The following is a 113,833-nucleotide window of genomic DNA, read 5'->3' as shown; positions in this document are numbered from 1 at the left end:
AAAAATTATGGTTTCGGAATTATGCCGTTTGGACAGTATGATCGATTTTCACCAAACCCCCACCAAACCGAATTTCTGGCTACGCCGCTGACTTCAAGTAAGTAGAAACAAAGTTGTTCTACACTCGTTCACAAGAAACTTCTTCGAATGCTGAATATCTATTATAATACATTGACACCCCAATTGTATCAGCCAAATATGAATTGCCAAATATGATTTTTTTATTGCATCGAACTACAACAATTTTTAGGTAGCTTTCAAGAGGTTATTTTATAGACTTCTTCCAAAATTTGGCGAACCTATTCCAATTCGTATACCAATTAATTGGTATACTTAAGGGTTTATGTGTTGCAGATAGAGAAAATTCTGAAATTTTCAGCTTTTTTCCTACACAATATTACGAAAGCTTATTAAACAATTTTGCCTAATAAGTTTGTGAAAATTATAAACTATTTGAAATTTTTTAATAGTTTAATTTTTTATTTAACCGCGATTTTTTAATAAATAGTGACCATCGCTTCACAACGTAGTCTATTTTTCATGGCTTGCGGTGAGTACGATCTCTCGAATTGCTGAACTGAAAATTATGGAATAGAAAATAATTTTTAGTGTTTAACTCGCCGCGCAGATAGCTCTGAATTAGACCCGCTGGTGCCCTAAGACGATTTCGCTAGATTTTCGGAGCACTGTGCACCCAGTGCATTAACGCAAGTGACGGAAGGCTATCGAAAAGTTTCGTGAAAATGAAAATTCCAGTAATGATGATGATTTCCCCAAACGGTTCGTTTTCGAAAGGTTTTTATTTGTTCTTTGGCATTAGGATTAGCGGTAATAATTTAAATCAAGGATACTACTGGGAAGTCACCTTTAGAAAAAGTCGATATCGAAGTAAAATTTGAAACTATGCACGCATGCACTTCAGAGTTAATGTGATATCAGGAGCTGCGATTTCATTTCAACGCTTTTTTGTGAAAAGGGCGATACTCACAAATGTAAACATAAGGCTTTTTTCATACATGCGAATGATAAATAAATAACCCCTTTAGGAAAATTCAGTTTTCCCACCACAATTTAGATATTTTATTAACAGAGTATTAACAATAATTCGTTGGAATGTCTATTTTATGGGCCATTTTTTCGCTTTCCCATTGATTTGGTTTGAGATTTCTAGCACTGATGTTGTCCTATGCTGATTTGAGCGATTCTCTGAGTCCTGCCACTATCCCATGTAGTATGTGTTATCAAAAACATCGCGAAACATCAAGTTCTAAATGTTCTCAAACGATATAATATCCGAAGAGAGTGATAAGAGTTATAAGAAATGTCTCATCACACTGTTAGGTGGATTAAAAGCGTTTTTTCTCTAAATTTTGATGCAGGGTTCTAGAGAAAAACTTCTTAAATGTCTAGTGGAATCTTTCTCAAGATAGAATTCCGCTGAAGATTATGCTTTATTCCAGATACTGACAGAATCATGGTCCTATTATCATTGGAATCCGGTGTAATGTCCTGATGAATATCCTGCTTTGAGTTCCAGTCGACTTTGACACAAACAATATTGCTCTTCTCCCATTATCCCCTTCAATAAGTGATTTCTGCTCAGAATTCCAATAGAATCTTTAACCCGTTCCACAGTGATTCCTCTTCATACAAAAGTCGGAAAAAATTAAAAAAGTGTATTAAATATTTTCAAACAATGGTTTCTTGGGTAATTTTGGGTCGCTGATTATGAATATGATGTCTAAATAGCCCTAATACCTGAAGATATCATGATAGGGAGGTAAATGGGGGGTGGCTGTATGGCGTCAAGATGGCGGTTCATGTGCTGAAGAGCGGAACGCGAAACGTTAAAAACAATTTCAAATAATTTAAAGAAAATTTCACGTGGTTACTTGGGTCCAGAAAGGATTGTACAAAATCTCTAAACAATTGGTCCAGTACATTTTGAGTTATGATGGATACTGCATTTTTTCAAAGTGCCTCTGGAGATTCACTATCACTCGCTCAATTTCTAGCACTTTGCTATGCAAACTAAAGAAATTATTCTTCAAATGTTGCCATATACAGTGGAAATTGGTTGACTATTACCACTCTCTGTATCGCAAAGAAATCTAAAAATTATTCCTTTTTTAACCAATTTACTTGAAAACTTAAAATTGTGAAATTTGCTTGAAATAAGGTGTTTGGATAAATCAATGTATTGACTATAGTAGTTTTGAATCGAAAGGGCACTAAACCGTCAATAAAATGCACAGAACTTTTTTTTATAATTTTAAATTTATGTTCATGCACATATTTGGAGCATGAATATTTATGTAAAATTAAGTCCCACCACACACACACACCACTTGTCGTGCTTTCTTCAACGATTTTTTTTTATAAATTTACACGTTGATTGAAAATTACATTAATGTATTTTTAAACCAATATTGCTGTAAACTAAATGACATGTAATATCACACGAACGAAACTGTTAAATCGTATGCTTTTTGATGCTCCCATTGAGTACATCGCATTCAACTTAATTTTCAATCAAATTTTTGATTCAAGCTGTGTATGTTTACATTCGTATTGATTTACATGTCGTTTGAATTTCATTATTTTCTGGTGTGTAGTGAAACACATAACTTTATTTAAATAAAATAGACTCGCATGAATATTCATTTTCTCTTTCGGTAGTACTCCCATTTCAATATGTTTGATTCATTAACCTTTTACGGTTCTAAAATGAAAAAAATTCTTCTGGTTTTTGAAATGGGAAAATGTACTTTTGCATATAAAATATTTAAAATAATCCATAAAGAATTGTAAAACGATCCATAAAAAAGTTGTCCATGTTCCATAAAACAAAACTGAAAATCCATAAAACAGTGTGAATGATCCATGAAAAAGGGTGATTTGATCCATAGATTATGTAAAATTGAACCATAAAATGGTCGCAAAAGAGCACTAAAATAGTAATAAAAGAGCAACTAAAATCAACCAATGCCCCATAAAAATATTGGAAATGTTCCATAAAATGATACATTTTGCGCCATAAATTAACTGACATTGATTCATAGAATATTAACAATGTACATTAAAACACGTCGATATGTTCCATAACATCGACAAAAATGTTCCACGGTATTTCAAAATGGAGCAATAAAATGGCAGAAAAAGTTCCATAAATTTGATGAAAATGTTTGCTAAATAATTTTTCTTGGTCCATAGAAGATGCAAAAATGAACATTAGAAATGATTCATATATCGAACGTTAAATTATGGTTCATGGATATGTACAACAAGATCCATAAGAAAAGAAAATGTAAAACGATCCATTAATATGTGCTTATGCACTAGAAAAATTAAATTTAATGAATTCATGCGAAATTTTATGGTAAACTGAAAAAATAAGTTGTGCTTAATAATACTCATAACAGTCACAGTGTTTTAACAAGTGAGCTTATTCTGGGAGCTAGTGTGATGCGGCTTGGCCGCATTTCCGAGGCCAAGGATCCGAAGCGGCGCAAAGCCGCTGAGGATCCGTTGGACGAGGCATTGATTAACCCGTAGCTGGAATTGCAAGCAAACCTGTGGTCCTCTCGTTTGCCCGGTTTACTTAAACATAGGTGCTATAGCTAGTTAAAAGCCGACTGAGCGGCAGCGAAGTCGGACAGTGCACTAGAAAGCGATGTGGCGTAGCCACATTAGTCAGTGTTCGTGTATAAAGTGTCCGTTTTCGCTTCAGACAGTTATTCAGATAGCATTTGCGACTCATGCCAGCCTGTATCAGTGGTCTAATAACTCTCAGCGCTCTAATATCATAAATACACTGACGTTTAAAGAGTTGCCATAATGATTTCAGGTTAGCTAAGGTCAGTTACCTGACTAGTGGGATACGGAAGCTTAAGTTTAACTATAATGTATGCATTGTTTGTTGTAGTTATATGCAGTGCATGTATGCATGGTTTGTTGTAGTTTGACATTACAACCAAATGTAATAAACTTTATTATTAGTTCGAATAGCAAAAATTTCGCATGAATTCATTAAATTTAATTTTTCTGGTGCATTAGCGCACATTAATGGAACGTTTTACATTTTCTTTTCTTATGGATCGTTTTGTAAATATCCATGAACCATAATTTAACGTTCGATATATGAATCATTTCTAATGTTCATTTTTACATCTTCTATGGACCAAGAAAAATTATTTAGCAAACATTTTCATCAAATTTATGGAACTTTTTTGCCATTTTATTGCTCCATTTTTTTAAACCGTGGAACATATTTGTGGATATTATGGAACATATCGACGTGTTTTATTGTACATTGTTAATATTCTATGGATCAATGTCAGTAAATTTATGGCGCAAAATGTATCATTTTATGGAACATTTCCAATATTTTTATGGGGCATTGGTTGATATTAATTGCTCTTTTATTACTATTTTAGTGCTCTTTTGCGACCATTTTATGGTTCAATTTTACATAATCTATGGATCAAATCACCCTTTTTTATGGATCATTCACACTGTTTTATGGATTTTCAGTTTTGTTTTATGGAACATGGACAACTTTTTTATGGATCGTTTCACAATTCTTTATGGATCATTTTTGTTGTTTTAGCGGCGCAAACTTAGGGCTGCCTTTTGAAATTATCCAAATTAGATTTGGAATGATGCCAAATTGTAGATCGATTTATTTTATTCGATTTTACAATAAAAAAGTTGAGAGAAAAAAACAATTTTGAACTAAAGTCACACAGATAAAAAAATGCTTTTAATCCACCTAACAGTGTGATGAGACATTTCTTACAACTCTTAGCACTCTCTTCGAATATTATTTCGATTGAGAACATTTAGAACTTGATGTTTCGCGATGATTTTGATTACACATACTCAGAGAAACGCTCAAATCAGCATAGGACAACATCAGTGCTAGAAATCTCAAAGGCTGAACCAAATCATTGGAAAAGCGGAAAAATGGCTCATAAAATAGACGGACAAACGAATTATTACTAATGCTCTGTTAATAACATATCTAAATTCTTCAATCAATGCATTGTGTAGGAAAAACTGAATTTTCCTAAAGTGCTGGGCCAAAAAAATCGAATTTTTTTTTAATCTATTTGAATTTCATACTCTCAATTGCGCTTACTCAAGTTTCCAACACGACTGTGAACTAAGAACTGAAATTGCAGCTCTTGATATCAGGCTACCTCTGAAGTGCATGCGTGAATAGTTCAAACTTTACTTCGATGTCGACTTTTTTTAAAAGTGACTTCCCAGTGATATCTTTGATTTGAATTAATGTTACTAATCCTAATGCCAAAGAACATATTATAAAAAAACTCTCATATCTCGTCACGGAAAATCATTATCATTACTAGAACATTTTTTCGCGAAATTCTTCGACAAACTTTTGTCAACCGCGCTAATGCACTGTTCACGCTGCTCTGAAAATCTAGTGAAATCGTCTTAGGGGTCTGATTCAGAGCCATTTGCGCGATTTAAATCTGGGTGAGTAAAATCTGTAAAGAATATTAAAAACTAACGCCTATTCTATAATATTCAGTTCAGCAATTGGAGAGATCGTGCTCACCGCAAGCCATGAAAAATAAACTGCGTTGTGGAGCGACGGTCATTACTCAGTTTATTAAAAAATAATACTCAATTCGCAACATATAAGCCCTTAAGCATACCAAATAATTTAGGATATCCTTTTAACATAAACTATCGCACGAATGAGAGTAATCGTCGACAGGTTTTTAGTGATGATCTTACTTGACTTCTCTTTTATCGGTTTTCACTTTAAAGAGGGACTAGTCTGTTTTTGCCGTTGAGACATGTTGGTAGACTTGAGCGATTCGTAGTAATTCTGCCTAAGCTCAACTGCTAGCAGCAGAAGACAAAAGATTAGACCGTAAGATTTGAAGCCTGTTTCTAATGACCTTGCCACTTCTAGTTTTCCGATCTGTATATTTCACATCCTTGCTCTCACTTGAGTACAATGGCTCTAAATTTTCATAACTTTCCCTACTCAGTAATCTCTAGCTAACTGAATATCGTTAAAAAGTAAAAAAGAAAATTTGACTACATAATAGTCGAAATAAAGAAGGGAAAAAGAATGGGAGTAGATTCGCCAAATTTTGGAAGAAGTCGATAAAATAACTCCTTGAAAACTACTAAAATATTAGTGTAGTTCGTTGCAATTGAAAAAATTATCCTCAAAAAAAATGTACCAATTAATGTGGGACACAGTGAATAATAAATACAGTAAAGACCCGTTTTTATCAGCCCCATGGTGTATTTTAGGCTGACGAAACGGGGACTAAATCGGGACATATTTCTTTCTCTCTTTAGAATAAACCGAAGCTGTTAGAATATTCTTCTTTAGTTCCTGAAGCCTCATAACTATTTCTGATTATTTAATATAAATTTCGCTTAGAGGGAAAATTTAAAGTAGATTGATCTTTTTATTTTTGCATCTTTGCATCTTTAAGATAAGAAAAATATGCTCAAGAAAGGATTTACTCGGATTCAGCCTTGTTTGTCTGCTAGAGCCCATAGAACATAGTTTGATATGAAGCTGACAAAATCGGATCAAAAAGCTGACAAAATCGGGGCTGATCGAATCGGGGGCTGACAAAATCGGGGGCAGACTGAATCGGGGGCTGATCAAATCGGGGGCTGATTAAATCGGGTCTTCACCGAATTATAATAGATAAGCAGTATTCGAAGAAGTTTCTTATGGACGAGTGTAGAACGACTTTGTTTCTACTTACTTGGAGTCAGCGGCCAGAAATTCGGTTTGGTGAAAACTTACTGTCAAAATGGCATTCCGAAACCGTCATCTTTGAAGTTTTAAAAATGTGCAGAATAAATTTATCAAAAACAATAGTAGCAGACTTCGTGTCTTTAGCGAATTTGTTGAGGCTGTCATTTGAAACAACCTTGTTGAAGGCATGAATACTTCGTGTGGGGAGTATATCGAGCTATAAAATGATATCTTTAAAAAATAACTTATTATTGTGAGCTTCACAAACTCAAGCTTTGGATAAAATTTAAATTTTATTGTTTATAAAAAGTAGAAGAGATTTATCATAAACAGTAAAATCATAATAGTTCATTTTAAGGGTAGATTCAAATAGCCTAAATATTTTGATACCCTGAACACATAGAGCCTTCATGTCTTCAACAAAGTGGTTTATAATAGCACTCTCGAAAACTTTGCTGAAGACATTAACTCTCGAACTAAGTTAGTTGGAACAGTGAATTCTCCATAACTACTTCTAGGAGAATTGACCGCCAAAATTATTTTATCAGATGATGTGCTGTACTATACCTCCGAAATTATCGGTTTCGAAATAATGTCCTCTTGACCTTAAATTATTGTTTTCGAACATATATTTTACCTAATCATATAATACATACAATACAAAAAATCAGATGCTCATAAAAATCGATCAGTACCCGTTAGAGCCAAATGGAAAACGCAATTTTTCAAAAATTTCCTTCTAATTTCGGAAAGTGATATTCTTGATTTTAATCATACTACGATTTCGTCTCAACTCTATGCATTCCCAAAATAAAAACATGATCAGTAAATGTTGAAAGTTATTTTTTTTCAGTGTATTTTTAAACCAATGAAAGTCATAATCATCTCAGAATCCAATTTCCCAACTGCCTATTGGCCGGATACATGCAAAAAGTATCAGTAACGAATTTGGTATATATTCATAACAAACTTGAATGTAAACTTTCAAATGAGCGAGTGGTCGTTACTGGTGGATAATATAAGCTAAAGTGGGTAAGACAAAGCGAGGTACTCACGCTCACATAGCAACACTCAGGAAATACGCCTTAATATACAACATTAGGTCAAGATCATTCCACCCGTGCTGCATTCAAGTTTGTTATGAATATATACCGTTACTGGTAGTTTTTGCATGAATCCGGCCAATAGGCAGTTGGGAAGTTGGATTCTGAGATGATTATGACTTTCATTGGTTTAGTTTTCGATAAAAATACACTGAAAAAAAATTCAGTTTGGACAAGAAAAAGTTTTTTTCAAATAACTTTTTTTCCTTGAAAGTGCCCAACTTGAAATTTTGACGGTAGGTAGGGAACTTAATTACCTATCTTGAAAAAAAAAAAAATTCATTCAATTCAAAAATGGGTTTTTTTTTGCAAATCGATTTTAAATTTTTAAAATCGATTTTTTTTAGTGTAGGAGTTAATGGAGAATTTTTTCAATATTTTTATTCAAAAATTTGACTAATTTTGGGAAAATCACTCATACAACATTTTTTTGTAGGATTTGTCATTTTTAGACTATAGCCATTTGAAAAAAATTGGTAAATAAAGTTTGACCCTTTTCAAAAGACAGTCTAGATCATTTTTGGAAAAACAAAGTATGCAAAGTGGCTTTTTGTGACAAAATCTACATGTACAGAAAGTTTCATTAAAATCTGAGAGGGTGCTGCCAACTCTGAATACGATTTGGCGCGAAATTCGTCATCGCACTACTAGGTGAATTCAATCGATTTCGCCTCTCATACATGTATCTAGATATTTTATGAAAACATTTTTCTTTGAGTTTCGGTTAAATTTTGGAGTTTACAAACTCTTATTTAATTTAGTTTAAACTGTTCTTGATCGAAAAGAAAAAAGAAAGTTTTCTTAACAACTTTTAGCATATTATTAAAATTCATACTCCTTTCAATAAAGAATACTATTTTATTATTGAATATAATTCCAAATACTATTTCAAATCAAAATGCTCATAACAAATAATTGCGAAAATGCATTAGTTTTCGATATATTTTAAATTTTGTTTAAACCAAAACTATTATTTTGTTTGATTACGACCTTTTCATAAGATGTGCGCGTTTCTCTTTCAAAAATAGTAGGTTTATGAAAATGCTCATTGAATTTCCTGTGGCTTTTCTTTTGACATCAAGGTGTTATTGTAAACCTTTTGAAAGATATCAGAAAACAACAAAAATATGATTCAACTATATAGTTTGATCATCTGATCCTATAGCTGAATCATATATTCATTGTTTTCTTGTAGCTTTCAACTTGTTCCCAATATCGCCTTGATGTCAACGGGAAAGTTGCAGGATATTTTATGAGCATTTTGCAAAACCTTCTGTTCTTGATGGAGAAATACAAATAACTTATGAAAAGGTCGTAAACAAATGGAATAATTGTTATTGCATTTATTGGAACAAAATTTAAAAAATTTCGAAAACTACAATATTTAAAAAAATCAGTGTATATTTTTTCGTGTAGAAGTTTCCATTCCCTGCAACTATTTCTCAGATAGTTTTGCTGTATAAAATACGGTAACCGAGAAATTTTTATTTTCATGCTGCATGCAAAAAAATTTTCGCCCTTTTAAAAAATGCTCTTGTATCAAAATTGACAGAAAATCATGGAGCTTCATGATCCGAACACAACTGCAAAGTTTTGTTCGATTCGGAGATGGTCATATTTTATGGTCAGCAACTTTCCCATGGAATCCCTCAAGTACGTTAAATCGATGTATACCTGTACACTGTTAATACCAAAAAGATGTGGTTTGCGCAAAATTGCGCAAGATGTCATAGAGATTTTCGAAAAGCTGATAAAAAAATATTCAAAATGGGCCTAGTGTGACATGCGAGAAAGTGTGTGCTCCTATTTGAAAATCGAGATAAAGTTTGTTTCAGTTTCTCCATATATTTTACAAGGGAAGAAAAAATCGAACAATGAGCGCACTGAACTTTGAAATACTGTAGCGGGCCAACCACTCATCCAAACGTCCTGAAATTTTGGCAAATCATTTCTCATATACTGTACAATAATACAAAAATAACCTTGGATCAAAATTAAAAGGTGCATTTTTTGACTTTTTTCCGCCTCGGCATCACTGTGCGTTCGTGCCCTTCTGGTTGATGAACAACCATGTTTCTATATGACTATAACTTTTGGTTTACACAACGTCAAGTAAGGCTAATAACTGCGACTAAGATCTTTCATTTGAGCACTAAAAGTTATAAATATTAGCATTAGAACAGAAGTTATTACAATTAATCTGATTGGGTTCCGCTGAAGCAGTGCTGCCAGGGATAGTTTCTGTTAATGGCGAAATGAAATTTTGGAATATTTTCTTAGCCTGGGAATATTATTGAAAACTGCAGAAACTTTCTAATTTAGATTGCCCTCAATTACCTTTTTTATGCAATTGCACTAGATCGAAAGGTAAATATTGAGCAGCTGCAAAAGAAGCACCTATCTTTCTTAAACCAGGTTTTTCGTGTTTCTTGACGCCAACAGTTTTAATGAAAAATAGTTTTGGGACCCTATTGGCGGTAGAAAAAAGTTGGTCAAGAAACGGTTAACGAGATTCTGAAAAGAGACCCGGCCGTCACTGGAGGTGACGAAAGCTTGAGGGTAGCTCAAGCAAAGATGGATGATAGGCTATGTAAAGAGGGCGCAGGAGCACTTCTCGCTGAGGCGCCCGGGAACCTGGTAGTCCTTCGCTAGTGACAAGTATGAGTGGGACAGTTTGCGAAGACTACACGCGTAGTTATTACCTGACAATCCAGTATTGGTCAACTAAATGATGCTACGAGGACAAGGATCTCTTTGTGGGTGCGCGACACTCCACGTAAATTAAACTGGAGCCGAGAAACAGACGACCCCCAGTTTACTTACTAACTTTATTTTTTCTGGTATTCGAGTAATCGAATCAGTTACCACGGAAAATCTAAGCCCTGAGTAATCGAGTTTGACTTGTATTGCAAAAGACACACCTTATTAAAAAGTTTATCTTAGAATTCTTGTACAAATAGCTATAAACAACTGATACATATCGTTAACTCGTTACCAATATGAATAATAAATGAAAACCAACTGAAAATGCAAATCACACCCTGAAAGTCTGAAAAATCGACTAGGGCCAAAATAGGTACATTTACCATAATAGGAAAATTTGCCCTGGTCATTTTATTTCCAATTTCTCCACGAATGAAGCTTAAATTCATGAAATTACGCAAAAAAAAGTTTGATTCGATTATCCGGGTGATTCTATTATCCGGGGTGAGATTTTTTTCAAATCCCCGGATAATCGAGTCCGACCTGTACTTCTTACAAACGATGAAAAAGCTCGAAAACTTGCTCAGCAGTTTGAGAGCGTCCATAATTTAAATCTCAATGTTGTGCCTATTGACAACGAAGTCTTATAAAAATATGAAAACGTTACAAAACCAAGTATTGTCTATAGACGAGAAAACTCCAGGTTATGATAGAATTTTCAACATTCTTCTTAAAAACCTTCCCGAAATCACCATGGGATACTTGGTTAAAATATTCAACAAATGTTTTGAATCCATTCGTTTTCGAGCGCTCGATCGAGACACAAGTGTTTCATTGCCAGTCCGTGTAGCAGTGTGTAGCGACAAAGAGTAGTGCTAATCCGGGTTCAAGGTTATCTTGCGCACTCTCCGCCTCGTCGAAGTTTCAGTATTTTTCCTTTCTTTTGTGTTTCTGTTTCTGAATACCGCTAGACGGCCAGTGATCAGTGCAGCAGTGAAGAGTTTTTCTAGTAAGCCGTCTGGATACCGTTATACACACAGTTAAGTACATTATTTATACAAGTTATTTTATACGTTTCGCCTTCTTGGTTTTCATACTAACATGCACTGGGAAATGGGCTCGCGCAAAAATGACTTCCCCTGGCGTCGGTTCATCTCAAGGTGAGATGGACGTCGAAACAAAATCGGCTCCCCGGCTCAAAGTATATCCAAGCTCAGCCACCGTACAGAGGAGTATTTGTCCAAAAAAGCTGGCCAAAGGAAAATTTTTAAAAACCGTTATCAAGGGCATTATGCTACATAAAATCTTCGTGCATTGATGATTCAAATTGTTTCGTGTCAAATATCCTATGCTCTTAATAAACTGAGGTCAGGGTCATATTTTTGCGTAGATAGACCCATGTACTCAAAAAAATAAGTTTTATAGAATTTAGATACAATGAAAAAATACGCGATTTTCTAACTTTTCAAAATTGAAAAAGTTCATGTTCCCAATCCGTCTAAGTGAAAACTCTTACACCCCGAATAAGTTTAATCCAAATACTACTAGATCGACGAAAAAAATCTTGCGCATATTTGCTCCATTTTGAATGTAAGCTGTTTGAATAATAAGATATTTTTGATATTTTTCCTCGTTTCACTACATTATCCGTGCGAAATTCAAACTTTTGCAAGGAAATTTCATTTGGGAATAGTGGATAATTCTAGGCAAGATTCAGGTTTAGCTACCTGAGAAACAAAATGATGGTTTTATTACATCAGTATCAGAGCTCTCCAAAGTGCTTCGACACCAGCTGATTCATGTCGAATCACAGTTAAAGCAAAATATGTAGTTCAATTCTGCACGAAAAGAAATCAATTCATAACTGCCAATAGAGAATGGTTTCAGAATACTATTTCATTGTCCTGCTGGTAGGTTCCATCGCACGCTGAATGACCTATTGAAACTTTGGAGCGTATGTAGCAAAAGAAGAAAACTCAAAATCTTCAGGAAACCGTCCTTGTTCCTGAATATCAAATGCAGTACAGATCGGTCAACGTAGTGCAGGTAATTCAGGTGATTCCAAGATTATGAAAGTTGTTTCAGGGTATCCAGAAAAGCCGTTGAAATCAATTACACTTTGCAACTTGTAACAAAATTATGAAACATTCTTCCGAAGAAGATCTTTCCATATTTGGTGTGGCAAACTTGACTATAAGGCCAAACGAGATAACGCAAAAAGCTACCAAAAATGCCTTTCCTCGTTATTACATTCTAAAATCTGATAAAACTAGTTATTTTCAACCGAAATCCTCAATAATAAAAAATGCAATACACCCAATCTTTGGAAATACAACATGAAAAAAGTATCTTTTTTTACATAATAGATAAGACAAGTTTTTGGGCAGAAAGCTTTTTTTGCACTTGTATGTGAACACAAACTTACAAATTATTACAAAATCATTGATTTTATATGTAATATTAGTTGAATATTAATTTCCGCTGCAAACAAATGTATAAATAATTGCGGTTTTTCATTCAAATACTCCTATGTCACCGGGCCCTTCGTGATCTTCTTCTGGACCAAAGATAAAAAGTGTTTGAATTTGTTGCAGATTCCTCGAGTTCTGACGGATCGGTATTCGGCCGTGACAGAAATATCGAAAATTCGCCCTGATAAGCTTCGGGTGGTTGTTAACAGTTTAAACCAGGCAAATGATATTGCTGACTACGGGCCCTTTACGAAGAAGTACCGGGTATATATTCCAGTTAACAGGGTTGAAGTCAGTGCGGTCGTTTCCGATTCGAGTCTGAGTTGCGAGGACCTGCGGAAATATGGGACTGGCTGTTTCAAAGATCCCATGCTTAAGCCAGCGAAGATACTGGAGTGAAAACGTTTGCATTCAGCATCAGTCACAGCTGACGGGATAGAAGATATACGTCAACTCAGACTCTTATCGGGTGACCTTCGCCGGTTCTGCTCTACCCAACTATCTCCTCTTTGACAAGGTTCGTCTATCTGTTCGCCTTTTTGTGCCGCGGGTCAAACAATTGGGACACACAGCCTCCCATTGTAGCAATAACGCCCGTTGTGGAAAATGTAGTGGGAATCATGCGGATGATTCCTGTGGAAGGGATGTCTAAAAGTGTCTACTGTGGGGGAAACCCACATGATCTCCCTTCATGTCCCGCGTAAAACAGCCCGAGGAGAATCTTAAGCGTTCCCTTTAGGGACGCTCTAAGCGATCTTTTGCAGAAATGCTTAAGTAAGCTACGCCACCGCCTCTACGAATATCTATACGAACTTGCCTACTGACGAAGGCGACTGTGATGAACCCCAGGAGGGAACATCTTTTGCAGTGCCTAGAAGCAATAGAAAAAGAAGGAACATTTCCTGTCTCAAGCTTCGTTGTAAAGGCCAGAAGGTGTCTCTTCATAGCCCCTCTAAAATAACTACTTAAGGAAGTACTGTTGTAAAACCGAAGCATGAGTTCTTAGCACTTCCAGGAACATCAAAAATCCCAACTGTTCCCATATCTCAGTCAGAGAAAGAAACCAGCGCTGGCTTAATAAATTTCTCTAACATGGTGGACCGTATTTTTACAGCACTAAATATTTCTGACTCTCTTAAAAGCATCTTGATAAGCTTTCTCCCCGCAGTAAAAATATTTTTGATGCAGTTCACTGCGAAATGGTCCCTCCTTTCAGAGATTGTATCCTTCGATGGCTAATTCATCGAATCGAGGTCACGGATTTAATCACTGTTTTACAGTGGAATTGCAGAAGCATTATCTCGAAAACCGATTCCTTTAAAATGTTACTAAATAACTTGAAATGCGATGCAATTGCACTATGCGAGACATGGTTTTCTTCAGAAATAAACCTCAACTTCCACGATTTTAATATTATTCGAGAAGATTTTTGGGGATCAAAAAGTGCTATTCTTTCAATCGAATCGATTTCCCTTCGACGCCAGGCATTGAAGTTATCGCTTGCCAAACTAGTATTAAAAGCAAAGACCTTTGCATTGCTTCCACCTACATCCCCTCTAGAGCCTCAGTTAGCCATCGACGGCTTTGCGATATTGCGGAACTCTATCCCGAGGCTAATTTTAGGTGACTTCAACTCCCACGGTACGGCATGGCGTTGCCTTCATGACAATAATCGATCTACCTGACTCCATGAGCTTTGCGATAACTTCAATATGACCATTTTGAATACGGGTGAAATGACACGGATTCCTGCCCCACGAGCGCCTTAGACCTGTCCTTCTGCTCGACATCGCTGCGGTTAGATTGCATGTAGAAGGTAGTCTCTGATCCCCACGGCAGCGACCATCTGCCAATCGTACACACTCAATTCGGCTCGGTAATTTCCCAACAGCTGTGTAGTCAGTAAATTTAAAAACTGAAATTTCAGTAAAGTGAGATTTGTTTGCTGATTTTCGGTTGAAATATTTTCCGAGTCTCAGCTATCAAACGTCACGTTTACTGAGATCTCGGCTGTTGAGATTTCGGCAAAAGATGCGAAAAAGCTGAGATTCGGCAAAAAAATTAAGTGTGTAATTAATATTGCTAACTGTTAAGGGCCACCGAACCTCTTGTATATAGAATCTTATTTCTAGTCTTACGATAGCTGTAAATTTTTTCGTTTATAAAAAAAAAATTCAACATTGTAACCTCCTAGTTTTAAATATCCAAAATGTAAAAACAAGAGAATTTGATTTTGCCAAGAAGGTTTGTCCGGATTCCGCCCCGGCACAGAAGATCTACCGCGTCACGTCCCCTCACGATAACGCGAACGAAACACCGTTTACGATAGCGGTTCTCACTTGTTCTCTTGTCATGTAATAATAAAGCCCCAGGGCCAGACAGAATCAATTTTAAATTGTTAAAGAATCAGCCAGACTCTGCCAAGAGATGCTTGTTGAATTTATTTAATAAGTTTCTTGAGGGTAATATGGTCCTTCATGACTGGAGGCAAGTTAAGCCATCCAAAAACCAAAAACACAGCCTCCGACCACAACCCTCATCGACCGATTGCGATGCTGCCCTGTATCCGAAAGTTGTTCGAGAAAATGATCTTGTTTCGCCTCGACAATTGGGTTGAGGCAAATGGCTTACAGTAAGATACACAATTTGGCTTTCGCAAAGGCAAAGGGACGAACGATTGTCTTGCGTTGCTCTCAACCGAAATTCAAATGGCCTATACTAGCAAAGAGCAGATGGCATCAGTGTTCCTAGATATAAAGGGGGCTTTTGATTCAGTTTCTATCAACATTCTTTCAGAGAAGCTGCACCAGCATGGTCTTTCAGCGACTTTAAACAACTTTTTACTAAACTTGTTGTCGGAAAAGCACATGTAGAATACCTTGGACAATTTGTCTGCTTGGGCTATTAAGCTGGGTATCGAATTCTCCACGGAGAAAACTGAGCTAGTTGTATTATCTAGGAAGCGTGAACCAGCACAACTACAGCTTCTATTAATGGGTCACTATCGCTCAGGTCTTCTAGGGGTCTGGTTCGACTCGAAAGGTGCCATATTCGGTATTTGAAACAGAAAGGCCAACAAAGGATCAACTTCCTTCGAATAATAACCGGAACATGGTGGGGTGCCCACCCAGGAGACCTGATTAGGTTGTATCAAACAACGATACTGTCGGTAATGGAATATGGATGCTTCTGCTTTCGCTCCGCTTCGAACATACATTTCATCAAACTCGAAAGAATTCAGTATCGTTGCTTGCGTATCGCCTTAGGGCGCAGTCCTGTCGGGCGTTCTCCCGCTGAAAAATCGATTTTGGGAATTCTCATATCGATTACTCATTCGATATCTTGAACCCAGTAGTGATTGAAAATTTCGAAAGGCTTGTTGAGCTCAACCTGTTTCATGTCCCTGTACTTTGACTACATGGCGCAGAATATTAATCATTCTTCTTGCAATCCCAACTTCTGAACCTACTGTTTTCTTCGACACATCCATGAAATACAAGATCTGTGAAATTCTGGACCATATACACCCTCAAGCGGTTCCAAGCATTTTTTATAATAAATTCCGAGAAGTCGATTGCTCTAAGGGTCCACTGGCTTCGGCATTTTCAATCAAAAGTTCACCGCTTCCTACAAACTCAGTGACCCTGCTTCAGTTTACGCCGCAGAATTAGGTGCTATTCAGTATACCCTTGGGGTCATTGACACACTACCCGCAGACCATTACTTCATCGTTTCGGATAGCCTCAGTTCCATTGACGCTATTCGCTCGATGAAACATGGAAAGCACTCCTCGTATTTTAGGGGACATACGGGAGCTACTCAGTGATTTATCTGAGAAATCTTTCCAGATTACCTTGGTGTTGGTCCCTTCTCATTGCTCCATTCCGGGCAATGAGAAGGCGGACTCCTTAGCTAAGGTGGGTGCCCTAGAAGGTGACGTTTATGAAAGACCAATTTGCTTCAGCAAATTTTTCAGTATCACTCATCAGAGAACTCTCGAAAGTTGGCAAAACTCGTGGAGCAATTGGGAGCTACGAAGGTGGCAAAACTCGTGGAGCAATTGGGAGCTACGAAGGTGGCTACATTCGATAGTCCCCAAGGTATCGACCAAACCTTGGTTCAAGGGGATGGATGTGGGTCGTAACTTCATTCGTGTGATGTCCCGACTCATGGCAAACCATTACACGCTGGATGCATATCTCCGGCGTATTGGGCTTGTGGATAGCGGTATCTACGCTTGTGGCGACGGCTATCACGACATCGAGCACATTGCCTGGGCGTGCACCGTGTACAGTACCGCCAGGTCTCGGGTGATGGATGCCCAGCGGGCCCGAGGAATACCAAACAACGTCCCAGTTCGAGATGTGCTGGCAAGCCGCGATCTCCTCTATATGTCCCTCGTATAAACCTTCGTAAAAACCATCAATATACAAATTTACTGCCCCTTCTGATTTCTTATTCTAAGAAACGCTCTCTTCCACCTGTACCATACACCCACGAAGGGTTGATGCGACTCCAAGGCGACACAAAACATCTCTGTCGAATGAGCCAACAAACACGGGACCTATAGTACGAACATCACATGCGCAACTCGAAGTGTTGCTGATCCACATCTGAGCCGTACTACGAAATCGAAACCTCTGCCGTCTTGGGAAGGACCACCCAACGTCCCAGTACATGATTCTTCCTGATGAAGGCCACCCGAGTCTGTAATCTATGCCGTTGATCTCCCGATGCCTGAAACTGAAAGTTTATAATTTTCTCCCCCCTGTCATCTTTGTCCACCCTTTCTTCCCTTACTATTATACCTAGCAGTATATTGTATTCGGTTGGAACAGGTACGAAAGCTTTGTACGATTAGCTCTGGGAAAACTGCTTTGGAACGACCCTATCCATCTTCCGCGGTATAACAATACATACATAGATGTTGCTAGATTTGCCAACGTTGGAGTCTCGCCGCACGTTCTCGCAAAGAAGTTTATTTTTGATATGTTATTGTTATTTGTTATTTATCAGTGTGCAATCGGGCAACCTATTTCTGCAACCTAAAGGGCGAACCGGAAATTATTGCGACACCGAAAATGTCATGCCAATTTTCTTATAATGTTTAAAATCAAACCAAAATTTTAGGGTAGTTTTATACATATATTTACTTCAAAAATCAAAAGAAAAGTTAATCGATGGAGCCTTGAGTGTAAAATTGAACGCATTTTCGCTTGATGCCCTCCATCAAAGTCTTTACAGTGTCATCCGGTACCAGTTTCTCAGTTTTTTTTTCCATTTTCTTAACATGTCCTTCTCGTCTTTGGCTGTCTTCTTGCTCTTCCGAAGTTCCCGCTTCATCATTGCCCAGTACTGCTCCACCGGGCGCAGCTCCGGACAGTTTGGCGGATTCATGTCCATTGGAACAAAATGGACAGAATTGGCCTCATACCACTCCAGGACACTTTTAGAATAGTGGCATGATGCCAAATCTGGCCAAAATAACGGAGCTTCGTCGTGCTGCTGCAAGAACGGCAAAAGGCGCTTCTCGAGGCACTTACTGTGCCCTTTGTCACGAAAGGCTCACTTCTCAGTCCGCAAGAGCAGATGGCCTGCCAAATGAGATATTTGGAGGCGAACTTCGACATTTTCTTCTTTTTAAATTTGTCGTCCACATAGAACTTGCTCTTGCCGGTGAAAAACTCCAACCCCGGAATTTGCTTAAAATCGGCTTTTATATACGTTTCGTCGTCCATCCCACAGCAGCCATATTTTGTCAGCATCTTCTCGTAGAGCTTCCGTGCCCGAGTTTTGCCGTCAATTGTTGCCGCTCATCGCGGTTTGGGAAGTTCTGTACCTTGTATGTATGTAGTCCAGCTCTCTTCTTTGCATTCTGGACGTAGCTCTGCGACATGCCGATCTTTTTAGCCAAATCACGGCTTGAGACGTTGGGATTTGCTTTAATCATCCGCTTCACCTTTCCCTCCGTCTTTTTGTTCTCCGGTCCCGATTTTCTTCCAGCTCCTTTGCCGTGGTCCAACGTCAACCGCTCCTGGAACCGCTTCAACACTTTAGAGACGGTTGAATGGTGAATGTTCAACATTTTTCCCAACTGCCGGTGCGACAGGTCAGTAAATTCCAGGTGTTTGGAAAGAATTTGTTCTCTCGACTCGCGTTGGTTCACCTCCGTTTTCGTTGAATCGAAAAACACGACTTCGAGTTTGACAGCATGTAAACAATACACATCAATGAGAAAGTGTGCAAAATTTGGTTGATTTTTACCCAATGGTAAAAAAGTTATGCCCTGTTGAATGTGTCGCAATAATTTCGTGTTATGTACGCCTACCGTCTCACCGTTGCACTTGACAGTGTGTGCAGTGCTTCATGGTCACACCTACGACCGCGCACCCGGCTTCCCATGAGCGTTTTGGCGGTTCAAAGGCTGTCCTTCCATGTTGCTCAGGCATACATTACTCATATACACATCCATGCATACAGGTGTCATCTAGTCTGTCATCCTATGGAAAATCATCCTACCATCGCCTTTGGGTCAGCGTCATATTGGCAAATTTCGCATTGAATCCGCTTCTGTCTCTTCCTAATCTCTTTTTTGTCTCCTAGGTCCGAAGCGGATCAATCAGTCGATTAATTGAAACGGTAAATATACTAGCAGTATTAGTACTTACTCGCGAATACTTTTCCTACAACTGTGCTGTTTCATCTCTATCTTATAACATAATTCGGTTATCCCTGTTCTAGTCAATATACGTATTCATTACATTATGGACCAGGCAAACCCTTAATTTTTCTATTATTATTATCCTGAGTAGTTATACCGGTGAAGGTATCCATAAACTTGCTCGAACCGAATGTCCGCGTGGTTCGACTCGAATAGACAACACCGATCCGAAAGGGTTGCTTATCATTTCTGAGAGCCGGTGTGCTTGGTCGAGTTTATAAGTCAGTTTATAAGAACAAGTCCTGAATAATTAACTATCTCTTAGGTGCCAGTCCTGCACTCCTTTCCTGAACTAGCCTCATACCCACGATCAAGAGTCGACAACTAGTAGGATCCACATGTCCCCCACCCAAGCGAATTGATCAACTTGCAAGTAGGAGCACATATCTACCATCCAGCCAAGAAGACTTCCGAATCAATGAGAATGGACCATGCCAGTCGAAGGCCACAGGCCCAGAACCATCCCGTACAGTTCCTGAAATTAAGAATTTTGTTAGTTCTACTTACAGATTTCATTTCAATTGTGGTTTCATTCTCTCACGTTAAACTCGTTTGCCGCTGCTCATCTCTTCCGTCTCATAGAAAGGATCTCTATCAGATCCTCAATTTCCGTCGGAATTCGTATGTCAGACGCTCAAGGAGTTCTACTGGCTCGAATATCAACTATCTGAAGCAAAAAAAGACATTATTTACTACATTAAATAAGTCCCTATGCTTATAACCAACTAAGGCTGTCTGTCGATTCTAACGCAGAAACGCTAATGATGTGACAAGAATATGTCAGACAACCTCAATTGATCCCCTTCGACACCAGTTTGGCCTTACCAAGCCGTAACGCGGGTGGCGGCGTGAAAGCTGCCGAATAGGAGTTGAGAACAGCTTAAAGCAACATCTGATGCTGCTCCAAATGTATATGATATCCAAGACTGACTTGGATAGTTCCATCCAGCCTAGTTTGCATACCTTACATAACTAGACTCACTGTTCTCCATTCACCCACAAGTTTAATTTTCGATATGTTATCGAACCATATTGACTGTTCCGATATTCTTTCGAAGATTTTTTTTTTGTTTTTTCTCGTGGTATAAGCAATAGCCCGTGTTTGTGGATTCCCAAACACCGTACAACTAATGGCAAGAATAACCAGAATAATTCAACGACATTGCATTAATTCATGACCTCCATACGACCAAATCTAGTTAGAATAGAGCGATTATTTTTTAAATTCACATTAAGAACATTAAGAGTGATCTGCCGAAGCAAAAATAAATATAAATAAATATTGAAAGCTTAAAAGTAAACTACTTTTAAAAAAATCTACTCTTTCGACTTGACATTCCTGCCACTTAACCCATTCATGGCCATGTTGTTTGTGGACAACAACGTTGTTATACAGCTATAACTTTAGATTGAGACAAGATTTACTCACAAAAACAAGTAAGACTAAGAAATTTGATTATTGCCTTTTATTTACAAGGATCAGCTCCATAACTGAAGTTATTGCAGTTAGTCTGATTGGATTCCGATGGAGCAGTGCTGCCAGAGACAGTTTACGTTTACGACGGAAAATGATTTTTTTCATATATCTTCGCTATCGTGCAATATTTTTGAGAACTGATGAAACTTATCAATTTGGACGGTCTTTGGCCACGTTTTCCAGGCAATTGGACTATTGTAAATATTCTAGGAGAATTGTATTGAGCATTGGAAGGTAAAAATTGAGCAGCTTCAAGCACTGCAAGGGAAGCGCATATCTTTATGAAAAAATTTAAAGGGTTGTGTACAGGACACGACCACGGTGACATTTAAAATGTAGCTTTTTTCAAGAGCGTGCAAATGAATTTTATCTATCACACATATCGACTCATGTTCTTGTTCACTCGCCTGTTTTCATATGTTACAATTTGCTATATACCCTCCCCATCAAAACATAATTTATTGGAGGTCTTTTAACGGTAACCTATTAATTAATCAAGTATCTCACTAGGTGATTGGCATTATTTGGCTGATCCATCTAGTAAAAATAGGCTGGTCTGTCCAAAAATATATTCAAAAGAAAGGTTCCATATTGAGAGCTGTGATGAGGAAGCCCCACGCCCGCCAACGGAAATATACAGATTCTCCATGAAATATGAAATTTCATTTTCCATTTAAATTTTCAATAAGGTACTAATGAACTTAAGTAAACAATCTTAAGTTTAAGTATTTCTTGATCGATTAGTGGTGGAAAAAATGAAATTATTTGATAAATTACATTGTTATGCAACGTTCGCACTACCAGTTAAAACGGGTTTTTATGCTATCTTGGTGACATTTTTCTTGTTGCTAATTATTAAAACGTGTTATAACTCTGTAGTGTAAACTAGAGGTGTGCGCCGATGCATTTTTAATCGGCGGCGGCGTAAGCGACATATTTGGCCGGCGGCGGCGGCGTTGGCGGCGTCACGCCGTTGGACCCTATCGGCGGCGGCGCGCCGGCGTGTGTCGGCGTGACGAATATTGACGCCTATGTAACTAAAAACAATTCTTGGCAGTAAAATTCCTTTCCCAAATTGGTAACAGACTTCGCAGCACATACAAACAGACGTTACCAGCTTGAAGAAAATTCTAAAAAAAAATCATCACTCACGATGTACTAGCGACATCTGTTGAACACATTGCACAAAATGGAATTCTCGCAATCATATCAAGTAATTTTTTTTCAACTGAAGCTCCAATAGTGCCCACCTAGGGCAGATCACTTTCAGAATGTATTACAAATTTGCTTCAAATTAGAAAAAATGCATTTAATTTCCATTTTTGCAGCAATTTTGCACTCCTTCGCAGAGAAGATTGTTTAACAATCGTCCTACGCTGATCCACTTTGTTAGATGTTTTGTTGAATGTAGGGCTGGTTTTTTGTAGGGTTTTGACGTCTTACACGCAACGCAAAATGCATTATGAATTTCTATTTTTGTGGAAAGAAATGCATTTAATTTCGCTGATGCGTCACAAGTGCCCACCCTGCTTGCCAAATGCAAGATAATAAATGAATGGCGGTACTGTTTTTACAGTTGCAAAATTTAAAGAACGAAATAGAAAAATTGTCGATGTCGCATACTACGACTTCGCATGAAATAATGATTGCAATGGACAAATTTAAAGAATGCAGAGTAACGACTGTATTTCAATGACACATAATAATTATTTTTTGTTCTATGTTTGGGAAATTAAAACGGTAAAATAGTTTTTGTTTTGTTTGAGGAAATTAATTCTAGTTGTCGTTTCATTGTTTTTTTTTTTCATTTTAGTCTTCTTTACCGTCGCTCTTTAAGAATCCCACAGATATCGGGTACCCTAACACGAGGCGTTCCTAATGGCATTACTGCGCAGAAATGTCACTTTTAATGGTCATGTAAGGACTTTTCAAGGTATACACATTACTTCATTTTCCTGGTTGGCATTTACTTTTGCTTCTTGTAAGTACAAAATAACGCATACGATTCCGTGGCACCACATTTTCTTTCAACTTAAGATTTGCTTCTATCTAGAGTGAAAAGTATGCTCGATGTGCTGGAGTCATACAGATCTACACCATAACGAAACCTAAATATACAGTTACTATCATTCATAATAATTCCACGACTTGATGTTGGGTTGAAACTGATTACTAAACAAGTCTGATTGAAAATGGTCTGAGCGTATCTCTAGTTTTCGTAGCACCTGCACTCCGCCAATTGCTCCAGCAGATCCGGGGACCAACAAATTCGAATCCATTGCATACATCTAGTCAGATTCGATACACCGAATCAATTAAATTACTAACATCCTATTAAGTGCTTACTCGGCGATCGGCATCGTGTTGTAACTTAAGAAATAATTGTGAATAACTCCCGCCTTGGGCACTTCGACAAGAATGAATTTCACATTTCCGGACCATTTTGTTTGTTTTGGTTTGCATGAGATTAAAAAGACGGTAACGTTTTTGGGTGGGTGCGGAAACTAAGTAACGCATTTAGCTCTGTGTCAAAATCTCTTCACTAACACCACGCTCGCTGATATGGCGCATTTTTTTGTAATTTACAACGACCGTTTTTTCTACGAGTGATGAAAATTCATCTCGTGTTACGTCTTTTTTGTCTGTGATACCGGGTTGATGCAACTGACACTGAAAATCTTTCCTGAGTGGGGCTAGATCACACGATGAATAATTTTTGAGACCAGAAATCTTACCCGCCACATCAGTGCTCCAGCGTCGCGAAAAGTCAAGATCATTCTGTCCAACTATTCTTCGAGAAAATTTTTTTAAAATAGGTCACGATTCAATCAATGATAAGTAAACCTCGCATTGAAAATAATTTTTGTGTTTTCAAAAAACTAGTTCATGCAAAAAGATGGCATTATACTCAAATGTTTAGTAGGTGGTTGTGTCTGAATATGCTTAATATTTTTATGATTCTAGTTCATAACTTGATGATACATTGATTTGTATTAACTTTATTGACTAAAAAAGTCAAGAATTGAATGATGTGCAACGATTTTCGTAAATTAATATCACGTGTTAACGTGATATTTTAGTCTTGAGTTTATCGTCGGATTTTTTACACAGAGTCACGTGTCTTATAGTTTTCTTAATTATTTCACGGACTTGAATTGTGGCTAAGTAATGTATTTTTGATGCTTAGCGCAGTTTCATTTAATTCCGAACATTACACTGAATCTTAACAAAAGAATAATAGGGTTATAGGTCCTGGTAGTTTCCTTGTATCTAATGCTCGCGCCTATGAGACTAGTTGCTAGCATTTGTACACAATATCTCACATAGAAATTTCAAAACCAAAGAGCAGAGCGAATAATCCATGAATAATAGTCTGAGTTCCTTGAAATTGTTTTCGTAAGTATATTAAGATTATGTGGAAAGTTGATTACTTCATGAATTATATCATGATCAGTTTCACGAGCTCGACGGGTAATCGTGTCTAGCATACTAGGAATCATGCATCGCTTAATAAATCGATGAATAATACACTGTATTCCATTGAAATTGATTACGTGCAAAGATTAAGATCAGGCACATTATCGTAAATATCATTACTTATATCTTGAAAGTGGAAGTGTTTTTTTTTAATTTGTGGACATTTCCACGCGCACGAATGGTGAATTGTAAGTTATACGCTCGCATTCATAACCAGTTGACGAAGCAAGAATGGATCCATGAATTGTATTCCGAGTGTCGTGTAATGATTTGCGAGAAAATATCAAGACTTTGTTAATTTTGTGATCTAATTCACAACCACTAATACCAAATAAACATCAATATGTGATTAATCATGAATCAGTTAACGTCGTATATTCGGACCATAGACAATGTTTCTAGATTTGTGGTTAATATTATGAGCCAACGATCTTCGAGTTCGCGAATTGTCGGCGTGGGAAAAAAGCGTCGGCGGCGCGCCGCCGGTCTACCTTTCGGCGTCGGCGTTTGTTAAAATTTACCGGCGGCGGCGGCGTGGCGCGGCGGCGCACAGGTCTAGTGTAAACATTGTATTATTAAACCAATTCTGCAGCGTTTTATGTTATATAGGTGTTTTATGTGGTAATAGGACTGACATAATTATATCTTCAGTACAGCGGTTTGTTTCATAATTTAAAACAGATTTATTTTAAAATTTAAATTAGTATACCCAACCGTTCTATTCTAGGACAGATTCTCACTGGATAAACTGGGAAAACAATTTTAACAACGCTTAAGACATGGCTTGAATTTGAATCGAAAAAGAACACCCGCTTAAACTGCTGCTGGGACGGTAAGTTCTGTTTTAAAATTTTCCGTTGTGTGCAGTACGAAACAAAAGTGTTTGAAATTAGAAAACCAAAAAGTTCTGCTGGGAATGTGATTGTTTCCTATGCAATTACACTCAGATTTTTCACGCAGGGGATACAGGCCGTGTAAATGAAAACCGCGTAAATTAAAAAAAAAACGCGTTAATGAAAACCGCGTAAATTTCAAAATCCGCGTAAAAAAACCTGAGTGTAAAATACTACGCTGCTGAACAGTGCAATAACTACAGAAGCACGTTGTCAGATGCCTTACTCATAAAAAACATATAACCGAAATATGAAACATGAAAACCAATAGGCTCTTTACCCTACGCAGCTACAAAGCGCCGTAAACATGGATTAACAAGTTACAACGCACACGCATGCATAAAAATAAATATATTTTTTTCAAACGCAACACTCTTACGCAGCACACACCGTATTGAATTAAATCCAAACCACCCCACCCACCCACTTTGCAAATCATTCTGTGACACCGTGCTGGTACCCGAAAAATCCGCACACGGCCACCGCTGCCGAAAATGCATAGCGTCTACCGCTTATTGTAGTGCCCAGACGCTGCAGCCATGATCTTACCCGTTCTACATAAGAACAAAAACTGATTCAAACGGGTACGCGTCACCTCTATTTATAAACTAACCGTATATGGTTTAGTCGCTTAGGTGCGTGTGTGTGCGAATGCCAACGTTACCGAAAATCGATACCGCTTATTGCATCGCCCGGAGACGACGTTGCTCGTGTGGGATAAGAGCAACAACTGATTTAAACGGACATGCGTTGCTTCTATTTATGACTTTTCGTGTTTCATTGAGCAACTAAGCTGCCCTCTTTTGACGGCTGTGTCTGAGAAATCTGCCTCACGAATGGTAATTTTCCCGTTTTTCGTGAACTTTTTAATTTTATCAATTTCCAAATTCTACTTTTATTGGGGAGATATTAAATTATTACCAATATTTAAGTTAGGTGTTTCTGAATCGGTTGGTGTATGAATGATTGAAATCCATCTAGTAATATCGGAGTTATAAGCGTGCAAACCTTACATAGTTTCGTTACATGGGAGATAGTTTAGATTTTAGAATGACACCTAGCCCCAGATAGTGGAGTAAGACATTTTTAATGTCAAAAGGCTTTTCGTGTTTCTTGATCTCACCGTTTTCAGGGAAAAATAGTTTTGAAACCCTACATGCACTAGCAAAAAGTTGGGCATGGAAGGGTTAAATAATAATCACATACTGGCAGTCATCTTATGTATACATAGTCGCAAGAGTATAGTCAAAAACAAATTTAAATACAAAATACCATTGTGTATTTCTGAATACGAATATAGTTTACTCAAACTTATTGTACGGACAGTTCTGAAAGCCATAGTTCCCCACACCGAATTGAAATCATTTGTTCCCTAATATTAGAAGAAGTATCATCACTTTCCAACAAACACACCATGCGAGTTTATTTCCCGAGCACTTTCTCTCCACAACTTTTCTGAAATCTGATCGTCAAAGGCCACTTTCGACTTAGTCTGCTTCAAATTGGTTACAAAGTAACCCGTAGCTGGATTTTTTTCAACCGTGTTGACATTATCGGTTGCGCAGTGAATAATATTTTGTGCGCCCTGGAATTGAAAGAGAACCACATACAATACCCGTCCCATAGAAAATTATTAAGTCATCATCAACCTGCTTAGCCGAGCGAAGAAACATCCACACAATTGGCGCAAATAGCACGTAATGGTACCACTTGGGATTGTAGTCCCTGAAGAAGTCCGTATGACATAGACCTGGACACAGTACATGGACATCGTAACCCTTTTTGTACATCTCACGAGCAAAGTAAAAGTTCATTAACTTAGAGTTGTTGTACAAATTGTTGAAGCGATCACCACGGGCACGATCTACCCATTTACCGAAACTATCAAAGTCAATTTTTGCGTTCTTCTCATGCATTTTTGATGAAACGATCACCACTCTTGCTGAGTTGCTCTTTATGTTATCTTTAAGTAAATCCACTAGCAAAAAGTGGCCCAGATGATTCACTCCAGTATGAACCTCATAGTTTTCCTTCGTGTACTGGGGCGTTTGTACCGCCAGCCCGGCATTGTTGATCAAACAATCGAACGCCGAGTACTTATCCTTAATCTCCGCAGCAAACTTGTGAATCGACTCGAACGAGGCAAGATCAAGCTCCAGCGGGATGAGTTCGCCTTCAGTGGTCTCCTGGCGGATATTCGCGATGGCTTGACTTGCCTTTTCCATGTTACGGCATGCCATGATGACGGATGCCTGACGGGTCACCAGTGCTTTGGCCACTTCATAGCCCAGTCCTGTATTGCTGCCTGTAACGATGAACAACTTGCCCCGCAGTGACGAGTTGTTACGCACCCAGCCCCACTGGTACTCCCGCAACTTTCGGATCAGGTAGATCCCAGCGCCTATGCCGACCGGGATCAAGAGGTACAGTAAGGAGGACATGATTTCCACTTTGGGACTGAAATAATTTAAATCAATTAATATGCCCGAACTGATGTGATATATTTTATTTAACGTTATTCTACAGGATGAAATTAGGAATTTTGTTATATCGATAACACTACATTTGAGGTTAAAAAAACGGAAATGTGCTAAATGACAACTGGCAAGACTTGAACTTGCGATCTTATGTTATAAAATAAATTCCTTATACTAATGTTATATGTAATAAATTCTTCTAATCTCCAAATAAATATAAGTGTGCAAAAATCTTGAATGCCGTAAAATAACATGTGTACGATTACTATCAACGTGAAAATCGTCATTGAGTTACAGTGAAAATTGTCTCCCTTATAACTTTTTTGTTAATCTAGTCCTTCTAAGTAAAAACACTCATTTATATCTACAAAACTTTTTATTGCATCATGAATTATCGTCACACTTTTATTCCTTACTGGGTACACCGTATGGCATAAACGGTGCACGAAATCGCATTGCATCACTTCCAAATTGCTGTAACCTTTTTCCATTAGGTATTTTTCACTAAAATTTTGAGTGAATTTTGTTCAATGTACGTGTTGTTTACATTATGTAAATTTCACGCACAAATTGGTCTAGCAATCGACCAATGCCTGGAGCTAGTCACCAGTGAATTGAGCGGTGTTCCAAAAAAGGTCAATATTGTTCTCTATCTACAATATTTACCTATGGTAAATCCTTGTTATATCTAGGCGTTTCAACAGTAACAATTACACAACAAATAATGTTAATATATCGAAGTACCACAATGTTCCACACTTTTTGTAAAAGCCGTCACACATTCCCTACAAGTCCAAAAACTCCGTATTTACAAGTCGTTTTCAAAGTAGTCATGGTTAGTATATTACTTTAGCGATCCATAATGTAATAATTATTCCAAAAACATCAACACAATTATACCCGCGGGTAATGGTTATCGCGCCTATATCGGTGTCCTCTATCCCACCACCTGTATCCGAACTGTTTATTTACAATGTTAGCTACCCGAAACCACAACAGATAAAACCCCGTATCATAACTATTCCTGTCCATCCTAATCAAATCAGCTTCTCCCGCTTCCAGCTTCAATCGCGTTGACACTTTCATCCCACAATCGGACGGAAATGTTTTCATCGAAGCGAAACTTGGACTTTCGCATCTTCAAGTTCGATACAAAATATCCGGTAACGGGATTTTGGCTCTTGTCGGTAACGCTGTCTGTCGCACAGTAGATGATGTTTTGAGCACCCTGGAGGAAGAAGGAATATTGGCATTGGAACTGGCAGTCAACTGGTTTAGTTTTTGGTACCTGTTCGGCGGATCGAAGCATTAACCACACAATCGGTGAAAACAACAGATAGTGGTACCACTTTGGATCGTAATGCCTGAAAAAGTCGGTGTGGCATAACCCGGGACAGAGAACGTGTACGTTGAAACCTCTTTTGTACAGTTCTCTGGCGTAGTAAAAATTCATCAGTTTAGAATTGTTGTATAGACGGTTTAGGTGACTTCCGTACTGCATCCACTTTCCGAGGTTTTCCACATCAATACTGGCGTCGATTTCATGCATCCTCGAGGAAACTATGACAACTCGAGAGCGGTTTACTTTCAGACGTTCTTTTAGCAAATCTACTAGAAGAAACTGACCTAAATGATTCACGCCAAAGTGAATTTCGAATCCTTCCTTGGTATACTCGGGATCTTGAGCGGCCAAACCGGCATTGTTGACCAGACAGTGGATATCAGGGTACTTGATTACAACTTCAGATGCGAATTTACGAATAGATTCGAATGAAGCCAGATCCAGTTCCATCGGTATCAGAACACCCTCTTTGGTTTCTTCTCTTATTCTCTGAACAGCTTGGTTAGCTTTGGTCATATTTCTGCAGGCCATAATTGTTGTGGCCTGTCTAGCGGTTAAAGCTTTCGTTGTCTCATAGCCAAGCCCTGTGTTGGCTCCGGTTATAATGAAAATCTTTCCCTTAAGTGAATAGCTGGCTGTAACCCTACCCCACTTTCGGATCTTATATCGTCGCAGAGTGAGAACACTTGCTGTTAGAAGGCCCACAGGAAACAGGAACTCGGATGGGATAGAGGACATACTGCGCATTGGACACTAAAAGAAATAAAATTAAAATCAACTTTTAAATTTTAGATTAACCTTCAATCTTTATTTGTTAGTTAGTGGTGATGATACTCCTAACATTATTATCGAATGTTTTTGAAGTCAACGGCTCGCCAGGGATGTAGAATGGATTACAAACCGCGTCCGTGTAAAGTGTGTGCAGATTTCTAAACATTGCTCGCACTTCATTCTCCCGAAAAGAAGTATTGCTCGAGTCAATCACGATCACGAACTTCACTTTCGTGTTGGTAACGTAACCGTAGATCTTGTACACTTCGGTAGAGATCAGTAAACCCAGATACAGCTCCCGCCCATCAGTGATTTGCTTTTGACTGGTGGCGCACTTCTCCTCAATCACATCGAGCGATGCGTGCACCTGGTACTGAAGTTCGATCTCCTTTTCCACATTAGCTGTCGCAATATAGAGCGGCGAATTATCCTTACCGATAATCGACACACAGGCGCACATTTCTAGTAACAGAAATAATCGTTAATCGTTTCGCGAAGTTAGTCCTCAATGGAACTATAAGGAAGAGAAAGAGAGAGAGAGAACTTTAGTTATTTGTTACTAGAAATGTACGCTGTGCAAAATTGAGTATGGATAGGTTATAGTACTAATAGTGTACTTTCTATTCAGAAAATCTGTATAACACTTTTTTGTATGTTAAGGGGTTACATACCATTTAGCAAGAATAAATTGGGGAGTTTGATTTTTTTATAAGTATGCAACAATGATCTTATGATAAGTCAATTATGAACAATTGAAAAAAAATTGAATATTGGTTGAGTAGTTTTTCGCAATCGCGATCACCATTTATTTATTAACATTTTGAGATAATCGAGTTTAAAATTTCAAGTTACCACTGCTCTTGGTAGACTGTAACGCTGTAACTTTGCTTGGATCTCTTTGAAAATTAGGCAACATATTCATAAGTTGTACTTTCAGATAAAAAACCTTTTCGATTTTTTGAAAAATAAAATCGTTCTTTAAACGGTATGAAAAAAATTGGAACTGAATAAAAAATCACGCATCTCAAATAGATAAGCCAGATAATTCAGAAAACTCATATTGAGGTTCGCAAAGAGGTGCTGAAGAAAAACAGGTTTATTGCGCACATCGCGCAGTCATGGGCTTTACAGATGAAGCAGCAATGTTTCGAGGTCGGTGACATCCTCAACAAAAACATACTATCTGCTTACGTGGAAGATAAATCCATTTCATTCTGAAGCAGATATTAACACTAGCATCAATTTGATAAATGTTATATTGCGTAGCATAGCAATAGCATAAATATAATTGAATTTATTATTTTTTTGTTCTTGTTCTTTAGGATATACCTAGATGATATCGAATTGGTGCCCTTGTTAGTGTTATCTAAAGGATCGATATTAAATGCTTTTCATAGAAATATTTACGACTAAAACAGAGCTATATTTACCTACAAAAGCTAAATCGCACTAACAATCAAATAACTGGACTATTCTTTTCTAATTTGAGGATCACTTTCTAATAAAATAGTAAAACATCCACTCACGACGAAGTTTACACTTTGTTTACAACATGCCACTGAATCAGGGATGCCAGTCGATTTGAGAAAAGAGGCTGGATGTTGTTGGCTCGAATCAAAACTTGTCGAAAGTAAACAAAGTTCATTTCATACCGTCAACCTGGCGCCCAGGTGGTGAAATCGTTAGAATTCAACGGGGTGCTGGAGCGTTGCCAGAAGATTTTTATTTCCAGATCAAATTTTACTAAACTTCCCAGTTTAACTCAGCCGGAATGCTGGCTGGTTCTAATTCGTATTCCGGCTCCGGTGACACAACCGATTCAAATTAGAATGTTTAAGGGGTACCATTTCGATGCGGCTTAGCCGCATAACCGAGGCCTAGGAACCGAAGCGGCGCAAAGCCGCTGAGGATCCGCCGGGCGAGGTGGCCACCGACACGCCGTCGGAAGCAAGCGAACCTGTGATCCACTCGTTTGCCCGGCTTACTCAAACATAGGGGCTATCCCTAGTTTAAGTCCGACTGAGCGGTAGCGAAGTCGGACAGCACGCTCAAAAGCGATGTGGCGTAGCCACATTGGGTGGTGGACACAAAATAAAATTGGCAACGCTAGCAAAATGTAAACACAAATGAACACTTCGGATGAACCTATCGTCAATTGACATTTCGACGAGTTTTGATTCGAGCCAATAATATGGGCCCTCGTAAAATGAATCTACTGTGGTAAGCAACCCCGATCAAAATATGCAGACTTTCTTATACCTATATACTGAGAAAAATCCTATAGTATCTGTGATCCGATTTTCGTCGTTGTTTTGACTGTTCGCCAATATAGCAGTAATGACAATGAGATCGGTAATACTAAACTTTTGTATCGTAAAAAATACTACCAAAATCGATTATCGCTTAACTATACTGTTGTTATTCATGACAATATGAATATGTTCACTCCAACAATATTCTAAAGACTGACAATGGGATAGTCAGAATCACTATTAAAATTAAAGTAAAAATGAAAATATGAGTTTACCATAAACAACTTAAAAAACCAGTGTCATTGTTATAACTACCCGTATAAATAAATACCATTCCAGAAATCTTCGGAACCATTTCTAAACTATTCATATAATACTCCCCAACAAACATTAGGAGCTGAACTATAAGACTACTTGTCTGATTAAAAGCAGATTAAAGCCCATGCAAGCTGAATAAAACTTTCGCTGAACTATTTAAACATTAACATTATTCAGCTTATTTAAACTCTGGTATTCACCACTTCTAACTAGGCTGAACTATACCACTAACAAATGTTGCAGCGACAACATTTTGAACATTTTTCCTTTTCTTTTTGTTGCTTCAACGGTATGCTCTTGTAACATTTATACAGTTTTTTTTATAATTTCATGCAATTAATTTACTATTTTAATTTCGTCCTGAAAAAAATGTCATTGCCAACAAAAAGAAGCCATCAAGTTGGTACGATGCATGAGCAAACCTAAAAATAATTCATAACAATGACTTGCATATACACACACTTATTTGAACTCAGTCAAATCCCCGCACAGCAGAGTAATTCATTATTTTTGTTTAACAAAACAATTAAAAAAACATTTTGGCAATATTAAGAAAATTCTAGCGTCATCAATTTGCTATTCAAAATTAGCTCTATAATCACAGTATATTTCTCAAAATAAGTAAAAATTTCAAAATGCCTCAGAAGATTTACTATCGAAAACCTTTTGAATTAAATTGAAAACAATTCATTTAGGTTTTCGAAGTAAGTGCCTATCTATGGACTAGTCCCTGGAATCAGAGTGTATGTAAGGAGAGTGAAGACAACTGTCATGATTATCTGTCAGTAATATTTCAAACGAATAAACGACTTTCAAAATACATGGATTTGACTCGTTTGGAATGATACTGACAAATAATCATTGTTCCAATTTTGACAGTGTCGTCACTATCCTTATATGCACTCAGCCTGGAATAACATGATTATTACATTACGACAACTCGACATAGATCTTTCATTAGGGCTTAAATCGCAAATGTAAACAAACTGCGTTTTCGCTATTATGACATTATGCGACAAAAATACTACAAGATTGAGGTGAAAATTAGTTAAAATGGTTTTTAGTTCGATTTATAATTAAAGAAAACAAAACGGCGAAACATGCATTTTCTTCGAGATTTCGACTTAGGCCCTTCTTCTCATATGGAATATAAAGGCTAAACTTACATTTTTTGACAGAACCGGGCGTACGGTTATTATTCACATAATTATTCTTTAAACGGCGGTTCTATTATATAAATGATAAGCAATATCTACTAGGATCATGTCTACTCGATAGTTGTTGCACATAAACATTCGAATATTTCGATATTTTCATGAAATTCGAAGAAAAGATGCACGCGCCCTATCATTTACTTTGGGTTTCTATGCGCCCATTTGCTGAGCCCTATTAAAAAGTATACTGTCAAGCTCGCCCATTTACCCAGCCCTACCCAGCAAGACAGAGTCAGTTTAGCCCTTTTACCGCGCCCTTATGAAAATTATGTACACCGTTTAGCCCTTCCGCAAATGGTGGTTGCTGAAGGGCGAAATCACGACTGGAATGCAAATTGGGCGTAAGCATTTTTTTAGTTTCTACCCACTAAAAGCACATAGGAATTAAATTCTTTGTTATATTGTCATAAGGTTTAACCATAGATGCTTCCGGAAAAACATGGTCATAAAGTAATTTATACCTACAATAAAAACTACATTTAGAAAAGCATCGCCGTATATTGAAACTGATTTTTCTCCATTTGAGTACATTGCGACTTTAGCCCTATTGAAAGATCTGTGTCGAACTGTACTCTTAAAACTTTCAAGCGAGAAATCAATATATTTTCTAAGTATTTCGGTATATTCCAATTGGGATTTTTTTGCATATATTACGGTTAAGGAGCAATAGATCAATGCACGAAAGAAAATTTATTTTGTTTTTTTTTACATCTACTGAGTATTCAGCACGTGAAACCAACGATATACAGTTTTTCAATGTACAAGCTTACCAAATCACACGCTCTCTTGTTTATGTAAATTTACTTCTTAATTCTAATTGTTTGTTTACATGTGAAACATCACTATTCTCACATTGAACACAATAGCAACTTTTTGTTCGAACATTGCTGTAGATTTTTGACAACAACACTTTTACCATGAATTTTTTCTTCGACTTGCAAACAAGGGTACAATAATTATTCACGCACGTGAACTTCACAGCAATGAAGGTTTTAAACGTATTTTCATTCCAATAAAAATAATCGATATAACAACAGCGAACAGTGACTTCCGCTTACCAAAAAAAATCACAATGGAATGTATGATCGAATCCCAGCCAGGAAAAATATTTACTACACACAAATGGTCTGTACAAAGGTCCGACACTAACAATCGGTTTCTAAGCCTTAGGAAACAGAAGGTTATGTTTCGCGACTCGATGATAGACAAGTTTCTGGAACGTGTCGGGACAATCTGTGGTGTTCAACAATCACACAGCTTTAACCACCGCGAAAGCCTTTTCCGTTCTTTGTTTTATCTGTAGACACTACGCTTTTGGATAACGTGTATGAGTTAAAGGCTTTATACTGCTCACTAGTTCGCAGCATACTTGAGTACACATTACACAATCTCTATATGGGTTCCATAACATTCAATACAAGCTGTGCATACGAAAAGAATAAAGAAAATCTTGGTTCGCCATTCTCTCCGAAGCTTACCATAAACTGCCTCACTCAACTTCCCAAACTACACCGAACAATGTCTGCTTATCCGACTTGAATCACTTGCGGACCGTCGAGTAAACCTGCAGCGTCTCTTTAAATTCTACATGTTATCTGGTAACTTCAAAATTATTAGTTTCTACAAATTTCTTCGCCTCGAACTAGCTACGGGTACCAGTAGACATTTTAAGGAAGTTTACCCGGAATTCGATTTGAATATCTCAAAAAATGTATTCAGAAATAGGAATAAAAACTACTATAGAAACCAGTCTGTGTGACATTAGTCAAAGACTAAACAATAAATAAATAATAGATATCGTTCCGTTCATTTTGCCAGAACACTACTGCCGTTATACACATGTTTGTCCCATGTTCTACGAGATTCCCTATATACCTAGGACAATTATGCGTATAACGACAGACTAGCTCCACTATCATTTGCAAGTGAATTATCCCTCGTGTCCAGGAACGATTTGTGGTCTGTTCCCGGTATACTTACGCATAGGGCAGTAGCGCCATCATTGCATGCTACAACGGTATCTCCTTAAAATATATTTAAATTGACTGGTAAACGCGATGAATTGTTTTCGATTGTTATGTCTGTTAGTCTGTGGTACGGCTACCTAACTTTGGTAGAGTACTTCGTTTTCAATTCAACTCTTTCACTCCAAACGACCAAAGACTCATTATAACCCAGGGGTACAGTCTGCTTCTTCATCTCGTCCAGAATTCAAAAAACGCACCGCTTACGAACAGCATACAAACAAGCAACACAACCCGCGCCGCGCAGCGTCGCTCTAACGTATACGTGTAACATATAGACACAGAAAAGTTCCGTTGCCCCCAGCTGCGAGTGAAATGAGTGTACCACAACATAAATTTCGCCTATTGCGGGAGAACACAATCGTGATTGATTTTTTCGCCGACCCGTTTTAGAAATACAGTGCGTAGTCTTGATCAGACGAAAATGGAACTTGTTCTTCACACATAAAGCTAACTCTTAAGAGACAAATAGTGCTAAAAACGTTCAACTCCTTAACCGGGGCAGAAAGCTTCGTAGCGTAGACCAAGATGCAACAGAGTCTGAAGAAGTGGAATCCGTCACAAACGATACTCGGATTTTTTCCCCTGGCATTATCAACGGCGCTCGGGCGGTGTGAATGCAGCTGAACCAATCAGTACTGTTTTACTTGACTTTCGAGGGCAAATCATTTCAAGGTGTTAATTACATACAAAGAAGCCTATGTACATACCTTGGGCAGACGCCCACGTGCTAGTTCTGTGATCGGAACCACCACCGTTTGAAATGGTTTTGAAAAAGGTAAAGATCACGTTTATTGAATTTTATACCGTCAAATATAAACTACAAAATGTATGTTATTTCGCATCTTTCATCAGATTTCCTGATAAAAAACACTTCTTTTGCATCTCTGGCAACGTTTTGTCACATAATTGAATTATTAGCACTAAATTCATTGAAATATGTTAACAAATTTCAGATGCCGTTTGCCTCAGCTATACATGCTTGAATAAATTATATAAACGAAATCGGCAGATGTCTTAATACACAAAGAAAATTGGGGTGCAAATTCTTCATTGGCTAAAAACAAATTGACTGTTAGATGGCAAAGTTCTACTATAAATACGTATTAAGAAATGGATCGTATGGCGAATGAAATTTCATGCGCTAGGATACAATGGGTTAAGCGTTCTCGAGTGGACAGTGATATATGAAAAATCTTTTCAAAAATGTGAACAAATTAACACTATCTTTTCTCATTCAGTTTATTTCTTGTGAAATAATCCTTTACAAATGTTTCTCCAACTAGAATTGGAAACACAAGGCTAGCCTCCGCGTATACTTTGACAGGAGAGGCATCTTTTTTTATTTTACCCCACGAAATCGCCTCATCTGGCCTGGCTCCACTGTCACTACCATCGAACTCCGAGGCCGTATTTACAAACACCGAAAAATCGGCACCGTTCCTCATCAGATTCGCGTTACATATATGATGTTTAACCACACCGCCTCCAATAATGATGATTCCAGAGTTATTCGCCTTAACTGCCATCGTATTGAGGCGTCTCAGATCGGAAATAATATCCAAAACTAGTCCTGGATTACGGAAGGAATGGAAATACATCATATCGCCGAGGCTACCATCGGTTAATGCAGGGCTAAAAACCGGTATCTTATTTTTGGCAGCCCAGTAGTAGATCGAACTTTCGTCGTTGATCGCTTCCCCTAACCGTTGAATGACTTTGGATGGCGTCCAAAGCATCCCTTTGGTTTTTTGTTCCACCAACATCTCATCCATCAGCGGAAGCACCCAGTTTTCAAACTTACAATAGTTATCGTTTGGAACCAACAAGTTCCCGATTCTGTTGATACCCTGCTCTCGTAGTCGTTTGCCTTCCATTTCAAATGATCCCAAATATGTTGGCGCTAGGCATTTGATCAAATCTTCTTCGACTCCACCAGCAGTAGTCACAATGCAATCAATTTGTTTGTGTTGTACCAGAAAACGTATTGATTCGCGTACACCACATGAGACCATGTTAGATGTGTAGCCGAGGAAAATGGTGCAATTGCTGGTACGCTTTATGAATTCATCTTCTTCGTACATATCTTGATATTCCTCTGGCAGGGGTTCCGCTCGGCAGGTTATCTATGAGGAAATGAAGAAAGGATTCTGAATTGTATAGTGTTGATGCTATGTTATATATTGATTGACGTAGATACTCTATTTTAGCGCTCGACTTTTTAAGATTTTTTTCCTTTTTCACGTAACGCTATTACTTCTAAAGCGAACCCTACGCAGAAATATTGACAATGAACCAAATATTGATAAATTATCAACAGTGCAAGGGTATCTTGAAAATATTTATTCTACAGAATTCAAATCTGATTGACATATTAAAGCAGTCTTGTTAATATTTGTCTTTACAATATTCTAGTATCGTGAAGGTTTCGCTCAAGAACAATATATCAGAGTAGAACTACATGTACTCGCTCCAAACACATGTCTGAGCTTAGATAGGGCGATTATTAGTTTTTTAATATTTCGCACGTAGTTTGATATCTTTTTCGGCACATTCTCGTAAAAATGGGCGAATTTCGAAATAAAAAACCTTGCATATTTGGAGAACCATAACTACATACCCAAATTTTGAATATTTTTTTAAAACTGGCAAAAAATTAAAAAAAACCGCAAAGACTTTATCATCTTTCGAAAGAACATTCTTTGCCATTTAATGTTTGAAAACAATTTCATGTAAATGTTGACCATAGCATAGATCAATTTATGGAAATGCTTGTTTGAACAGTGTTGCTTTCACAGACGAGTTGGTTGGATTCATCAGTAGCCTGGTTTATCTATTTTTTAACAGTACAATTTAATATTAATTCTTTTTAATTTAAACTCTTCAAAAGGTGTGATAAATGAAATTGATGAATTTTCAGCAATGAAAAACTAACAAATGGATTAAATTTTAATTCTTGATCGTCCCGCATAAAAATGTACCATATGCCAAACATTGCTTGAAACGTTTAAAAACCATTTTATAAATGGTTCGTTCAACAAAGGATTAACCATTGCCTGGTATAATATCGCACATAACCATTTCCATGGTTTTTCCATTCTCGACCATACAAACAACGGGTTGTTAACCATACCAAAATATGTTCTTTTCCATATACATTTTGACAACATACCATTCAAGAACCATACAGATTATGGTGACATGTATATTTTAGATCTAGCGATGCATAAAATATTAAGTTGAGAAAAAAAAACTTCCATTTCTCCTCTTCAATTCCATCGATTGATACAGTTTTATTTTTTTACACGCCATCTTTTGAAGAAAGCTAAGTGGACTGACACTTTATCTAATTGAGCTATCTTCGTAATATTGTAAGAAGAGGATTTTGGATCATGTTAATCTACAGGTTTTTGGAGCAGGGTAAACAGATATAAGAATAACAAAGATCGCTAGAGCAATATTAACATCTGGCACAAAAGTAAAATGTAGCATACAAATCTTCAATATAGAATACACGGAAGATACTCGAAATGGTAACCAAAATGAATATGATAGTTTAATAGTTGAATTATAACGAGGGAATATATCAATAGTATTCCCATTATGGTGAATATTATATGAATAGTTTGGAAATGGTTCCGAAGTTTTATGGAACGGTATTTATTTATACGGGTTTCAATTTCTTAAATGGTTGAAATTTAAATTTTGCTAACTTTCAGCGAAGAAAATGGGTGTGTATTAAGCTATTTTCAAAATTCTTGGATAAAAGGATTTTAATCTCAAATAATCATTCTGCGATTAACGAGCGCCGTAGAATGAAATGTTAAACGAGTTTTCGTAGTAGAATAGAAAGCTGGGCAAAATTGTCATTTCCTAAATTGTTTTTTTGTCTGAAAAATTAAGAATGCTGCCGGGCCCGCGGAACATAAGAATCAATATGTGGACAAAATAACAGTTAGAACTCAGTGTTAACCGTACAGGATATTGCGGGAGTTCATCTGTGTAATTTGGTTTTGCAGCATCTGAGTTTAGAATTACTGCTTTAAACTATCGTAATATTCTGCAACTGTGGTAGAAAAAATATTCCAAATACAAGTAGATGATCAGATTTCCAGCATTTTCGTCAGCGAAATATTTTGTTTCCTTATTCCTCTAAACAGTTTCTCAATGAACAGGACAGACTAGGCAATGACCGTTGTCTCATGCGGGTATTATAATACAATCATTAGAACGATGTCATGTAATTTTCTCCTGCTGGAAAGATAATAAATTCAGCAAATTTTCTCCCTATTTGAGAAATGTTACCACCTCTATAAGGTGTTGTTATGTACCGAAAACTGTCATTACGTGCGATAAAATTTAGTGTACAAGCAACTTTTTGTACCATGGTGGCACTACTGTGGTGTCTTTCAAATAATTCAGAAGACTATATTGTTATTTTATAATATTTGCGCAACCGCCAGCTAGCCCGAGGATTCTCTACTTCCAAAAAGCCATAATTTTAACTGTAACATTATAGTAATTTCATGATTTACTGTAAAATCTAACGTTATACTACAAGAATGATAAGCTTTAGCATTCCTAGTCAGATATAATCTCAGAAATAGTGCCATTTACAGCGTTATTCTGCATTAGGATGAATTTCGATTGTAATTTATTTTCTTAATAACCACATCAAAATCAAACGGGAGTTCGAGTCGATCGCACTACATTCGTTTAAAAAATCTCTCCGTCACAAATGAAGGCTGTTATTGTTGATTTACTGCGTATTTTTTTGACTGTTAAATGAATCGTTACAGGAAGTTATATTGTAAAGTTTATACTACTTAATTAGTGTAGAAACAGTAAGTGCCGTAATATTTATTGTTCCATGGTTTTTGTAGCGGGAACACTCTTGTTATTCGGCTAATGCATATAAATTTTCAGCAATCATGTTTCGTTTACTCGGGTTTCCTGTTCACTGTACACACACACACACACATGTGAAGTAAATATTGTATCAACATACTGAACATCATTATATTTAAATAAAATTTAGAGAAATGAAGCATACATACTTCACTAACATAAAATTTACGTACCATTTTATTCACTTCTTTTACGGCGTTTCCTAAGTTTGTAGCTTGAAATCCAGAATGTTGATATGACTGGAAAAGTGCTTCGTAGTTCAGACCGCGATTCCAGTCGTAGCCTTGCACCGTCGGAGTGCCCTCCGGTAGCTTTGAGCTCACTTGAAGTACAGCCTCTTTTGCTAGAGACGGTTCCTTCAATTCTTCCATTACTATCCAATAAAAATTGTTAATGAACTCGATTGACTAGAAACCGGTAAAATAAAACAAAACCAGCACGTGCGCTCGTCTAAAAGTCGAAAACACTGGTGCTGTTTTTATTTTAAATACTACTATTTTGCCACAGTAGAGCGGAATCGCCAAAACGTACGGTTCGATTTTATACAGGGTGACTCCCAACCTGTACGTCATAAACAGCTGTTTCATTAAACAGAAATTTGGCACTGAAAACTGTCCGTGATCTCGTGCATTTTTGAATGCAAGTACATAGTAAAAATAGCCAAAAAGGTGCGTGTGTGACTTTTGTTTGATAAATGGTATTCAATAGATAACGGTGAAAACATTTCCACAATATTTGGTCGGTAAGTGTCCTAATCAAACTATCATTCAATCTCGTTAATTTTCAGAAACTCAGGAGCACCCAAGACATGTATGCAAAGCGGGTTTATTGTGCTTATAGTATGGCATTTGTGATTTAATAATTAAATGAATTAATCCTTGTGGATTGAACTTATTTCAAAACTAGGAAGTGTTTTCACTTTTTACGTATAAAAACTGATTCATTTAATAAAAATAGATCGTCATTCAGTATCTGGTTAAACTATTAAGCTGTTTCGTGTTTTGTATGCCATGGCGGGTCCAAAATAAGAGCTCGTTTTACAACCCCCTTTTGTTACACAATGTGTAGCAAAAGGTGATTGTAAATGTGGCAAAAGGACGTTGTAAAACAATCTCTTATGTGTTATATCTTAAAATTGAGAGCAAGGCTTGAATGATCAACGTAATCAAAATTTCAGAATCATTCGTGAACCGAATGTTAGACGTTTGTTATTTGTATTCTAATCTTTTTGTATAGAAAGCAATCTTTAACAGTTAGTTCTTATAGTAGCCCTTATTTATTAAACCATGCGATTTATGTTTTGTTCAAACATTCTCCAGCTTGATAGCGAAAAGATTTAATAGAATTGAACTTTCAGGTTTCTTAACACTCGTTGAAAGAAAGCAAAGACTGAATAAATTGTTTCACAAAAAAGCAAATCTGCTTAAAAAATTTACTAGACTACTGTTACAGTAACAATCAATTTTTTTCTATTCACCATTTTACTTTTTGTGGCTTGAGATCTTTTTCAGATCTACGGTCAAGGATATAATTACTCTCCTAAAATTTCAACTTCATAATAGCATCAATATTATCTAGCTTAGCCTAGATTTGCGTAATTTACATTCAGTTAAACGTGCATTTTTCATAATTTTAGGAAGTTAATATAGTTGAAATTGAAAATCGAAATAGTGAACTTGCGTCTTTCGTTCTGCTGTTATTTTCAGAATGCGTATCTTGACTATATTATGACATCGTTATGCGCAAAATATACACTAGTATTAAACTGTTCGAAAAATTAAAGGCATTCGGCATAAATTTTAACGACATCGAAATTCAGGGTGATTTTTAAATGTATTAGTTTATTTCATACGTTTTAATGCGATTAGCAAATAAACGTAAAATTGAACATAAATCGGGTTTATACAACAATTTTATTAATTTAAAAAAACTATCATTTATATTTATGTAACTAAGGGTCGATTTCTTCACCCTCGCTTAATTTTTAAACCAGGTTCACCAGTTCGTTTAAACCTGGCTTAAGCGCTAAGCGAGGGTGAAGAAATTGGCCCTAACTGGTTACCACTGGTAAATAATGCAATTCATTCACGTGAAACATAAGTATTTCTGCCAATAATGTATTACATTATACATATACATTATAATAACTGAAGTGGTTACATCATCAGAGAGCTCTTATATTACAAGTGCCTTGACGCATCCAGTTTGACCAGTTTGATTGTGTCGAATAACTATAGTGCTAATTTCGATTAGTCACTATCGAACACAAACTATGTTACATAAAGAGCATATCATAAGAAAATACAGAAAACCAGATGCCGTTTTTTGGATCTATAAGATGAAATGAAGCTGTGACTAGTTTGAATCAATCTCATGAGTTTCCCTAAATTGGAATTAATAATGCGGTTAAATTTTTCTTGAATTTAAGTATTTATTATTTGTCAACCCTCGGAAAAGAGATGTCTTCCGTTTAATTGCAGTTGCATTTCACTATCAAACTAGTACTACATTAGTATCTCGACTACGATGTACAGTCCTCTTCAGTGACAATTGTGACATTCCACTATATCGATCAAAAACCCTTTTTATTTAAATTTATTGTCTACCAAGATGCCCAGTAAGCTGTTAGGTACTGACGAGGAGAATCCGAAACAGGAAACATCAGACTTATTTTTAAGTTGGTTTGTGCACCATTTGCATAAATTCGGATGTTTGCTCCGGTTTAGCTCCTTTAGGGAGCATAAGAATATTGCCAGAATGGCATGATAACCACAAAAGTTTTGATTTTTTTTTAAATAAAATTAGGAAAATGCTATTTCTTACAAAAGAAATGTATAAAATTCCTTCAAACTTTCAAGATTTTTCCGAGGCGCGGAGGACCGAGTCTTATATATTAATCGACTCAGCTGGACGATTTGGGACAATGTATGTGTGTGTTTTATAGTAAAGTTTGAAAAACTTCAAAAACCTGGTCTGTAGTGTGCCCAACCACTTAAAACACTCGTTACTCTTTTTTTCTCCCTTCTCCCGCTTGCACCTCTTCTTTTGCGCACTTCCAATTCGGAGCCTCACTTGATCCTTTTTACTGTCGATTCTTCTCTTGCTTTCCATCTCCATCTATTACGACGTCATTTAGCTCTTGTCTCAGTGATTCGTTTAGTCCGTGATTCTATGAGCCATTTAGCTCCAATTTGCTTGAGCCATTTAACTACCAACTTTATCAAGATCTATTTAAATATTTTCCGACAGTACTCTACCCAACTGAGAGTTTGCTGGCGGCGGAATTCCTCTCGTTACCGATTTCTGTTTTGTGAGTCAATTAGCGCACAGTTTTGTCTAGTCTCTAGTCTAATCTGGCGGACATATCCCCGGCAGCGAAATTTCTCCCGAGCCCGATTTGCTGTTACACGATGGGTTTCTGGTCGGCGGCACTACCTTGTTGGTCCCTTCGCCATTTCCTCTGTACCTCGGAGAGTATACTCGTCACTACTCTGTTGATAGCATTCCTGCTATGCTCGTCACGGCACATCTCTTGGACGATATTGTCGAATGTCATGCCCGGCATACCCCTTCGAACGAACCACGTGTTCCGGTGTCTCTTGCACGTTTACACACTCCGGGCAAAGTGGTGACGTAGCCTGTCCAAACCGATGCAGGTACTTCCGGAAGCATCCGTGCCCTGACTAAAGCTGCGTCAAATGAAAGTTCAACCCTCCATGCATCCTATGCATCCACGTTGACACATTTGGGATAAGTCGGTGCACCTTTCTTTCTCCGCAAAGTCCCACTCTTGCTGTCTCTTAGCCAGCCAGTCCGTTCTGACCAGTCTCCTTGCATTTCGTGTATTCCTTCACTAGTAGCATTCCACGTCTCCAGCAAGAGTGAAACAGATGGGGATCATCCCGGAAATTACGCATACCGTCTCCGACAATATCGTTCTGTACGCACTCGCGACACAAACAGCTATTAGGCAAAACGTACTAGTCAACTTCGTCCTGTTCCGCTTTAAGTATTGAGGATGCGACACTCGCCAGCAGACGTCTCATGCTGCATATTGCTCATCCGATGTTCGGCATAATCCTTGCAAACGCGTAAGTTGTCCACGCAGCCTTCTCACATACACACTCGACATGGCTGTTGTAATTTATTCGATCGTCGACCATCACACCCAAATGGTTCAGCGTACGCATCGATGGGATTGAGTGTTCCCCTACGCAGATCTCGACATGTTGGATTTTTTACGGTTACTGACCAGCACTACCGCCGTTTTGTGGTGAGGCAGTTGCAACTTGACGTCAGCCGTTCAGGTTTCCACGATGCCTATTGTCTCTGCCATCAACATCTCCGCTTCCTCGGGAATTCTCGCTGTGCTCTGGATTATATTCTAGAGCGTTGAGGTGAGTATGGAGCTCTGAGGTACTCCGGTGGCTACTCCAATCGACCTATGCTCCATGTTCGTCTCGTAGACAAGTACTCTGTGTAACGCTACGGCAATAACCACCCAGTTGATACTGTTGAACGCGTTCTTCCCGTAGATCGTTATCACGGCGCAGTAGCGGTTATCCATTCTCTTTTGCTTCAATGCTTTCTGCGCGCTCGCGATGATTGTGCGGATGGCGTCTACCGTCTGCGATAGTCCTTTCATACTTCCAGCGTACACCGAGCAAAAAGCATCTGAGAATTTCATAAGTCTCAGCATATGAACCAGCCTTCTGACGATGCCATTGAACGCTTTAGAATGTCATAGGCAGGCTTATGAATTCATTTATCTTTATTAATGCACTCCATAGACGTACAAATAATGTATTTCATAAAAGTCTTATGATTTTGCTCCAATATAAGCGTTTAAGAATTTCATAAGTTTTTCTCATGAAACCAATATGAGATCTGTTATTGATTCTATAAAATTATATTTTGTTTTTCATAAACGTCACTTTTGTGAAAAGTTCATAATTGTTTCTTATGAATTCAGTACTGACCTGCACGGCCAAAGGAGCTAATAGTTTCGGGCCAGCACTTTTTGGTTACCGCTGTTTGAAATAAAATAAGTGAGAATTTTAGTCAAATTTCAACAAATTTAAAATAATTGTTTTTTTATATTATTCAATAAATTACTGTGTGCATTAAATCAGTTTCCATGGTTATGATTTTTACAGAAGATATCCGATATTTTGAAATGAAAGAAGTTGTGCATATAATTAGTGTCTGACACGTATTTTATAATTATCAAAATCATTTGAGAAGTAAGAATCATTATCATTCAGTTGTCAAGTCCAGTTTCCCAGTTGTCTAAGCCCAATTTCCCAGGTAATATTGACGAAGCGTTGCTCATTATGTACAAATTTTAATATTTAATGGGAGTTTTCTCTTCAATCTTCTGAAGGGATCTACACTTGGCGGTTCATTTGTCCCGAATTTAGTTCTACAAGATGACCACACGAATGAACTCATTATAAATGATGTTCATGTTTTACAATTCTCGGTGGTTTGTTTACTTTGTCAGTTGCGTGAGTTCGAGTGCAACAGGTGCCCATCTGTTACATTCAAACTCACGTAACTCCCATGTAAACAAACCAACGAAAATTGTCAAACGAAGTTCATCCGGCTCATTTTGGGGTTATGTCGGTTGGTGTAAAACCTAATATCCTCTAAAGGTTGATTTTTACTGTTGATTTTTTGTCTACTAAAAATTCTCGAGAAATATCAGCCATGTTCTATTTTTTATATAAATGCACAATAATATCCATAAAAAAACTTATGGCATTCATTCGATCATTGTGATGAATTTCATAAGACTGTTCTATGTAAATCACTATTACTACTATGTTTTCTGCTTATAAATGTCAGCAATTTTCTTAAATGGGCATCTATGGCGTTCATTCGGACATTTTCATAAATTTCATAAGAGTGTCGTATGAAAATAATAAGAGATGGATTTGGAAGATTTCCCCTCCAAATCATAAGACAGACTTATAAAATCCATTTAAAATCCTTATGTCTGAAAGTCATAAGACGTTTTTATGGAAATTCAAAGTAAATTTTGCTCGGTGTAGTTCGTCAGTCTGTTGAGAATTACGCTTTCCAGAAGTTTACCAAGAGGCCGATACGATGCTGGATCTCTTGGTAGCTTTCCAGCTTCTGGATCCTTCATATAAAGGGCGAACACGAAATTATTGCGACACATTCAACAGGGCATAACTTTTTTACCATTGGGTAAAAATCAACCAAATTTTGCACACTTTCTCATTGATGTGTATTGTTTACATGCTGTCAAACTCGAAGTCGTGTTTTTCGATTCAACGAAAATGGAGGTGAATCAACGCGAGTCGACAGAACAAATTCTTTCCAAACACCTGGAATTTCCTGACCTGTCGCACCGGCAGTTGGGAAAAATGTTGAACATTCACCATTCAACCGTCTCCAGAGTGTTGAAGCGGTTCCAGGAGCGGTTGACGTTGGACCACGGCAAAGGAGCTGGAAGAAAACCGGGACCGGAGAACAAAAAGTCGGAGGGAAAGGTGAAGCGGATGATTAAAGCAAATCCCAACGTTTCAAGCCGTGATTTGGCTAAAAAGATCGGCATGTCGCGAGCTACGTCCAGAATGCAAAGAAGAGAGCTGGACTACATACATACAGGGTACAGAACTTCCCAAACCGCGATGAGCGGCAACAATCGACGGCTAAAACTCGGGCACGGAAGATGCTGACAAAATATGGCTGCTGTGTGATAGACGACGAAACGTATATAAAAGCCGATTTTAAGCAAATTCCGGGGTTCGAGTTTTTCACCGGCAAGAGCAAGTTCTATGTGGACGACAAATTTAAGAAGAAGAAAATGTCGCAGTTCGCCTCCAAATATCTCATTTGGCAGGCCATCTGCTCTTGCAGACTGAGGAGTGAGCCTTTCGTGACAAAGGGCACAGTAAATGGCGAGATCTACAAATCTGAGTGCCTCGAGAAGCGCCTTTTGCCGTTCTTGCAGCAGCACGACGAAGCTCCGCTATTTTAGCCAGATTTGGCACCATGCCACTATTCTAAAAGTGTCCTGGAGTGGTATGAGGACAATTCTGTCCATTTTGTTCCAAAAGACATGAATCCGCCAAACTGTCCGGAGCTGCTCCCGGTGGAGCAGTACTGGGCAATGATGAAGCGGGAACTTCGGAAGAGCAAGAAAACAGTCAAAGACAAAGAAAATGGAAAAAAACTGAGAAACTGGTACCGGATGACACTGTAAAGACTTTGATGGAGGGCATCAAGCGAAAATGCGTTCAATTTTACACTCAAGGCTCCATCGATTAACTTTTCGTATTTTTGAAGTAAATATATGTATAAAACTACCCTAAAATTTTGGTTTGATTTTAAACATTACTTGAAAACAAAAAAGAGAAAGATCTGTGCACCAAGAGCTGCACAATTTCTTTCAAAGAGTCACCTTGAAGAGCCACTTTTTTGTGCCTCCCCTCACTGGCAAGTAGGTAGAAAGGCGAATAAAACTACAATTCAGATAAAGTTTGATCGGAAGGAATCGGATCGGAAGTTTAAAATGTTTTTTGGTTGCCTTCTATGCCTCCGTTCGCGTGGGACCAAGATTCACTCTAAAGAGCCTGTTTATTTCTACTCTTTGAGGTGTGCAGCCGTGGAGTAGAATACACGTATGGGTGCAACACACATCGGAGTGAAGAGGTTTATTGTGAAAGAGAAGAGCGGTGGTTCGCATGAAAAGTGCAAAAAGCATTTTTTATTCTTCTCTTTATTTACTCTGAGGTGCATTACATCCCTGGCTGCATGCCACGGAAAACATATCTAACCGTAATTTTCTCTTCTCAGCAAAAGTTTTGGATATCGTCATAGCTTTGTTGTGATCTATCAGGTGCCAATCATAAATGTAAGCCATGGAGGTAACGAGGTATATGCGAGCCGTGGAGGTAACGAGGTTATGAAAAAAACTCTTCTTGTAAATACAACGCAATATAACAATGAAGCTAGTACTCGCAGAAACCGTCAGGCTTTTCACAAGTTTGCAAACAAGCACACTCTTTTCTATCAAGATGAATGTTCATTATTTGACAGCCAAGAGTCATTGACCGGACACATAACGCAATTCCCGCTTATGTTTTGTTATTATGCTAAAAGCAAAATAAAAACTAATTCAATAATTTAATACAACAATATATTAAAAACAAAAAGAGCGATGAAAAAAATTAACAAGCAAGCGACCTCTAATTTTGTTCCTTCTAAAGACATGGGAGCAAGAACCCAGAGAATAGCGCTTTGCTCTCAGACACCGGATGTCACGATATCCGTGTATATCCCTAGTACTAAACATCCTTCGATACCTGGCCCGGGTTTAATTTCTTTCGAATTTCGCGGATAGCGTTTTTTCGCCGATAGAGGCATTTCGTTTGATTACGATACCTGGTCTGAGTGTTTACTTTTAGCTCCTGCTATCGTCACAATGTTTCGAGTGTCCTGGAGCGCAAATTTTACTCGAGATTAATATTACCAAAACTTGCGTTATTATTTCAGTACAAACCTTTATTTTGTAACTGTGTCAAAACTAAAGCAATTTTGCTTTTTTGGATTTGGTTGACTGATCCGTCATGAGTCGAAATAAAAATAAATAAAAGGAATTTTAAACAATTTCTAACATCAGTTTTGGCACCACTTTCAAAAAGGTTGCGTTGTTTTACCAATACTAATGACCGTCGCGATAAAATTAAAAACCGAAGTGAAAATTTAAAAGCGCAAATGCGAGTTTTTCGGCTTTTTTCCTACAGTAATTTTCACAGTAGTAGATAGTTTCGAGTTTTGTGAATAATCGATTAAAATTTCGTTGATGCTTTTTGACGTTAAATGTGATAAAAGTGTGTTTGAAAAAATGTAGTGAATGTGAGAAGAATGTAATAAGATGGATTCAAGAAGAAACTCCAAATGCAGCTGAAAGATACTTTTTGCACAAATTAAGTGCTATGGTTATTATTTTTCCAAAAACTCGATTGCAATCGGTAGGGGAATATTCTATCTTCCTTAAGTAGCAGTTTGGTGACAATCTAGCAAGGTTAGTGTATTGAAAAATGCATTTTCCCTTTTGTGCGTGCCTGATACATGGTTAGGCAGGGGAAGGAGGGGGGAAGTGGGATAGCCTGGTTTCGTAGTATAATGTCCTTAAACCAGAGTTAGAGAGATTGTAAGATTTCGACTTTTTTCTTCGGACAAATTTTCAATGCCCGTTTTACCCCACTTCCCGTCGAAGTAAAAATATAATATTTAACCGAAGTCCATTCCATATATGCACAAACAAATGCTGATATTTTCATTAAATTCGAAGAACATCAACAGTGATAAAATTTAGAAAAACTCGTTCTTACTTAACCCTCAAACGCTATAATGTCTTCGATCCACACATTTTTTTTAATGTGCTGTTCTTTTGAAACATTCCAAATGGCACCATCGTTCAAAGTGGATAAAAGCTAGTTTGTGTAAGTGCTATAGTTGTGCTTTGTAACTTTGGCCAGTGAATACGTAACCTAGGTGCAATCCACAATCGATTGTTTTTTGGGTCATTTTCGACCCATTATTGTGGCAGCGTTCAAAATCCGTATTTTAGCGGTTAGCGCTCAGGTAAATTTAAGTGCAATTTTTAACAATATTAATATTGAATTTTTCTTTTTTTATTTCGACTATGTTAGTCACATCTCGGGTGATTCGTAGTTATTCTGCCTAAGCTCGACCCTCATTAACAGAAGGCAAAGATTAAGCCCGTACGATATTAAGCCTGTTCTAATGACCCTGCCACTTCTAGTTTTCCGATCTATTTACTTCACATCCCTGCTCTCACTTGAGTACTATGGCTCTAAGTTTCATAACTTTCCCTACCCAGTAATCTCTAGCTAATTGAATGTCGTTAAAACGTAAAAATAATATTGAATTTATGCCGGGTTCAAAATAAACGATTATAGCGGTAATGGGGAATTTTGGGGTTATATAGGGTTAATTCCAATAACATGGCTAGTGACTGTATCTGGATACCAGGTGTAGTGATCATGTACAACCATAGTCCATGAAATCACAAAGTTCATGAATCAAATAGACACACTAGATGTTATTCCATATCAGCTCACAGCATCCGATCACCTGGCCATTGACTATTCATTTAATACTACAACAACCAATGAACTCCGTCAGTTATAATTTCCGATATGAAAGTTGTGTGAAACGTGCTAATCTTTAATTCATATTAACGAAATGTCGTCCGCATCAAATATAGATACGTGCTTCCCAGGTAGTATGCCGGCAGTAACATTTCAGTTACATAATAGTCCAACTAAACCGTTTCGCCGGGTCTCGTGAAATATATATGTGTTTCGTATAGACCTCCGTCTAGATAGACCAACTAAAAAAATACAAATTCATGAAATGCACTAACACAGCTTGAGATTTTTTTCCCGAAATATTGACTTGATCGGATTGCTTCCACCAAAATCAAGCTTGCTCGATTGCCGTTATGTAACCTAGGTCTTGTAAAAACATTGCATCCTATCTAACTTAGACTATTCATAATGAGCTAATCTCAACAGTACGAAGAAGCGTGGGTGTCCGTGCCACGGTCCAACGGCACGTAAACAAAAGTGTGTACGTGACCTTAGACACTGTGTATATACCCCAAATAGTTATATAGTGTGACCCTCATACGACATAGACCAGCCTCCCAGGTCGATTGTAATTCGGTACTGTGCTTAGTTGCTTACCGACGCACACTGCAACAACAGCTGGCAAATTTGGCTACAATTATGTATTGCTACTATTGATGATATGCTTCCATGTGAATTATAAATAGACAATAGCTAGTTCTGGATTCAGTTTGGAAGCATATTTGGAAGGTGGATAGATACCAATCCACCTTCCAAATGTTAATAATTTCGAGGCGATCTGTGTAACACACGTAATTAGTGTTAAATGGAGAGACGAAAGGTTGCATTTGATCCTATTGATAAAGCTACTTTTTTTTCAAACATAACTGACCCTATAGCATCTCTCTGAGCCTCAAATTGACAACAATTGTAATTGCTTGTAATTTCAATATCGGCCAGCCAGCGAAAGCCAATCGATTTATTGTTCAGTTGAAGTATTATATGAATAGCTACATGTAATGTAAAACTGCTTCAGTAATTGGGTCGGGTCCGAATTAACTTTCCAAATATTGAATTTTAAATGGAATATTAACAAAAAGGTTTTTCTATAGATTTTTAACATGTAACAGGAAAAATATTCTGGATAACTCATGAGAAATGATAAAAAAACATTACATTTCTACATCCTTCAATAATTATTTAATATATTTTGATAATATGCAGTGTGCTATGAGCAAGACCGGCGAAAAACCTGCTGAGAGTGTAGCAAACTCCCCACCTGAAAAATGGTTGTCCATACCTAAAGATACAAAGTTTTTCTTTTAGTTTTTTTTATTCACCTGTCGCTATGGATATATATTGTAAAAACATTCAAAAGAACTACGACTCTTGCTTTGTTAAAACAAATCCTTATAAAATTGCTATTTTGTGTACAAAATTTAATTATTGCTATTACCGTCATCAGGGGCTGCTTCACGCCAAAATTAGGATTTTTTACATTTCTGATAAAAGAAATGTATAGCATCCGCTCAAACTTTAAAAATGTTTTCCGAGGCCCGGAAGGCCGAGTCCCATATACTAATCGACTCAGCTCGACGCTTTGGGACAACGTCTGTGTGTGTATGTGTCGGACAAACTCTCATTCGTGTTTCTCAGCAACGGCGTATTCCAGTATCTAAAAATGAGACCAAAACAAACCACCAACTCTTATCGCCGAAACGGCTAAGTTTAGGTCAATAGCACCTTCGGAGAATTTATTGGATGCAATATGCTTTCTTTTGATGTTGTGTTTTCACAGTTTCATTCCCCTATAAGTGAGATATTTTCATTAATTTTCTTTCAAGTGATTGTATAGAGATGATGTCTTCAGAAAAATTATAGCTCTTTCTTTTGCGAACAATACTGCTGAAGACACTAAGCGTCTTTCTTATATGCTTTAAAAGTTTTATTATGATACTTATTGTTCAATATAGCAATGATCCGTGTGAATATCCCAACCGAATTTTTTTTTCAATGAAACGGAAAAGGGTGATATCGTGACATATTTTGTATTTAATTTTTCTACCTACCACCTCTAGAAATAACCACCGAGAAATTTCAAGTTGTCTCTATGTGCCTTGATCGCATCAGTGTGCAAACTTTCATTTGCCAGAACCTTCTGACAGCTAATTTTCTAACTTATGACCCTCAGATCGATCTGGATCCTATCTCGGAAACCGGGAAGTGAAATAAACTCGTTTACAAGAAACTTTTTCAAATAGTGTCTACTTGAGGATTTTTTTTTGAAGGCATATTTTTTCTATTGCATCGAATTACACCAAATATATGGTAATTTGGTAATGAACGCACTGAAAATATAAATTCGTAAATATAATGAAATTGATCGTGTAATACACGAGTTCATTCGTCGTTTTCTGCTACGAAGCATTTTCGTGCACTGTAAATAGTAGGTTTTGTTCATTTCATGAATTGACAAAATGGCCGCTTGATGGATGAAAGTTTTCGTAAATTTTACTCGTATAGTGTACATTGCGCGAATGTTTCGTTGATGACGAAATTATTTTTGCTGGATGAAACGAAATGCTTCGTTTGTTTTAATGCATGTTTGTATATATTATGAACGATTTCGCTGGTAGCACATTCATTTTCGTTCATCTTAGAAAAGTTTTCGTATCTTTAAGCATATTATTTTGGCATTGCTCCTTCAGAATATGGAACGAGCACGGTTTCTTTGTGAATCATCCCGGAAGAGAACAAACTCCAACTTATTCATGCAAACCCAACGAACAGTTCGCGATGGCTCATCTGAATCCAATCGAATCCATACTGCTCTGGATTCTGGATCTGGATCTACTGGAAGCGAAAGAGATTCAGGAAATCTTCCTGGAACAGGCGGAGATAGATACAGTTATTGACTATGTGACCATCGTGATGATAAACAATTATCTGGCATATATAGTTACTATTATCATTCATAATAATAGCTGTCGGCGCTTTATCCCAGCCATATTAAAACTTTTTTTAATTTATAAAATACTTCGTGAGCCCTCATATTATGCTGAATTAAGTATGCGTAAAATAAAATAACCACTTTGGAACGTTTTGTTGCGAAAAAACTAACGCATGAAATTTCAGACGCTGGGCTGATAGGGTATCAAAAAATTATTACAGAGAAAATTCCGCTCATATCCTTATATTTAGCATACAATCGAATAATATCTTTAATCTTGCGAGAAAATTCATTTAGCAGCTTTTTTGAAAACACTTCTCTCTTCTCTCGTGCCGTTTTGTCTCATGATTGGTGCGTTGCATAAAACCACCTTTCCCTCACACTTTGTAATTTTTTTTAAGGAAAAAAAACATTTTCTTGCGAGAATTTACATAAAAAAATACTCTGTTTAGAACCAGGCTTGATTTGCAACGTATTAAGCAATTATTATAAGCCTTGAATGCACTGATTCAACGTTAAAATCAGCGAGAAAGTTGTGAATCCCCTCCGGGTCCTAAAGAGGAAATAATTTTGCCTTAGGAAAAAAAGATATGGGTTCAGCCTAGCGTATGAAATTTCATACCAGCAGATTTTTCGCAATTGTTTCACCAATTTCTTCCATTTTTTCGCGCAGAGCCACATCTTTCACACCTCTCATGGACATTCGTTCTCAATCTTAAACAAGAATTAGTGATTCAGAAGAGAAATTTAATTATATATGGTAGGGTATTCATAGGAGACCAGAAGTTCGAACACGCCTTTATTGTATAACAAATATGATCCAGAAATGTGTTGTTTTTTCATATGAAATTTCATAATTTAACATATTTTAATGCATCTTCCATGATTGCACATATTTACAAATATTTCTAAAACACTAAATTTTCCGAGACGAAATTACTTCGTTTTCTGAAACATTATATCGTCTTGAGTGAACTTTATTTAACAAGCTTGCTTATGCTAAAACGCTCGAAAATTGGAGTTGTATATATTCTAAAGAGAGCAATCACCAGTACATTTTCATTTAAATCGATTGGACATACTACAGAAAGTATCATGAAGTGGGTTTTAAATAAAGTATGATTGTGGTTTTTTGATATTGAATCACACTACAAATAATCGTGATTGAGACTACTAGTTTCTGCTATTCACTCCTAGAGGGTCTATTTTTGGTAGCATTTGGCTATGAAGAAAATCTGTATTCAGGGGTTATAGATGCGCGTTGGAGAAAAAACTCTAATTTGCTTTTGGTATGCTTTGACTGGATATACTCTCGATATATTTCTAAGAGATTTGGGCATTAAAACTTATTAAAAGATTTCCAAATATATTTGTTATTCTCATAGAATACCAATAATTTATTTGAAACATATTGCAGCTTTTAAAGAGGATTTTAACTATAGTCCTTATCAAATGGTAAATGATCTTTAGTGGGACAATTTGTTGTTTTTTTCTGCAGTATTCTCGACACATATCTTGATTTTGGCATAAAATTAGGAAAATATTTTAGCAAAAACGTATTTGATGACAGGTAAAAATTTTGGTAATTTGTAGATTGAAATTTAAATTAATCTGTGATTGGAACCAGAATAACAGTTTTACTGACTAAAGAATATTGGTCATGACTGGGAATGTATTTATCTTGCATGGAACTAAAAATAATTTTGATTAGGACTATAATTTCTGCCCCCTTTACAAGTTGCAATATGTTTCAAATGAATTACTGGTATACCAAACGGATGAAAAATATATTTAGAAATGATTTAATAGGTTCTAATGCTCGAATTTCTATGAAATATATCGAGAGTATACGCTATCAAAACATGCCAAAAGCAAATTAGTATGTATGCATCTATAACCCCCGATGATAACAAAATGCTACCAAAAAAGCTCCTCTAGGAGTCAATAGCTGAAACTGGTGGTCTCAATCACGATTATTTGTAGTGCGATTAATATCAAAAAATCATAATTACACTTTATTTAAAATCTAATTCATGACATTTTCCGTAGTATTTTCAATCTATTTAAATGAAAATGTAGTAGTGTTTGCTCACATTAGTATATATAAAACTCCAATTTTCGAGCGTTTTATCATAAGCAAGCTTATTCAACAAAGCTCACTCAAGGCGACATAATGTAAATTTTGCAGAATATGATGATTTTGGCGCATTACTTCATTTTAGTACGTCTTATCGCATATTTTTTAAATAGTTCCATACTTGATCAGTTTCTCTATAGTCCCACCACAGACTAACAGACATAACACTATGAGGGAATTCCCTCAAAAAACATCGATCCGACAACTTTCCCAGAACACTAGCTCCACCTTTTATTCACAGTCCCAAACACTCATTTACTGGTGTGTTACCCCTCGGGTTTGGGAACACTTTTTCACTAGTGGTCTATCCCCCATATGCTTGTTCATATGTCAGTGGCGCCATAATTTCAAATGTGGCCACAGTCCCAACTATAAATATATTTAAAATGACCGTTAAAGCGGGCGAAGCTTTGTTTTTGAGTGTTATGTCTGTTAGTCTGTGGTCCCACTTAACATCATTTACCCTATTCTTCAGTCAATAAAACTGTTATTCTGGTTCCAATCAGAGTAAAATTAAAAATCCAATACATAAATTATTAGTTTTACCTTTTATCTCATACGTGCTTTCTAAAATATTTTTGCCGAAATCGACGTATATCTCGACGATACTGCAAAAAAATCAACAAATTTTCCTTACACAAGATCATTTAAATGTGGTATCGTTTTTGGATGCGTGTGGATGTATTTGGTTATGCGTCATAATCACTTTACCCGCTCTACTATCGGTAGCATGGGGCAATTTTTATGATTTCAAATTGACCAATTGGCCTTTCTCATACAGAAAGGTTATGCAATCGCTCCAAATCTCGACTTTTTAACCAAGGCCCGGCCCCGGATAGTCGAAGCTTATATACCATTCGACTCAGTTCGACAAGATCGGAAAATGTTTGTGTGTGTTTGTGTCTATGTGGCAAATAATATTGCCTCTATTTCTGAGAGATGGCTGAGCCGATTTGCACAAACTTACTCTTCAATGAAAGATACAGCCTTCCTATCGGCTGCTATAGATTTCGGTTCGATAGGGATTCCGGTTACGGAGTTGCAGCTTGAAAAGTGCGGCCACACAACTATTTTTCACTTAAACTGGTACCACTCGCTCTCATACCACTATCACCATTATCAAAATGATGCAAAATGTATTAAAATGGGTGCAAACTAAGATTATAATTTTTTGTTTCAAGTGTTTCACTATCGACACGTAGCTCATCAAGTTCGTGGCTGGCGAGCCATTATGTATAAGTGCAAAGTGTACTAAGAATGTAATAATACTCTGATACACAGATGTATGACTTCACCCCCTTCTCCCCTTGAATATTGTCCCAAAACTTATGTGCCCCCTATCTTCTAGTTTTAGTTGATCAATCCGTTCGAATCTGTAATCCTGGCCGTTAATTCCTGATGCCGAAAACTGAAAGTTTATATCTACCCCCCCCGTTCAGCCTTGTCCACCCTCCCTCCCATGTCTCTGATACACAGATGTATGACTTCACCCCCTTCTCCCCTTGAATATCTTCCCAAAACTTATGTGCCCCCCTATCTTCTAGTTTTAGTTGATCAATAGTTAATCTCGTTAAGAAATGCACAACAGTACCACTACTTTAAAATAGCCCTAATTAATTCCCCTTAATCTTGAACCACTCTCTCTAGTTATTTCTAGTTAATAAGCTTGTAAAATGTTCCGCTTAGTTAATAATTAATTTCTCCTACAATCTCCATTCTAAAATCATAAAGTGAATTACTATACAAAGAACACACAAAATGACCCGTCCCCCAAATCTTACGAATATTATATTATACCCTCTTTTATATGTATAAGTTAGCTGTAAAGTTTTTTTTAGTTTCATTATATAAAACAAAATAATATTGAAATGTGTAACCCTCTAGTTTTAAGAAATTCAAAATGTAAAACAATGAAAAAATGGCACCTTTAAGCTAACTCATACGTGCCTTATCAAATGAACAAATTGAAAAAAAAGAATGTAATAGGCATTTCCATAATTATATTGAACATTACCAGCCATGGAGTCAAAGTTTAAAGAAATGAGAAAGGCACAATTGCACCGCTGGTGGATTATAACTAGTTATTTTGAGTTTTGAATACGAATTTGCTCTAGTTACTCCTCTGTGCGACGCATTACCATTCACCGAACCTATGTAGGCAGTACTATATTCAGTAATTACGAATTGAATACAGCAAAATACAAAACAAACTAAACTGAAAAAGATTAACTTGCCGGAGCTTTCGTGTCGTGGTCACGAAACATCGTTAGCGTGTGTTTTTCACCTGCCTTCTCATTTCTCCTTGGTACCTTACCCCCTAGTTACCGAGGGAAATGTGCCAATTATGGCAGTAGTGACTATTGTTAACTTATTTCGCGCCTTTTAGTTTCAGACCAAACATATAACATAATGACAATATCTATTTAACTGATCAAGGATACGTAAAGTAAAATTTTTAATAAATTTTGAACATATTTGTTCGGCTAAATCCAACTTTTAGTTTAAAGGTAAATTACCTTCTTAAAGGATCTGTTACTTCACCTCCTTCACATAGCAAAACTCGCGAATTCGAGTAAGTGTGCTCAGCAAAACTTATGAATATTACCACGTAATATCTCATTAAACCGCTACAAATATTTTGAATGATGCATTGTAAAATTTAATCGTTCAGTCTCAATACGGCATTAGTCTAACAAGTATCGAAGTTCACGGCTATTCAATAGGTACTTTAAATTCAAAGCAGATCTAATTTCAAGTTCCGTTATTACTAACAAGCCCGTGTATTAGGTTATAAATAGCTTGTATTTTCCTTCGTTAGTCGTTTTTAGTGTTCGTATATGCGTATTTTTCAAACAGTCCGATGTGAAAAATAGGAAATACTTTCCTTGATCTATAATACTTTACGATATCATGATTATTTGTCCATATTACGTGTTATCTTTCAAAGGCTTCCAACCCAATCGTAGAGTTGAAACAATAAATCTGTCTAAATACTGTTGCAATCAAGGTTGCAATAGTTCTGCGATTAGTTGCGCAGACAAGATTAGCTTCCCTAGACAATGGCCCGGTGGCCCAGGGTTTATAAAAAAACTCAAAGACTAAACAAGATCTTTTATTTTACCAGTGACCATGTACTCGAAGACTACCTAAACAACTAAACGATACTTTACAGGTCGCATCGCATCTAAATCTCCAACTACACGACACCTACCCTATCATTTATCCTTCCCTGTGAACGATGGCGATAGGTGTGGCCGGCAAGTGACTATCATATTGTTGCACGGTGTCTCTGGTAGAACAATATTTAGACAAAAAACCAGTTTTAATCCAATTGGTGCAATTGTGCCTTTCTCATTTGTCCAAACTACGATTCCATGGCTAGGTTATGTTCAATACAATGATCCGGGGGGTCCGGACCCTGCCGAAAATTTTCAACTTGTTAAGAAATTTTAAACTAGTTTTAATTTTAAAGTAGCAACCTCTTATTGCATACCCCTACCTAAGCCTTTATAGGTCAAACAAAATTTTGACCGGGATTAGGTTGACGATTTTTAGAGTGATTGCATTTCTATATGAGAAAGGCAAAAATGTGCCAAAGTCCCAAAAAGTCAATTTTCGTCAAAATCTTTTTTTTGAGATTTCATTAAATCTTAACGTTTTATGAACTTTATAGTCATTTGGCACCAAAAATGCAAATTCGATTTTGAAATTTTCCCTTAATGCCCCCCTTCCCTTTGAGAATTTTTCATTTCAGTTTATATGGGAATTTGCTGTGTGGTCGCACTGTTCAACCCTTAACTCCGAAACCGGAAGTCCAATCAATAAAAAATTCAATAGCAGCCGATGTGAAGGTTGTACCTTTCATTTGAGACTAAGTGCAAATCGGTCCAGCCATCTCTGAGAAACAGAGGTTACATTTTTTTCCACATACACACACAGACATTTTCCGATCTCGACGAGCTGAGTCGAATGGCATATGACACTCGGCCCTCCGGGCCGGGATTTGGTAGGAGATTTTTAAAGTGATTACATAACCTTTCTATATAAGAAAGGCAAAAACATCTCTAGATAATTTGGAATCAATAAAATACAGAGAAATATTGATTCCTACAATCAGGAGCTAAGACGAAAAAAATTAGCGGTATTCAATTGATCAAACTCTGTTTATTTTGGCAACTGATGAAGTTTGAAAAAAATCGGTAATACTTATCATGATCAGCATTTTTTTCTACTTGGTTGGACATCTGGAACTTCGTCGCAGTTCAATGAAGTCCAAAGCTATTTAGTTGGGCCATATTTGTTTTCTTGAATCGTTGCCACGATCCGAGACTAACCTAATAAAAAACTGCTCAAACACCGAAGGCATGCCCTCTTATACAAAAAAATATATCAATGATCATCAGAGATCTGACGCCATCACCAGCAGGCCCGAAACTGAAGATACTCGATGACGAAAGCAACGAAAAAGCAAATAGCACTCACTTTAAATCAACTTTTAGCGTTTTTTTGCCTCACTACTACTCTATGTTTTCCTTCTGCTTCAATATCTTCCAAAGATTCAATCGACGACGTGATCAGTCGTAAGTGTGCACTCCAGTTCGGCGGACGTGTCCCCCCAGCAGAAGCAGAAATAGCTCCAAAGCTCATTCGCGTTGAGCACTCTTGTCTGGACTCCTCATGAAACGGATCTGGAATAGCTGACGCACGAGGTGGCATCGGTGAAGGGAAAGGAAATGAGAAGCTGCTTCCTGAGCCAAGTGATAATAAAAGCAAAAGTGTGGTTCAGTGTGTGCTCGAAAACTACGGTTTGCATTTTGCTTCAGGGTGTTTAGAACAAGTTGTATATTTTTATCGCAAGTTGCTCAGTACTTGTTGGTGCAAAGAGCAACCAAGTTCATTCAACGCGCGAGTATTGCATTGTGATCGTGCGTGACAATGGTCATCTCGAAGATTTGCTGCATAGGAGCCGGATACGTGGGGGGTCCCACGTGCAGTGTGATGGCACTCAAATGTCCTGACATCAAAATCACGGTCGTGGATCGCAGCGTAGAGCGAATCGCTCAATGGAACTCGGACAAGCTGCCCATCTATGAGGTAAGTTTATTTTCGCACGTTTACGTTGCACAAATACCGATACCTTGACATACTCGAAAAATGATTCAAATTGTGATCCTATAGTTTCACAATTTGAACATTTTTTCACGTAATTTTGAACTGAACTCTATCCGTTTGCTGTAGATTTCCGTTACCCACAATGTTTTAAATTGGTTGGGGCTAGATGGTACGATATCCAAGATTGAGTTTTTATTTTACTATAGAGTGCCACGTTCTACATTTGGTAGTTCCATGTTAGCCCTGCATTTATGTACACAAACCTCATCATCTTAATATTCCGATTGTGTTTCTCTGTCCATCCGCATATTCACTGACCGAAACGATTTCTCGGAAGAAATCTGCTGATGGCCAAAATGCAGTTTTCACCAAATGAACATATGTTATCAGTGCTTCCTGGAAGTAGCTTAGCTTGTTTTAGCATTTTGTTGGCACTTTACTACCGACCCTAATGATAAAATGTGTTTTGAATTAGAGCTGGAAGTTAATCTTCTGTACTGTATTGCCTTGAAAAAGGCACAAATCGAACCGTTTCGTTATCGGTCTCAACCGTGGTAAGGGCGAAAATAGTTGCGCTAAATTTCTGATAGGGAATTCAAAATAGAACAAAAACTGCAACAAACTGTTTTTTTTTAATTTCCAACAAATTGGCTATGCAATGTTCAAACGAAAATATGACAAGAAATCTAAATAAAAACTCTACAATATTAAAAAATAGCTGCTGCTGAATTTATTGCTATTAACAATCTAGGTATTAACTAGACGTTCAAGCTGTTCACGTTTTTAGGTAAAAGAACATGTTCAAATCCAAATTATTTTCAAATCTATCTATAAATAATTAAATAAGGTGTGGATGTGCAGAATATTAATCTTTTGGTTGAATGAGAAATACCTGGACGATATTCTACAAAATATTATGCTTGACGGAAATCACAATTAGGTAATGTTACAAAACATTATAATTTTACTCAAGAAACAATATTTTACCTCTAATGGCTATGACTATTTCAATAAAATAAGGAAGTTTCTAGCAGTTTCTTCAACTATCTATTTATGTATTATATTCTCGCAAATATTTTGACTTTTTATTGTGAAAACGACGAGGACGACTTTTATTTGAGCTTGAGATTGTTCGACAATTACTGGTTACAAAACCATAATTGATCGGCACCGTGTTTACCGTACAGGACAACTGCAGGACTAATGCCTCGGTCCCACAATTTATCCGTCCCAGTTGAAATCGAACGTACGACGACTGACATATGGTCGGTGTTAGGTCAGACCGGACTAAGTGACAGTGCATTGATTTCGAGAAAAACGCGTTTAAAGTTTGAATCGCAGCATCCTTTACATTATAATTGGAAAATAGTTTTTGCCATAATTCTTGTTTATTGTTTCATATTTCAAATCTGGTAAAAGTGGAATGTAGATTAAGAAATTCTTTATCCAGTGCTATCATTAACTCATTTTTTGAGGTTTTGCGACTTAGTCCGGTCTGACTTAACACCGACCATATGTAACGAATGGCCAACCTCCTGTATCAACTAACGAGTCTTTAAAAAATACTTAAGCCAATCGCGCTATATCGTATGAATGAAATCCATGCCATTCAATATACTGCATCCACGTCACAATTCATTCATGTTGATTATCCACGAACGATGCATGCAACAGAGATCAGCCCGTCGGACCGCACATAACATACATTCCAGTTAGTCCAAGGTTGAAACGAATTAGACGAATTCGAATGTGTGTATAGTATTAGGGTGGTTCAACTTTTGTTTGTAGCTCAATATTTGACTGATTATGAGGCAGCAGAGATTAAATCTAGTCCCTAATTGTTTTGTCGACTAGACCGTTCGCTGCTGCTCCGTTGTTTTCCAGGATCAAGTTTAACTGCAGAATTTTTAAGGCCCGTAATTCTATTGTCAAATTAATGCTAACAAAAATGTCCATGCGGTCCGATATTTTTAATTAACCCCCGAAAAAATGCTAAACTCAATGCTATATTACTCTCACGTTCGACCTCTGAACGGACATCCCTATACGCCACGATTGCCTTCGAATTTGTTGGTGTGACTTCTTGACGCTGCTTATACAACTGTCGAAAATTGCTGTCTACGCAAATGATTGATTGCAAACAATTCACTATGCTAATGACCGGTCCAATGCGAGACGTATTTACAATTGTGTAATCCGTTGCGCTAGACAAAGGTTGAATGCATATATAGAAGGTGTGTATTTATTTGGTAGATTTTTCGCTTGTCACAATAGTTTTTATAACAACTTTAGTTACAGGGGTTTAGGCACTATTTCAAAACCTTCTTTCCTTTGTTAACCCTCTGCTGTCCAATTTTTTGTTTTGCTTAAAAAGGCTATTGTAGATTGTTTTTGTAATGAGGAAGCCGAAAAAAAATATAGCCAGCTCACGAAAGCTACTGATTTTTCAATTAATCGTACACAACATAATTTCACAGCTGCAGAGGAGTACTACAAGTTAGCAACCTAAAAATATTTTTCATTTTCTCCAAAAAATTAAAAAAGTATAAACATTTTTTAACTAAATTACACTGCCACACACAAAATAGTTTTTTCTCGTTTTCCTAAAATTTTCAGCATTCAACGTTGAATGTTTTCAACATAGTGATTTCAAAATGCAAATAATGTATTTGTATGTTCAATGGAAATGTTGTGAAGAGGTCTTCATAGTGATGACAGCATAAAATCGTGTTTTGAATATTCTATGACGATTTTCCCGTGACCCGCCAAAAGGCGGAGTTGGGCAGCAGAGGGTTAAAGTGCGGAAAATTACGTCTTGGTCCAACTCAGAAACGATGTTCGACTGAAATATGGCATCAGAAAAATTACAATTATCTATAGTTGCGCGTTCCAAGAATTGTGTTATCCACATCGAAATGGTCTGGTTCAGTATGGATTGGTTACGTCCTCAATAAAGGGTGATATCGTAACATTTTTTAAATGAAAAAAAAAACACAATCATTGACAGCAGTTGGCAATCAATTTAATTTTCAAACTATTTTCAGTCAAATGTTCACCGTGACTGCGTTTTACAAATTTCATTCGACCAGTCCATTTTTTGTCACATTTTTGGTAAGAGCTAGAGGAATTTCGTCAATAACGTCTTCAATTCTCTAGTTCATCAGTTGTTTGCAGTTTGTCGGCTTGGACGAGAGACTTTACGTAGCAACATAAAAAGTCCATATCATGTCAAATGTTAAAATCAAATTGAAAGAGCGAGGCAGCCAATGAACATTATTCTTTTTCGCTATAATTCGTCAATCGGTCATCGTATATTATTAATCGATGGTTACAACGGTCATATGACTTGTTGCCCCATCTTGATGACACAAAAGATCTTCCAAATGTTGTGTGGTTTTATTTGGAAATAACCAGTCCTCAAACATGTCCCGATATTATTCACAATGACTTTAATGTCGGCTCCGGCATCATATTTGAAAAAATTGAACCATTCGCTAAAAACTGAACCATACAACTATTTTGTTAGGATGCAATGGAGTCTCTAGGGTCTCCTCCGGCTGCTCGTCACCGAAACCGAAACATTTGTTTGTTTACGTATCCATTTAACCAAGCATAAGTGTCGTGTTCAGAGGGGGGGTTGGTTAAGGCTTTTCGGCGTGAAAAAAAACTTTCTCTGCGATTTTTTTCAAAAGTTTGCGTGAAGCGAATTGATCAAAACTTTTGTACATTATAGTGTATTTTTTCAAAAACGTGCTGTAATTATTCCATGCAAAAATATCTACAAACGACTCGATTACGAAGCTTTTTGTGGAAAGTCTCTGGAAAAACATGTTTTGCGGTGTTACCTGCCATTCAAAATCTACTGAACCAATTTCTTTTAAGTTTTGCATACACATTCTATGTAAAAAATACCTAACCCGCACGTTGAGTTTTTGAGATAAATTTTCAATTAAGGGTTTTTTTACTCATCTATCTATATGAGGGCCCGACCGGCCGACCACAAAATTGAGCATCGTCGATTCGAACGAAACTTTGAAGTTGAGTTCGGTTTATGAATCTCCTTGATTTTCTCTGACAATTGCAATGTTTTGAGGCAAGAGCAATTTTTTAAAAGGGTGTAGACATTTCTACGTGCATTAATTTCCAAAAAAATTTGTTCGGAAAAATTATCGGTAAAAAAGTTTGTCTAACAATAACTTAATACATGTTTTTAAATTCCATACTGATTGACATACGAAACTGCAATTTTATTACAGAATATAATTGTAAGAATCGTTTAAAATCAAAATGCATTTAACAAAAATCTTCCGAAATGCGATAGTTTTCGAGATATTTGGAATTTTGTTCCAACAAAAACAGTTAACTCGTGTGCTCTTTTAGTTATTCGTGTTACCCCATCATAAAATGTCAAAAATCTAATGTTTATCGTTTTAAAGACGTAAAAGAAACTTTTTCAGTATATTTGGATCATGGAGAAGCTTTCAATAAAAAAGTTTTCCTAACAATAACTTTTGACATATTTTTATAATTGATACTATTTGCTGTCGAAAAAACAATTTTATTTTTGAATATGATTCTATACGCCATTTTAATTTAAAATGCTAATAACAAAAAATTTAAAAAATGTGGTATTTCTCGTGATATTTTAAATTTTGTTTTATCAACACAATTCTTTTGTTTTATTACGACCATTTCAGAAGTTATTCGCATTTCTCCATCAACAGCAATAGGTTTTTCAAAAACAATCAAAATACTATTCAACCATAACGTCTTATGATTGATTTAAATAGTTCGATCATATTTTGCTTGTTTTCTTGTAGCATTCAAATGGGTTACAATATCGCCTTAATGTCAAAGAAAAGTTACAGGAAATTGTATAGGCCTTTTGAAAAACTTATTGCTGTTGATGAAGAATCGCGAATAACTTATGAAACGGTCATAATAAAACAAAATAATTGTGTTGTTAAAATAAAATTTAAAATTTTTCGAGAACTACTTTCAAAAAGAAAATTTCTGTTATTAGCATTTTGATTTAAAATGGAGTTTAGAATCATATTTAAAAAGAAAATTGTTTTTTTTTGACAGCAAATAGTATGAATTATGTCAAAAGTTGTTGTTAGGAAAACTTTTTTATTGAAAGCTTCTCCATGATCCAAATGCACTGAAAAAGTTTCTTTTACGTTTTTAAAACGATAGATTTTTGACATTTTATGATGCGGTAACACGAGTAACTTTTAAAAAGGACATAGTCACACGAATTAACTGTTTAGTTTGGAACAAAATTCCAAATATCTCGAAAGCTATCACATTTTGAAAAAAATTTAAATGTGTTTTGATTTTAAACTATTCTTAGAATTATATTCTGTAATAAAATTACAGTTTTGTATGTCAATCAGTATGGAATTTAAAAACATGTATAAAGCTATTGTTAGAAACTCTTTTTTACCGATAAATTCTCCATCATACAATCACATTCAAAATGTTCCTTTTCTCTTTAAGTTTTTGTTGACGAAATATAAAAAATTAGAAGAAAATGGGTTTTTTACAATTTAAATTTTTAACACCATTTTTTTGTTTTTATGAAAAATGACACAACATTTTTTTCGGTGTGTATTTTTTTCGTACAGAAATATTCATTCCCTGTAACTCGTTTATTAGAAAGTTTTGCTGTATAAAAAACAGTAATCGAACAAAAAAAATTGAAAATAATGCACGTAGAAATGGCTGCGCCCTTTTAAAAAAATGCTCTTGAGTCAAAATAATTTTACTGATAGTGGAAAATGTTTAGTATTCCATGCCGGTGAAATGTGTAAAGTTTCATTGGAATCTAAGATGGTCGGTCACGATTTTAAAGATTTTCTTACGGATTTTCGTGGAATTTCTCATATATATTAAAGTCAATGTTTGTATGTATATGATTTACGGACTACCAAACGGCTCAATCGTTTGCCGTAAAAACTTATACGTATTATAAGAAGACATTTGCTATGGAGCGTGTTTGTGTGCTATTGGTTGGGGATTATCTGCCCGGCAGATGGCGCTTCGGAAAAAATTGTGTTTTGCTCCTATTTTGTTGAAAGTCGCAGCAACGCGCGACGGGTTGAACACTAGTTTTAAATAAAAATTTCTATTTTTTACGAAAAATTCTGCCTTTTATGAGTAAACGCCTCCTTAATCAAAAAAATATTTCGAAAACTCAACGGGGATTAGGGAAGGGATTAGGTATTTTTACATAGAATGTGTATGCAAAGTTTGAAAGAAATCGGTTAAGTAGTTTTTGAATGGCAGGTAACACCGCAATTCATGTTTCTTCAGGAGGTGTTCGGCAAGAAGTTTCGTCACCGAGTCACTTATCAATATTTTTGCGTGGAAAAAATACAACATGTTATTTTTTTTGTTTCGATTATAGAAGTTTTAACCTTAAGGTCATTCGCCTCTTCTAACCGTATGTGCGGGGTCGGGACTCGAACCCAGGTGCGCTGCATACAAGGCAATCGATTTACCAACTACGCTACGCACACCCCTAGCATGTTATTGAAATGATACACTATAATGTACAAAAGTTTTGAGCAATTCGCTTCATGCAAAGTTCTAAAAAATTCACAAAAAAAGTTTTTTTCACGCTGAAACCCTTAACCCTTTATAAGGCAGTGGCAACTATATTGCCATCAACAATTCTTATATTTTCTCCTCACTACACTACAACGATTTAATTTTTCTCCACTGTAGTCATATACTTATTGAAAGAACTTCATAATTTTTTGGACCTTAACAAACCCAAAATTACGATTTGGGAACAGATTGTATCTCTGAAGATGGCCAGTTTTCAAAAAACAATCTCAATTTTTCTTTAAAACCCACAATTTACCAAATATTTTAAGATAAATGTTATTGTTAGGATCATTTCACAAAAAATTCACAAAAAAAGTTTTTTTTTCACGCTGAAACCCTTAACCCTTTATAAGGCAGTGGCAACTATATTGCCATCAACAATTCTTATATTTTCTCCTCACTAAACTACAACGATTTAATTTTTCTCCACTGTAGTCATATACTTATTGAAAGAACTTCATAATTTTTTGGACCTTAACAAACCCAAAATTACGATTTGGGAACAGATTGTATCTCTGAAGATGGCCAGTTTTCAAAAAACAATCTCAATTTTTCTTTAAAACCCACAATTTACCAAATATTTTAAGATGAATGTTATTGTTAGGATCACTTGGACTAGAAAATGCAGTTTTTTACATGGATTTACATGTAATCTATAAAAGAAGAGCCTTTTTGATTGCCCACATGTATATCAAATATGTTTTCGTGCCTCTAAGGCAGTGGGCTTCGCGCTTTTTTCCACCATCGATTGGGAAAATATTTTGGACCTCGAAGATGTCGAATCCGCAGTCCAAACTTTTTCCAACGTTCTGGCGTACGTTATTGACAGGTACGTTCCGAAGAAAGTTCACCATCGACAAACCGGCCCTCCATGGCAAACGAGTACATTGCGACGGTTGAAGTCTATTAAGAGAGCTGCCCTGCGGAGGTTTACCAAGTATATTACGTCAGTCTCAACCATGCGTACAAACGAGCCAGTCAAAACTGTTTCTATCGATATCAGCAAAATATTCAGCGTAATCTCAAGTCGCATCCTAAACGTTTCTGGAAATATGTAAACGAGCAGCGCATGGAATCTGGACTGCCGTCGTCTATGACTTTCAATGGTAACACAGCTTCCACATCACGAGATATATGTGCACTTTTTTCGGAAAAATTCGCGAACGTGTTCACAGATGAGGAATTAACTATTGAACTCGCTGCTAGCAGAGCTCCACTTGTGGGTCAAACTCTGAGTGCTATCGATGTCAACGCAACGATGATTACCAGAGCTTCCTCTCGACTTAAGTCATCCTTCAAGTTCCCCTCCGCTTTTCTGATAAGGCACATTGAAGTTTTGGTTAATCCGCTTCTTCACATCTTTCGAACATCTATTGACAGAGGTATTTTTCCATCTTGCTGGAAATCAGCGAACATGTTCCCAGTACATAAAAAGGGAAATAAGCGAGACGTCAATAACTACCGTGGAATAACTTCATTGAGTGCTGTCTCGAAGTTATTCGAGCTTGTGATTATGGAACCTCTTCAGGCGCACTGTAAGCAGTACCTAAGTGACGATCAATACGGCTTCACGTCTGGACGGTCAACTGCGTCTAACCTATTATGTTTAACATCCTTCATAACAGAGAGTATGGAACATCGCGCTCAAACCGACGTTGTTTACACCGACTTATCTGCCGCTTTTGACAAGATAAACCACGATATCTCAATAGCAAAGATTTGGAATTAATGGTAGTATTTTGCAATGGTTTCGATCCTACCTCACTGACCGAGAGATAGCGGTTGTCATAGGAGAATGCCAGGCCCCTGCATTCTCTTCTACATCTGGAATACCTCAAGGAAGCCACTTGGGACCGTTTATGTTTCTGATATACTTCAATGATGTACATCTAATTTTGAAGACTCCACGATTATCGTTCGCAGATGACTTCAAGATTTTTCGCCTAATTCGTTCAATTGAAGATTGCAGAGTTCTCCAACAGCAGCTTCAAGTCCTTGCTGATTGGTGCAATACGAACCGCATGTATGTGAACCCGAAGAAGTGCTCGGTAATATCTTTTTCACGGAAGAAGGATTCGATTTATTTTAACTACCGTCTACTAGAGACAGAAATCGAACGTGTCAGTCACGTGAAGGATCTGGGAGTGATTTTGGATTCTCAACTTACGTTTAAACAACACGTATCCTATGCAGTAGGTAAAGCGTCTCGAGCACTGGGATGCATATTCAGGATAGCCAAAAACTTTACGGATGTTTATTGCCTCAAATCGCTGTACTGTTCTTTATCCCGATTAATTCTAGAATATTGTCCTGAAGTGTGAAGCCCGAACTATAATAATGGCGTTGAAAGAATTGAAAGTGTGCAGCGACGCTTTTTACGTTTCGCGCTCCGTAGATTGCCGTGGAGAGATCCTGTCCGACTACCTAGCTATGAAAGCCGATGTCAGCTGATTCAACTAGAGCCCCTACATGTTCGAAGGAATACCGCAAGATCTTTGTTCATCGCTGACACTCTGCAAGGCCGTATAGATGCCCCAGCTATTTTGGAACAAATCAACATACACGTAGCACCTCGAGCACTACGTAACAACAATATGTTCCGGTTGCCATTCCGACGCACAAATTATAGTATGTATGGAGCCATCACTGATCTGCAACGAATTTTCAACCAGGTAGCTTCAGCATTTGATTTCAACGTTTCTCGACATACTCTGCGTGTACGTTTCTCCAGATTGTTTAATCATTTCGTTAACAACACTTGACCTTTTTATTCTTTGTTTGTAATTATTGTATGATTATTGTTTTTATGTGCGACTTGAGTATTAGAAATAAGATTAGTATTTAGGCTAATCTTATTTCTAATACTCTAATTCTAAACAAAATAAACAATAAACAATATGGGTATTTTCGGAATGGTCTTGAAGAGTAGGTACTAGAAATTGATTTTTGACGCCATTTTGAAATCAAAAATGGCGACTTCCGGTTTAGCGAAATTCGCTGTAACCCAATTAATATGGGTATTTTCGGAATGGTATCGACAAGTAGGTGCTAGAAATTTATGTTTGACGCCATTTTGCGATCCAAGATGGCGACATCCGGTTTAGCGGAAATTCCCTACAACCCATGCAATATGGGTATTGTTGGAATGGTCTTGAAGAGTAGGTTCCAAAAATTGGTTTTTGACGCCATTTTTAAATTCAAAATGGCGATTTCCGATTTCGCGAAATTCGCTATATCCCATTCAATATTGGTATTTTTGGAAGTTGAAGTTTTAGTACAAATAGTTTTAATTAAACAGTTGAATTTACTTAAATTTAAGCAATATGTTTAATTTGAATAAATTCAAACCCCCAACTCACACCACATACGTCTCTTTCTTCTCTCTCTTCCATTCTCACCGCACTTTCCTGGATGAACACATAAAAATATTTTGCATTTTGGTGGTTTATGATTAGATCTTATATTTGAGGGTGATTTACATGATTGCCCAGATTTTTCATGCGGGAATATCGGTAAACCGGAAGTCGCCATCTAGAATTTTAAAATGACGGCAAACATCGACGTTTGTCTGCTACTCGTCAAAACCATTCCGAAAATACCCATATTGATTGGGTTACAGCGAATTCCACTAAACCGGAAGTCGCCATCTTGGATTGCAAAATGGCGTCAAAATCGATTTCTGGCACTTACTCTTCAAGACCATTCCAAAAATATCCATATTGATTGAGTTATAGCGAATTTCGCTAAACCGGAAGCCGCCATCTTTGAGTTCAAAATGACATCAAAAATCAATTTCTGGCACCTACTCTTCAAGACCATTCCGAAAATACCCATATTGATTGGGTTATAGCGAATTTCGCTAAACCGGAAGTCGCCATCTTTTATTTCAAAATTACGTCAAAAATCAATTTCTGGTACCTACTCTTCAAGACCATTCCGAAAATACCCACATTGATTGGGTTATAGCGAATTTCGCTAAACCGGAAGTCGCCATCTTTGATTTCAAAATTACGTCAAAAATCAATTTCTGGCACCTACTCTTCAAGACCATTCCAAAAATACTCATATTGCTTGGGTTATAGCGAATTTCGCTAAAACCGGAAGTTGCCATCTTTGATTTCAAAATGGCTTCAAAAATCAATTTCTGACACCTACTCTTCAAGACCATTCCGAAAATACCCATATTGTTGGGGTGCGGGCCATAAGGAATCTTCCAGACCCGTCTCTTCCATCTTTCCGAAAATCTTCTAAGTCTTTTGCATTCAAAAGGACTTAGCATATTTTTTGCAAAACCCGTGTTAATTACGAAATCCGCGCAAAAAAAAAATTCCAAACATATTCTAAGTCTTTTGCTGAGAGTTTTTTTTTGCGAGGATTTTCGACGCGGTTTTTTTACGCGGATTTTCCAATTAACGCGGTTTTTTACGCGGATTTTCCAATTAACGCGGTTTTTTTTACGCGGATTTTCCATTCAACGCGGTTTTTTTTACGCGGTACGTATCCCCCGCGTAAAAAAAACCTGGGTGTTTGATTTAATAAAAAAGAGTGCAGCGACGAGAAGGATTTTCTTTGTTCTTCAGCGTGGATTTCGGACAAGGCACGACGCTTGTGAATACTGCGATATGAAACACGTTCTATTTGATCGAGATCTTAATTGCTACTGATTGAGTGTGTTAGAGTTCACTGTTTTATACGTTTAGAGTTCACTATCCTATAACCTAATCCGGAAGTTCATGCATATTTATTTAATCTCTTGGTATTAGTTAAAGTATTAATAGAATTCATTTTATAGGCGTAGTAACCCTACTGCTAGGTGATAACAAATTGTAACGAAATTCATTTTTAATATATTAATTACTTAACACCGCCCTCTGTTGAACGATTAGTTTCAACATTTTTCCTTGAGTTGGGTTTAGTTGCTTCGGATTTCAGCAGTCTGGTACTGGAGAAACCTTTTGCCTGATCCTCTGCTCCGCCGCGCTGGTTTCGAGATTCTCCTTGGTCTCTGCAACGTCGATTGGAAGTATGCACACTTCGGTTATTGCTCGCGTGAATAACCCTCTTGCCGTCCTCACCTTGACGACTCTGACTCGACCATCGCTTCCAGGAGCGATTTCCACGATCCGTCCTAAATTCCACTGAAGGGACGGCAAGTTGTCTTGTTTGAGCAAAACTAGCACGCCTTCTTTCAAGGGAATGATCGATTCGTCTTGCCACTTGGGTCGTTGGTGCAGGTGGCTGATATAGTCGCGACCCCAACGTTTCCAAAAATCTTGAACTGTACGCTTCATCTCCTGAAAACGACGAAGGCTGGTGAAGTTCTCACAGGTTAAATCAGGCTCAGGAATGGAAAACATGGGTTCCCCAATGATAAAGTGACCAGGGGTCAATGCTGTCAAATCATCGGCGTCATTTGATAAAGGGGTCAATGGTCGCGAGTTCAAGATGCTTTCGATTTGAATGACCACGGTACCCATTTCATCAAAACGGAACGCTTTGTATCCTAGTATACGTCGAAAATGATGCTTGAAGGACTTGATACCTGCCTCCCAAAGTCCCCCAAAGTGAGGAGAGCGTGCTGGAATATGATGAAATACGATTCCTTGTTCGAGGCAGAAGTTATTCCACGTTTCTGATTTGAACTGTTGAAGGTATTGCAGACGCAACTCCTTGAGTTCGCGGTCCGCTCCTATGAAAGCGGTTGCATTATCGCAATATAAATCCGTGACCCGACCGCGTCTACCAACAAACCGCTTGATTGCGTTGATACAAGATTGGGCTGAAAGATCATGGACAATTTCAAGGTGGATTGCCTTCGTTGCCATACAAACGAAGCACGCCACATACATCTTCACGGATGCACCTCGACCCGACAGTGGACGTACAAGAAATGGTCCACAATAGTCTAATCCTGATTTAGAAAATACCCGTGCTGGAGTAATTCTTACCTTAGGAAGAGGAGCCATGATCTGATGCTGGAAGCGAGGATTGTATCGAAAACATTGTACACAATTTCTAACGATTTTTCGTGCCAAGTTTCTCCCACGCAATGGCCAAAACCGTTGTTTCATTGTAGATAGGAGTAACGTTGGCCCTCCATGCAAGGTTTGCAGGTGGATTGACCGTGCAATCAATGTCGTTAACTGATGACCTGCTGGTAACAATATAGGACGCCTTATATCGAGAGGAGCATTCAAATTTTCTAATATGCCCTTAATCCTCACTAGTCCCAGATCATCCAAAACAAGATTCAGACCCTTGATCAGAGATTTGAAGTTTAATTCAGCATTGCTCAGATGTTTCCCATCGTTACCTTGCAATTTTTCAACTGCCCCAGGGAACGACTCAGTTTGTGCGACCCTTATCAGAGATTTGAGCGTGTTGTTTATTTCTGGCCACTCTAGCGATCGAAAATTTCGTTGATTTTGTGGCACAGTGCAATTTCTTGCAAAACGATAGCAATAGGAAGTAACTCTCAGCAACTTAGAGAGTTCCGAAAACCTGTGAAAAATATCATTATCTGATTCAACTACTTGGGTTGTAACTAGTGCTACAACAGGACGACGTTCAATAGCCATCGTCTCATTCGGAAAGCCTTCCAATTGTATTGTTGGCCACAGTTCCTTTGGTTGAAGGATGATACAAGGACCATGTAACCAAAGTTTATCAGTAAGAATTTGCAACGGACTCACCCCACGGGAAATTCTATCAGCTGGATTCAGTTCGGACGAGATATGCCGCCACTGGTGTCCCGTTGAAATCCTTTGGATTTCCGAAATACGATTAGAAACAAAAATTTTCCAAATAGGAGGTGGTGAGTTTATCCAATGCAGCACTATTGTGGAATCGGTCCAAAGTGTTACATCACCAGAAAAGTCTGTTGTATTTAAAACTTGTTCTACAAGTTGACTCCCCAATAGAGCTGCACAAAGCTCCAATCGAGGCACGGTCATGCCTCGCAATGGAGACACACGCGATTTAGCGATCAGAAGGTTGCTACACATATTCCCTTTATCATCGGCGGATACTACATACACGCAACAACCGTATGCTCGTTCAGAAGCATCGCAAAAACAATGTAAAGAGTAGGTTCGATTATTTATCACACGTCGAGGAACTATTAATTTTGCAAGGTTAGGTATTTGTGTTCTATATTCACACCACCACGATGAATCAGTATCAGGTAATTGCTCATCCCACTCGTAACATTTTGCCCATAACTGTTGTACAAATATTTTTGCTCGAACAATAACTGGACCCACCAACCCTAACGGGTCAAATAATTGAGCCATTTCCGACACTACCACCCTTTTGGTGATTGTGCTTAACAATGGAAATGTTGGAATTTTAAAATAAAACTGATCATTCAGAGGATTCCACAAAAGACCGAGGGTTTTCACCGCGTTTGATTTGTCGATTTCAACTTGATCTGGCATTTCTATTAGGTCCGGTTCTATTAACTGTAACACTCGAGAGTCATTGCTACACCATTTCCTGAGAGTAAAACCCCCCAGTCGAAGCAAATTGTTCAATTGAATAGTAGATTCCACTGCCGTTTCTAAGTCGTCATCACCTGCCAACGTATCATCGACATAGGTTCGAGTCTTTAAGATTTTCGCGCCGAGAGGAAACCTTGCTCCCTCATCTTCTGAAAGCTGATTTAACACGCGCGTAGCTTGGAATGGAGCACAGTTTGTACCATAAGTTACTGTAGTTAAACGATAGGTTTGAAGGGGAGACGAAAAATCATTTCTCCAGATAATTTGAAGCAAGTTACGATCATTTGGGTGTACCAATATTTGTCGAAACATTTTTTCAATGTCTGCAATGTATACAAATTTTGGCATTCGAAAATTTAGCACGATAGCTAAAAGCGGAGGCTGTACCGTTGGTCCAGCGTAAAGCACGTCATTCAAAGAGAGCTGATTGCATCCCTTGCACGATGCATCAAATACAACCCTAGTTTTGGTCGAAGAACTATCGGGACGCTGGATAGCATGATGTGGTAAAAAGAAAGAAAGTTTACCTGAGCGAAAACCGGTTTCCATATGTCCGAGACGAGAATATTCCTCCATAAACCGACGGTATTCCTCATGAAAGCGCGGGTCCAATCGAAAGCGACGCTCAACGGATTGCATCCTTCGTTCAGCGATCAGGTAGCTATTGCCAAGCAGTGGCAAACGATCTTCTCTCACCGGCATCTGCACTACGTATCGACCAGACGAATCGCGAGAAACAGTTCTCTGAAAATGATCTTCACATCGTTGTTCTTCGGGTGTTAGTGCTGGATTCTCATTTATGCGATCCAGTTCCCAAAACCGTTGCAGCATGCCATCGAGAGTGGCTCCCGTGCTGATAATGCAAATTGACGGCCTTGTTCCCGACGACGCATACATTCCAGACACAATATAACCGAACGCGGTTCGCTGTAAGGATGGATAACCATCAGCTAAGTTGTAATTACCACTTTCAATTAAACGGAAGAAGAATTCAGCCCCTAGTAATAGATCCACCTCAGAACTAATATTGAATTTTGGGTCGGCTAACACAAAGTTTTTCGGGATCTTCCACCCATTAATATCAACATTTTTGCTAGGCAACACTGCCGGAATCTTAGATATTACTAGGCAATTAGCATTTATGCTAAACATCTTTACACGAGAAACCACCTTCACATCCACCATCTCATTGATGTGTACCTTTCCATGCCCGATTCCAACTACATCCATGTTGGTTTTAACGCGTTTCAGCCCGAGTTTTCTAACTAACGATTCCGATACGAAATTGTACTGCGAGCAATTATCCAACACAACGCGCGCGTAGGTAAACGAATCCGAAACATCCTTTATTTTAATCACCGCGGTAGCTAAAAAAACTTCACAGCCCTCTCGTAATGGATGCGACTTAAACGAGTTGGCAACTGGCTCGATTGCTTGCCCTAGTTCTCCATCATTCGGAAGAAGTGCACAAAACGATTGTGTGGATACCGGCGAACGCGACGAGACCGATTGCGATTGACACTTTTGATAAGTGTGTGGTGTATTCAGTGACTGAGATAACTCAAACTCGTTTACATGTGAGTCACAAGTTACCATAAAGGAATTAGCACTCGCACCAGTATTCGACATTTGTTCAGGGCTAGCTGGTAAATGTAACATGGTATGATGACGGTTAGTACAAACACTACAACAAATCGAGTTACAATTTTTCGCAAAATGATAACCGTTCAAACAATTGATACACAATTTATGCCTTTTTGCCACATTAAACCTTTCCTTTGGCGACAACCGTTTAAACTGATCACATCGATAAATAGGATGACCCTGCTTGCACATAGGGCATTTATTGGATGGCTCAGAAATCACGAAACTAGAAGACGATTTTGATTTTTGGACTGGTTTAATTTCGTGCGCGTATGGTTCAATTTGCGACAGCTTCACCGATTGAAGCGTCCTGGCTTGCTTTCGAATGAACGCGACTAGCTTATCATAGATTGGTCTTTCTTCTTCGTTACACATATTCTCCCATTCTCTCAGTGTGTTGGGATCTAAACGGCGACTCAGCCCTTCGACAAGCACTGAATTCCAGTGTTGTTCCATTCCCTCTAACTGGTTTAGAATGCTGACATGACGATCAAACTGATCTACCAGTGCCGACAAACTGGTAGCAGACTCACGTTTCAACGCGGGGATCGAGAATAACGCGGCGAGGTGTCGTTTTATCAAGAGGTTCGGGTTATTGTACCGTTTCTCCAATAACCTCCATGCTATTAAATAATTGTCTGCTGACATTTCAAGAGACGAGATAATACGCTGTGCTTCACATTTGAGCGATGCCTTGAGATAGTGTAATTTTTGTACTGGTGTTAGTTGCATATTGCCATGAACTAGCGATTTAAAGACGTCCCGAAATTCTATCCAATCCTCCGGGTTGCCATCAAACTCCGGAATCTTAATTTCGGGCAAGCGGACGGATTGGGTAACTTGACCAGGGTTTGGAGGTTCCCGTGGAAGGTTACGGACATTTTCACAAGGCAATTTTCCAACCAAAGACGATTTAAGTTCAACATACATGTTATGGAACGCGATTCGTTCTTCGGATAACTCTACCTCAGCATGTTCGTCAAAGGCCTCTAACGATTCAATTTCATCTTGTACCTCTGAAAACTGCTTCCACAAATCATCTAATAAATCTAGTCGCACTCGTACTTGAAGACTTTGTGCGGGTTGAAATTCATCATTGAATGATTTAATTAAATTAGCTGAGCCTAAAATGGTTGCTCGTTTGCGATTTAGAACCTTCAACCGATTTACGGCAGGCCGACTCTTCTTTTTGGGAGTCATCTGGCCAAAACTGCGATACAATATCGAGGGAATTGCGAAAATTACGTACCTTGGATGCTGGGACTAATTACACCGTGTTCCACAACACAATGGTCTTACAGAGAGGCGGTCAAGATGGCGGGTTGCAAATCGGTAACACGTGCTCCTTCCTTCCTCACTATGGATGTTATGGCTACGTTGCGAGAAGCTTCTGAGGTACGGCGTCGTTCCTTGTGACACGATGGAGCGTTCCTCACGAGACGAGATGATTTTCCTACACGTGGCTTCCGAATTTTCCGAACACGTTACAGATGTAGGCCGTTTCGTGCTTGATCGCGCAGGAACGGGTCGATACGATGTTGGTTCTGCGCTGCGATACGATACGAGATACTTTCCGGCGACACGAATCCCGGGTTTCGGCACCACTGTTTGATTTAATAAAAAAGAGTGCAGCGACGAGAAGGATTTTCTTTGTTCTTCAGCGTGGATTTCGGACAAGGCACGACGCTTGTGAATACTGCGATATGAAACACGTTCTATTTGATCGAGATCTTAATTGCTACTGATTGAGTGTGTTAGAGTTCACTGTTTTATACGTTTAGAGTTCACTATTCTATAACCTAATCCGGAAGTTCATGCATATTTATTTAATCTCTTGGTATTAGTTAAAGTATTAATAGAATTCATTTTATAGGCGTAGTAACCCTACTGCTAGGTGATAACAAATTGTAACGAAATTCATTTTTAATATATTAATTACTTAACACTGGGTGTACCACTAGCAGAGGAAAAAATAGTATATGCAATGTTTGTCTAAGACAGCGGCAACTATATTACCACCAATGTTTTTGGGCTTCGTAGGCAGTAGCAACCCCCACCAAGATTAATTATTATTTTCGAAAGAAAAAAATACGTACGTGTATTAAATTATGTAAACTTTGATTTCTACTATCGTATGTATTGATTCCTTGTTCAATTTTCACAGCCTTATAATGGGTTAAAGGATGATGGGGTTTCCTATCTTTATTGGGCTAATTTTGCGATCATAGGCAGTATACACTAGCTAGACAATAAGTTTCAGGGCACCAAAGCGATATAAAGAAACTCATTTTTTTCAAGCATTTGGAACATACACTCAAAAGCAAGCACCAAATTCACACATGATCACAAACGTTAACACCCGGTCGCGCTCATCTACGCACATCTACACTCGCGATCTCGCAAACATTAAAATACCCCAGTGATTTACTCAACGTATTAGTCCTTCAAACGTTCGCGAGGAAGAATGAAATCTCGAACAAACGAAAAGCTCATAATGCCCCCATTATCATGGTCCAAATTCACCCCCACTTCATGGTGTTTTGATAGTGTTTGGAATGGGTTCAACCCATGAAAACACCATCACCAGGGTCCGGAAGATATTCTGATATATTTATGAGTTTTTAAGACTATTTCATTGTGCTTCACGGCAATTCATCCGACGCTTCCATAGGTGTCATGGAGGTTGAGATTTAGAATGATGTAAGGTCCAGGGTTCGCATGTGATGCGATCTGTAAAGCAAAATTTGTTAACTAGTTGTTTAGTTGCTCATCCTTACCGATATTGGGTTCGTATTCACGGGTTTTTCGATATGTATCAGTATTATCGGTTCTTCAATCCTAGCTGCTTCATCATTTTCATATCTACTCTCTCAATTAACTTGGTATACTGAGTTCTGACCAAATTGACCGTGTTCTAAAAAAAAGTTTATTTATGCGCTTGCTACATACAGTAGATTGTTTATGCCTGACTATGACACTAAATCATAAAATTGGCTTTTATTCTCTATTCCCTCCTTGTTGCGTACAATAGACTAATGTTTTTCCTTGATTCAATTGAATAGTACTTATGGGTTCATTACTGGGTCGGTGGCCTTCTATTAGGTTAGTGCAACGACAATATTTTTCTGAGTAACGATAAAGACGCATTTTAGTTATAAAATAGAAAAACATGAATGTTATCAAGACAGTACCTATCAACGTAATGCTTATTTTGTCAAATGCTCCAAGTATCTACAGGTATTCCCGAGAAGACTAGATAAACTAAAGAAAATTCTAAGTCTCAAAGTTTAGCAACTATAAGTAACTGTGTTTATAATCACCTACAAAGTCGTGGCACACCATTCAAAATCACGTCCGTGCAGCCGCCAACAAGGTAAAGCTAATCGTTAATGACATAATGGGGGTACTGCAAATTCTCAGGTTGTGATGACTTAACTGTTTACTCTTTACTTGTATGGTAAGCGGGTCGACCAAACACCGGAAATCACTTCTATTTACCATGCCGGCAAATTTTATTCATACATTCACGGCCAAGGCCAAGGGATTATAAACCAGAAAATAACAAGAAGAAGAACTGAAGCCACTAGCACTAATAGATCATAACTTAAGCTCCATCGTAAACGTTTCATTTATCATCCATCAATTCTACAATTTAAACGAAAAAGTACTACAATAGAAAATGGGGGTTAACATAGTCTTGATAGCACAAAATACAAAAAGTTTTATCAATGACGGAGGGGAAAGAACTCTCACCCCATCAAAAGTGGTCTGTCTTATTCCTGCTTATAAAAACTTGTTTGCATATTTGCATATATTCTCATATAATTTAACATATACTTTCCAAGATCGCAGTCGAGGCTCAGCATACTAAAGAAAAGGATAAAAACCACTGAGATACATCTTATATCACCGGGAGTACTCACCCCGTTTTCCTCTAGATCCAAGCTAATAATAGAACACAGCATTCTCAGATTCTTCAAATAGGACTCTTCTGAAGCAGGTTGATTCAGGTAAGGTTGGTTGCATCAGGTACCGAGGTGGTGGCAACAAAAAATGTACAACAGCAAGATTTACAAATCGTAAATATGATTGCTCGATCCGATCGCAACCTCTTGGATCGCGCCATTCGCATTTTTGATCGCTGATTGCGATGTGTTAGATATTTGAAGAGAGAGTGCTTGATGGCAGCACACCCGTCCGTGCTTGTACTGCACTTGTCCTTCTCCGAACGACCGTGAACATGAGTAAGCAGATGATGCATTTGACTATTTGCGGATGGCTGACGCTAACTACAGAACGCACGACAATTTGCAATCAAGAATGCTGTACGAAACAATCAAATGAAGAGCTGGGAATAACCAAGAGAAACTGAAAACAACCTATTGCGAGACCGCATTAGGCATATGTATTCGGCTCGATAATCAAATTAGATAACTGTACACTGATACTCGGTCTAATTTCGAAGTCCGTCCGGTCTACTGGAGCAGTCGCGCCTCGCGCCACTTAAGTTATGGATTATTGCTCTGCTATATTGTATAGAAAGGTGGGGTGAAGGAAAAACATTAGAAATTTGAATCAATATTTCCTTCGGCTACGTGATCACTAGTCGCGAGATGCTGCGCGTGCTTCTTTTCTAATTGGATGAATAGCAAACTGTAGTTATTATACAAACGACTATATTATTGAAGCATTATTCTTCTATCGTTCAGTATAGGGGTCTCGTTTCAATATGTTTAGGAATAATTTTCGAGTTTTAAACGTAGGGGAAAGTGGGATAACTTGATCAACCGCGAAATTCTGTAATGAGAACAATCTTGTATTATTGAGTCCTGTAAATTTTAAATAAAATATTTCTATAGGTTCTTCGATCCCTTAATGTAATTTTAAAAGTTTGGAAAGAAAATTTTTTCTCTCATCGAAACAATTCCCTAATTAAAACAATTGCATTAACTGATGTAATTTTTCTATCAAGTTTTGTATTCGAAAATTTATTTTTTCAAGGTACTCATGTATCATGTTAATCCTTATAAAATAGTGAAATAATTTCATGTAAATCGGAATAACGGGATAGTTATTACAAAACATTTTATGACATTAATTTTGGTTGATTTTTTGCCGCTTCTTATAAAAAAATCGAAATCCTCAATTTAACAAAAAAATCCGAGTCCCGAGGTCGTGTACTAATCGACTCAGCCATTCAAATTGGGACGATGACGATGATTTTTTAGCAAGAGGGAATCTTCAACACCGCGTGTTGCCTCGTTATAGTGTCGGATTCTTACTGCTGTGCTTTGTTGTAAGGCCACCGACCAAACCTAAAACTCTTGTTCCGGCCAAGCATTATATTTCCGGTGCCCCCTTAGGAATTACTCCAGAAGGGATCGTGCTCTTTTTATTTTGTGTCAATCGCATGTTTTTTTTTCATTGATGGTATTTCTTGCTGGTTGTCTAACGTTCGCGGTATAACTGACGTGTTCAGGTCTACTGCAAAAATCGTTACTTGTCAAAACATGAACCGATATGGAGATGCCCATCATAATGGCTTACGCCTCTCTACAGCACCCATCACAGTGTTTCTTATCCTTCTTAGCGCTATTCCTGCCTATCTATCTACTAGTTGATGTTGATAGTTTCCCGGTGGTGGAATTTCTCCCGATACCGACACTTGTTTCCGTAAGCTGTCCTCCTACTTTGTATTGCTTAGCTACTGGTTTTAGCTCGCTGACCGACCTTTGCTGTGTAACTGATCTACTCACAACTGTAGGTAATATCGAAATATGTCGAGACGTAAACCGATCCGGAGATGTCGACCAACTCGACTTATATCCCTTTACCACCATTTACCCCATCCTCGGAGGGTTTCTTCAACGACTTGTTTCTACTTGCCCTTCTTCCTGCTAGTTGGTTTTGATAACTAGTTCATTTTTCTTCACGTTCATTGGAGCTCTGGCAGTAGTCTTTGTTTGAACGCAAGTTTGCAAGCTACGCTAATGGTTGGCCTGTTCGGATGCAGCTCAAGATCGATTCTTGTGCTTTATCCAACTTATCGAAAGTAGTAAAAATGGTTCTGGACCAACGAAGTCATTCGCAGCGCCCGCTCTACCCAATTCGTTTTCAGTAGAAGGTAGATAGCATTTGAAATGCTAAATTCTTCGACTTGAGTTCGACATGCGATTACTAATTGGTCGGTGTTAAGTCAGACCGGACTATGTCGCAAAACATAAAAAAATAAGATAATGATAGCACTGGATAAAGAATTTCTTCAGCTACATGCCAGACTCTTGCCAGATTTAAAATATGTAACAATAAACAAGAATTATGGCAAAAATAAATTTTCATTTATAACGTAAAGGATGCTGCGATTCAAACTTTAAACTCGTTTTTCTCGAAATCAATATTTTGTCACTTAGTCCGGTATGATTTAATACCGACCAATTTTAGTCGAACAAGTTCGGTATTCCACCAAGGTGTTCGTCTAGAAGCATAAGCATAGCGGCATAGAAGCATAGATATGGGATTAAGATATGTGACGTTATATGGTTATAATTATCACTGCCGATTATGAAGGTAAACCCATTTCTGCCAGAGTATGAAAAACCCTATTGAAATCATCAGAAGGTGATGGTTATGCGGCAAGTATGCCGAACAATAGACGTATTTCTTGTTTATGTTATCAACAGTCATATTGACTGTGACAGCACAAATATTGTGAGCCGGAAGATTGAATATGACAAGCGTCAATAGCACTATTCGCAAGAATACATGCACGAGGCATTTCACTTGGGTTTGTTATGTAATATTTCTTGAAAGCTGCGAAGACGGGGTTCCAACAAAAGCTATAAAAGCTTTTCTTTCGTGCATAAGGTGGGATGGATTTATAGTTGCTGTACGTTTATGCTGAAGATTAATTTGTGCTGGTCTAACCATACTCGATCAAAGCACTATACATTTCATCTTTAGCATTTGTTGTGCAACAGGGGTGCGCGACGTTTGGCATGAATACGTTAGGCATAAGTACGTTAGAGTATGTTAGACATAATGGACGTTAGGCATAATGGGCGTTAGGCATAATGGACGATTGGCATAATGTACGTTAGGCATAATGGACGATAGGCATAATTCACAAAAGTAAAAAAAATAATCGCAAAGCTTTCGCTATTATAGAGATTTAAACCTTACGCTTGTTTTTTTCGCATTAGAAGAAAGAGACTCCAAAATGAAAAACAGCAAGCGAGATATTTATTCCTTGCAAGTGTAGAGTTTTTCTCTATTTTTCCCATGGACGAAATGAGGAAAGTATTCCTTTATTTAAGTGAACAGGTTTTTTACAAGCACATTTCAAGCCTCTTAGATGTATTACCAATACAGTTGTATCCAAATATTAAAAAAAAGCAAAATAATGAACAAACATTAAGTTTTGGCACCAATGGAAACTAGCAATGTTATGTACAGCATCAGCATTAGGGTACGGATTTTTTGTTTGTGACGAATGAAGATACCTTTTTCGTTTCGGTAACTCGTCACAGTACACGAAAAAAACTCTCCCTCATAGTAGACAGTTTCCGTAGTTTTATTTTGATGGCCTCGAGAATATAATCATTGACCTTAATAATATGAGAGATAATCAATATAGAAGCAGCAATATTCGTATACTCGTTGTTGAATGAATAATAAAATGCCATCATTCTTTCTTTCGTGAGTTGTTCTTCAAGGTTATATATTTTCTTCTTGGACAATTACACCATGCATGCATTTAGGATCTAATCTAAGTTAACCCTTTCATTCCCCAATTGTTTCTAGCGTTCATGGGGTTTAAGAAAAAAGCAAAAACCGTTTTGAAAACCCGTGCTGGAGGCTGCTTAATATTTACCTTCCGATGCTCAATACAATTCTCCTAGAAAATTTTCAATAGGGAGAGTTTTTTGTGTACTGTGACGAGTTAGTGAAACGAACTATGCTACGAAAAGATAGTCGAAGACGGTCGCATCGTTTTAGCAGAGAAAGAACGAATCAAAATTCCATGTATCAACGCTAACTGAAAATATCTCTGGTAGCACTGCTCTAGCGGAGTTCTATCAGACTAATAGCAATAACTTCAGTTGTGACTTTGAGCGCTGAAATGAAAGGTAATCGTCCCAGTTACTAGTCTTACTAGTTTTTGTGAGTAAATTCTGCCTAAATCAAAAGTTATAGCTGTTTAAAAACGTTGTTGTTTATGAGAAAGAAAGGTTAATGTGCGTAATTTATACCCTAATACGAATGAGACTGATTTTAAACAAGAGTGTTTAGCTTATTTTAGCCATGTACAATTTATCGGTTGTTCGCCAAGACCTTAGCGCAAGCTGAGTTTCCGCATGTCAAGCATTCGTTATGCATCTTTTATATGAGTGAAGATTTCTTCAAGTGTCTACAATAGAATAAAATGTTTATCGAATTTGATCAGCTTCCAGAGTAATTCTACAACATCAAAAATTTCAAACATTTGTGCTATTACGACCCGAAGCCGTCAAAGTGATTTCTTTACAATTATACTTCAATATCATAATTGATGCCTAACGTCTTTATGCCAAACGTCCGTATGCCTAACGTATTTATGCCTAATGGGGTACATCCGTGCAACATCTTGAAGATACCAAACACGTTGGCTTATAATCGCCTATAGCGAACCCCGAAGTGGGTATTAGGGACATGACCACCATTTGAATTCCACAGTTTGCGAAGAAACAAACTTCCACTGTGTCAGAGATTCGCTTAACACAGTAAGGGTAAAACCCACGGCACTTCGCGCCCGACTGACATATTTTAGTCCTACCAGCCATTCAGTCTTTGGCACGGAGAAACAACTTGACTTGAGGACACCTTTTCTAAGGGGTTATTCATCGTACCTTGACGATTAGTTATATTCATCGTACCTAACGATTAGTTTAATAAATAATAAGTTTTTGCTGCATTCGGGAACGTTTTTCCCAAAAAATCGCTGTTTTAAGCTCTAAAAATAGTATTAATTTTTTTTTCTACTAAACAGAAATTTATGCATAAAAAAGGAATCGTTAAGGTATGAGAAAAATTTATTACGATGAATTGAAAAAAAATGAAGTAAATCGGTTGAGTGGTTTTTCGGTAATCCTGATCACGGGAAAACCATTTTTGGTAAACGACATTTCGAGATAATCTAGTTTAAAATTTCAAGTTATCACTGCTCTTGGTAGACGAAACGTACTTGGAAGCGCTGTAACTATTGATCTATTTAGGGGGAAAATATTCTCAACGGGTTGAACTTTCAGATAAAGTAAAAAAAAATCTCTTTTTTTTAAATAAAAAGGTATGTAACCCCTAAAGTCGCCTCATATGACGTGGGGACAGGAACCCAGTGGATCCATTCTTGGTTGAGAAACTTGAATCCGCCGGATGCCACACGGCCTCTAGGACCTCAGCAAGCAAATACAAGAGACATCAGTCATAATACTACTCAGGCCAAATAATACGTATTTCATCTGCATATGAAATTTCGCAGGTATTAGTTCCTAGTTTATCAAACCAAACAAAGCAAAAATATGCTTTGTGCAGTGGAAGGCAAACGACCCACCGAGGCTAAAGCCCCAATAACCAATACAATACAATTTGTGGTTATCAGTTTAGCACAACCCGGGGGGAACTTGGCCATATACTCACTGCTCTGTAAGCGATGCGATATGATATACGAACCGGAATATTATTAGATGACATCAGCACACAATCCTTTGAAAAGGGGGACTGTCAGGTAATCAAGTGTCACATCTCATTCATAATTTAACATATTAATAGCGGTAAGCTTGAAATTAGTTGGTACCGCCACACGGTACTATCTTTGATTTTAGGCCTGAGTTTAGTCCGGCCTAAGACGTTAGTACCTTTCATTGCAGAAATGGCTGCATCCTGAAACCAAACGAAAACAGTGTAAAAGGCCGCCATGTTCCTCTTGCATACATCTCAATAATTTGAATCAACTTTTTGACCTTCATTTGCATTATCATGACCCATGTTGCACACAAACCATATGAGGGCAAGTAAGCAAGTTTTATCACGTACGAAAAACAGGTGTAATCGAATTGTAAATGCAATTTTTTTAATATTCTTTATCGTCCTATATCTAGAAGGTGCTACACGCTCATTTCAAAACGCCACATCGAAGAGTAATATTGCAGGTTAGCAGAAGTCGAATAATTTTGAAACAAACCGTCGAACAACATTTTATAATTGGATTCAAAGATGAAAATTGTTTTCAACTGTTAGTTTACCTATGGCTATCAAAATGAGTGAAGTTTAATTTGCTCACATTTTTTTAGTTATATTAACAAGAGTAAAAGAAAAGAATATATAATCACAATTTGTACCCTTTTCTAGTTATATCTTCTCACAAGAAACACAATAAGCAAGTGGAAGTTTATTTATATTTTTACTGCTTTCGAAGGAGCTCAAAACTAAGATTGAATTAAAAAATGGAAATTAAGCCATGCCATATAGCCTAAGTAACACTTTTAAATATGACGGCAAACAAGCTGCTACAAATATTCACATTTTGATCGTTATTTAAATGTTAACGGAGCTTGCTTATATTGTTTCGTAATTTATACTTTTCTAGTATATCTTGAACGATTTGCATTTCCGCTGAAGTACAAATTTTGGTTTAATTCTTAATGATAGAACAGCAAAAAGTTGAAAACGGAAAAATCGCCTACATCGTGTCGGAACTTAAGGAAGGTTGTGTAAAATATTATCGGTATTTTCGATACAAAGATTGTTTGTCTTTTCAGTCAGGCGCCACATCGAAAACTTGTTTTGCGGTATACACTATAACTCAAAATCTACTGGACCAAACCTAAGACAAGACGTGACAATCTTGTTTTTCATTCGACATTCTTCTTTTCGTAGATTTCCACCCTGCCGAAATCTTCCAAACAGTGTTGCTATTTTTTAAAATGAAAATGGATTCTTGTTAATTTATTTTATGCCTGCAATATTTTGTATCTTGAATCCATTATATTAATAAAGGGCACCGTTTTTCAATGTCATGGATGTTTAGTAAGGTTTGATGAAACTATTTTCTGACAAATTTTAGATTCATTTATTCATTTTTACTCTTTTAACGATAATAATATTATTTGTCAAAAGTAATTACATAATTTTTCTATAAATATAGCAACACTGCCAAACATCATTTAGCTATCCCTGCAGTAACATTGCGTACGGTGCAAAAAGTCAGAATCAACCGATCATGAGCTGGAACATTCTGACGGAACAAAAACGCCCCTTTCTATTGTCATGTTTTCTCTTAGGACCAAACGTTGAGACATTTGCACAGTTGTTTTTCGCAGCATTTCACAAGTAACTGAGGCTTCTATTTTTTGGTCGATTTTCGATTTTTTCGTAGCACTTTAAAATCAAAGTCCGATTATTGCTAAAACCACGATTAACATGTTATTGTAAAATAATAACATTAAGCAGTTTGCAAAAAGCTGTTGTAGCCTGGGCAATGATGCGAAGAAGAAAAACTGTGCAAAATTCAAAACGATTGGTCCAAGAAATTTTGAGATATGATTTACACCGGATTTCATCGAGATCGTGAAGATTCACTGTCTACATCCAGTATCAGATTCATTTTGTAAAGTTATAATGGTCAATTCATTATCAGACAGATCGCAGACTATAGGAAGTAACTAATTGTAATTTTTATTAATTCAATTTCTGAACTTTTGGTATTTCAGGCTTGATTGGGTAATCGTGCTGATAATTTGGATTACTTCATTTTCAGCAAAGTAGGTCTTCCATATGCATGGTTAGCATTATTAGTTAGATTTATGACATTTTCGACGTTTTTTCACTCACTCCGCGTAAAATTAAAATATCGAAAATATCCTACGTACGTCGCTATTGACATAAGGAATCAGAAAAACTAGTTTTTGGCACTAGGTTAAACATCACGGCCGTGAATACCTTTTAAAAAACGCGCATAAGGTAAAAAAAGCTGCAGAGCCGCCATCTTGTGATGAAATTGCTCGAAAAAAATATTTTGTTTGATTCAATACTTATGTTATAAATCCCATTCAACAATCTGTCGATTGACCTTTTTATTGAGCAATAAAAAAATTCTCGAAATAAGGCTATGTTTTCGTGCTCTACAGTGGTGTAACCCCTTAAGCTAAATCGAGAATTTCAAAATCGTTTTAAAAACATAAATACATAGACTAATAAATGGCATAAACAGTGAATTTTAAATTAACTTCACTGTACAGTTTTTTAACATTGCCGTGTATTGCTGACCAGAACGCAGCAATGCAAATGGCAGCATCATGTTACCGGAAGAAGACAAAAATATGCAAAAAATTGTCGTGCTTCTCTTGCATACATTTCGTTATTTTCAATCCTCTCTTCGGTTTTCTTCTGGATAAATATGGCTCCCTTTGCTCGCAATAAAGATGGCAATAAATAAGCCAGTTTATCAGGTAGGAAAGACAATCACTGACGAACTACACTGATAAAATAAAGTACTAATTAATGCATTTTCAATAAAAGTGGAATAACCCATTAACTGGGTAAAGAGTCCATACCCATAAATGAATACAGATCTTGTACGTCAACCTGGGTATGTTTAACCATTATTTTTCGTAGAATTGTTACAACAAAATGCGTAAAAATATTCATTCATGAAAATCGCGCCAGAATGAAAAATACTGCCAATAGAATTATTTCCAAATTTAAAAAAAAAAAACAAAAATTAACATTCATTTAACATTATTGTCTCTTTAACTACTTAACAAAATAAAATCGCCAACTGGATATATTTTTGACGGCTGGATCTTTTGGCTGCTCTAAAAATGCCGAACTGGCGCATATTTGCAACATCCTCAGTAGTCTAAACGCCGTTGTTTTATGAGCGTTGCCGAAATGTTCCGTTTCCGCCACGGATTCAGATGCAGGGCGATAATTTGCAGGTTCCGCTACGAACCTTAGTTTGCAGGTTAACTCGCCTAAAATAATTCTTAATGATTTTTCATCGAGTAGTTGTGAAATGGATAAAAAGCACTCATTGTCAGTGGCAAAAATACCCATTTTTGACAGCTCGAATAATTTCCGAAAATGGGCAATTTGAATACAATAGGTAAAGTTTTTTTACCGTGTATATTTATCCGCATTACACAGAAAACTTGCATTTCCTAGCAGTAGGTAATCTTAAATCTGCGAATCCTACTTCCTCCAACGATCAATGAAAGAGAGGGAGTCCAAATTTACCCCAAAATAATGAGATATTCCCCAAAGCCGACTAAACTTCGTCCCATTAATTTTGAGTAAAAAAATCATTCCCTCTCACTTGTTTTCCGGCCGTGAAATAAGGACAGCAAATTAAATTACCTGCTGGTAGGTAATAGATTTTAAGTGTGTAACTGCTATGAACTGTGTTTATCCAGTAACAGTTTGTCCGGAATTTCCTTTCAAAGAGAATTTTGACAGTTGGCTTTTAACCCGTAATCATATGTTTGTCGAGAAATAACTATCATGGCACCAATTACAACCACCACCTCTAACTCGACGAGCGCCTATTCAAACTGAATAAAAACATGCATATGTATACCAATTTATTTTCTTTTGTGCATTTAATATTATGTCACTACAAAGCGCTGTACATCATCGGCCAACTTTCAACTATCCAACACGTTAAAGTTCTAAGTTCAGAAACATATCGGCTACAAGTTGACAAAAATTGTACTCAAAAGCTATAGAACGAGACATTTGACGAAGAAAAGCTATATTACTGCACGAAAATATCGGAAAGAAAAACAATTCACCATGTTGTCTAATTTACACATTTTCTTTAACTTGAATTTGTTGTTTTTTTTTAACATTGACGTGTAACGCAGATCAGAACGCAGCCATATAAATGACAGCATCGTTTGATTAAAGCTTAGCCAAATATTTTAGTCCGGTTTAAAAGTTAGTCCGGCTTAAAAACTGTTGGTACGGCTTTGTGCTTACGGCTATAAGTGTACCTATTACAAGATGTGATGGCCGGAAGAGTAGATAAGCGACTCTCCCAAAATTTGTATAGTGCGTTGAGACCATTTTGACCTTATTTCTATTTATTTCCCATCCGAAGCCGTTGGTTAGATTAGAACAGCGATATTGGTTCAAATGCAAGAATAAAAATTAAAGAACTCAAGACATTGGAATCTCATTCTCTTGAACGATAACTGCGTGTGAAGAATATATTGTTTTCTAGCAATACAATTGTTGCATGTAGAATCCTGAGCACTTGCTGTATCGATTATATTCTTCATTAACTAAATGCAGATTCAGGCAAGACGAGCAATATCAAGAGCACCCAAGGTTTTAACATACGTAACGTGTGAATGAGCATACCTCCCTTTAGTGATATACCGATATAACTGTAACAACAAACAGATTTGGTCGATTGTCTTCTAAAGTAGAAACCATTGATAACAGCGGCCTTAGTCTAGTGAATGATAAAAATCGTTCTTAATATGCATACAAGAACCGTTTATCGACATTCGTACGAGATACGAACTACAGTTCTTTGTCGCTAATCCAATCGGTTACCAATAACAGCAGAGATAGGAAAAGAGCATCTTGAAGCTTATCATTATCTTAACGGTATTTATGACAATAAATCAACATATTAGCTAACAGTTTTTGTTTCTCTATTTCCGTTGCAGCCCGGTCTGGACGACGTAGTGAGGGAGTGTCGAAACCGAAACCTGTTCTTCTCGACAGACATCGAGACGGCGATACAAGAAGCGGAGTTGATTTTTATTTCGGTGAACACACCAACCAAAACCTACGGCAATGGTCGAGGGCGAGCGGCTGATCTCAAGTATGTGGAAGGCTGCGCTCGAATGATTGCGGAAATGTCTCAAAACAGTAAAATCGTGGTTGAAAAAAGCACCGTCCCGGTTCGGGCAGCGGAAAGTATTATGCATATTCTGAAGGCAAATCATAAACCCGGTTAGCACTAGCCAATGACCTGAAATTGTGCCATTTTACGAACTTTACCATTTTCTTCCGCAGGGGTTAAATACGACATTCTGTCAAATCCAGAGTTTTTGGCGGAGGGTACTGCTGTCGAAGATTTACTTAAGCCTGACCGAGTTTTAATCGGTGGTGAGGAAACTCCCGAAGGCAAGACGGCAATCGACAAACTTTGCTGGGTGTACGAACATTGGATACCGAAAAAGAACATCCTCACTACTAACACCTGGAGTTCAGAATTATCGAAACTAGCCGCGAATGCTTTTCTCGCACAAAGAATATCTTCCATCAACTCACTTTCGGCTGTTTGTGAAGCAACCGGTGCCGACGTGTCAGAAGTAGCCCGCGCTGTTGGTCTTGATTCCAGGATTGGTCCCAAATTTCTACAGGCCTCGGTTGGTTTCGGTGGTAGCTGCTTCCAGAAGGACATTCTGAACTTGGTATACATTTGCGAGGGCTTGAATCTACCGGAGGTGGCTGCCTACTGGCAGCAGGTTATCGACATGAACGAATATCAGAAAATTCGTTTTTCGCAGAAAATAATCGAGTGCCTATTCAACACGGTCACAGACAAGCGAATATCGATTCTTGGTTTTGCTTTCAAGAAAAACACCGGAGACACACGGGAAACGCCTGCTATCACGGTGTGCAGAACTTTGCTCGACGAAGGTGCACAGTTGAATATTTACGACCCAAAAGTGGAACCCGAACAGATCATTGCCGATCTGACGCATCCCAAAGTAGCGGAGAGTCCCGAACAGGTGAAGAAAGCGGTACAAATCTTCTCTGACCCCTACGATGCCGTGAGAGGGACCCATGCGATCGTAATCTGCACAGAGTGGGATGAGTTTGTTGTAAGTATTGCCGATTCGGTTTTTGATGTTTGGAGTGAGGTTTTCTGCAGTGCCGTGAGACTGTTTTGAGTCTGCCATTGATGAATACTGACCAAAGGTACACAATTCTAGGTCATCGTTTTCCTAATGGGTATGTGTTTGTTTATTGGCGAGCAGAGTCATTTTATTTCACAGCGGAGCAAAAACAGAATCATAACAGAGGGAGCTTTATCTCAGTAACAATTGGGTGCTGGCTATTTGAATTATATTTTGCTCGCTATATTTTTATTGTCGCCCAATAACGGTTGGTGGTTGGTGTTCCGTATCTAGATCGAATCAATTTCATATAGTCGAGCCATTATATCTTGAGCCTCTCTCATGCTTACTAGATGGTCATGATTGGCTTACTTGGTATTGTCCCAGAAAAATCTTAATTGATCCTGTTTTAGTTGTTCATCGTTATCACCAGTAAAATTTTGAATTCCGTTGATTATTTTCTGAGTCCTATATTGTACGAGTATGCACGTTGATACTGGTCACGCGAACAATCATACTTTCTTAATCTCTGATGTGGTTATCATCGGGGAAACTTATTTATCCGAAGGATTGAACTTAGCAAATTTAGCAGAAAATAGTAATAAGGGACAAAAACAATGTAAACAAAAATATCAAAACGAAAAAGACTGATTTCTCGTCGCTGTTGTGCTATCTTATGACAAACGTCATTTTGGGGTAAACTGAGTTAGATATGCCACATTACTTGTTTGAAAAATCTCTACAAAGTGGCGTTTTCAGAATTTTGAAATTCTACTTGGTTACTTAGATATTGCGAGAAATATGATGTGAAATTTTGAGTTTTTTGCTTCAAACCACTGTATCTAGGGACTTGCACAAGTTATATTGAAGTTTTAGATATTTTTATGTGTGAAAATGTCTGAGGAACACAATGGCATAAACATTTTCAAAGGAAAATTACACGAGTTGTTAGAAAAACACAGTTTTAGTTTTAAACTGGCAATAAAAGATATTTGGCAACACTGTAACCAAAAATAACAATTTTTTCTATATTCCCTGACTCATTTCCTTCAAAATGACTATATGAACGCAAAGATATGAATAAAAGTTAAAAATTGATGATTTTTTTCTATGGAAAATTTTCCATGCACGATTATGACACGTCATACAAATTTTGTCATCAATACACGCCTATGACACGTGTGAGTGCGACTTTTGTTTACATTCATAGTAATAACTCGCAACATATTCAACCGATCTTCGTAATATTTGAGAGATTAATGCAGAATAGCTAGAAGCATCAATTGTCTTCTTTGGATTGTTCATACCATTTATAAGTTTCAAAACATTCAATCTCAAACTTTAAAAATCGTTTTTCTCGAAATGTGCTAAATGGCGCTTGTCATAAGATAGCACAACAGCGACGTTCTATTCTGGCGGTATGAACTCGTTTTTCTAGACGTACAAGTCTTACGACGTTAACAATGAAACTATTCTACTAGAGCTTGAACATTTGCGTGGGGTGTCAGTGTTTTCTTTCTGAAATAAGAGTTACCAGTTTTCCGGCTTTTGTGTCCGCCTAACTATGAATATAGTTACTAGAGGCTTGATGACGAATCCAAGATAATCTTGTTGAATTTTTTTTTACTTTTTGCCTTTCTCAATAGAAAGGTATTGCAATTGCTCTGAAAACCGCCTTTTTAACGGAGGCCCGGAGGGCCGAGTGCCATATACCATTCGATTCAGTTCGTCGAGTTCGGCAAATGTCTGTGTGTGTATGTATGTGTGTATGTATGTGTGTGTATGTGTGTGTGTGTATGTGACCAAAAATGTCAATCATTTTTCTCAGAGATGGCTGAACCGATTTTGACAAACTTAGTCTCAAATGAAAGGTGCAACGTTCCCATAGGCTGCTATTGAATTTCTAATGGATCCGACTTCCGGTTCCGGAATTGCAGGGTGATGAGTACGAGCACGCATAAAATGTCGATTTTAATAAATTCTGCAATGAATGTATAAAGGTGAAAATTTTTCCAAAATATGACCACAACTGCTTCGATTTGTAGTATTAGGCCACTAACATCCATTCAAAGTCTATTTGGCCACAATGGCCACCATCATCGGTTCCGGAAGCCCCGGCGGAAGTATCTAAATTCAGAATAACAGTCACATCGGTTTCTCGGAGATGGCTAGACCGATTCGACTAAACTTGGCCTCAAATGAAAAGTATTGCGTCCCCGTAAATGGCTATTTAATTTCATCCCGATCCGACCTCCGGTTCCGGAGTTACAGGTTGTGGCGTGCGATCACATAGCAAATTGTGATTCAAACCGATACTCCGATGAAAGCAATAAAGGTAAAAATTTCGCTAAAATGTCTCTCAACCAACTTAAATTTGCTGTTCTAGGTCACCGACGGCCAACCAAACTTTCGTTCACTACATTGACCACCATAGACGGTTCCGGAAGTGCCCGGGAAAAGCGGCCATCTTTCAAAATTTACGAACTCACATCAGTTTCCCGGAAATGGTTGGGCCGATTTTCACAAACTTAGTCCCAAATGATAGCTATAATATCCCCACAGATGTTTATAAAATTTCGTACGGATCGCTTATATGGGGCCGGAAATATAGACTAAATCGTCCGGTCACATATGAAATTCCCATATAAGCCGGAACTCAATTTTTTTTTCAAAGGGGGGACCCCATGAAATTTCAGAAATCGAATTCGTATTTTTAATGCCAAACATCTTTAAAATGCATGAAACGTCGAGATTTTATGTTATCTCGAAAATTTTTTTTTTGTAAAAATCGACTTTTTGGGACTGCCGATTTCGCACCTTTTTTTCAGTTCAATATTACCGTGGCTGTTTTTTCTTCTTCAAAATTTTAGAACTCGAATAATGATTTATTTTCCTGTGTATAGTTGTCATGTGATGTACAATAATAAAATGTAATATATGCATTTCAAAGCTTTTAATGAATATAAACAACGCACACATTCTCGTGATTCATGACTGAGAAAGGCACAATTGCACCGCTAGGTGGATTAAAATAGGTTTTTTTTGTTTACTTGACTTTAAAAAAAATCTTGTTCGTTGGCAGTTACGAGGTATATTTCAATAGCCCTGCAATCGAATGCTGGTTGGCGAGGTATGCAATAATTTAATAAAGATTTGGCGTTATTGCATTGAACGTCTATCAATCGAATTATCGAGTCGATCGAACGACTGTTTTGAAACACTGGAAGAACTGACTTGCGACAGGCTGGGATTGGCGTAGAGAAGATACCGATACAGATTGAAAATTTCAAAAGGGCGAAAAAGACACATAATACCACTCTCTTCTTTTGTTACATCTGCTAGCAAACCGGAATAAAAAGGAGTAAATTTTTTTGCTCCTGTCCTGGAACAAACCTCTTAATAATTCATATATTAAATGTTTAATTCGAAGCCATATAGTTGATGGTGCAGGTTAGTGCTGGGCCTTCAACTGACATGGCCTTCGAAGTTTTTCATGGATAGTTGCTGAATATGGATTCCTAAGGCATTGTAATTCTACTCACTTATGCGAGAAGAAGTTTATCCGATGTTCAACTTTTCAAGGCCAAGATGAAATTCTCCTTCGCAACAAAGAGCATTCCGATAAAATTTAACAGTCTTTTTGTTTTCTTGCAATTAAACAAAAGTTATTTATCCTGCGAATTTGTGTGAATTCTAATAGTGTTTTACGTGAAAATGTGAGTCTTAATGGTCGAAGTAGTGAATGATCCGGATACCGCACAAGCTCCAGCTCGACGTGGTAAATTAGCCGGATACCGCACACCAACATAGACTGGAACTGGGAAAATGGAATTCTGCTATAAGATCAAAATGAAAGAAATCACAGGAGTAGTAGAAAGGGTCTTCACGGTGTAAGGCTCAGTTCTGGTATCATTTTTTACTGTATTTATTAATAACGATTCGCTCGTGCTTTGCACGGGGCCTAACAGCGCCGTTGTTTACCACGAACTTTTTTGCCTCAAAATATTACATGTTATCGTTTTGGGACAATTTGATGGTACAGTCGGTTTCCTCATCTCGTACAGACCAGAAAGCTAAAAATACCACCAGTGCCGCTCCGCTCTAGCGTGTACGCCTAACGTATAGACACAGCAAAGTCCCGTTGCCCCCAACTGAGTGAATCATAAAAGAAATTTCGTCCATCGTGCACGAGGTTGAACTGTTGATAGAAATGAAAATGGAATTTGTGCTTACAGAAGTGTCACACATACATCTACACCATACGAGGCATGTAGTACTGAAAACGTTCAACTCCTTAGTCGAGGCGGAAAGCTTCATAGCGAAGAACAACATGCAACACGACATCGAATGCGAAAAAGTCAAAACTAGGATCCCCGTGTATATAGACAATGATCTAAAGGAAATTCGTCTCCACGATTTGGCACCGCACACCAATACGAATTATATTAAAAGATTCATGTTGAAATAGGGTAAAGTGGAATCGGTCACAAATGACACTTTGAGAAACGTTGTCCCTCACATTGTCAACGGTGCTCGGGTGATGCAAATGTGGCTGAACTAACTTATATCTTTTTACTTGACTTTCGAGGGCCAATCATCTCAAGGTGTTAACTAAATCCAAAGAACGCTCTGTAACTACCCAGGGCAGATGCCCACATGCCAGTTCTGTAACCAGACGGCACACTACCGTAAGCCATGCGCCGAAACCATAAAAAAAATCGTCTGATATAATTAATACTAACGAACAACCTTCGACATCGATTTTTCAGCCATTTTCAGACCAAGAATCTGTATGTTCAGATTTACAGATTTTCGTTTGTATGTACAGTTATACATATTTTTGAGAAATTATGTTACAAAAACTATTGTTAGAAATGTTTGTTACAATTTCGGTGGTACTTCCCCTCTGTCTCTTTCTTAGGTTTGTAATACACACAGGTTAGCAGCCTGGCTGAATTCTACTCGCAGAAACGCTAATTTTAATGTTGTACTAACTTTGTTAATTTGTCGACTCAATATATAACATTATTTACACACTAAATTTTGATTGCCGAATATCAGCAAAATTTTGCTGAATATTGCAGAGCTGAAATATCAGCAATTCTTCCAGCAAAAAAAATTTCACTGAAATTTCAGTATTTCAAAACTTTAAAATTGCTGTATCGGCAATGATCAAAATATTGCGATTTTGTAGGTTACAGCGCCCGAGAATGTTGTCTTCTTTTAGGCGGGCAAAACCCGAAGTGGATTGGTTGAATGGTTCAAAAACGTGAATGCCCGCAGATTCGAAAAATCTTGTTCCGAGAAAGCCGCCATTTTGGACGCCATTTTTGACACCTTGCACTCGAAAATATTTATTTTATGGATGAAACCTTAATAAACATTTTGCAGAATAGGGGACATGTCTAAGTCATTTTACTGCCTCAAAAAATATTAAACATTAGGTACTTTTTGCCACAATTATATAAGAGGATCCCCTTCAACGAAGAATTCACTTTCTAAATGTATCGATTTATATTGTTTTTTTACGAAATTGTAGACAGGTCCTTATTTGACTTAACCAAAGGAGTTATTATTTTCGATAAATAATCTAGCAAAAGGTTAAACAACTCAACTGATTCGATACAGATATCGACACAGGTTCTTCGAAAAGTAAACACAGATGAAAATATTTTTAGGACAAAAGCACAGAGATGGTTTTGGCAACCCTACCCCAAAATCTAACACACCTAGAGAAGTAATAAACAAAAAAGTAGACGGCTATTGACTAACCCATGTGCAGTTGTGTTAGTGCGAGATTGAGGTTAAATCGGGTGAAATTTTTGCCAAATGGGGTTAAATCAGGTGGCGAATTGTAAACGTTGCGTTACATGTATGTTGTCTATACACATTGCAACTGTGTTGGTGTCCTAGACGTCAAATAAGTCAATACAAGAGTCACTCGAAAACACAAAAAGCGAAAATCAAAGCTATAGCGACGACGACATGGATGCAAACACGAGCGAGGGAGAAGGCAGACGGAACAATCATTTTAAATAAAAATGAATTGTCTTAAAATCATCCAACATGTAATAAATGTTTTCGAGATGTTTGGAATTTTATTTTAACTTAAAAACAAATAATTCGTGAAATTATGCCCTTTCTATAGGTTACTCGCGTTTCTTCATAATGAACTATCAACAATCAAATGTTTTTCGTTTTAAACACGAAAACAAATTTCTGATTTTTTTGGATCATGGAGAAACTACCGATAAGAAAGTTTTCCTAACTACAACTTTTGACCTATTTTTATAAAAAAATACTATTTGCAGTCAAAATACTATTTTCCCATCTAATATGATTTTAAAATCCATCTCAAATCAAAATGCACCTGCCAAAGAATAATCAAAAATGCGATAGTAAATTTTGTTTTAACAAGAATGATTATTTTGTTTTATTACGACCTTTTCATCAGTTTGTTTGTTCATCAAGAACAATAGTTTTTTTTCAAAATGCATACAATTTTCTGTAACTTTTCTTTTAACATCAAGGCGGTATTGGGAACTATTTAAAAGCTACAAGAAATAACACTAGTTTACAGTGATTTGTATCCTCACAATATTTTTATCATTTCCGTAGTAAAATGGCCCGCTGAAAACGAAAATGCGATTGAAAAAATTCTGTATGGAACAGATTTTGAGATATTGCGAAAAAATCCGTTTTTGCATTTTAAAAAATTGGCCCTTCACTTCATCACAAATATCTCCAGTTGTACTCTACCGATTTTAATGATTTTAATATCATTTGATCGACAATTGCAAGACCTATCAATTATTCCTAGAACATTTTTTGATCACTATTACAATTGGATCTCTATTCAGTAATTAAGTGAAAAATAATTGCTATTTCTTGCAAAATCTTGAAATTTTTTGTTATTTGACGATAAATTACTCAAAGAAGAACGATTTATTAAATATTTTTTATTCGTGGGTATTGAAATATGATCAATTACGAAAATAGTGAGCGGTTGTTCATTGGAATCTAAATAAAAATATAGAAGTTATGAGTTTTTATGTAAAACATAGAAAAAGTCAGTTTTTTAGAGTTTTGCGTTTCTCATATAGAAAGGTTATGCAATCGGTCGGTATTTCGACTTTTCAACCGAGGCCCAAAGGGCCGAATATCTTATACCATTCGACTCAGTTCGTCGAGATCGTAAAATGACTATATATGTGTGTGTATGTGTGTGTATGTATGTATGTACATGTGCATGTGTCAAACAATCTCACCGATTTTTCTCAGAGATGGCTGGACCGATTTGTACAAACTTAGTCTCAAATGAAAGGTACTACCTTTCCATCGGTCGCTATTGATTTTTTTATTGATCCGATTACCGGTTCCGGAGTTACAGATTGAAGAGTACGATCACACTGCAAATTCATATATACACTGGTACCACCATGATGTCTAAATGATGCAAAACATATTAAAATGTGTGCAACATTGCTAGGATTTGTGTGTCCAGATCATTGATGACCCACCGAAGTCGCTTTGACCACATTGGCCACCTATTATGGTTCCTAATGCCCCGGGGAACTTACCAAGTCCCTACGTTAATGTCATACCTATTTCTCAGCGAATTCTTTACCGATTTTTACAAACTTTGTCTCAAATGAAAGGTACAACGTTCACATTGGCTGCTGTTGAATTTCTAAGTGATCCGACTTCCGGTTCCTGAATTACACGGTGATAAACACAAACACGCAGCAAATCCCGATTTCAACGTATACGGCGATGAATGTAAAAAGGTGAATTTTTTTTCCTAAATGTGACAACAACTGCTTGGATTTGTAGCTTTAGGTCACTAACAATCATTCAAAGTCGCGTTGGCCACCATCGACGGTTCCGGAAGCCCCGGCGGAAGAATCCAAATTCAGAATAACAGGTACATCCATTTCTCAGTGATGACTGGACCGATATGACCAAACTTAGGTGTTACGTCACTTAAAACTGTTATTAAATTTTATTTCTATTCTACTTCCGGTTACGACTCCGATGGGTTATCAACGATCTGGACTCGCAAATAAAAGTAGTGTTGCACACATTTTAATATGTATTGCATCATTTGGACATCATGGTGGTACCAGTGTATATATGAATTTGCAGTGTGATCGTACTCTTCAATCTGTAACTCCGAAACCGGAAACCGGATCAATAAAAAATCAATAGCGACCGATGGAAAGGTAGTACCTTTCATTTGAGACTAAGTTTGTACAAATCGGTCCAGCCATCTCTGAGAAAAATCGGTGAGATTGTTTGACACATGCACATATACATACATTCATTCACACACATACACACACATATAGTCATTTTACGATCCCGACGAACTGAGTCGAATGGTATAAGATATTCGGCCCTTTGGGCCTCGGTTGAAAAGTCGAAATACCGACCGATTGCATAACCTTTCTATATGAGAAACGCAAAACTCTAAAAAACTGACTTTTTCTATGTTTTACATAAAAACTCATAACTTCTATATTTTTATTTAGATTCCAATGAACAACCGCTCATTATTTTCGTAATTGATCATATTTCAATACCCACGAATAAAAATATTTAATAAATCGTTCTTCTTTGAGTAATTTATCGTCAAATAAAAAAAAATTCCAAGATTTTGCAAGAAATAGCAATTATTTTTTACTTAATTACTGAATAGAGATCCAATTGTAATAGTGATCAAAAAATGTTCTAGGAATAATTGATAGGTCTTGCAATTGTCGATCAAATGATATTAAAATCATTAAAATCGGTAGAGTACAACTGGAGATATTTGTGATGAAGTGAAGGGCCAATTTTTTAAAATGCAAAAGCGGATTTTTTCGCAATATCTCAAAATCTGTTCCATACAGAATTTTTTCAATCGTATTTTCGTTTTCAGCGGGCCATTTTACTACGGAAATGATAAAAAAAAAGTTGAGGATATCACAACTTTTTGAAATTTGTAAACTAGTGTAATCGGTGTTTGGTTCAACTATAGGATTTTATGATTAAACCTTTTAGTTGAACCTTTTTTTGTTGTTTTATGTAATTTTTAAATCGTTCCCAATATCGCCTTGATGTCAAAAGAAAAGTTACAGTAAATTTGTTGTGCATTTTGACAAACCTATTGCTTTTGTTAGAGAAACACAAATAACTTATGAAAATGTCATAATAAAAAAAAACTGTTTTTGTTGAAGCAAAACTTAAAATATCTCGAAAATTACTACATTTTCATTTTTTTTAATATGAGCATTCTGATTTAAAATGGCATTTAAAATCATATTCAATAAGAAAATAATATTTTTGACCGCAAGTAGTATGAATCATAAAAAGTTGTTAGGAAAATTGAAATTTATTTTCTGAATTGTCAATCTTTCAACAAACGATTTAAAAAAATCAGTAGAATGTTAGAGTAGTAAGACAACAAATGAAGGCTCGACAAAGATGGAGCCATATTGGACAACATTGTTTTCGTGTACATTAGTGAATTTACATCATAAATTACGGGGCTCGCTTGTGATTGGTTCCAACGAATTTCATACATCGCGCGAAAAATTTTGAACAGAAAGAATTGTGATTTTAATCGAATGCTGCTATTCAAACTTGTCGGATGCCCTCTTGTCGAGAGACTGCATATCAACACCGAGAGAGAAGACGATTATTAGGATGCGGTCGCTTCCGCGCACTGAATATATTATTTTATTCTGGAAACACTGTCAAGTGCCAACGTCTCGGATTTTTATCACGCGTGAATTGTACCTCTTTTTACCTGATACTTGTTTAAGATAATCAAATATTACCGTTAGTGCGAAAGAACTATTGCCTGCCGATTGAAGACCAGTGCTATTCCCCTGACTGTTTCATTCGGAGCTAAATTTGGTGATTTTGTTTCGCCCCAAATCAGAAGAAGCCATCATTGTTCTGCTTTCCTTCGTAAACCTCGTTCTGTTCTGTTATAATGACGAAAAACAACAAGTGCTACGCTGACTTTCAATATGTCGTTAAGTTTAGGAGTGTTTCCTACCGTATGGAAATCGTACTACGTTTTTCCGGTTTAAAAAAAGTATCCAATAGCGAAGTTTCTAATTACCGGAGAATCGCATCTTTATGTACACTATCGAAATTGCTGGAGCTCATCGTTCTTGATCTCAGAAACACAACACGATTTCATACCCAGGCGACCTACTTGCACAAATCTAGTAGCCTACACCTCGTTTATCGCTCGCTTGGTACAGGATCGATTGCAGGTAGATGCAATATACACCGATTGCACCGGCCGCCTTCGATAAAATCAACTATCAAATTACGATTGCGAAACTGGAACGTCTCGGTTTCTACCGCAGTTTTTTGGAATGGCTCCGATCATACTTGTCAGGCCGTAAAATGTCTTAAAATTGAGAATCATTTACCGTCATCCTTCGACGTAACGTCAGGCATACCTAAAGGTAGCCAAATCGATCCTTATATCTTCCTTCTATACCTAAACGATTTGGATTCATTGATGAAGTGTTTCAAGGTGTCCTATGCCAATGAGTTATTCTACATAGTTAAAAGTTACTCTGATGTATTGTTTTTGCAATCTCAGTTAGCTATTTTCGCTACAATCTCTCCAGATACGATCGTTGCAACCTGCCTTGAAACGCTATCCTTGCGCCGTAATGTGGCCAAAGCGTCTTTTGTTTCTGATCTGTTATTGTCTCGCATCGACTGTCCTGATTTCCTCTGTCTTCTCAACATTGATATTCGCCTCCGCAACTTGCGAACCTACTCTTTTGTCCGTCTTACCATGTCTCGTTTTAATTATGGCAAAAATTAACCCGTCAGTAGCATGTTTAGAGTGTTCAATCAATGTTAATATGTCTTTGACTTCAATTTGTCTCGCACTTCTCTAAAAATTGTTTTCGCGCACCCTTTCCCATACCTGATAGGGTTAACCAAATTTTATGTTAATGTTAGTACTATACCTATGTAACATAAAGTTTAAGAAGTATTTATTTTAAGGAGTGTTTAGTGTTAATCATTGTTTCATTTGGTTTGTTTGTTAACTGTTGATAACTAAAATCCACTCCCGCGGTTTTTTCCTCTCAACAATAAAGAACAATAAAACAGTTTGCGCAGCTCCGTGCTAGTCACCGGGCCAACCGGGAGAATATTTTCTTTAGCAAACCTAAATAAAATTCGATTTAGCACTTCAGATTCCCGGTAACTAGCAACATCTTGGTGCCAGTTAGATGATAAATCTAAATCAACACCAAAATTAGCACTAGTTAGACTCTTAAACCTAAATCCAAAAAGTCATGCGTTCTGCATGAACTAAGCAATTGGCAGGTTCCGAGTTATGTCTCGGGAGACAAGTAAAGAAGCTTTGATTTGCTAATAAGAATGCGGATTTTTTTTTGGTTTGCGAATCAAAACGCTTAGCACTATGCAAAATGTTTCGCATGTTTGTCACCAGGAACTATTCGAGGAGATCGCGACCGTAGCTAGGAGCTAAATGCTTCACGAAAGCGGGCTTCGTGTAGTATCGGGAGAAATTCAGCCGCCTGAGAGCTCTCAGTCGGGGTAAGTTGGGTTCACCTCTATGTGTTATCCAAGTACATCGTGAGCTGAATGGATCACAACAGAGGACTTCGGTTCGGGAGAAACTTTATCGCTGTATAACAACAGTAACATAGTGTATACTTATGACAGCGATTTAACAAACCAAGTGATAGCTAACGGTAAATGAAACAAGTTTAGGTTTTTGATGGTACGCTGTTTTCGATTCTACATAATGAGTAACAGGCATTTTTGACCTCGATTAACCGAGTCGAATGGTACATAATACTCGACCCTCCGTGCTTTGATTAGAAAGACTATTTCCGAAGGATTAAATTGTCTTGTTTATATAAAAATATTTCCAAATTTATTGCAAAAACATCCTTCATTAACATCATTAACGCGATCACCTACTCAGCCACTCTATTAATCCTTAAAGGCGCAAATCATTTTTTTTAGAATTTTGTGAAAAGTGTGTCACATTAATCCGATAACTTTTAGACGATTCTCTGGATGTTGTTTTAAAACAACATTGCGCATTTAAAGGTTAACGTCGTTGGTGTGTATTGAAAGCATTGAGGACACTGTATAACGCAAATAAGTGCATTGTTGCTTGCTCCTTGACGGTGCTGTTTCGCTAGAAATGCCTATTGTTTCAGCTCGATCGCCTTTACCATATTTCTGCTTTGAACATTAATCTAACAAAACTTGTATGTATTTCTAACACACATATATTCGCGCTCGATCGTCGTTCGATTGCTAATGAAGATATGGCGGTGGTGGATTCTACCTCATAAAGCAGTCTCGATCAAAACGTCGTAGCTCCACTCAGTTAACCCCATTTCTGAATAATCTCTTTTTTAATCTCACCTCTATTGCTTCTCACGCACAGAAATCCATTCCCTTTCAGAGCCTCAACTACGAGCGTATTTACCAGTCAATGATGAAGCCGGCCTACATCTTCGACGGGCGCAAGATTCTTCAGCACGAGAAACTGCAGCAAATAGGATTTCTTGTGCAGACCATCGGCAAAAAGTTGAACCGTAACATTCTGACCAGATCGTGGGGCAGTATTCCACAGCTGTAGAAACTATCCTACCGAGATCAAACACAAGGTAAATGCTTCTTCAACCTTCTTCCTCGAAATCAAAGCTGTATTGCAAGCAAATAGAACAAATATTTTAATAGACCCAGAGTAAGCTATTTAAGCATGAAACAAAGTATTAAAAAGCGTCACAGACCTGCCCTTCTACTTCCACTTCGAGGAGTAGCCCTAGGACAGTAAACATTATTTAATTGATATTTAAATCCACTACAGCAGTAAATAGCTATTATAGAATCCCGAATTCACTTTATACTTTACTTAAGCACATTTACGGTTAGAAAAAAAATTGCAATATATTTAAGGAAGGCACGACACGTGTCACGTTTTCTTTCATCTAATGATTGTTAGTATACATTTTCGCGAAATTTGCATGTGTGCATTACTTTCGGTATGACATCTCAAACATGTTCGTCTGTTTTTAGGCCCGAAACAGATTTTTTCCTCCTATCATAAGAGAAATAATAAAATTGAATTACTGAGTGTGAGTTTTGTGCGTACTAAAACAACCGAAATAGTACTTGATAGAGCGTATCCATATGATTGTCGTCAATACGAAAGATTGTTGGCCGCTTCTCGATTCTTAACTATTCGTCTACTAAGCGATGATAGTGCAATTCCACCCCATACTTCTCCGCGAATAACCGTACCTGCATGTTAATAGATATTGTGCAACAGTTGCTCAATGAACATGATTTATTTGGAAGGAGAACCACCATAAGGCCACTAACGTGTATGACCCTACCTGCGGAACAATTTACACGAATGGAGCATACGTGAGCCACGTTTCTTCATCAAGAATAGATTGTTCAAAATAAATAAAGATTTCCTGTAACTTTTTGACACTAATTCGGCTATTTGAACCGCTTAAAAGCTACAAGAAACAAGAAATATCTGATTTAATTTGTATCATTGTAGATATTCATTGTTTCCTTCTAGCTATTGTAAGCTGCAAGAAAATTATCGACGACTGTGATAGCCTTAGACTGCCCAGACAGAGCGCAGCGGGACGTCAGGTGGTTCTCGTCGGACCTGTAGGGTATCCTCCAGATGGGTCAGACCATCAGGTCGTTTATGCATAATGACGATCACGTAGTAGCATTCTGCTGCGAGTCGGCACCATAAAAGCAGACCAGGAGTCTTCTGTGAACGAGAAAATGGAAAAGACAAAATTCTGATATGGACTAATTTTGGAGAGTTAGATGAGGGACATAAAGGGGAGATCGCGGCATGTCGTTACATCTCTAACCGGGACATTTAGTGGTCTTCCTTGGGCCCGAAATGAATCCATTAGCCGAGATCTGGCGGAACTATACTCGGTGCACACCCAGATTATATGTTCGATATCGTGATAGGCACTGCCGCAAGTGTAGGCACCACTATACGCGAGCCCAATACGTCCGGGGTGTGTATCCAAGTGTAATGGTTTGATAAGAGACGAGACATCACACGAATGCAATTGTGGTCCACATCCATCCCCTTGAACCAAGTTTTCGTCGTTACCTTCGGGACTATGTAGCCACCTTCCTAGTTCCCCTTTGCTCCACGAAGTTTGACAATTTCGAGAGTTCTCTGATGAGTAATACTGAAAAATTCGTAGAAGCAAAGTGGTCTTTATTAAATGTAACCTTCTAAAGCACTCATCTTAGCTAAAGTATCCGCCCTCTTGTTGCCCGGAAAGGAGCAATGAGAAGAGACCCAAATCAAGGTAAGCTGGAAAGATTTATGGTTCGATATTTTACGAATCTCATCTTTCATGGATGTGTCGAAGAAAACAGATTCAGAAGCAATAATGAAATGAGCACGGTTGGAAATGTAGGGTTTATATTCTGCGCCATGTAGTTAAAGCACAGGCTAACAGACATAACACTCGAAAACAATACTTCGCCCGCTTTAACGGTCATTTCAAATATATTTGTAGTTGGGACTGTGGCCATATTTGCAATTATGGCGCCACTGATATATGAACAAGCATATGGGGGATAGACCTCTAGCTACCAAACCTGAGGGGTAACCCACCAGCAACTGAGTGTCTGGGACTGTGAATAAAAGGTGGAGTGTTCTGGAAAAATTGCCAGATCAATATTTTTAGGGAATTCCCTCATAGTGTTATGTCTGTTAGTCTGTGGTTAAAGTGCAACGACATAAAACGGAATCGCGAGTTCGCAAAATCGATTTTTCAGTGGTAGCATGCCCGAAAGGACTTCGAGACTCATCGTATGGCTCGACTATGGCTTTCGTGTACCATATGACGATACGCAAACAGTGATATTCGAGTGAACTCGTTCGAGTTTGATGAACTGTATCTTCGCAGCGGAGCGACTACAGCCTAATTAGGTCTCCTGGGTACGCATCCTACCATGTTATTGTACGAAGAAAGTTGACATTTCTGTCCAGATACCTAATGTAGCATCCCCAGGTACATTTCGAGTCAATCCAAACCACTAGATATTTTACTGTGAAGACCTGAGTGACAATTTGCTTAGATTTCTCCGTGGAGAATTCGATACCAGCGGAATCCTGGCGAAATCGAATATCGAACGTTTGAATATTCCACGTATTCATTCCTTCTGCTTCGTTTTCCCATTCTCGGGGCCGTGCTCCAAAAAGTGCTCTTCGATGTTTCTCTCGTTAGTCCGTCAACGAACCGGCGCCAGCAACACAATTTCTTGGCTTTCGCCTATCGTGGCGTGCTATCTATAGCTGTCCCACCATGGGTTGGGAGACCGTCATTTACATCCGCACCTCAATCTTCTAACAAAACATGCATACACATTGACGAACAGCCTTATTGAGACTGTAATATTGAATGCATGCATACCAAGCTGTAGTATCTACATTGGGGCATTGCAAAAAATTTTTTTTTTGAATTCTCAAAGGCCCCCCCCCCCTCTCATATTGTGACAAATGTCAAAGTAAGTTCAGATGCCAAATTTCACATCATTTGGACAATTCTAGACCCCCGCCTACTTCGCTTGAAATTTTTGAAATTGATACTATGGGAAAAATGGAGGAAAAATATATTAAATGCTATAACTTTTGAAATAGCACTCAGAAAATTACAATTTATACCTTTTTTAAAGGAAATAACCTTATTATTTGAATTGAGATTTTTTTGTTTCTCTAAAAATACGGGAAAGTGGGGTACTCTGCCATTTTATCCCCAAAATCCACTATTTTCAATTTTTTTTTATGCTCCGTGATGCAACTCATACATATTTTGCAGTTTTTCTAATGTGAGAAAATCTCAGAAATCTAACGGTACCTTTTTGACCTTTGTCCGAATACGGGAAGTTGGGGTTATAGGGCCTTTTGTCATTCATATTAAATTTTAACATTTTCTATTGCATATATCTCTATTATTCTTCACTCAATTTTAATGAACTGTACCTTGTTGGACGTGGAAAAATCTTGGGCACAAAATAAAAATAGATTCGTTACCGGTAGAACTCATGAACATAAAATTTTCTGACATTTAGTCTCGATTTCACATTTTTATCATTATATCGCTCATATCAACTCCATTTAACAATAAATTATTAGTTAATTTACTACTTTTAGTGTGAAATATTCTTAGGAATCACATGAAAATAGTTTCATTACTGGGAAAATAGGGAAAGTTGAGGTATTAGGACAAAAAATGAAAAAAATGTGATTTGTAGAGTTAACGTCAAAAAATTTTATATTTCTGAATTTTACCGGTAGCGAATCTATTCCTAAGAATTTTTTACGTTCAACAAGATACATTTTATGAAAATTGGTAGAAGAATACTAGAGATATATGAATGAGAAAATGATCAAATTTAATATGAATGACAAAAGGCTCTATAACCCCAGCTTATCGTATTCGGACAAAGGTCAAAAAGGTACCGTTCAATCCCTGAGATTTTTTCACATTAGAAAAACTACAAGATATGTATGAATTGCATCACGGAGCAGAAAAAATATTAAAAATAGGGGATTTTGGGAACAAAATGACCCAGTACCCCACTTTCCCGTATTTTTCGATAAAGAGTAATATCTCCATTCAAATACTAAGGTTATTTCCTTTAAAAAGATGTATGAATTGTAATTTTCTGAGTGCCACTTCAAAAGTTATAGCATTTAATATATTTTTCCTCCATTGTTTCCCATAGTATCAATTTCAAAAATTTTAAGCGAGGTGGGCGGGGGTCTAGAATTGGCCAAACGATGTGAAATTTGGCTTTGTCGCTATATGAGAGGGGGGGGGGGGGGCCTTTGAGAATTCAAAAAAACTTTTTTTTTGCAATGCCCTAATCTACATATTCAGTTAAAGTACTACTTTTTGATTTAAGAAAAATAACATAACAAGGTTTGGAACGGTTAACAACCGAACACGGTAGTTTATGTAATGTCCTCAATACCAAGACAAATGTAATAAACTAAATTAGAAAGTGGTACTTCAAATGTATCTATAGCCACCAATCACAATGGTTTGATTTAAGTTAAGTTTTTGAAGAAATATTAGAAGAAAAATTTCACACTGTTAGGTGGATATTTTGTGGAAAAAGTGCTCAACATCAAATATTTAAGCTTCACTATAATTATAAATGCAAAATAATACATAGAACAGCATAAACTAATTTTGTCCAACTTTTTGGCCTAGTTACCCCATCTGGAACTATACACTTAAAATTAAGCATCAGATTCACGGTCCGCGCGCGATCATTTAAGAATATACGTGATTAAATCGAATTTATGCACCCGAAGTTACATACACGCTGGCGCAAGCGAAAAACACATTAACATATAATCGCTCGAGCGTTCGCGATCATCCACGCGCACATACACCCGCGATCTCGCAAACATGAAAACACCCCGGTGGCTTAGTGAACGGGTTAAGCACTTATAAATTAACAAACGCGGTCCCAAGAGTGAACCTACAAACGCTCGTGACTCGGTTACGTCCGGAAGTCCTATCCTAGTAGCATAGGTCCGATACCTTCAGGCGGAACAAACAGAAAAATGACGGGCATATCCACTAAACAACATGACGACCAAAAAAACGAATTTAGACGCGCGAAGTCACATACTCGTGACAAACACGTCAGCATACAAATGCATGGGCCCTTCGCGATCATCCACGTAACCTACACCCGCGTTCTCGCAAACATGGTAACATCCCGGTTGTGAGGTGAACGTCTCAGTACTTATAAATTTTCAAACGTGGTCTCAAGCGTGAACCTACAAATCTTGCGCTCGTGCTATCATGAATCGGATACTTCTAGAATTCTCTATCCTCGCTACCAGAAGTATAGATCCATGCATTCATTTGGACCAATTAAAAAGAAGAAAGCTCTCACCAGACCACTAGACAACACGTTCCATGGCGACATGACCGGGAACTCTAGTGATGTGGGGTAACATACTCCCTGTCAAAATCTGAATCTTACACCGAAAACTAAATATCAGAATGTGAATTGCCACACGGTTATAAAATCGAAGCCATACACGCGAAGTCGCACACGCGCGCACAAACGACACATTTGAAATTATGGCGCCATTATCATATGAACAAGCATATGGGGGATAGACCACTAGTGAAAAATTGCTCCCAAACCTGAGGGGTAACCCACCAGTAAATAAGTGTTTGGGACAGTGAATAATAGGTGGAGCTAGTGTTCTGGGAAAATTGTCGGATCGAAGTTTTTTGAAGGAATTCCATCATAGTGTTATGTCTGTTAGTCTGTGGTTCGCGTGATCATAAATCGACAACGTCCGGAAATCTTTATCCTCCGTCCTAGCCACTTAGGTCCATATATTCAGTTGGACCAATCAAAAAATAAAGCTCATATACACAAGGCAACATGTTTCATGGCAACATGACCGGGATCTCTAGTGATATGGAAGAACTCACTATCATCTGAACCGTACACCGAAAATTAAGTATCAGATACACGGTTCGCGCGTGATCATCCAAGAACACATAAAATTGAATGCATACACGCGAAGTTACATACACGTCAGCACACACAACATACAAATGCACACGTGATCAAACACGTTACCGTACAAACGCTCGAGTCGTTCGCGATGATACACGCGATCGAGAAGTCCTTACGCCCGCACATAGCTGAACCGTAGAATGAATATCACATTCAGAATTCTCGGCCCGCTGCAATTGGTCTTAAGCAGTGCTTTAGTGGGTGACACTTCCCGTCTCGTCTGTAATTGTAGTGAGTGATTCTGACGGGGAGCCCTTCCGAGACCCTAGCTCTACGGCTCCAGTAGGACAGCTCTCCCAACAAAAATATCCATCGAATTTTTTGTATTGTTCTATAATAGAAACGATGGGTCGATTTCCCTAATAAATCGTCAGCTCTGTAAACCGATTTACACATACCGCCTTCCGAAACAATCCTCCGTCCGTCGCCTTCAAATACTTAGCGTATACTGCTTTCACGAAGTCTCGTGAAAAATATTCCGTCCGTCACATCGTAGTATTGAAGTGAAGTAGATGGCTGCTCAGTCAGTTTACGTCAGTGGAATGTCATACAACTTTTGTTGTATTAACAAATCTATGTGACATTGTTTGTTCTTTAAATCTGAGATCCTTCAGGGATATTGGAATATACATCACAGAGAACAGACATATAAGATAGAACAAACTTTCCCGCAAAACCTGTGTAAACATGTAAATGAAAATACGTTGAAAATCACCATCGCATACAGGTTTGCATGCGTGAGTCACCATTGTATCCAAGTTTGCATACAAGTCCGGTATAGGGATTGCTGGCCGATCGAAGCGCCGACCAGTGGCAAGTTGCTACTTGCTGTTGTCATTTCAAAGCGACAGTTTAATTTCTTACACAAGTTGAAAACTTTACTTGTACACCCATTCTTTTTTTGCGTGGTTTTTTTTGCGCGGTTTTTTACGAAGTTTTCTTTACGCGGATTTTCCAATAAACGCGGTTTTTTTACGCGGATTTTCCAATAAACGCGGTTTTTTACGCGGATTTTCCAATTAACGCGGTTTTTGCAAAAATATTCTAAGTCCTTTTGAATGCAAAAGGCTTAGAAGATTTTCGGAAAGTTGGAAGAGACGGGTCCGGAAGACTGCTTATGGCCCGCACCCCAACAATATGGGTATTTTCGGAACGGTCTTGAAGAGTAGGTGCCAGAAATTGATTTTTGAAGCCATTTTGAAATCAAAGATGGCGACTTCCGGTTTAGCGAAATTCGCTATAACCCAATCAATATGGATATTTTCGGAATGGTTTTGACGAGTAGGTGGTACAAATTGATTTTTAACGCTATTTTGAAATCAAAGATGGCGACTTTCGGTTTAGCAAAATTCGTTAACTCAATCAATATAGATATTTTCGGAATGGTCTTGAAGAGTAGGTGCCAGAAATTTAGGGAGAGGGAGAATACACCAAAAAACAATTCCAAGCTTAAGCCAAACATGAACCGCCATGTTGAAAAACGCGAAAAACAACCAAGTCCATTTCAGCCGCCAGAAAATTTGTATAAGTATTGAAATTGCGTTTAAATCGCATTCGCAAATTGCATTTGTTCCGAGGGGCAATTAGCACTGGAGAGTTGAGTAAAACGTCAAACTTTTTAAATCGCCTGACCATGTTCGTCCGCATTTTTTTTTTTGACAGGGTTGCTCTCCGGTTAGATTAGGTCTGTTCCAGTACCAGGAGAAACTGGAAGTACTCCGGAGAAAATCGTTCCTGTATTATCTTCTTATCTTTTTTCTTCTTCTGATAGCAAACCGGAGTAAAAAGGAGCAAAGATTTTTTGCTCCTGTTTACTCCGGAGTGACTTCCGTGTACTGGAACAAACCTATTGTCTTACATATCCCAATCAAAAAGGGCAAGTTGCTGGCTAACGGGGGGCTATTTGCCAACTCGGATGCACTAATTGCCCTTCAATTTGCCAGCAAATGGCTGGCAATTAGGGGGCTATATCAAATGTAACATTTGGGCGATTTGCCGCCGTAATTTTTTCCGCCCAACTCGCCCTTAAATCGCCCCCAAATCGCCCACGGAACGCACCATTTAATCGCCCCTAATTGCCTAATATGAAAATTAAAAATAATACTTATTTTCGGATTCATTATCTACTCACATCTAGGGGCAGATCACTTGTGATGCATTTTTAAAAATCAGCGAAATTAAATGCATTTATTTCCATAAAAATAGAAATTCATATTGTATTTTGCGTTGCGTGCAATGTTTTTGCGTTGCGTGCAATGTTGTTTGCGTTGCGTGTAAGACGTCAAAACCCTAAAGAAAAACTAGCCCTACATTTAACAAAA

General features: G+C 37.5%; 3 protein-coding genes across 9 annotated transcripts; 1 reads left to right on the top strand and 2 right to left on the bottom strand.

The window, feature by feature from the left end:
• Window positions 1–26,861: 26,861 nt before the first annotated feature.
• LOC131690273 (trafficking protein particle complex subunit 2-like protein) lies at window positions 26,862–31,798 on the bottom strand. Of its 6 annotated transcripts, none has more exons than XM_058975916.1 (3): window positions 31,626–31,781; window positions 27,255–28,062; window positions 26,862–27,190 (listed from the first exon to the last, which is right to left on the bottom strand). In XM_058975916.1, the coding sequence occupies exons 2-3, from the start codon at window positions 28,044–28,046 to the stop codon at window positions 26,999–27,001; spliced, it is 984 nt and encodes a 327-aa protein (XP_058831899.1). In that variant the 5' UTR covers window positions 28,047–28,062; window positions 31,626–31,781; the 3' UTR covers window positions 26,862–26,998. The 6 variants fall into 6 exon arrangements, with proteins under 6 accessions (XP_058831899.1, XP_058831900.1, XP_058831898.1 ...); XM_058975917.1 differs by having other exon boundaries at window positions 31,630–31,779; XM_058975915.1 differs by lacking the exons at window positions 26,862–27,190; window positions 27,255–28,062 and adding exons at window positions 28,071–29,310; window positions 29,371–30,177 and having other exon boundaries at window positions 31,626–31,794.
• A 5,428-nt stretch (window positions 31,799–37,226) lies between these two features.
• On the bottom strand, window positions 37,227–41,408 carry LOC131688069 (probable deoxyhypusine synthase). The gene is made up of 2 exons (XM_058972222.1): window positions 41,085–41,408; window positions 37,227–38,129 (listed from the first exon to the last, which is right to left on the bottom strand). Exons 1-2 carry the CDS (start codon window positions 41,280–41,282, stop codon window positions 37,227–37,229), a joined length of 1,101 nt encoding a protein of 366 aa, XP_058828205.1. The 5' UTR covers window positions 41,283–41,408.
• A 94-nt stretch (window positions 41,409–41,502) lies between these two features.
• On the top strand, window positions 41,503–106,028 carry LOC131689615 (UDP-glucose 6-dehydrogenase). Of its 2 annotated transcripts, none has more exons than XM_058974828.1 (5): window positions 41,503–41,653; window positions 60,685–61,222; window positions 91,704–91,992; window positions 92,056–92,870; window positions 105,337–106,028. In XM_058974828.1, exons 2-5 carry the CDS (start codon window positions 61,064–61,066, stop codon window positions 105,529–105,531), a joined length of 1,458 nt encoding a protein of 485 aa, XP_058830811.1. In that variant the 5' UTR covers window positions 41,503–41,653; window positions 60,685–61,063; the 3' UTR covers window positions 105,532–106,028. The 2 variants fall into 2 exon arrangements, with proteins under 2 accessions (XP_058830811.1, XP_058830812.1); XM_058974829.1 differs by having other exon boundaries at window positions 41,505–41,653; window positions 105,355–106,028.
• Window positions 106,029–113,833: the final 7,805 nt, after the last annotated feature.

This window comes from Topomyia yanbarensis, chromosome 3 (genome assembly GCF_030247195.1).
Source record: "Topomyia yanbarensis strain Yona2022 chromosome 3, ASM3024719v1, whole genome shotgun sequence".
Classification (NCBI taxonomy): domain Eukaryota; kingdom Metazoa; phylum Arthropoda; class Insecta; order Diptera; family Culicidae; genus Topomyia; species Topomyia yanbarensis.
The sequence above is the reverse complement of the archived record's forward strand: the minus strand, read 5'-3'. Positions and strand labels throughout refer to the sequence as shown.

Coding starts and splice junctions, on each gene's coding strand:
- LOC131690273 (XM_058975914.1), bottom strand. CDS start 30,171: ATGCGCAGTATGTCCTCTATCCCATCCGAGTTCCTGTTTCCTGTGGGC.
- LOC131689615 (XM_058974828.1), top strand. CDS start 61,064: ATGGTCATCTCGAAGATTTGCTGCATAGGAGCCGGATACGTGGGGGGT. Junction 61,223..91,703: donor ACAAGCTGCCCATCTATGAG/GTAAGTTTATTT, acceptor TTTCCGTTGCAG/CCCGGTCTGGACGACGTAGT. Junction 91,993..92,055: donor GAAGGCAAATCATAAACCCG/GTTAGCACTAGC, acceptor TTTCTTCCGCAG/GGGTTAAATACGACATTCTG.
- LOC131688069 (XM_058972222.1), bottom strand. CDS start 41,282: ATGGAAGAATTGAAGGAACCGTCTCTAGCAAAAGAGGCTGTACTTCAA. Junction 38,130..41,084: donor TAAAAGAAGTGAATAAAATG/GTACGTAAATTT, acceptor ATTTCCTCATAG/ATAACCTGCCGAGCGGAACC.